Here is a 144,179-nt window from a genome sequence, read left to right on the forward strand (position 1 = left end):
AGATACCATCAGAAGAGATACCTCTGGAGATGGAAGAAAGGACAGTGCGAGATGTGGCAATCCAATTCACAGCAAATATAACCCCCAGTATTCAGAACCCATCGGGTAGAGGTTGATTTTAGCTGAAATAGAATATGGTGCAGCTTTTGCACATGAATGGGCAGTGTACTGTGTTGCCTCACAAGAATACCTAAGTACATATCCATAACATTCTGGAAATCAGCGATACTTACATGTCAAGTGGGGTATCTCCTGATTATGTGAGGTTAACGTTTTTTCCCTTTTCGCTGTTGGGGGAGGCAAAGAGGTGGTTGAAGTTAGAACCGCCCAATTCCATCACTACTTGGAATGACTTAGCTCATAAGTTTCTAATCAGTTTCTTTCCTTCAGGAAAGACAGCTAAGTTGAGAAGAAAAATCCTAAGTTGTAAACAAAAAGCTGGAGAGAATTTATATCAAGCTTGTGACTAGTTTAAATCTCTGCTCATTAGTTGCCCCCACCACCATCAGGTGAATGAGGTGTTGCCATACCTTTATTGAGGGGTTGGAACCCAACACTTCCTTGATTCGGCTGCAGGTGGACAAGTACTAGAGAAAACTTATGATGAGCTATATACACTGTTGAACTGCATATCTCAAGGAAATCCTGAGTGGAATAGAGGGAATTCCAGGCCCATATTGCAGAAAAAGCAAGAATGTTGGAAGTAAATTCCATGACATCCTTGACTGCACAGATTGCATCAGTGCAGAATATAATGTCCACATATTTTAGAAATTTGGTACTAGGATAGAAGCAGGCAACAATGAACATGGTTCAACAACAACTAATATGGTATGAGTTTTGTGAAAGTAGTGAACACTCAGAAAATTATTCTGGAGCTAATCCGAAGTCTATAAACTTTATGGGTAATGCACCAAGGGGAGGAGTTAACCAGAACTATGGAAATACTTACAACCCAAATTGGAGAAATCACCCAAACTTCTCCTAGGGTGGAAATCAGCATCAAGGGTAGACCCGATTCAGACCACAAAGAGGTGGGCAACAGTACAATAATCAAGGCCAGGATAACCAAATCTTAAGGAAATTAGGAAGCATGAGCGTAAAGGATATGTTGAAACAAATCATGACTAACCAGGCTAAGTTAGCTGCAAATGTGCATCAAAATCAGTTAGCTACTCAGAATCTCAAGAAATAGCTTGGGCAGTTGGGAAGTGAACAGAACTTTCACCAGCAAGGAAGTATGCCAGGTAACATTAATCCAAACCCCAAATAGGTAAACACGTAAGTACCCGTAGTGGTCGGCAACTAAATGAATTGACTCCTCAAAATTAATTGGATGAGTTGAAAGGTACAAGAAAAGTTGGGGAAAAAGTGAATTCACCAGGCAAAAGGTGGATGAAGAATCAAAAATGAAACCTCCATCTCCGTTCCCACAAAAGTTTAAGAAAAAGAAGGAGGAGGAATGTTTTGAGAAGTTCATCGACATGCTAAAATAGGTACAAATTAATTTATATTTGATTTATTTTTTACAGGGTATCCCTAAGTACGCCAAGTATGTTAAGGATATTATGGACAAAAAGAACAAGATGGATGAGTATGAAACAGTAGCACTCAGTAAAGAGTGTAGTTCAAGAATTCTAAATAAAGTTAAGCTCCTAAAAAAGCAGAAAGATCTAAGGAGTTTCACGGTACAAGTTACTATTGGCAATTGTGTGAATGCAAGAGGATTATGTGATATGTGGGAGAGCATCAATTTGGTTACTACCTCTATGTTTAATATATTGGGTTTTGGAAATTCAAAGCCTACCACTATTCTGTTGCAACTGGCAGACTGCTCAGTAGCCAAACCGGATAGGATCATTGAGGATGTATTAGTCCATGTGGGATCACTCATTTTCCCTGTGGACAACTTTTTCATCTTAGACTTTGAGCTAGATCTAGAGGTCCCTTTCACATTGGGATGGTCATTCCTTGTAACAGGAGGGGCATTTATAGATGTAGCAGCAGGGCAACTCACAATGAGAGCTCATGATAAGGTGGAAGTATTTGATGTGTATAACGGATTGAAATTACCTACAATATATGAAGATCTATCTGTAATAATAGTAATTGATGAATCAGTGGGAGAGAAATGTCTGGAATTTAAAGATCCTATGGAGAAAGTGTTAATAGGTCAAGACATAAAAGGTGATGTGCTGGCGCAAGAAATTATTAGTGTGTTGGATGCTCACAATATGAACATGTGGAAAAAATGGTTGAACCATTGAATAGAGTGTTGGGCCTGTTTCCCAAACCCTCAATTGAGGAAGCTCCAAAACTGGAATTGAAACCACTTCCATTTCATCTCAGGTATGCATTCCTTGGTCCAAATGACACTTTACCAGTAATTCTCCCATCTTCTTTGTCTGAAATATAGGTTACAATAGTTTTGGAGGTGCTTAGACGATGGAAGAAAGTCATGGGTTGGCAAATGGATGACTTGCATGGGATTAGTCCAGCATTATGCATGCACAGGATATTCATGGAGAAAGGGCACAAACCAATTGCACAACCTCAACATAGACTGAATCTGGTAATGAAAGATATGGTGAGGAAGGAGGTTATTAAGTGGTTGTATTTACGTATCATCTACCCTATCTTATATAGTAAATGGGTAAGTCCAGTCTAGCATGTACGTAAAAAAGGGAGGATGATAGTGATCACAAATTAGATGAATGACCTAATTTCCACTAGAACAGTCATTAGCTGGAGGATTTGTATGGACTACCGCAAATTGAATGAGGCTATAAGGAAGGATCATTACCTAGTTCCTTTCATTAATCAAATGCTAGATAGGTTAGCTGGATAGGAGTACTATTGCTTCTTGGATGGTTATTCAGGATATAATCAAATCTCGATTGCTCCTGAGGATCAAGAAAAGACAACATTCACTTGTCCCTATGGAACTTATGCTTTCAAGCGTATGCCATTCGGATTGTGTAATGCACCAGCAACTTTCTAAAGGTGTATGATGTCAATCTTCTAGGACATGGTAGAGGATTTTGTAGAGATCTTTATGGATGACTTCTCAATTTTTTGGGATCCTTTGATTCATGCTTGTGAAATCTGGATAGAGTGTTAGCAAGGTGCGAAAAGACAAATCTTGTACTAAACTAGGAAAAGTGCCATTTTCTAGTAAAAGAAGGGATTGTCTTGGGTCATAAAGTGTCAAAGCAAGGTTTGGAAGTAGATAAAGCTAAGATTGAGGTGATAGAGAAGCTACCTCCTCCAATTTCAGTCAAAGGAGTCCGCAGTTTCCTTGGTCATACTGGGTTCTATAGAAGGTTTATTCAGGATTTCTCAAAAATAGCTAGGCCCATATGCAACTTGTTGGAGAAGGAAGCAAAGTTCACATTCGATAAGAAGTGTGTACGGTCCTTTGAGCTGTTGAAGAAGAAGCTTATGAAAGCTCTAATTTTAATTTCTCCCAATTGGGAGCTACCGTTTGAGCTTATGTGTGATGCCAGCGATGTACCAGTAGGGGAAGTCTTATGGCAGCGAAAAGAGAAGATCTTTCACTCTATTTATTATGCAATCAAGACTCTTGATTCTGCTCAGGCCAACTACACTATCACATAAAAGGAGATGCTGGCACTGGTTTATGCATTCGACAAGTTCAAATCCTATTTAGTAGGTACTAAAGTGATTGTTTATACTAATCATGCATCTCTTAGGTACTTATTCAATAAGAAAGATGCAAAGCAAAGGCTTATCAGATGGATTCTGTTACTACAAGAGTTTGATATCGAGATCAAGGATCGCAAGGGCTATGAGAATCAAGTTGCCAATCACCTTTCTAGGTTAGAGAGTTCGACACATGTTGGAGAACAACTACAGATTAAAGAAGAATTTCTAGATGAGCAGCTATTGGCCCTATAGATGACTAAATTATCATAGTACACGGATGTTGTCAATTACCTAGTTAGTGGAGTGTTTCTTTATGATGCTACCTCGAAGTAGAAGAAAATTTTGATGCATGATGCCAGCTTCTACATATGGGATGAGCCTTATTTATTCAAGTAAGATGTTGACCAAATAGTTAGGAGGTGTGTGCCAGAAACTGAGGTGCACCAAGTGTTGGATAGTTGCCACTCATCACCATATGGTGGCCATCATGGAGGTGAGTGTACTGCCAATAAGGTACTTCGATCAAGTTTCTTTTGGCGTACTCTGTTTAAAGATGTTGTAGGATATGTAAAGAACTGTGATCGGTTTCAATGAGTTGGCACAATATCAAGAAGACATGAAATGCCTTTAAACAATATTCTGGAGGTTAAAATCTTTGATGTATGAGGCATGGACTTCATGGGTCCATTTCTATTATCCTATGGGAATCAATATATATTAGTGGCAATGGATTATGTGTACAAATGGGTTGAAGTTGTGGCCCTTCCCACGAATGACTCAAAAGTGGTAAGCAAGTTCCTAAAGAAGCACATCTTCACTCGATTTAGCACTCCAAGGGCAATTATCAATGATAGAGGATCATACTTTATAAATCAAATAGTGAAGAATATCTTAGATAAATATGGGGTGAGACATAAGGTAGCTAAAGCTTATCATCTACTGACTAGTGGACAGGTTGAGTTCTCCAATAGGGAGGTTAAGCAGATACTGCAAAAGATTGCCAATGCACAAAGGAAGAATTGGGCAGCAAAGCTAGATGAGACAGTATGGGCATATAGAACTACTTGTAAAACCCCCATCGGGACTTCCCCATATCAAATGGTATTTGGTAAAGCATGTCACCTACCAATGGAGTTAGAAAATCAAACCTACTGGGCAATCAAGAAGCTTAACCTCGACCTAGAGTTAGTAGGACAAAAGAGGTTGGATTAATTGCACGAGTTAGAAGAGTTTAGGCTACAAGCCTATGAAAATGCTAAGCTGTATAAAGAGAAAACAAAGTGGTGGCATGACAAGTATATTGTCACTATAAATTTTGAACCAGCGCAAAAGGCACTCCTCTTTAACTCTATACTCAAACTCTTTCTAGGAAAGTTGCGGTCCAAGTGGAGTGGACCTTTTGAAGTGGTGCTTATGATTTTGCATGGAGTTGTGGAATTTTGGAATTAAATGAAAACGTCCATATTTTTGGTAAATGGACAAAGAGTCAAACACTACTTTGGTGAGGATATTGACCGTGATGAGGAAGCCATAGAACTATAAGATGAGTGAAGAAGTAATTGGGTCGTGCCACGACGGTAACTATGGAACTACATGAGAGGCAACCCGTGCATTGTATTAGGATCTAAAGCTTGTAATTTTGCTTTGTCTTTTGTATTTTAGGCTAGCATTTGATTTTGGATTGTCTTTCTCAGTAATATTAGGAGTAGAATTAGTTCTAATGTCGTGCCAAGACCAAAACTAAAGAGCTAGGTGGGAGGCAACACACCGAGTTTGTTTTGCTAATGGTGTGTGGTTAATGCGCCGATTGACAGGAGCCAATTTGGAAACAAAAAGAAGCAAAAATCTGAAACCTGGCGGGCTGGTGCTCTACAGGCGCACTGCATCAGGGTGACCAATAGAGGGCTTAGACGGGTGCGATTTTGGTGTACCACGCCAAGACCTATCTCAAATATTCTACAAATAGGCATGACACTGGCGCGCCACGACAATAGCACACCGCCACATTGGCGCACCGCGCCACCAATACGCTAGTGTTGGGTTTGGGTTTAAATTCAAAAAAAGGATGTTTTAGAAACCCCCAAAACCCTCCCACTTCCCCATTATCTCAACCTAAGCTCTCCAACTACCCGAACCCCACTCTCCCGCAACCTTTTCTCTTTATCTTCCCACTTCAATTCCTCTTATAAAAATCCTTCTTCACCACCTTTAATGTCCCACACAACTACTAAAACCCTAAAATACCACTTTGTCTTCTTTTTCTAGCCACCCACCATTCTAAAAACACCACCATTGTCCAAATCTGATTCTCTCTCTACAAACTCTTCCTTCTTTTTCTCCAATGGAACCTAAAGGAAAGAAACTAGATGGAGGAGTGTGTAACAAAATATCCCAAAAAGAGGCTTATTCATCTATAGAACCAACAAGTTCAAGACTACCAGTGTACTAGTTTGGCAAAAAGGCGGTAGAGCAATATGGGTTAGATTGATTCAAGTCCCAAAAAGAGTCAAAGTACATGGGAGATGAGTATGTCAATGAGGGCTGGTTACAGGCAGAATTTTCTCAAATTCACGAGATGGTGTACAATTTGGGTCTTCAATACTTCTTTGAGGACCAAGGTGAGTACAATTTGACTCTCGTCCGTGAATTTTATGCTAATTAGAATAGTGAGCAGTCTAATAGCAATAAGGTGGAAGTTAGAGGTAAAACTATACATTTTACCACTCGAGAGTTGAATTAATTCTTAGAAACTCCCCATTGTGATTATTTTGAGTATTAAGACATGAAGGAACAACTCCCATATAGAGACATTCATCACACCTTGTGTGGTGTTAATTCTTCTATACAGTGGGATAGAGAATAAGACACCAAGAGACACTCTACATTGCAATATGTGCATCTCAATAGTGAGTCTAGGGTATAGATAAAAATTATTTACAATGTATTCTTTCCCAATAAGCATATGTCTGATGTGATGAGGGACAGAGTTGTTTTTATTTATCGCTTGATAAAAGGGTTGCAGGTGAATGTTGGGTCTGTGTTATGCCTCAACATGATGAAATTTTAGAATAACAAGAGATGGTGTTTTTGTTATGGAAGTATAATTACCCTGATATTGTGGTCTGAGGGGGTCGAGGAGGAAGTTCATGACTCATGTGCACCAAGATTTCCATACTTAGTGTGTAATCTGGTGGATGTGACAAAGACTAAGGCTCAAGACACTGCTCATGGGCCTGTATTATCAACTGTCGATCGATAAGCATGGGATGATAGCTAGATGGGAAGGATGTTTGGTATGGCAGAGTTGCAATTGCATATTGGTGGTTGTTCGGTGATGGATGAAGAGATGGCAAAGTTAGATAATCACTATTCGTTTATGGATAGTGCCATGTATATGTAACGGATGGGCCTAGTATTTTAGGAGCCCTTGGATGATAATGAGTCCATGGTTGATGAGATGGGCAGTGATGATGAGGATGAGGAGTTGTACGATGCTACCACTTCTCTTATAGTTGTGGTTGACACTGCCGCCACTGATGGAAACGATGATGATTAAGCTGTTCTGGGTATTCCTTCTTTCACTCTTAGGCTATGCATTAATTGTGCACTGAGGACAGTGCTTTGTTTAAGTGTGGGGTGAGAGTTGGAATTCTAATTGTATTGTGTATAGATTTTGTTAGTGCATATTTATTTTGGATTCTTTGATAGTTGTTTTCGGTTCTTTAGCCAAGGATAGTCCCTTTTGAACTATACAAAAAAAAGTATCATAGGTCTAAGTTAGTCTTAGTTGAGTGGTGCTTCTCCATGATGGATGGATGACGACCATCTTAAGAGTATTCATTATCGTGGTGTCTATTTGTAAATATGGTGTCTATCTAGGCTGCACATTTGGATGATGTGAAGCATGAAATGAAAATAAATGACTTGTTTTAAGACACATAAAGCTCTTGTATTCGACTCGAGTAATGTTGTCTTAATAATGAATTCATATGCTTGTATAGTTGGTAATTTTTAGCTGCAATTCTTCAATTGTACAAGTTCCATGTGTGCAAGGATTTTCTATATTATGTGCATATATATTGATAGCTAGAACTTTCTTGGAGTGTATGTGAACCGAAATGAAGATTGTGGAATTTTGAAAATGACGTAGGCGTTTATTTGATAGACTTGTTTTTGTTCCCCTTGTTGTATACCTAACATGAATGCTTATTCCCTAGTCAACCCCTTTGAGTCTTAAAAACTTATTTTGGCAGCCTCATTATGTAGCCTATCCCCATTTGTTTCATGAATCCCAGTAAGTTATTTTGATCCAAAATTCTAAGTGCTTTGAAAGAAGTAAATGTAGAACAAAGGGATAGAGAACACGAAACTTATGAAGTAGTGTGTTGGTGTTTGAAATAAACTTACATCTTGTGGTAAAAAAAAGGAGAAAAAGTTAATAAATAATGGAAGAAAGAGGGGAAGAGGGATGCTAGTATTAAAATGTTAAGCAAGAAGAAGAAGGGGTGAGATTAAATGGATATTCGAAGTGAGAAAATGAGAAGTATAAGGTATTAAAGCGCTTGGGAAAGTTAGTCACTAGTTATTTGGTGTTGTGAATCAAAGAATAGTTCTTACCCGTCCCTCGGCTTACATTACAACCTATGAAGACCTAGTGATCCTAAACTATCGCAGTCTTGTATTAGCGAAGCAAAACACTACAGTCAAGCTTATGGCAAATCTTTTGTGGCACATGAAATCATTTGAAAGCGTGAGTGACTTTGTTGTTATACGCCCACTGATGTTATAAATGACATTGGATTGCTTGTGGGTGATTCATTTGTGGTGAGAGGAATATTTCCAAGTAAAAGTCTTGTTAACTTATATGGTGGCTAACTAAATAATATATATGAGTTTGCTGTGTTACTGAGTCAATCCTTGAGGTTAGGAGGTATTGAACTAGTCATGTGGGTGTATGAAATGTGAACATGCTTAGTGTGATGCCCATTGTGTAGCCAAGTCGGATTGTCGTATATGCATGTTATGTCATTTTCTATGCATAAGTTAGGTATTTATTCGAGGACAAACAAATATCTAAGTATAGGGTGGTAATCTTGGGCATATTTATGTGCCCATGTGCCTTGTTTGCCCATGTTTAGTAGTTGTTTTGAGAATAGTTTAGAAACATAATTTCATGTTTTAGGTTGAATGAAGGACAAGGTTGCACTAAGGGGTGTGTGTAGTGATTGCAGGATTCTTAGAGGCAAGTCAGTGCTAGGAAGAACTCGATGGAAAGAAGACGCAAGTGAAAATGAAGTAGTAGCCCTAGCGCACTGCTGGCACGCCGCGCCAGGGCATAAACTATAAAGGCGCATCTGAGACACAATGCTAGCGCACCACACCAGGGCATAAACTACTAAAGTCACTTTATGGTGCCTTAGTGGCGCACCGCGCCAACATAGCCCCAAAGTTTTGATTTTTCTTAATTAAGTTCGGGTTAACTTAGGATTGGAGGGTTATTTTAAAAACCCTATAAATAGAACCTGGGGGCTTAGGAGAGGAGGTTCACACAGCTTTTGAAAGAAGACTGAGATGAGTGTACACGTACTTTATGTTTCTCTTTTCTTTTGAAGATAAAAGTGTATGAACTAATGCATTGTGTGTTTATATTGAACATGAGTGTCTAAGCGCTCTTATTCTGGTGTTGTATCTATGAAGTTAGGACATAATACGATCTACTCTTTTGTCGATGATGAGTTCTTAATTATAATTACTCCTGCATTTTTATTTTAACTATTATACTATTTATCCAGCATTAGAGTACATGTGTTGTCTACCTTAAATTCGGAAGAAGACGAGGAGATAGAACAAAGAATGTAGGGAACGTGTTCATGCTAGGGTAACTTACGGAGATTCATATGCAGGATGGTAGTGACACATACTTGTATACTAGGTTTGGTTAGTAAATAGGATAATAGCTTAATGTATTTTTATTGATTCATGCCTATCCCCCACTCAATGATGTAGTTATGCTGTTGATAAAGATAGACAATTAGAGGTCGGAAGACCATGATTGTATTAGTAACCCTATAAATCAGTAGTTAAACACCTCATCTGAGACTAAAAGTGGAAAATATTATGTTTGACTTCATTCTATGCTACAACCTCAGATTTTTCATAACCTAATTTTCTGCTTAACTCTTGTAGTAGTACTAATTCTTCTTACAACAAAGGATTTAGTAATAGTATTATCTCAGTTTCTCACAACACACATAATCAGTATTACTTGTTAGATCATGCACACTTGCGTGTGCACATGGATGCAACACTAGACAAATGTTTTTGCTATATTGACATCACTTGTGTTGTCACAAAAGATAGGAATACATCCCAGATTTATTCCAAAGTTACTCAAGTGTTGTTTGATCCATAGCAGTTGAGAACAACATGAGGGAGTCACTATATATTCATCTTCAGCAGTTAATAGGGCCACGGAATTTTGCATTTTTGTTGCCCAAGAGACAAGACAAGGACCCAGAAAGTGTGCTATCCCTGAGGTGCTTTTTCTATCTACTAGATATCCAGCATAGTCAGTATCAGCATATCCTACAAGCTCAAATGAATCTCCTGTATGGTACCATAGAATTAGCCCTTATGTCCCTTTCAGGTATCTTAGGATCCTCTTTACAGTTTTCAAGTGTGATTCTTTAGGAGATGATTGGAACCTTGCATAAAGTCCAACACTGAACACAATATCTGGTCTGCTGGTAGTGAGATATAATAATGATATCATTCCTCTATACCTGGTTTCAGCAACAGCTACGCCTACTTCATCTTTATCTAGTTTTGTTATTATGGCAATGAAGTGTCATTTGTTTTGGCTCCATCCATTTCAAATTTCTTCAAAAGCTATTTGATGTATTTTTGTTGATGAATTGATGTTCCTATTCTAATCTGGTGAATTTGTAGTCTTAGAAAGAAATTTAGTTCCTCCATCATACTTATCTCAAACTAATTGCTCATTAGAGCATCAAAATCTTGACTCATCTCATTATAAGTAGCACCAAATATAATGTCATCAACATATATATGCACAATGAGAAGTTTACTCCCTTCTCCTTTGATAAATAAGGTATTGATTATTTTACCTCCAACATAACCATGGTCCAGAAGAAATGATGATAACCTATCATATCATGACCTTGGTGCTTGCTTTAAGCCATATAGAGCGTTATTTAGTTTGTACACATCATTTGGCGGATTAAAACTTTCAAAACCAGGTGGTTGCTTTACATAGACTTCCTCCATTAAGTTCCCATTCAGAAAGGAATTTTTAACATCCACCTAAAATAACTTGAACTCCATATTAGATGCAAAGGAAATTAGCATCCTTATTACTTCCATTCTAGATACAGGTGCAAAGGTTTCATCATAGTCAATTCTTTTTTCTTGATTATAACTTGGACTTCAAGTTTGACCTTTTTTTTGATAACTATTCCTTGATCATCCAATTTGTTTCTGAATACCCATCTTGTTCCTATAATAGTTTTGTCAGTAGGTTTAGGAACAAGATGCCATATCTTGATTCTCTCAAACTAATTAAGTTCTTCCTGCTTAGCCATGATCCATTCTACATCTAGAAGGTCCTCATTGATGTTCTTTGGTTCTCTAATTGACAGGTAGGCTAAGTAGGCACACCAATTTCTTACTTTGTTTCTAGTTTTCATTCCTGAGTCAAGAGGAAAAATGATATTTTATAGAGGATGAGAGCTCATATGCTTCCAGTTTCTTCCTTCCATTATATGTGAAAGTGCAAGTGCACTTATTTGACAAGTTGATTCTACTTCTTGGCTTATTCCCCCTGAAATCTGCAGTCCTTCATCTGGATTGGTTGTTGTAACATTCCTCAAAATGCACAAGTGCCTTAAGAAATGCCTTGGGAATAGGCCACTCATGTAATGCATTATCCTTAATCTTTTTAAAAAATCTGAGTTCAAAATATCGATCAGGGGATCAAAACCTATGGGAAAAAGATCTCAATGGATTTTTAGGACCCATATATCGGAAGATAGATTTTTGAAGAAACTACATAAAAGAAAAAGGTCCACGACAAGTCCGCGTCGCAGACCTTGCAAGGATTTTTTGGCTGAGTTAGGTTTTTAATAAGGGCATTTTAGACTTTTCCCTAATTGTTAGCTATTGAACCTAGATATTTTTAGGACCTAATGCAACTCTATAAATTGACCTAAACCTCTAATTATGTTCATTCTCCTACAATTCATCTACTCAAATATTTCTCTCTCTATAAAAGACTCTCAGGGACTCCATTGAACACTTCAAATAAAGTCACTCAAGCTCTCTATCAAAACTCTCACGTTCTACCAAATTATTTGGCGTTTTCACTCAAGGTATGTGGGTATTGAATCATGGATTCTTTCATCCATGAAGCCCAATCAATTTCTCAAGGTTTTCTATGAAATTAAAATATGGTATTTTATAGGTTTTATGATCTCTATTCCTATTGCATGAATTATGATTCAAAATATGATCATGAGTCTATTTTAATATAAATTAATGGTTATTGCATTAAATTAAAGAGTTTTCCCATGAGTTTTCCTATTTTGATCTCTAGGGTTCATGATGTAAATTATGAGTATTTTGAATTATACTTCCAAAGGATAATATCTATATGAATTATGTATGGGCTGATATAAAGTTTATGATCATGCATGTTTTCAAGTGAATTACATGATTTTCAAAGTCAATTGATTATGCAATTGAGTTTTACTCTAAGCTCAAGGTATGAATTTCATGCAAGTTATGAAGTAAGGTGACTTAGGACCCTATGTGGTGACCTAAGGCCTAAAAGGTGACTTAGGGCCCTATGTGGTGACCTAAGGCCTAACGATATGAATTATGCTAATATGATTGTAATGATGAAAGGACAATTCTCACATTACAAGTATGTTATGAAAATGAGCCACTCTATGATTTCAAACCTATGATCATGACTATGATATATGTAATTATGATTTCTATGTTATGCATGTATTCCGTAGGATTTGACTTAGCACCGAGTGGATGTAAGGTGGAGGACCTACTAAAAGCCTTAGTAGCAGTCTCATGTTCCATAAACTACGTGCTACCGTAGGTTGCCTTCATGGCTTAGCTATTGGATCCATATATAGCGTATGTATGACCCGCCTAGCGGGGTAGAGTCTACCTTGTAAAGTAGATTCCACTTTTCTTCATTGTATGGGGAGACAACGAGATTTCATATTATAGCTTGCATGGTCTTATTGTTGGTTATGGTTCCTATCCCACATATGTATGATCTCTAAAGTATGTTATGATTTTGAATTTATGCTTTTAAATGCTTATGTCAATATGATTTTCTGATGACTTTACTTATTCCATCTTATCATATGTTTTACTTGACCTTTGCATTCCATGATTTACGTTGCATGTCACACCCTCATACTTAGTACATTCCAACGTACTAATGCATACTTTTTTCTACATTGTCTCATAATGTAAGGGTTGAGGTTGAAGATCATACTCATCTACATGGCTAGTTAAGCTTTCTTATTCAGCAGCGTTGTGGTGAGAACTTATTTATCAGGGACTAGTTGTTGAGTTAGAGCCCATTTTGATGGGCTTTTAGTTGGTCAAAACCAACTTAAAGCCCCTTTTTAGCTTTTGAACGTGTTTGTCTAATGCTAACTTTAAGCCATAAAGTTTTTAAAGTCAGTCAAAAATAAAAGTTAGGATTTTTAACTTTTTTTTCTAAGTGCTTAAAGTCATTTTCTTTGACCATGAAAATTACTTTTATATCCCTTATATTTTAACTAAATTCCAAAACTACCCTTTTTATTCTTTTAACCCTAAAATTCACATTATTTTCCTTATTTAAGCATTTTTATCTAAACACTCAACTGCTTATTTATAAAAATAAATTTCAGCACTTCAAAGTTCTAAAAGAACTTCATACATAAAAGTTACTTTTTTAAGCCCATCTAAACGAGCTCTTAGTTACTGTTTCCAAAGACTTTTGTTATGTTTCATATTGAGGGTGAGCTAGGGACATATTTTAGGCCCCACCCATATTCATGAGTAAAGGCATATAGTTGGACAAATAATTCGAGTCTATGTTTTCATGTGACATTCTTCATTTACTAGTCATGGTTTAGACTATCTTATGATGTTTCTGCTTTTTACTTTACCTTATGAATGCTTATGATAAGAGGTTTGGTTGGAGTTCTTCGAGGTTTCAATCGTCGTGTTATGACTAAGCTCTAGGTCGGGTCGTGACAGTTGTATTATCAAATCCCCCTATCTTATGTCCCCCTTCCATTCCTTTTGTGAAGATGTGATCTTGTGGAGCTTCCAGGCTTGGCTCATTTTCTGAGTCTTGGCACAGGCCAATTCTGGGATCATCATCAGTGGAAGGTGTTTCACAGTTCTCCTCATAAAAAATGGCATGGATGATTTCTTCTACACAGATGGTTCTTTTGTTGAATACTTTATAGGACTTACTCTAGGAGGAGTATCCTAAGAATATGCCTTTATCACTTCTAGCATCAAACTTTCCAAGTGCATCATTTCCATTGTTGTGAACATAACACCTGCATCCAAAAGATTTTAAATAGGTTAAATTTGGTTTTCTACCTTTCAAGAGTTCATAGAGAGTTTTGTCAAGAATTGGTCTGATCATGCATCTATTTAGCAAGTAGCATGTTGTATTTACTGCTTCTGTCCAGAAGCTTTTAAGGAGACCACTTGCAATTAGCATGGTTCTTGCCATGTCTTCCAATGATCTATTCTTTCTTTCTATTACACCATTTTGCTGGGGATTTTGGGGTGTACAGAAGTTGTGATCAATGTCATTTTCATTGCAGAAGTTAAGGAAGTTTGAGTTTTCAAACTCAGGGACATGATCCGATCTTATTTCAGCAACTCAATATTCAACTTCTTTTGTGTCATCTTGACAAATGCCTGAAAGATTTCAAGGGTTTCATCTTTGGAGCTTAAGAATAGTGTCCAAGTGTATTTTGAGTAATCATTTACAATCACAAACATATATCTCTTTCCTCCCTCTGCTAAACACTCTCATAGGCCCACACAAGTCCATATGCAGCAGTTGTATTTAGAGGTGTTGACCATCTGTTTGGGTTTGAAGGAAGATCTTACTTGTTTTCCTCTAGCACAAGCACCACACATAATGGTCTCGTCAAGTTTGTTCTTTGGGAGTCCTAGTACCAACTCTTTTTCTAGTAGTTTATTGATGGTAGAGAAACTGATGTCCCATTCTCTTATGCCATAGTAGTGAATTGTTTCGTAGAGTACTAAGGCATGTTAGTTCTGATTCAAATGGATCCATGATGTCAGCTTTGTAAAAAAAATTATTTCTTCTTCCCTTCAGCACTAGATTTCCACTTTTCTCATTTATTACAGTACAATCAGCTACAGTAAATAACACATTGTTTCCTTTGTCATACATTTGAGATATACTCAGCAGATTGTGATTTAAAGCATTTACGTAATACATATTTTCTATTGCATGAGATTCTGATCTCCAACCTTTCATATGCCAACAATTTCACCAAATTTTCCATTTCCAAAAGCTACATTCCCATCTTAATGAAAAGTCTATGAGAGAGAGGAAATTTTCTTTACTTCCAGGCACTGTCTAAGTACCAGGGCTTACTTTTTCCTCTCTTCCTTTCCTGCAAAATAGAAGATTAGAGGTTAGTCTTGGGTACCCAAATTAACTTGGGTTCCTTTTTGTGAAAGAAAGGATGAATCAGGTTTCTCTTAGCTCATGGTGGAAACTCCCTTTTTATTGCCAAGATTCTTTTTAGGTCGTTTGTTTTTTTCTATTAACAAAATTCATATTTCTTTGCATAACATTTGGGCACTTAGCACTTAGGTGTCCTTCTTTACCACAGATGGTGCATACCATGCTTATGGAATACTTTTCTTTGTAAGTTTTAGGTCTGAACCCCAGTCCATATTTAGAGGAGGACTGACTATTTTGAATGTGAGTGAGAAGACTAAAGGATTTAGTCCATTTTAGAGTAAGTATGTAATTTAGTTCTTAACTCAGATAATTTTGAGTTTAGGTTTTCAATGTCTTCTTCCAAGGCTTTTTGGAATACAAAAGCTTGACTCTTTCCTTTGTCTGAAAGATCTTCTAAAGATTTCTTTAAGGTAGCATTGCTTTCCCCAAGACTCTCAAACTCTATTCTAAAAGATGCATAGTCATTTAGTAATTTTTCTTTTTTTCAGAATATACTGAATAATAAATATTTATAAGATTTACAAACAGAGTTTCAAGTTTTTTTTAGAGTAGGTATGTAATTTAGTTCTTAAATCAGAGAAACATACCTTGGGTTCATCATGTTCTGAGTCTGAGCCTGCCATCAGGGCTAAGGAGATTTCTTTAGTTTCCTGAACATTAGTGTTGTTGGGTCCTTCTTTCTTATTGTCAGCAGGTGTTTCAGCTATTGATTTTTCTTCTTCTTCCCCTTAACTATCAGAGTCACCCATGAGTAGGAGAACTAGGGTCTCTCCTTCTTTTGCTTCTATTATAGCAAGTAGTGACTTATTTTGGGAATCTTCATCATTAGTTTGATAGCTTTTCTTTTGCATGGCAGCCAGAGCTCTTTGAACATCTATATCAGCTTCCTGGAAGTCATCTTCATATGGGATGGTAAGGTGAGTTTTTTTCGTTGATGTTCTGCCTTTTCTGTAGTAGCCTTCTTTTGTTTTATAGCCCATACAGGCAGAATTTTATGAAGTGATCAGGACTTCCACATTTATGAAAGACTTGAACTTACTTTTCTTGAGTTTTGGAGGCTTCTTTTGATAGTTTTGACCTCTTTTGAGCATTCTTTGAAATTGTCTAGTCACCAGGGCTAGATTTTCTTCTTCATTGTCAATAGTTTCAGTATCTTTAAATGATAGAGTTTTATCCTTCCTCTTGGTTCTAGTCACCAATATCCTTTTCTTGGCTCTTCTTTAGTTCATAAGTTGTCAGATTTCCAATAAGTTCATCCATTGCCAAAGTATCCAAGTCTCTTACTTCTATAATTGCTTCTACCTTGCTTTTCTATGATTCTGGTAGCACACTTAGGAGTTTTCTAACACTCCTGTCAGTGGGTATATCTTCAGCCAGTGAGTGGATTTTATTCAGTATAGTTTTGAACCTTGTGTGCATATCCTGAATGTTTTCTCCTTCCTTCATTCTAAAAAGTTCATATTGCCTGTTAAGATTGTCAATTTTTGCCTTCTTCACAAGAGTTGTTCCCTCATGAGCAGTTTGGAGAGTGTCCCAGATTTGTTTGGCACTTTGACATGAGGACATTCTATTGTATTTACCAGGTCCTATTCCACATATCAAAATCTTTCTTTCTTTGGAATTATTTTGTATAACAATTTTGTCAGCAGCATCCCATTCCTTTCTATCTTTGGTATTTGATCCTTCCTATCAGTAGATAGTTTCATAGGGATAGTGGATCCATCTAGGACAACATTCTAGAGATCAGCGCTATCACCAATGAGATGATTCATCATCCTATTTTTTCCACCAACCATAGTACTTTCCATTTCCATTGAATAAGGGTGGTCGAGTCTGAGAAGATCTTTCCTGTGTAGTTGGAGGTGCAGCCATTGATCCTTTTCAGGTTTTAGCCTTTGATGAAAAGTCCTGTTCTGATATCAATTAAAGAGAGTTGATACCTTCAATTATATTAGGAACTATGTTCTTAGTTTGATATTGTAAGACAAAACAAAGTTAAGAATACAATAATTTTCTAGTGAAAAACCTCTTTGGTAAAGGAGTAACAACCACACCTTCTTATTAAATTCAAAACTCAAAATTTATGATTACAACTAAGAATCAAATGAATTAACTCTAGTATCTAGCTACAAAACAATTCACTAAAATTGTTTCTACAACTCTCACTCTTACAAGAAGTCAAACTCGCTCCTTGCAACGAAGAACTCTTAAACACCAAAATAAAATGACCTAACTCCTAACTTGCTTCTCGAACAGCTTTATTGGATGTGTATGCCTTTAACGCAATTTGATCTACATGCATGCAAATGGTGATCAACTCGTCCAGGCTTTATTCCTTATACAGAAAAGGGCCTAAAATACTCCCAAACTATTGAAAATGGTACAAAAATGTCCTTTATCCTTCTATTGAGCCTAAAATGCCCTTTACATCCACATTTAGGTCCAAAAATGTTCTTTTTTTTAATGAAAAAGGACATTTTAAGCCAAATAGATGGATGAGGGGTAATTTTGTACCATTTTCAATAGTTCGAGGGCATTTTAGGCCCATATCCATAATTAAAATTCTGTTAAATAAATTTTGATTTATAATTAATTTTAAATAATTAAATTGTAACCAATAGATGGTCGCCACATGTTTAAAAAATTATTCAAATTATTTAATTAAAATTATGTTAAATAAATTTGATTTATAATTAATTTTTATTAATTAAATTACAACCAATAGATGACCGCCACGTATTTAAAAAATTATTTAATTAAATTTTATTAAATAAATTTTGATTTATAATTAATTTTAAATAATTAAATTATAACCAATAGATGGCCTCCACGTGTTTAAAAAAATTAATCAAATTATTTAATTAAAATTTTGTTAAATAAATATTTATTTATAATTAATTTTAAATAATTAAATTGTGACCAATAGTTGGCCTCCACGTGTTTAAAAAAATTATTTAATTAAAATTCTGTTAAAAGGGTCTAAAATACCCTCAAACTATTGGAAATGGTACAAAAATTCCCCCATCCATCTATTGGGCCCAAAATGCCCTTTTTCGTTAAAGAAAATATCAGTTTTAGACTCAAAAGTGGATGTCAAAGGCATTTTAGGCCCAATAGATGGATGAGAAATATTTTTGTATCATTTTCAATAGTTCGAGGGCATTTTAGGTCAGTTTCCATTCCTTATATTTATGCACAGATTTTGACTCCTAGTAGATAACCTTTTAACCTTTTTCTAGTTAGACACAAACTTGGATAGGAAGAAAATAAATCTTTCCTGGTTGAATATCAATATTGTTTCCTTGCCTAACCAGGCTTACAAATAATAAACTTTGTCTCATCAAAACCTGTAAATCACATGTGCATATATATTTCTACTCTTCATGATGTTTTGTCAAAATCATCAAATCCACAAATCTAAAGTCATGTCAAATTTTTATTTAAATTGTTTAAGTTAGTGTTTGACCATAATTTTTTATGTATTTTTTAGAAGTTATTTTTAGATGAAGTTTTATCATGTTTGCCCGTGGATTTTGGGAGAAATATTTAGCTTTTTAAAAAGATATGATTTATACTAATAAGTTATAAAAAATATTAAATTTATTCATAAATTTGTATTATCATTTTATAATGAACATATTTTATTAAAAAATAACCTTATAACATAATTGATATCAATCAACAACAACAAAAATAATAATATGGGCAAGAGCAATACAATAATCACAAACTCAAACTTGTTACCGATTCAAGATAAATTATAAATCATTAAAAACAAATTGTTCTTTTTAATGGAGTTGGTTGAAGTAGATATTAATTGAGATTAATAAATGATGCGTATTTTTATAAAATATAAAAGTTTGGGGTAAGTTTTAAATTTTTTAAAATTTCCAAATATTAGAATTTGGCCAAATTCTAATTTTTTTTCTAGAACTTGATAACTTGGAATGTTTGCTAAATATATTTGACAAGCAATAGCAAGTTATATGGTCAAATACTAGTTTCCAATTTTTTTTCCAAATCTTTTCTAAATATATTTGTTGCCAATTTTTTTTCCAAATCTTTTCTAAATATATTTGGTGGCAAATGAAACCTAAGATTTACAATCTATAATCAAGAAAATCTTTAATTTTGTGCATAATTTAATTATAACTCTAGAATAAAAACGGAGGAAATAATAAAAAATATTGATTGTATTGTATTATATTATATTGTATGAATTATTTTAATGAATAACGTATTTAAATATATTATATTATTTTTCATGTTACATAATATCACACGTACATGACAACATCAAATCTATCGTGGCATTAAACGAGACCACACCAACCATCCAAACAAGCTGTAGTTTTGGTGTTGCTTTATAAGTATTGGGTTCATAATGAATAAGTAACCCAAATCGGCAGGAAACAATTTTTTTTTTTAAAAAAAAGAGACTGGGACCACTCACACATAAGGAGAACATCAGAATGTACAAAGCGGTGTATGTTTGAAATAGGATTAAATTCATGCCCTTAACAATGACATGTGGACCAAAAATATCCTCATATCTTGAGAAACTAATAATGCTATTTTAAATAGTTTTTATAATGGTATTTTAAATAGTTTTTAGCGGAATCTTTTCCAATCAAATAGTATTCAATTATGATGATAGGGGAATCAAACTAGGAATTATTATTATGTCTTAATAAACCAACTAGGAGGACATCACATTTCTTCTTATGTTGAAATTGAAAGGATATGACGTCTACTAATTTATTAGACTCAAAAATCAGTGAAATAAAGAACTTAACTAGTGAAGAGTCCGAAATCTATTTGAGCCAAAAAAATAAAAGTGACATAAATAAGTTATATTTTAAAAATGTAATTAAAATAGTCTTAGTGTAGATTTTTATTCCATTTTATAAAAAATTAAAAGCAGTCGTTAACGGTGAACTTTTAAGTTTTAGTGTAAAACAGAACTTTTTCTTACACTTTATAAAGTGTAATTATTTCTTACACTTTATAAATGAGTTTTTGGCAAAAAAGATAAAAGTGACACAAATAAGTTATATTTTTAAAATGTAATTAAAATAGTCTTAGTGTAGATTTTTATTCCATTTTATAAAAAAACTAAAAGCAATCGTTAACTGTGAACTTTTAAGTTTTAGTGTAAAACCGAACTTTTTCTTACACTTTATAAAGGAGTTTTTGGCCAAAAACATCCTTAAACTATAGCCTCAAACTTAAATTACATCCTTAAAATACATTTTTTGACAGAAAACATCCTTCAAGTATTTGAAAGTTAACAATTTTCATCCTTCAGTGAGATATTGTCAAAAAATTAAGGGATCCTACCAAAACATGTGCAATTCATGTTAACAAAAAGTTTTTTTTTTTTTTGCATAATTCGTTACCTTCTATAAAAAGCTCCTGAAAAAAAAAGAATATTAAAAATCGTGGACACCATTGCTTGCTCAAACAAAAAATGTTAGGAAGGTGTGAGAATAAATGATCTGCTCTTCTTCTCTTTTACCAATGGAAAGAAGCTGGAGCTTAATTATCTTCACCTTTTTTAAAGTCAAATTGTAGTTAGATCAATAATTTTTCGGTGCAATCTGATATTAAAATAATCAAAATTATATTTATGTCTCGCGTATTTTTTCATTCACTTTTTCTTCACAAAAAAATACATACACAAAATATATTTGTATTTAATTTCTTAAAATTTACATTAATGACTGGCTAATAATACTCTACACAATACTATACATAATATTAGTTTCCACAACCCTTTCTTGAATCCGTACAATATCTTTATAAAGTGTAAAAAATAGTTACACTTTACATTTTATAAAGTATAAGAAAAAATTACACTTTATAAAGTATAAGAAAAATTTACACTTTATAAAGTATAAGAAAAAATTCCGTTTTACTCTAAAATTTAGACGTTCATAGTTAACGATTGTTGTTAAGTTTTTTTTCTAAAAAGAAATAAAAATTTACACTAAATCTATTTTAGTTACATTTTAAAAATATAATTTATTTGTATTAGTTTTTTGTTTTGGCTCAAATAGATTTTGAACTCGCTAGTGAACAAAATAGAAGTCACATCCACAATATAATAATATATTCTATCTACCTTATCGTATATATTTAGATATTCCGTTACTATATGTACTAATTAACTGTGGTAGTTGAGTTGTCAAAATATTTTTTTGAAGAGGTGTCTAATATATGTGACATTATTTAATCATAGAAATACTTGAAGTTTGGAGATGATTGATTGATCTGTTGGGGCCAATTCTATCCCTCAATGCATAAGTTCCGGATACGGTGAAAAGCCGTTTGCTTGGGGATGAGGCGAGACAAAGACCTTTATGTTCTATTTTTACAAGTATATTTAGCCGCATTTCGTGTGGTTATAAAAAAAAGAGATTAAATTTTTAAATATATAATGACATTATTTGATAAATATTTTAATAAATAATATAATAAAAGAAAAAAATACAAATTAAGTTATGATTCTATTATGATCTATTCAGAAAAATTGCTAAAAAATCTACATGCTGTATTTTCAATTTAAAATTGTTGATGAAAAAAATAAAAATATAAAGGTTAAAATGAAAGGTTTCAGTTAATTGACAATCTAATTATCATAATCTCACACTAAATTTAATGATTTTTATAGTAATATTATTGATTCAACAAACAATATTGAATCTACTAGATCATAAATTACTTTTTGCGTAAATAACTCAATAATAAACATAAATAAATAAAGATATATTTTTTTCGATACTCGTATCACACTCATTTAATGCATATTTCTGTTGGATATAGAAAATTGCGAGAAGAGATAATTAAGTTGAGGTAGTGAAATATTAACGTTGAGGTTATATTCTTATAATAGAAAATAAAATAAAAATTAAATGCATAACGTAAAATGAGATGTAAAAAATAAATCATGATATTATTTAATGACATGATGTGATATTTACCTAGTCCAATCGTATAGAGATTATCAAAAGTGACAAAGAAATGGAGAAAAAGTACCATTATTCATATATTCACATTTTTTATGCTAGAAAAAAAAGATATGACTCTTTGTCCTTATTCACACTCTATTTGTGTTAGAAAGAAAATGAATTTACCTTTCTTTTAACACTTTAAACATAATTTTTTTATTAAGAGAATTAAATAATAAATTTTGAAGTTTTTCTCAACAAATAAGGGAGCTAAAGAAATTATTTTTTATTCAAATTCTGTAGAGCACATTTTTTTTTTGCTGTAAGATCAAATAACCACATTTTTATTGCAGGATCAAATAATCATATTCTCATAATTTGTATTTTGTTATATTTTTTTGAAATACCCCTTATTTGATCCCTAACTTTTCTATACATATAAAGTTGATCATATTTTTATTAGAAAATTTTATAATGTCTCTATTTATAGGACAATATGGAATATTGAATGATATCATGAACATGACTATTAACATAACTTAGGAGTTAATGATTATTCAAAGTCATGAAAATAAGGAAAATAAAGACAATTAAGTTTTCATATTCAAGAATATGAATAAATGAAGTAGTAATAATTGATATATTCATTCTTATACAATAATAAAAATAAATAAACAGAAAAAATTATCAAAAAAAATGAGAAAAAAGATAAATATAATTTTTGGCCAAAAAAATGTGTCACATCACTTTTTAATTTATCTAAATAATTCTTATGTTGGTAAAAAAAATGTAGATTGAGAGAGAAACAAATAATCATTTTTAACTTAATCAGATACTTTTATATTTCGAGTTCAGACTCAATAAATTGTAGTAGTGATTACTAAAAATCTCAAAAAAGAACTTCTAACAATTATAAACATGACATTAATTATAGTCAGTAATTATGAAGGTAATGAAGGAGGTTATGAAGGTGTAAAGTTACAAGGTGTAAAATTACAAGAATGATGGTAATAAAGATGAAGGTCATAAAGATGAAGGTATCTTCATAATAGAAGAAAGTAATGGAGATATAATAAGAGTAAATTTTTAGAATAGTGAACATCCATACTATAATATTTTATAATAAAAGTATAATAAATTTATACAGTAATATATAAATGTGTTGAGGTGACAAAGCTCCCTCACGGTAAACGGAGATGGGAATTTGTTTGAAAGAGAAACAAAATGGAAAGCGCAGGTGTCGCTCTGTCTTTTTCTCTCTCCACCGAACTCGACGCAAGACCCTTTTCCCCTCCCCCCCCTGTTTTCTTCTTCCCAAATATTATATTCCCATTTCAATTCTCTTTATATATATATATATATATATATATATATATATATATATATATATATATATATATATATATATATATATATATATAATAAGTTAATCTTATAGGAATAATTAAAAAAAAATTAAAGTTAATTAATCAAATAAAAACTTTAAATAATGTCTAATTATGAGTTAAAAAAAATAAGGACCCTATTATCAACATAACATAATTCAATTGTCTAAAAACTACAAAGAAAAACAAAGAGCAAAAATAATCAAAATCATTAGAAACTACAAAGAGAAGTAAAAATAGGAAAAATATCTCTAGAAGCTACAAAAAGAAGCAAAGAGAAAAAATCAAATTATTTTCTTTTAAAAAAATCACGATTCTTACCATCAGGAATCCAAAAATAATAATACTAAATGTTTAATTGCAATAGAGAAAAAAGGATAATAATATTTAACATATCAAATTATTCTACCTCATAAAATTGAACTATGCAAGAATGTCTAACAATCTTCATTATAGATATCTCTTCTGCAAAATCAAATCAAAGAATATAACAAAAATGTCCAACCAAAAAGACAAAAGATGAAGCATAAGGAGAAATGAAAATAAAATAATCATCATATAATCTCAAAATATGTTTTTATAAGTGTGATTTTAAGGAGTCATCAGTTTGTATATTAAATTATTTAAGGGTTATGAATATGAAAGATTAGGAGTTATGGACATTACAAATATTAATTGAGAGTAGATTAAGGAGATGATTTTATAAAATAAAATAATTGAAAGAAATGAAAGTAAAAAACCAAAAAAGGGAAAAAAGATAAATATGCATGAATGGAGCTGGGAGGCCATAGAGAGGTGTCACATCACCTTGTTTATGTTCTTCCTTTATTATTATATATTTATTCATTCTCCTTAATGTGGAAAAATGTCATAAATGGTCTCTTAATTATTAGAGTAGATCTAAAATAATTTATGAATTATATATTTATCGAATTTAGTCTTATAATCATCCAAAATACTATCAAGTTTGATTTCTTAACTATATATTTATTATTTTTAGTCCCTTAATTATACACTTATCGGTTTTAGTTTTTTAAGTATTCAAAAACTTATCACGTTTGATCTCTATCTATTTTTTATACAAATAACTTAGGTTATATTAACAGAACTCACGTGTCCGTGAAATTAAATATTTAACCTATTTTTTCAGTTTTTTTTCTCCCCGCTTTTTCAGATTACTCTTATGAAAAGAACTCTAACCTTAACGATTCAAAATAAATCTAATGAGGAAAGAAGATATAAGTCCTGATTTTATTCAATGGAGGATATAATAAAGCATATTATTATTGCTAATAACTTAAATATTTTATTCTCTTCTTTAGTGGTTAACAATTCATAATCAACGTGAATTGTTTTAATATTGTATTTCATACAAAAGAAAATAAGCGATTTGATCTTATTACTCAAATTTCTTTACGTAAAATATATCGAACATAATAGTAAAATCAATCTAATTCAAAATTTTAAAAAAATTATCTTTAAAAAGTTGCAAATCTACAATTTTATAAATTTCACCTTCTAAAATATTAAATAAATTTCCTTCAATGAATTTGCCGTTGGAGTATAAATTTGGAATCAAAATATGTGAGTATAGAGCTTTTAATTTTTTTCTCATTGCAAAAAAAAATTTTCTAGTAAATATAAATAAATCCCTCTCCATACCTAATGGGTAATAGTTTTTTTTACAATAAATTTTAACATATTCAAGTCATTAGTAATAATAATATGCTCCATTATATTCTCTATTGAATAATATCAGGACTTATATTTTCTTTGCTCGTAAATTTTATTTTGGTTGAGATTAAGGTTTTTCATGAGACTAATTTGAACAAAAAGTAGTGGGGAGTGAAAAACAACTAAAAAAATGGATTAATATTTAATTTTATGGAGACATGAGTTCGGTTAATATAAACCTAAATTATTTGCATAAAAATTATACATAAACCAAATTTGATAAGTTTTTGAATACTTAAAAAATTATAACAGGGATAAGTTTATAATTAAGAGACTAAACATGGAAATTTTACAGTTAAGGGACCATACTTAATAACTTTTTGAATAGTTAAAGGACTAAATATGATAAATATATAATGAGTTTAAATTTGTGCACCGTCACTATATAACTTTTTTAAACCATCAGGTAACACTGGCCTTCTACAACAGGTAACCAACTTTTTTTCAATTATTTTCTTTTTCCAAAATTCAAACACTCATTCTTTTTATTTTTCTCATTAATCTCTCTCACTTGAAAACCTTCGTATTCATAGCTGCTCAATTATTTTTAAAAAACTTTTCCTACCCATATGTCCACGATCCCTTCTCTATCTATAGATTGTTCATTGCGTTGTATTTATCAGGAACTTCTTTTGAAAGAATGATTTGTATATTTTTTTCAATTATTGAAACTAATGCTTATTTACACAAGAATCTTCTCATAATAATTTTCAATCTCCATTACAATTCCAACACAATAAAGTAAAAACCTGTGAGATCTAAATAAGAAAACGAAATTATCTCACCAGGAAGATAGAATAAAATGAAATCTTTTAAAAAAAATTAATCCTGTAATCAAAATTAAATTAATCAGATATTATATTGCAATAACCAATAATGATGACGACATCACAAGAATTTATCTCACACTTTCAAGGATACACACCAAAGAAGAACTCCGGGTCAGAGTGTTAATTAGAAATCTTATGGCTATTAACAGTTCCATTCATATGGAACTACAACAATTCATAATGAACATGAAAAAAAATTCAAAAAAATTAGATTTTTGAGACAATAAAAAATTATTTTTTAAGATTCATAATATTTGAGGGTTGAAGAATTACTTTAGTGATTGATTTAGGGAAAAAAATACAAGAATATGCAATTTAAGATCCTTATTAACAATATATACATTTACTTTCTTTTATTTACAAAATTTAAAAAACTAAGTTTTTAATTACAAACTTATCAATAAATTAATTTTTGAAATTATTTTTGTATATTTTTATTAATTCCGTTTTTCTCATTTTTATTGATTTAGCTAATTTTTAGGGGTTTGATAATTAATGATTCTTTGGATTCCAATCAGAATAAAAATCTTTTCTCTCTCTTTATTTTTATATTTATTAATAGGAGTCTATTAATGTAGTCTCAATTATATTTTTTACATTGGTTATATCAAAGGTAAAAAGTTTATCTCTCCTCTTATTACCATTAATGTAGTTTTAAACCACCTCCAAATTATTTTTGTATATTTTTATTAATTCTATTTTTTCTCATTTTTTATTGATTTACATACTAATTTTTAGGGGTTTGGTAATTAATGATTCTTTAGATTTCTAATCAGAATAAAACTTTTTTCTCTGTCTTTGTTTTTTATATTCATTAAGCCTATTAATGTAGTCTCGATTATATCTTTTATATTGGTCATATCAAAGGTAAAAAGTTTTTTCTCCTCTTATTACCATCAATGCAGTTTTTACCCACTTACTATATTTTTCATATTTGTAAAAACATTCTCTCTCTTTACAAGTTCATTTTTAATTTTCAGATTTTTTTCTCTCTTTACAAGTTCATCGTTAATTTCTATAAAAAAAGTTGTTACCTCCATTATTAAGTTGTTCAAGTTTATCAGATTATCCAGAGCTCTGTCCATACATGTTACACATAATGGATACTTTGAAAAGAAATCTGAATTGCATTTTTTTATCTAAGTAAACTTATACACCCATATCATTATGAATTTTCATTGGTGGGGATTGATCACTCACAATATATTTGAGTTGGTACTCAAATATGTTCGTGTCCACACCTAATTGAGAAGCAATAGTGGTAATCAATCCTTCGCATTTGGTGTTTGCATCAAATATTACTCCTTCAATCTTATAATTTACATATCTACCTGCATCACATTACAAGTTGGTGTTACTAAGGCACATTAACCAATATATAATCAAAAATATATCAAATTGGTAATTACATTTCTGTTATATATAAAGTTTAACAACACGTACACCCAAAAAATTATTTATTTAACTATTATAAAAGTATATTCATCAAATCAACGATCATATATCATATGATCCTTATTATAAATAAAACAATTATCAACATGCTTAGTACATAGGTATTATCTATACAGTTATTGCATACACCTTCACGTACACCAAAAAAGAACCAATTATTTACCTTTTTTAAATACATATTCATCAAATTAAATCCACCAACATGTACACACACAAAAAAACCATAATTTTAACCATTATAAATGTGTATTCAACAATATATAACCAAAAAATAAAACATCAATCATATATCATATGGACCTTATTATAATCTAAATAATTATTAGCATCATTAGTATATAGGTATTATTTATATAATGTAAGACCCCGTAAGTCAGAAAGTTAGAAACCAAGAAGGAATCTTAAAATTTGTTGAGTGGACCCAGTTCATGACTATCCCTACGAGTCATAGAAGTTTCCACGACCCGTAAAAATGAGTCATAAAGGGAGTCGTGATGGTTTATCATGACCAACCTTAAGGGAAGGCCTTACGACCCATGTTTACTGTCTGCTTTCCCTTAGAAGACCCATAGAAATAACCCGTAGGAGGACTTTAGAGGCTTTGATCAGAGATCTCTCAAGGTATGTTCTTCAATTCTTAGTGAATTCAAGCAGGGTATGTAGGGATTGATTCATGGGCCCTTTTTACCCATGAAGGCCCAAAGATTTCTTAAGTTTTCATTTAATTTTTAATTGATTATGAACCCTAGTTTTGATGAATTGCATTGGGTTGATTCAATTCCATTTTTAGATGTTATCAATGATCATTATATGCATGTTCTCATATGAATTGCATGATTTTAAATTGAATTATGTATGGCCATGCATAAAGCTATTCTCAAATTATGATGATAAAGCATTTCGCAAGCATGAATCCCTATAAAAAGTCCGAGTTAAAAGATGATTTTATGAGTTGATCATGAGTTAAATGATTTTAGATGAAAGTTTTATGAGTTCAAGATGAAGATTATGACTTTGAAAGATGAAGTTATTATGATGATCAAAGTTAAGATCAAGGATTATATTAAAGATGGTGATAAACAATTCTCACCGAGTTTATAGATTCTTATGAATCCCTAAGTTAATGAACTATTCCTATATGTTTTAAGGATGGATTGATAGGCAATTACTATCTTTCCCTATTATATTAAGATCATGTTTTATGAGTCTCCATTGGGATATTGAATAAGCACCGAGAGGACTTCTAGGTGGGGTTCAATTTGGTAAAGTAGTTAGTTACCTAAGGAAATCCTAATAGCAACTTAAAGTCCCAAACTAAGTTGCCCGCGTACACATAGCACAATTGAGTTATTTATTGGAGTCTGCCTTGACAAGGTAGCCCTCCTCTGTCTCGATGCAGGAGTCATCGAATTCCATGTAATAGCTCGCATGGTCTTAGATTCCTGTTAAAGGTCTTATCCCACATAAGTTGAAGTCATGTTATGAGTTGAAAGTTGAAGTTGTACGATATGCATTGATCATGAGTTTAATATGTTTTAAAATGCTTTTAAGCTTTACACATGCTCATTATAATTGGTCATGCATTTTATCCCATATTAATTACGTTCTTTTATTTGTTCATGCATACACATACTTAGTACATTCAAATGTACTAACTCATATTTTGCCTACATTGTCTCATAATGTAGGGACGGATGACACCCACGACCATCCTATTCGTGGCTAGAGATTGCCCTAGATTCATAAGGAGTTGGTAAGTCCTCATTCTATCGAGGACATGAATTTTATTCATGTTGCTATTGTTTTGACTTTCTTCTATTGTTAGGGTAATATAGGAGCTTGTCCTATGCCCCCATCAAAGACTAGAATAGAGGCATAATTAGACAGTTTGTGATGTAGTCTGGTTTGGACGTCTATTGCGTTGACTTTTCCTTAGATCCATTTTCCACTTGATGATTACTTCTGTTTATCTTTTCATGTTCTTTACCTCTATGTATGATAAGATGACTTATGGTTGGGGTCCCTCGCATCCTGATCGCTGTGTCGCGGCTTTACCCTAGTTTGGGTCATCACATATAATTATTGAATACACCAACACGTATCCCAAAAAATAAACCAACACGTACACCAAAACTGAACCATGACTATAAATTATTATACACCAATTGTTCATCAGTATATAATCCAAAACAATACCCATCATAAACACATAAACCATAACATAATTAAAAATTTTATCAACCTCATCACTACATAGATATTATTTATAAAATTATTGAATCCACCAACACGAACACCAAAACAAATCATGCTTTTAACCATCATAAAGGTGTAGTCACCTATAATAGTTAAAATACAAAATTAAATTAGCCAACACGTACACCAAGAAGTACACTAACTAAAAATTATGCCAATACATACACCAAGAAGTACATTAACTAAAAATCATGAATTTAACTATTTTAATTAAGTATACATGAATTTGTGATCATAAATAAATCACAAAATCACCAAAAATTCATAATATCAACCAAATTATAATTTTAAAAAATGCCAATTGTTGTTCGTATTCCATTTGTATTTGTATGTTGTTAAAAATAAAATAAAACTTAAATCATCACCATCTTTAAACATCTAATGATCTAAACTCTAATCATTATCTCAACTTTAACTTCAAAATCATAATCTCAACTATAACTCATTGAAAATTATCTTTATATATTATTTAGTTCATGATTAACTCATAAAATCATCTTTAACTTTGATCATCATTATAACTTTCATCATAAGATCATAAAGTTCAACTTTAAACCATGAAACTTTACTTGAAGATCATTGAACTCATAATCTATTTATGAAAATAATCTTTAACTTCATAATATTAACTTGGAAAGAGCTTCATGCGTGGGCATTCATAACAAAACTTAAAATCATGCAATTCATATGAAAACTTGCATATAATGATCATTTGATAACATCTAAAAATAGAATTAAATCAGTCCAATGCAATTCACCAAAACTAAGGTTCATAATTAGTTAAAATTGAAAGAAACTTTGAGAAAACCTTGGGACTTCATGGGTGAAAATAACTCATGAATCAGTCCCTACATACCTTGCTTGAATTCACCAGGAATTGAAGAAGAATCTTGGAGAAATTTGGAAACCTTAGCTTGAATTTGGAGAGAAACCTTGAGGGACCTTGTGAGTTCTTGACTTGGAAATTTTGACAGAATGAATTGAATATAAGGGGTTTTCAAAAGAGAAGAGTATTTATAGACTTTGAACTTGACCATAAAATTGTCTAGGTTCATTGAACCAAACTTTGGAAAAGACACAATTGCCCTTCATTAAATCTAAAAAATTATCCTTATGGACACTCTTCTACGGGTCGTCGACGTAACGACGAGTTTTCCAAATGACCTGTCCTGCAGGCCTGAGAAAAAACCTAAAAACATAGTCTCTGGAGTTTATGAACGACCACTGTTTACAACTCGTCATCTCAAGAAAAGTCCATTCTCAAGGCTCGTCCTACAGGTTTGAAAACCTTTAAATACACTAGTCTCTGATGTTTTAGGATGGGTGATTCTTACGACCTTTCATTGCTTCTATGAGCCATCCTGTCAATTCTTCATCTTGACCTTAGGGGAACTTTGAATAAAGACTCTAAACTCTAGTTGACGAGGGGTTTCTATGACCCGTCTTCTTGTGGATGACTCATCCTAGAAGGTCGTAGAACCTCTCCTGAGGAAACTTCAACTTTTGTTTGAAGGGTCACTCTACGACCCAACCTTAAGAGTCGTGGAAAGCTCTACGAGTCGTAGAGGTACTCGTTCATATGGATGGGTTCGAAATTTTAAGACTTTTCTCCTTGGTTCCAACTTTCGGACTCACGGGGTCTTACACTCATGGTCCCCATACAAGCTAAGGTTACCAAACCAAAGAAATACTCATCGAAAGAGACTATACTAGCAAGACTCACCAAGACTTACCTAACGGTGTTAAACATAACTGGTGCTATAAAGCATTTACTATCAACCAAAGAGAGGATAATAACCTTAGACTAAGGAAAATGCTAGGAATTTCCAACCAAAACTAAGGCCCTCTCAATACTATACTAGCCTAAGGCTCATACGGGAATCAAGAAATAAGGATAAGTAAAGGAAATCCTAAATTTGCCACACACAATTCTAAATCACATGCAAAATAATATCTTAAGAAGCACAATCTAAAATAAGTAAAACATCGCCTACATCGAAGCCGAGCATCTGTGCTCTAAAGTCCATGAATCCAAAGCTTTTCTTCCCTAACCATCTCAAATTTGCCGCCACACTATCAAAATATTTATCACCTCATCAATAAGAATGTTTTGACACTATAATAACATTTTTGGAGATGGATCCAAAATTTAGTTTAAAATAGGATTGTGGGATCTATACTGGGAATCTAAAAATCAACTCTGTGAAAAGGTCCGAAATAGGTCCATGAGCTTGATCCCCAAAGATGGGTGCAAATCGAGCTTGAAATCAAGATAAAATAGGTCAAGAACCAAAACACTATTAAAGCCCTAAAATTAAAGCTTTGGTAGCCCCTAGCGAGCAGAAATTACCTCAAACTCGTATCTGTGATCAATACGAACACATAGCACTTGGAATTGCTCAATTTGGAGCTTCCTAGCTTTCAAAATCGCAAGAACAACAAAATGGGTTGGGCTGAAATGACTGCTTGTGTTAATTAAAAGACCTGCCTAAAAACCTCAGCAAACATGGGGACCAGGTCTGTAAATGAGGAGGGAAGACCACTTCTTCTCCGCAAATGTGGGGACTAGGTCTGCGAACGTGGAAGGAAATCCACCTCCTTTTCGCAAATACGGGGACTAGTGTGCGAAAGCCGAGGGAAAGCTCCCTCTTCACCACAAACACAGGTACCATGTCTACAAAACATGGAGGGAAATCTCCATCTTCTCTGAAATCGTGGGGACCAGGTCCGCGAAGTGGAGACCAACCCAAGGTGCACTAGCTGAGGTTTAGGAGTTTAAAATACTCTGACGGGGTGCTCGAGATTCGTTAGGAATCTCGTGTGCACAAAAGACTATGCTACCCACCAAATTTGTCACGACCCAACCCCGTAGGCCGCAATTGGGTTCCGACCTGGACGCTCTCATGCATATTTATCAACTACACTTAAGTTGAACCGTGTGTGATGTGATACTATATACAAAAACCCCAATAGTTTAAAACTTTTTCATGTACATGTAGCCTCTTTCATTTGTATCATATCATGAAAGGGCACGCGAGCCGACAAGGCTGCTATAACAAAAACATTCACAACATATCGAATAGGCAACATCGAAACTAACTCACAAACAACCCATATATACATATGTCTACAGACCTCTAAGAATAGTAACAACAACATATGGCGGGACAAGACCCCCGCCGTACCCCTGAATGTACAAATATATACATTAAGTGACCAGCATCAAAATTTAGGCTCTAGAACAGTGAAGCACTTCTGACACAGCTGAGAGGAACTCCTACACTGATGGATCTCCAAATTAAACATTTGTACCTGCAGGCATGAAACGCAGCCCCCCTGAGAAAAGAGGGGTCAGTACGATATATGTACTGAGTATGTAAAGAATAACACATCGTAACTGAGATCATAACTGAAATAGGGATGCAGGGGATAAGTATAACAATTAACAAATTACTGTACCTGCACCTTAGGACACGTGATCCTATACACCATCATATATTGTGCCCGACCCTCTAGTGAACTCAGTGTCATTATCATTACTTCATAATCACATATCATCGTGTCATAATGCATTTCATTTCATCATATCATCGTATACGGTATCATCTTATCATGTATATCATCATATTATACCCGGTTCACTACGGAGCTCAGGGTCACAATGTATTGCTTTAATCTCATATGCATGCCTACATAAAGTATCCGGCCCTTTAGTGAGGGACTCGGAGAATGGAGTGGTGTACGTCTATAGCGTACCATCATAATATACATATGTACCCGGCCCTCTAAGGAGGGACTCGGTGTTCCTTCCTTATTTCACCACATATACTATCATATTACAGCCGGCCCGGGACTCGGTGAATAATCGTATCGTCATAACATATAACATATATCACACCTCACGTACGGCATTGTCTCCTCGTGCGTGGAACTATACACATCCGGCCCGGGACGCGGTGAAAGAAGCAGTAACACTGTGCACGATAACATATCCCGGCCCATCATGGGACTCAAGGAAGGATGGGTTACAGTATGCACGAGTAGAGTAGTGAGAAACCATATGCAACTAAGTCATTATCTAAGACTCGATGAAACAGTCAAGTGAACCGTCACCTGAAGACTGGGGGAGTAATTATCCGAGGTATCCCTTTAGATGTCATTAGGGCTTATATCAGTTGGGGCTTCAGGGATCACAAACATGCATCAAAATAATTCCACATAATTCATGCAATCAGAAATATAGTCTATGCAATCAGAAACACAATTTATCTAGTCAAAGACTCAACTCATGCAATCAACGACATTTATCATTTCAGAGCCTCTAAAAAGAGGAGCTAGTACCTCTACTTTCTATTCATTATATAGCAGGCTCGAGAATAGTAGTTTGACTACTTTCAGACTCTTAATGTTCAGGAGTGACTACAAGTCACGAGTTACAATCAGAGCTCATAAATGGAATTACCTCTAAACCTATGTCATATACCATTTCACTTAAAGTTAAGCCATTCCAAAGGAAAGAAGAAATAGGCTTTACATGTACTAGTTTTCATCACATAGAAGACAAAAAGGCAATGACTCAGCTATTGCAGAAGTTCTAATACCAAGAAGTAAACAAGAGTCTCGACTCATACTCAGGGCTTTACGAATGGATTGAATCCCAAATATCATATACATATCATTCATAACTTATATCTAAGACACGCCAAAAGAAAAGAAGAATAGTTCTACATATCTATTCCAAAAACACGCCAAAGGAAAGCTTCACATACCTTGTATGGACTTCTCTTAATCACGTCCACATCATTGTCCTCGAAACCTATTTAACATGGAAGTAATGTAAGTATTAACAACCTTGGACTTTTCAGCAACTTAGACTACCCACGAGTATTCATAACATTCATCCCTTCGCTCGCCTTTTCGGCTAGTTCCTTAACTAGTTAGGATGTTAAAGAAAATCGGGCAGCACCTCCCCTATAATGTGCCCTATCCGAATTCCCAACCATGTACTTAGAACCTTCATCCAACAAACAATGCAACCACCAACCCATACATATACATATTACGACCAAAATTACACAATATAAACCCCCGACAATTAACTCGAAACTAAGATACCAAAACTAGAGTCTTTAATCTTTCTTTTGCGAATTCTTTAATTGCAAAGCGGAGGGTCATGTGGCTGCAACCAGCATCTCCCACACCTCATTTAGATAACGTTTAGACCCTACAACAGGCCACAACACAACGAGCAGCAGCCCCCACGCGCACAACACCTTATTTCGACAACAACTTAACTATAGCGATTCCAAATTCGTTTATTTCAAACGCCGAACTTTTCAAACCTTTTACCCAACTTCCAGAATCCCCTAAGGTGTGTAATACACCCTAATTTGACATCATAAACTTCAAATTAGAGGGTAAGAACTTACCTTTCCCGAAATTGGCTAGAACTCGCCAAAATCGCACCTCGGAACTTTTTTTCAGCGTGCTGTAACGTCGTGGCAGCTTGCTGTCCGTTTTTTTTTGCTGCACCAAACTCTAATTTTATACTACTAATAATTCCATATCATCGTAATATACGCTAATTAATTAATTTACGGAACGAAAACGGGACTTACCTATTTTTTTCTCCCAAGCCGTCGAAATTTTCTCCTTAGCTCTTAGGGTTTTTTTTCTCACGTTGCTGCTGGAAATTTGTTAATGAACTGAAGTAATTAGGATACATATCAACTTATATAGGTGGTACCAAGGGGTGACACGTGTCAGCCCCTAAGGATGACACGTGTCAAGCCATGATTGGCCACCATGTCATGCTGCCAATTAGGGGCTGCCACGTGGCAGCGGAGTCCACCTCCCCCAAGCAGCTGCATCACCTACTTGACCCTAAGTAGGTGCATCACCTGCTTGCTTGAGGTGCTGCCATGTGTCTCTCCTCCATTGGCTTCCACGCGTCGTCTTTTTCCCTTCCTCGCGGGTTCGTAATCTCGTCTTACTTTAAGAGCTCATGTAATCCGAACTACGTAAGCTTGGTATATCCTTAAGCAACTTAAGTGTATAAGACTCTTAACTTAGTGTCTTACGTAGGTAAATCGAGTCCTACGACTCATTTCTTAGCCTCCAATTCTTTCCGGATTCTTATGACTCTATCTCCAACCTCCCTTCTCGCGAGGTGTCACAATCTTCTTTCCTTAGAGTTGTTTGATAGTGTCGTAGCTTATCCGGCTCACATGATAGTGTCTAAGGAACTTAAGAAGATGTTCCGAGCTCAAGAGTGCGGGGTGTAACATCCTTCCCCCCTTTAGAACATTCGTCCCCGAATGTTGAATAAAACTTTCCTTAAGACTTTATACGGATCATAGGGAGATGCCTTTCTACTGGAATGGCATACATTTTTGTCCAAGTAATTAATATACGAGTTCCAAGACTAGGGCTATCCGTAGACATCGGGAATAGGTACGGACACTTATGTTTCATGTCCTTTTCAACCTCCCAGTTTATGTCTTCATGATTCTTATTCCGCCACAGTACCTTGACGGAAGCTATGTCCTTAGTTCGCAACCCGTTTAATCTGCTGATTCCGGATGGAGATAGGTTGCCCCTCGTTGGATAACTCCCTGTTACGTGGACCTCCTCCATGGGAAATATTCTGGGAGCGTCGTTCCCATTCTTACGGAGCATTGATCTGTGAAAACTGAATGTATTATTTCAAATCGGACGGTAGGTCTCAATCATAGGCAGCTTTATCTATTCTAAAAATGCCCTGCAAAGGATCAATGTATCCCCTTCTTGCTGACTTTAGGCTGCTAATTGATATCTTGTCCCGGAATAAGCTTTACTTCATCAATAATTTAGTGGATCACATCTGGGCCTATCCCTTAATCGAAGGGCAAAATGTCATACTAAGATTCATCTGGGTTCCTCAATCCCCTTCGAAATGATTTCCAGCAGTTAACTGTAAATTGAACTTTTCTATCTGAGATAATATATGTGGGGACTCCGTGAAATCTTATTGTTTCCCTACTATGTCATTTCGCAGAACCCTCAGCTGAATATGCCTTTCTAACTGGAGGGGAACAGGTTGATTCTGTCAGCCCATCTACTATAGCCCGTATGAACTCCCAGTTCCTTAGAATGCGAGGTCAGCTCGTACTATAATACATATTAATTGCTTTCCACCTCTGAGTCGGGGTTTCCATTCCCTGAGATAGGCTATCAGACTGCTGATGCTTCTTTTAACTTAAGCTATTGTACAACTCCTCTTAATCTAACTTGTAATACCTTAGGTATTCTATCTTTCTCTTTTACTCAGATCTTTTCTCCAGTTTTCGTACCATACATCATATTGTAATCCTTACATAAACGTGTGTACGGACATAGAGCAGTCCAGAAAATTCCTTAGCGTTGCTATACTAGTGGTTTACCTCCTTTAGTCGAGGTCAAGGCTCCACTATGGCTCTTGTCCTTAATACCGATTATATCTGAATAGTTCTGCCTCGAACCATCTTACACTTTTCCTGAATAGATTCTAAATATGGCAATCACATTGTTATTACTGACTTTCTTTTATCGAGTAATCATTTGACCTCGCTCTTAGTATGCCAATATTCATAAGCTGCACCACTATTCTTGTGCCATTTTCACGAGGTGCGTTGTATTTCAGTCATAATCTTTTCTTCTCTTGGCTTACTCTATTCTATATGTGTCATTGTACCAACACGCCTTTATAATCTCTTTTTGTCATACTTGTTTTGTTCTCTTTATCACTTCCCAGGGGGTCACCCATCCCAGTGCTACTCTTATTTGAGCACGCTCAACTTCGGAGTTTTGACGGAATCCGGTGCATCAGTTTGGGTATGATCACGTCCATCTCTTATGGGGTCTCATTTGACGTTTAAGAGTCCCCATTTACATGCGATAGCATCAGTTGATTTTCTTTTACGCTTGTACTTCTTTTGTCCACTTCCCCCCTTTTAGGGTGTACCTATCCCATTCTCCATATATCTTCAACTATTTACACACGAATGATTCTATTCCAACATATTTAACGGGTTGCACCATATCTACATCTTCTGTTAAATTATCCCCACGTTAGGTTGCCTTTCTAGGAAACCCTAGCACAATCGTAGGGTGCTGTAATATTTGGAATATCTCGAATCGAATCTCATCTAATGATTGATACTCGAGTAGTATCCGTAATGTAGTAGTGCACTCAAAGCCACATTCCATTCATCCCAATCAGTAATTAGCGAGGGCTCATAATTGGTGCATATTCCCCACTCGAGTGTACTTATATTTTAATGACTCATGTTTCGAGCTTCGTCATTATACTAACTTTATTCCAGTGGATACCACTAATCATTAGAGTGGAGTCACGTGTACACCATACTTCTTTACGCCTCCTGAGCTTGCATCTTTGTCGTGTGCTTTAAGGCTCATTTCTAATCCTGCTTAAAACCATATCAATTTCGTGGTAGTAGGGGCCTTATCTTATTACTTTTTCATCATACTATACTTTCAATTTGTAGCTGTCTTCTTAACACTTCATATCCATCACAATTCTTTATCCCTCGTACTCTTATCTTAGTCATACCGTTACTTCCTTCAACAATAACTTGTCATAGTTTATCCCTATGTATCAATTCAGGAGAAGCCTCTCCATATCGTTTTATTCCGATCTATCAGTCTTTTATAAGTCATCTTCCTTGGCTTATAGCTCCTTTCCAACTTCGTTCTACTATATCAATATCGATCTCCTAGTTTTTATTGCCATTAATTCAACAATTAACTCATTTCTCGAGGTCAGCCATACTTGTTTAGTCAAATCTCATCATTGTTGCGAGAACCACGTTTCAAGACATACTATAGCCCTGCAGCTCATTCTCTTTTTATTTCTACGAAAATTTGGGCAGAGTTTCCTCTGTATTTCTTACTATCTCAATACTTGCACGCAGAAAATGCCAACAATGCCTCACAGGGCCAATATCATATATATTCCTATCGTATTATATCGCAGCCACACAGGGCGCCCAATACTGATAGCCAATAGAGACATATATAATAAGGTGAAGCCTAGGTCTATTAATACATATACATCCTGAGAGGAGATTAATAATATACCTGGAACTACATTTGACGACACCTCCTGGTCCTGTCCACTAGCCAAAGCATTAATGCGGTTCGACGAGTTCCTAGAACTAGAAGATCTGTCGCGGTCTCTACCATGGCCTACTGAGGTATGAATATCCTGCCTTTTAGGGCACGTAGCCAACAAAGAAGGAACTCCAACAATTGATCCAATAGGTTGAGCTGCATCCCTTAAATATTTTCTGAATGGACACTCTCTCACCAAATGGCCTTGACGGCCGCAGGCGAAACAAGCACCTGTAGTAAAACGGCATTCCCCAAAGTGAGTCTTGCCACAATGAGGACACTGGGGCAAAGGTGTCTTTGACTGACGCGAACCTTTGCTTATTGGTGAACCCGAAACCCTAGAGCTTTGACCGACTCCTGAACATCCCGTGTTATTGAATCTTTCACCTGGGGACTGAAAAGGCACCCTCCAAGCTGGTTGGGTAGGGTATCGACTATACTGGTAAGGCTGTCTGCCTTGAGGCTCCCCCGAATCACCAGCCAACTTAGCCTTCTTATGCTGGCCTCTGCCGTAATCTTTATCGGTCTGGCGCTCACTGCATCACCTCTTTATCCCCAGCCCATGCCTTTGAACCTGCCCTGCCATTAATCTGGTCAATAATTGAACTGCATCCCTCATTGCCCTGTCTTCTGGCCCTAGCTGTGGGGCTAGAGGCCTAGGTACTAGGCCTCGGAGGCTGCAGCTACTGCTGCTCTAGGCTCCTCTGGGGTGGCGGCATAGTAGAGCTCGCCGACTGGAACATGATTCTCGACATAGACTGGGCATGAGCCTTAATAACCCCCGAAGTCTGACGTGTTTCATCCACTATTGACTTGCCCTTCTAAGCAACTGTCGCTTTCTTTGGAGGCATTACTGCAAACATAATGGTACATTAGTGAGGGATCATCCTAATAACATAGCTCTACCGCACGATCTTAGATCTGAAAGAAAGTAACTTCCTAACTGTCCTGTAGCCTCCTGTCTATAGATGTGGTGCACAACACACCGATAAACAAGACTCTACTAGACACGGTCTGTAGACACTCCAAGGATGAACTGCTCTGATACCACTTCTGTCACGACCCAACCCCGTAGGCCGTAACTGGGTTCCGACCTGGACCCTCTCATGCATATTTATCAACTACACTTAAGTTGAACCGTGTGTGATATGATACTATATACAAAAATCCCAATAGTTTAAAACTTTTTCATGTACATGTAGCCTCTTTCATTTGTATCATATCATGAAAGGGCACGCGAGCCGACAAGGCTGCTATAACAAAAACATTCACAACATATCGAATAGGCAACATCGAAACTAACTCACAAACAACCCACATATACATATGTCTACAGACCTCTAAGAATAGTAACAACAACATATGGCGGGACAAGACCCCCGCCGTACCCCTGAATGTAAAAATATATACATTAAGTGACCAGCATCAAAATTTAGGCTCCAGAACAGTGAAGCACTTCCGACACAGCTGAGAGGAACTCCTACGCTAATGGATCTCCAGAATAAATATCTGTACCTGCAGGCATGAAACGCAGCCCCCCGAGAAAAGAGGGGTCAGTACGATATATGTACTGAGTATGTAAAGCATAACACATCGTAACTGAGATCATAATTGAAATAGGGATGCAGGGGATAAGTATAACAATTAACAAATTACTGTACCTGCACCTTAGGACACATGATCCTATACACCATCATATACTGTGCCCGACCCTCTAGTGAACTCAGTGTCATTATCATTACTTCATAATCACATATCATCGTGTCATAATGCATTTCATTACATCATATCATCGTATACGGTATCATACCATCGTATACAGTATCATCTTATCATGTATATCATCGTATTATACCCGGTTCACTACGGGGCTCAGGGTCATAATGTATTGCTTTAATCTCATATGCATGCCTACATAAAGTATCCGGCCCTTTAGTGAGGGACTCGGTGAATGAAGTGGTGTACGTCTATAACGTACCATCATAATATACATATGTACCCGGCCCTCTAAGGAGGGACTCGGTGTTCCTTCCTTATTTCACCACATATACTATCATATTACAGCTGGCCCGGGACTCGATGAATAATCGTATCGTCATAACATATAACATATATCACACCTCACGTACGGCATTGTCTCCTCGTGTGTGGAACTATACACATCCGGCCCGGGACATGGTGAAAGAAGCAGTAACAATATGCACGATAACATATCCCGGCCCATCATGGGACTCGAGGAAGGATGGGTTACAGTATGCACGAGTAGAGTAGTGAGAAACCATATGCAACTAAGTCATTATCTAAGACTCGATGAAACAGTCAAGTGAACCGTCACCTGATGACTGGGGGAGTAATTATCCGAGGTATCCCTTTAGATGTCATTAGGGCTTATATCAGTTGGGGCTTCAGGGATCACAAACATGCATCAAAATAATTCCACATAATTCATGCAATCAGAAATATAGTCTATGCAATCAGAATCACAATTTATCTAGTCAAAGACTCAACTCATGCAATCAACGGCTTTTATCATTTCAGAGCCTCTAAAAAGAGGAGCTGGTACCTCTACTTTCTATTCATTATATAGCAGGCTCGAGAATAGTAGTTTGACTACTTTCAGACTCTTAATGTTCAGGAGTGACTACAAGTCACGAGTTACAATCAGAGCTCATAAATGGAATTACCTCTAAACCTATGTCATATACCATTTCACTTAAAGTTAAGCCATTCCAAAGGAAAGAAGAAATAGGCTTTACATGTACTAGTTTTCATCACATAGAAGACAAAAAGGCAATGACTCAACTATTGCAGAAGTTCTAATACCAAGAAGTAAACAAGAGTCTCGACTCATACTTAGGGCTTTACGAATGGATTGAATCCCAAATATCGTATACATATCATTCATAACTTATGTCTAAGACATGCCAAAAGAAAAGAAGAATAGTTCTACATATCTATTCCAAAAACACGCCAAAGGAAAGCTTCACATACCTTGTATGGACTTCTCTTAATCACGTCCACATCATTGTCCTCGAAACCTATTTAACATGGAAGTAATGTAAGTATTAACAACCTTGGACCTTTCAGCAACTTAGGCTACCCACGAGTATTCATAACATTCATCCCTTCGCTCGCCTTCTCGGCTAGTTCCTTAACTAGTTAGGATGTTAACGAAAATCGGGCAGCACCTCCCCTATAATGTGCCCTATCCGAATTCCCAACCATGTCCTTAGAACCTTCATCCAACAAACAATGCAACCACCAACCCATACATATACATATTACGACCAAAATTACACAATATAAACCCCCGACAATTAACTCAAAACTAAGATACCAAAACTAGAGTCTTTAATCTTTCTTTTGCGAATTCTTTAATTGCAAAGCAGAGGGTCATGTGTCTGCAACCAGCATCTCCCACACCTCATTTAGATAACTTTTAGACCCTGCAACACGCCACAACACAACCAGCAGCAGCCCCTACGCGTACAACACCTTATTTCGACAACAACTTAACTATAGCGATTCCAAATTCGTTTATTCCGAACGCTGAACTTTTCAAACCTTTTCCCCAACTTCCAGCATCCCCTAAGGTGTGTAATACACCCTAATTTGACATCATAAACTTCAAATTAGAGGGTAAGAACTTACCTTTCCCGAAATTGGCTAGAACTCGCCAAAATCGCGCCTCGGAACTTTTTTTCAGCGTGCTGTAACGTTGTGGCAGCTTGCTGTCCGTTTTTTTTTGCTGCACCAAACTCTAATTTTATACTACTAATACTTCCATATCATCGTAGTATACGCTAATTAATTAATTTACGGAACGAAAACGGGACTTACCTATTTTTTTCTCCCAAGCCGTCGAAATTTTCTCCTTAGCTCTTAGGGTTTGTTTTCTCACGTTGCTGCTGGAAATTTGTTAATGAACTGAAGTAATTAGGATACATATCAACTTATATAGGTGGTACCAAGGGGTGACATGTGTCAGGCCCTAAGGATGACACGTGTCAAGCCATGATTGGCCACCATGTCATGCTGCCAATTAGGGGCTGCCACGTGGCAGCGGGGTCCACCTCCCCCAAGCAGCTGCATCACCTACTTGACCCTAAGTAGGTGCATCACCTGCTTGCTTGAGGTGCTGCCACGTGTCTCTCCTCCATTGGCTTCCACGCGTCGTCTTTTTCCCTTCCTCGCGGGTTCGTAATCTCGTCTTACTTTAAGAGCTCATGTAATCCGAACTACGTAAGCTTGGTATATCCTTAAGCAACTTAAGTGTATAAGACTCTTAACTTAGTGTCTTACGTAGGTAAATCGAGTCCTACGACTCATTTCTTAGCCTCCAACTCTTTCCGGATTCTTATGATTCTATCTCCAACCTCCCTTCTCGCGAGGTATCACAATCTTCTTTCCTTAGAGTTGTTTGATAGTGTCGTAGCTTATCCGGCTTACATGATAGTGTCTAAGGAACTTAAAAAGACGTTCTGAGCTCAAGAGTGCGGGGTGTAACAAAATTCAACATTTTGAATTCAATGGCGTAGTATAAATTTCCATCTATGATCATCTCAACAAAGAGTAGGTCCCATACTAAGCACCCTTTTTGGCAATTTTACAAGGAGGTATGAAATGAGATTGAAAGCCTTGAAAACTGCATGATAGGTTATTTTAGACCAATCAAGATATTTCAGAGATAACCGTGCTGATGGAATTTAAATTCAAGAATGTTTTCCAAGAATGAAGCCCAAAGTCAAATATAGGCTAAAGCTCAAAGGCTAAAATGTCTAATGACTCAAACTCGCACTGAAAGGCTCGGGACTCGAGCTGAACATTCTACTAGCCTAAAATGACCATTATAGAGTTGATGGAACCATCAAAATTATATTCTGAGGTTGTCTTCCTAGAGTTTTGATCAAAGTCAACCATTCAAACTCCAAGAGCTCCAAAATAAAAAAATAGGCAAGAAAACCCAAACAGACAACCAGGCGACTGAACTGTTAGTGCCAGCAAATCATAAATAATTTGGGGTCGCTAGAAAAAAGCTCTAAACATTGTAAAGATTAGAAATATATGAAAATAACTTGTAGGGTTATTACAATATCTACTACTAAAAGAACTTTTGTCCTAAGAAGTCAAGGATCAGAAAAGAACACAAAGACACGAAAACATGAGGGAAACCAGGTCCGTATGCTCCACCAGACCAAAATGTACCATCTTGGGTCAGGAAATTCCAACCTATAGCTTAAGCTAAAGAGAAACTATCAAATTCAATTATTCTCTCCATAACTCTAACCAACTTTCAATTCCTTCCTTTCGATGCTGAATTCCATCAACAAGAACAAACTCAGTTGAACACAATAGACTAACCTGAGATGAAACAAAACAACATAGATACCTCTTAACTGAGCAACCAATAGATAAAAGACGATGTTAAATAACTCCCAAGTCGATTTCGTTGAATTATAATCCAAAATCGACACTATTTAGTCATTATGGGTATCCTACACATCCTAAATAACAGTAAAAATTCCCAGAACCAGTTTAACACTATCTAAATAACCACACGAACAAAACCATGAAGGAAAGGAAAGCAGCACTTGAACATCAAAGAGAGGCAAGACCAAAATAAGTAAACCAACCCGGGCACAATCCCAAATTTCTAATGTAATGACTCCCAAAACCTATAACTTGGGTCTGAAATGTATCTTTCAAAACTTAAAAGGCTACTCCAAGGTACAACCAAATCCATGGGTGGAAAAACCACACTGAGACTAACTCCAATATCACTATGCTACCAACGAAACTTCTAGAAAACTGAACCAATATGCGAATCCAACCTAAAAGCAATAAAAATTATAGTCATGAGTCCATGTACCACTGTGCAAATCTTAGTAAATCACCCTAATCCAACAAAAAATGAGCCAATAGGTATTGAAAAAGAATATTAACCCTTTCAAGAGTGACCAATATAAAACTGAATCATCGCAATGAACACCATAAATTAACCATACTGACACATAAACCTCGCATCTTGAAGTAGGCAAGAGTTGTTGATTCCATAATTTAGCTTGACTACATCGTGAACGTGAGTCCTTTGAGAAGATTCCCTATCTCTAATGAAGATTGTCGTTTAGAAGCCGCTAATGAATGCAACCACACATAACCCAAACAAAGAGTTTGACCCTCATGACCTGCTTACACAACCAATGTAGAACATGCTCATAACTATATTCCTAAGTAATGATAAATAAACACTCAAAGGTACATAAATAATTAAAATACCCAGAGCAGACCTGATGTACCTATATTTAACAAGATAGGCACCCTCACTCCACAATTATCGCCTTTCAGCTAATCGTTGGTCGATCATAACTATATTACTCTATCTGATGTATCGAGTATTTACGATATTTTCAAAGCTAAAAATAATAATTAGTGTGTGTTGCAAGCATGTGTTTGTAGATATGATGTACATTTTGTTTCCTTTATAGGAAAACTAAGTCATGCACGAGTTTTGGTGATTTGTGGGTCTGAGTACTATTGGCTGAGGAACTAAGGGATACTATCCCCATCACAGACCGTATTGCTTTGCATGGGCCGTGGTGGCTAGCATAGTGATGATAAGAAGACAAAACTGTTGAGAATGCTGAAAATGTTGTTAAGTGTAACTTCATGGAACCCATTATGGTCTGTGAAGCCCTCTACGGACCATAGTGATAGCTCATAGAGGCTGATAAAAAAAAGTGGAAAATTATCAAAGGCTATCACCACAGAATCCAATACGGATCATAGTCAGCACCACGAGGTGTGATGGCTGCCCGTGAAGAGATGAAAGTTACACAGAAGGAGCTAAGTTAAACACCACGGAAGAGTACCAAGGTCCGTGAAGTTCAGTACGGTCCATGGTGAGTAAGCATGAAAAGTGCCGACTTCAGTTTTCATAGTTGGTTTAGGATTTGGTTTTGTATTTTTATAAATACCCAAATTTATTTTATTTTTAAGGTTATGTTTTTTTTATTATTTTGAGTACTTCATAAACAAACTGAAGAAACACTTCTACTTTTGGTAGTTAATTGTTGAAATGTCGTTCTGGTTTTCATTCTTGATTTGTGATTTGTGTGATTGATTGAAGATTGACTTCTTCATTTGCGTAAGTATTAATTCATGAATTCTACACATATTCTTGTTCTTTTACTTACAAGTATGAGTAGCTAAGCCGACAACTAGGGTTGTGGGAACCATGAAGACTTAATTAAATAGGCAAAACGTAGGATTGATATTCGTGATTTGTTTTTGCATGCATTGTGATTTCTTTATTCAAAAGTCTTTCTTAGTGAGTGCATACATTGAGAACTTGTCCATATTCATTGCTTTCTCGAGAGGGCGGTAGTGATTAGGAAAAGAATACCCCAAAAGTAATTTGAAGAGTCTCACTTCAAAAGAAGGGATAACCTTCCTCTAAGTTACTTGAGACCGGAAGGAGAAGTACTCTAAGATCTAGAGCGAGTTTTAGTAAAGCATACATTCTGAGACTGAGAGGAGATGAATGAGATACATCTAAGAAAGACCAGGAGGTGAATTAGATGTTACCTAGCTCGCTAGATTTTGCATGAAATGTATTGAACAATATCATGAATACGTATTGTCTATTAAGTTACATGTCATGGGGAACACAATCCTAGCTAAATTCTTATATTGTTCACAACGTAATTGTTAGTTACTTTGCTATAACATCTTTAAGTAATTACTTAGTTAAATAACAAAAAGCCAAATTTTACTTTATGCATCTTTATTTTTGGGAAGTAGTAATTGCGACTGAATAGTGATAGCTAGTAGAACTTGTTTCAACCTATTCTTTGTGGGTTCGACCCCAACTCTTAGTTGGGTAAAATATACTACTAATGATCGTCTATAATTCTTTCAAGAGGTGTAATTGAGAGTTATCACTATCCCTTCCATGAATCCCATATAAACCTTCCACAGAACACTTCCGACCAAGTCATCACTATACTTAGAACTTTCTGAGGCAAGTCCATTTCAATACTTCCTAACTAAAGTACAACTATTCAGTGTTATACCATGTGAGGAGAAGAAATCACAACTTAACCACCAAACCCACACGCCACGACTACCATATAGGAACTAACTAGGTAGGTGAAAAGTGCAAAGGCTCAACATCATAGCCTTAGGAATTGAAGATAAGTTAAGGCATAAGGAATAATCGATGAGTGAGATCAGTGGAAACCCAAAAAAACTACACATTTTTTTACGTACTATTTGCACAACCTGCTTCTTACCTACTAGCTGTCCAATTCAAGTAAACCAGGACAGTAGAAAAGAGATGCTAATATAATCAAAGCCATATATGCACAAAGTTAAAAATATTTACTCTACAACTATTCCCAACAAGGAACAATGCAAAAAAACCCATCCACTACTAAAGGAAATCAACTATGGGGAATAAACACAAACACATATTGCCAAATAAGGATTTCATAAAAAATAGCAAATAGTTAGTAAGGCACATAAGCAAGTTCGAATATGAAAACCCAAATCCACACATTATAAACAGTCAAGGGTAAAAGCAATAAAAGATTAAATTCATTCTAGCGATACCTGGGGCATTAGGCCTTGGTCAGCCTATGGAAGTGACGAGTGGACCGTGTCTGACCTCGAACTTAACATTTGCACTACCACCCGTAACACTCCAGGGATCACCCCTAGCTGACTGTATCGGTGCCCTAGGGGCCTGGCCATGCTGAACCTATTATCGGTGATGTGTGACTGTAGGGCACTCTCCAGCTGGATGCCCAACTCACCTCATGTATAACACTTCCTACAAAAGGCAATCTATTAAGACGAACTAGCTGAAGTATTATGAGCCCCAAAACCTAAATGCCTGTATAGAAAACCCTAAGATGTCTATTGTTAAATCTGTACATGGTGGGTACCATAACATGTTGCAGAATAGCTAGGAACCTGAAGTTCCTGCACCATGGGCCCATAAGATGGAGAGTGAGGCTGGCCCTCTCTAACATGATGGCTACCTTGCGGTAATATGCTATCACAATTGTACTTATGGCAAGGCCTCTTAACGCTACCTCTATAAGTATAAATACATACATGCTCCACAACCCTCCCATAACTAACCACCAGGGGAAAAGTAGATCTAGCCACTATTAAGTACTCCGATGCTAGACGGAGTGGAAAAATCAATTCTTCAATAAATCGCTGAATCATGTCCTGCTCTATAGGAAATAATATAGGAGTTTGCTCGGCCCACTCAAGAAACCTAACCACATCATCGAAAACTAATGAAGAACCCTATGGAAGACCTACAGATCTAACTCTAGGCTGACAACTACTCAATGCACCCAAAACCATACCTATCTGTGATATATCCTCGAATAAACTTAAAAGCTCCAACATAGAATCTTGAGGTGTCACAGTTACCATTAACCCTGTCGGAGCTTAGGCTTCCCCCAGATCCCCATGCTACAACTAGACATTAGCACTATCCTAACTTGGCATCGAAGCCCTAGTGATCTGAGTAGGTGTCCCATCTGTGTCCATCAAAAACTTCATGCTATCCATCTAAGAGAGAGTAGGTCCAAAGAAGCAATTAAGAGGTCATATGAAACAAAGTCACATAATGAATTTCCTCAGAATGCCCTATAGCCTCCCCAAGATAGGATACGGGTCTCTCCACACTAATCTGCAAAAAACTCTACTAGGCATTAACGCTCATACCAATGATACTGGCAAGCCTAGAGCTTTGATACCAACCTGTCACAATTCGATATCTCAAGTCATGATGAAACCTACTATATCCCGCCAGTAGGCAAGCCTAACCCATACTCGGAGCCAAAGATAATGTGTTGTCACTCGAAATCAAAGAATGTAGATGATAACAATAATATTAACAAATATTGGAAAGAGAAAAAGAATCAAATCAATACAGAAATAAACCTCTAATACCTGGTATCAATAGGTAGTTGAACTTTTAATTTAAAAAGTGTTCAAGATTATACAAAATAAGATATAAGTATATACTATCTTTGGAAATAAAATAAAGACTGATCCTATCCAGTAACGGTGAAGATAGGAAACTCTAAAATCCAGGAGCTCACCTAGTCTTCGAATCCCAAGAGCTACTCCGCATGAGATGCAAATCAACAATGAGAACCTTTACTATGATTTGTAGAATGTAGATGTGTAGTATGAGTACCAAAAAGTGGTTTTTAGTAGTCATGGACCGACTGAGCTCTAAATATAACATAAGAACATTAGGCATGTAAGACAAGAACATATATCACAAGTAATAAGAAAACAACAGGAAACTCATAATAAGGAATAAACTGGAAGAACCAAAATAGAGTAAAGGAAGCAGGTAAAAGAAGTAAGATAAGAACCTGAATGTATTAGCCTATAAACCTATATATGACCAAACTCTGCTAAAGGAGGCAACTATCCAATAGCATACTAATAAAAGTAACCACAAACACCATGTAACAGCTAAGAAGACTATCCTAAAACAAACCTTGCATAAAAGGAGTCAAACAAGAGAAAACACGGGTAGTACCTACCTTCAAACAGAGAATCACCCTTCGCACTGCCACGATTATACAAATAGCCAACCAAACTTTACATACCTATATACCTTCTTTGGAGCTGGAGACCATCAGTAGTTCCATAATACCAAGATATATATACCTACCACTGAGTCCCAGCCAGTGAGGTAGGACCCATGTTGTATCTCGCTCTTCTTGTTAAGTGGGACACACAAACAAAGGAATCCATGAGGGACTCAAGAGTGTCCATATATACCTTTCTTGTCTCGTAGTGTGATTGGAGACCATTAATATCAACCAATAGTATGGAAAAGGTCGGCTTTCTCTTCGATGAGTCAAGTAAAAAAGAGAGCGCATGTCAAATGCCTCTAATACTTCCAAGAAGAAAAAGAGCACATCCATGGAGACTTATAAATATCCATAATATGTTTATCAAAAAGATCTAGGTGATATGACTCCCGTTAAAAGATAAGTTTAGTTGTAAAAAGGGCAACAACCTTGCTTCCTCAAAAAAATAATAAACCAATACATGCTCGGAATTGTTCAACAAAACATGAGTAAATGTGCAACCAATGCAATGCATATCATCACAAGCATCTAAACAACTCAAACAAAAAGTAACACAATATGTACAATAAGTACCTCACTCTTAGAGTACAAAAACTAACCTAGAATCCATCTAATACTTGATCAAGACCTCAGGACCAAAATACTCCAACAATCTCAACAAAAAAAGCATAATAAGGCACATCTCTACTCAGAAAATTAAAGGAATTGTAAAGAGTCAATAAAAGAAGGAGTAACTTGCGAACCTCAGCATCTAACCTAAAGGTAGCATTCAAAGGATCAAAACACCGCCAACTCCATCCTATGGAAATAATGTACATTGAAGTGTCCAAGGTCATCATAAGATAAGGATTTCATCACAATCATAGGCCTAAGAAGGTCTAAACCTTACAAATTCCAACACAACCTCATAGTCCCTGCACTAGATAAGGGCACCAAACTAAAGAAATACTCATTGGAAGAAACTATATTAGCAAGAATCACCAAGTCTCACCCGAATATACTAAACATAATGGGTGCTAAAAGCATCAACTATCAAAAAAAGAGAGGCTAACAACCCTAGACTAAGGCAAAATCTAGGAATTTCAAACAAAAACTAAGGTCCTCATAATACAAAACCAGCCTACGACTCCTATGGGAATCAAAAAATAAGGATAAGGAAAGGAAATCCTAAAAATACCACATACAATGCTAATTCACATGAAAAATATGCTTAACAATATCTTAAGCAGCACAATAGCCTATATCAAAGCCAAGCATAAATGCTTCAAAGTCTACAAATCCGAAGATTTTCTTCCCGCAACACCTCCAATTTTATACCACGCTATCAAAATATTGATCACCTCATCAATACGAATATTTTTGACACTAAAATCATATTTTTTAGAGACGGACCAAAAATTAGCTCTAAAATGGGATTATGGGTCTCAGTATCTAAAATGACTCTATGAAAAGATGCTAGATAGGTCTATGAGCTTTTGCCCCAAAAATGGGACAAACGGAGCTTGAAATCGAGCTAAAATAGTCTAAGAACAAAAAATAGTTAAAGCCCTAAAATTAAAGATTGGACAACCCCTAGTGAGCAAAAGTTACTTCTGCACGATGCTCCTTGTATATCTCCAAACACACTAACACATAGCCACGATCTATACAAACACATATCATTTGGAATCACATAATTTAAAGCTTTTTATCTCCCAAAATTGCAAGAACAATAAAAGGGGTCGGGCTAAAATGGTTGTTGGTCTTGATTAATAGACCAGCCAGCAAACCTTCACAAACATGGGGACCAGGTCAGCGAATGAGAAGGGAAGGACACCTCTTCTCGATGAATGCAGGGACCAGGTCCACAAACGTAGAGGGAAAGCCACCTCTTTTCTGTGAACGTAGGGACCAGGTCATCGAACGTGGAGGGAATGCTTCCTCTTCTCTACGAATGAGGGGACTAGGTTTGATATAATGGAGGGAAAACACACTCTTCTTTGTGAAAGTATGGACCATTTCCTCAAACATGGAGACCAACCCAAGGCTCGCTAGCAAGGGCTGCACTAGCTGACCTTTAGAAGTTGAAAATACTCCGATGGAGTGTTTGGGAGTTATTCAAAATCCTATGTGCACAAATGCACTATGCTACCCCATCAAATTTGACATTTTGGACTCCGACACATTCAAAATTTCCATCTAAGGTCATATCAATAAAAATTAGGTCCCAAACCCTAGCACCATTTTATCCAAAACTACAAAGAGGCTCGAAATGAGACCAGAGGCCCCAGGAACTACACAAATCATATTTCTAGACCAAACTCGATATTTTGGAGCTAACCGCACTAATAAAATTTCAATTTGAGCACATTTTCCAAGAATATTGACCAACATCAAACTTAGTCTAAAGCTCAAAAGACAAAATGCCTAATTGCTTGAACTCATACTACAAGGCTCGGGATTCGAGACGAATATGCTACTAGCCTAACATGACTATTCTGGAGCTGATGGAACTATTAGAATTCCTTTCTAAAGTCATGTTCCTAAAGATTTGACCGAAGTAAGCCTTATAAACTCCAAGCGCTCCAAAATAGTGAAATGGGCATAAAACCCAAATAGATGACCAGCCGACTGAACTATCAGTGCCAACAAATCATAAATGACTTGGGGTCATTATAAAAAATCTCTAAGAAATGAAAACATTGGAAAAAGATGAAAATGACCTATAGGGTCATTATAGTATGAGTCAAGGGGGAAAGACTCTTATGATAAGTATCGCTAAAGGTTCTAGTAGGATCAGTATAGCTAGCCTATTCAAGCGGCATTGCATACTGAGGGTAGCCAGCACAATTAGGGAGTATCAACCAATTATCTAGCCTTTTCATATGGTTTGAGATCAAGAGGGACGGAATCAAGTTATGTTTGTTTCTACATAACTTCATAGTTTATGAAGATAAGTCATTCTATTGATTGGTTTCTTTATAGTTACCAATGATAACATCAAGATTATGCTTATTGGTGGCGGTGTTGTTATTGATAATGGAAAATGAAGACATTCCGGCCATTTTTTAAAATAGCCCCCCCTCCCGCCTCATTTTTTTAAAAGAAACGTTTTCTAATTAAAAAATTCAAAATAATTCATAAACTTTTTAACTAGCCCCCAGGTTATTTTTGTGTAAATCCATTCTTTTTTATGTTTAAAGCATTCTTATAGTGATCCCAAGTAATTTATGACTTGCTGGCACTGATTGTTTGGTTGCATGGTCATTCATTTGGAATTTATGCCTGTTTCCTTATTTTTGAGCTTTTGAAACTTTAATAGTTGAGTTCAGTAAACATGTTAGGTAAAAGACCTCAGAATAGAATTCTAATGGTTTCATCAGCTTCAGAACAGTCATTTTAGGTTAGTGGCATGGTCAGCATGAGCCTTGAGGCTTTCGGTGCGAGTTCGGACCATTAGGCGTTTTAGCCTTTAATTTTTTTTCTAAGTTTGACAATGGTCAACATTTTTGGAAAATGCACTTGAATGAGAATTTAGCGCATTTAATTTGAAATGTTATGTTTAGTATGGAATAACCTTGCTTCTCGAGGCTTTTTGTTTAATTCTGAGGCCTCTTGTAGAATTGGCTAAAAAATACACTTTGGTGTAGGACCTACTTTTTGTCAAGATGACCTCAAATTAGAATTTTTATTGCACAATTGCATATGGAATGTTGAAGTTGGTGGGGTAGCATAGTTTGTTTGCATGCACGGGGCTTCGAACTAATCATGAGCACCCCATCGGAGACTTGGGCATGCTGAAAACTCAACTGATGTAATATGTTGCTGGTGTACCTCTTTTGACTCTTTGGATTCACTTTAGTTGTTCTTATTTCCTTTGTGTGTTAGTAAACATGTGTGCATTCTAATTAGATTTCCGCCTTTGCCTCCAGTTGTGCTTTGATTCTATCATTTCACATTACTTTACTTTGCCTACTCAGTTGGCCTATGATGCCTACTGGGTATCCGTTGTTTTTGTACTAATACTACACTCTATATCAATTATCATGATGCAGATCTGAGCACCATTTACCTATATTGAGATCGATCCTGCATTACTCTGACCCTGGAGATAAGGGTGAGCACATGGCATCCTAGATTTACCATTCTCCTTTTTTATATATTATGACTAGTCTTTTACTTTTTCATATGTCTTTTTTTCGTGGTCCACTTTTGGGACTTGTATTAAATTTGTAGTATCTCTGAACATGTGAATTCTTTGTTCTGGGAGGGATCATTTATTGTATTTATTTTTGGTTTGCTTCAACTTTTCTTATTATTTCTATTTTTGTTTAAATCTTGTTTTATTTATACCCTTAATCCCATTACTTATAGTTTTGGGATATGGGTTGTCTTATTTACTGGTGGGTTATAGTATGAGCCATCAATGACTCAAAGAATCAGATAATGACAAGTTGGAATAGGAGCCCTAGGTTCACTAATCTCACTTTTACAAAGCTAACATCTATTAGTGTCCTGCGAATCAGTATAGAGATGTCCGTACCTTATCTTCCAGAGGCTACAAGATGTAATTAGGAACTCCTCTCTTTTGTATATCTTTTGTGCAGAGTGTATCTTATCAGTTTTGAGGAATCTCACTTCCTTCACTCTTTTATAGGATGGCTCGCGCGGTGGAAGAGTGGATGGACGTGGGTTAGAAGAGTCCTAGCTAGGGGTAGAGGTTGACCCAAAGGTCATTGTAAGGCTACAACACCACCCTGATAAAGAGAGAGGACTTTGGAGCAGGAGCAGGAGCCCAAGGTAGCTCTAGTTCATCACCAAATGGTAGGGGTAGGGCCAGCCCAACCACTACCCACACCAACTATGGCACATGATCTATAAGCCGCATTACTTAGCTCCTAGAAATACTTGGGGGAACATAGCAGGAACCTTCTCCAGCGGGAGGATTTGGATGGTGTTATGCCACTACGGGAGCAAAAGATGCTCGGGGTGTTTCTGAGATTGTTACTACAGAGGTTTTCTGGGCTATTAGGGAGGATGCCTACATGTTCCTCTATACCTTGCGAGGGAGACTTCATACTTTGAGATTGGTACAGTCGAGAGAAGAAAACTTTATCTGATAGTAGTGCTTCTCAAAGTTAGAGACCATGCTAGGTGGGTTTTTACCTGTGTCTTGGATAGAGTTTTCTGAGGCCTTCTTTTTCCATATTAACCCCACAGAGAATTAGGGATCAACTTTATGATCATTTTTCAAGGTCGGAGTAGGGCTCCTTGACCATATCAGAGAACGAGGCCAAAGAGAACGAGTTCGCCCATCATACCACTATGATTATACCTACAAAGAAGGAGAGAATTTGGTGCTTTGTTAGAGGATTAAGACTCCAATTGCGGATTAAGATTCAGTATATTGTTTTAGTGGGCCATTCATTCCTAGATATTATGGAACATTCCTATACACTCGAGAAGCTCTATAGTGAGGCCCATGGGGCAGCAATATGAGGTCTAGGCAGGAGGACAACCATAATGGGTCCTATTTTAGGCACATGGAATTATATAATAAGCCCTGCCAAATGTTCCATCACGGCCAGTCTAACCGCCCATTTCAGGCCTCTTTACATACTTCAGGGGATTACTAGCACCATCGAGGTGTTTCTAGTGCCAGTATTAGTCAGGACTAGATGGTTCACAGCCGGGTCCTTCAAGTTGTAATGGTCGGTGTCTAGGTTAAAGTGGCTCATTGCAAGGTTGTTTTGATTGTGACAAGGTTGACTATTTATCTAGGAAGTGCCCATTTAATAAGACAACCATACCAGCTCCACAAGCAGCTCGACCAGCCCCAGCAAAAGTACCTCCGGTTAGAGGCGGAGGTCAGGATCAGGACCTTCGAGGTGGTCATCAGAGGGAAGAAAAGGTAATTCAGGTGGCAGGGTTGATGCTCAAGGTATAGGCATCTAGGGCCAAATTTATGCAACTCTAGTGAGAGTGGAGGCTGAGGAATTGAATGATGTGATTACTAGTATGATTCTTTTATGCCATCAACCCCCCTCAACTTTATTTGATCCAGAATCCACTTTTTCATATGTATATGTGTATTGCACTCCTTGGTTGAGTATATGTCCAGAGCCCTTAGCAATACCGTTGTGTGTTTTGATCCCTGTAGGCGAGTCTTTAGTAATGGATCAGGTATTCAGATATTGTGTAGAGTGGACCAGTTATCTAGTTTATTGATAAAGTAATACAAGAGTAATAGTTGAGAAACAATGTGGTTTAATAAATAAATATCAAGGATTATATAGACATTGCAACTAACAGAGAATGTGTTTTTGAAGAAAGATGATAATGCAACTAATATGATCAAATATGTTGTTTTAGCTATTTTAGGAAAAAACAATATCATGCACCATGTATCTATATATAAAATTAAAAATATATAGCTAATATGAAATTCTCATAGTTCATTTTAAATGTGAACATACTTAATTGGGGCCATAAGACTACACATATTGAAGGTGGATAACATAACATACCTACATGGTAAGTTGACCAATTAAATGTGTTTACACAACTAAAGATCTATGAAAATCTACTATATTAGAAAAATTCTAAAACACTTATTTAATATTGACTAAATATTCAAATATGGACAAAAACTATTTTCCTTCTAAAAGAAGTAAAGATACAGATTTGATCCTATTAATTTCACATAAATCTATCTTGAAAAATAATTTATCTCTTCTTCATTTAGTCATCTATATAAATTTTTTGATATTTCATTTCTCAAATCACATTGTTTGTCAACTATCATTCTTGAGGTTTTCTTTGAAAATTTTAAATTTCTTTTGTATCGTTGTTAAAAAGATATTTTAATCTTCATTATATTATATGCATGACTTGTTTATAGACAATGACCACTTGTCGAGACATAGTTCTTCATATGTCATAAATTCCAACAATTAATAGTGCTCAAATAATGGTATGTTGCCTATTAGCTGATATTACCTATTAATAATATTTTTTTCTTAACTTTTCTTTCAAAGTGGGGAGGGAGACATTTAAGATCTAAAGCTATAACAAGCACGTTTTCCTTCATATTTTTCACACCCCTGCCTTTTTCTGTTCCTCTCTACTCTCTTCTCCAATTAATTCAAAAAAAATTGCTACACGATTAGGCCAAAATGTCTCTGTTTTCCATCTTCAGAAACAACACCTCCACCAATAAGTGTAAGCTTGATGTTGTCACCAGTTAGCATCAAACAATCGATCAATTGAATAACTTATCTTCCAAAATTTTGAGATATGCAGAAACAAATATAACTTGATTCTTCCCCTTTTGATCTCAGATCATATATAAAATGTGTTGCAGGTTTTTAGTATAACTCCAAATCACTTTGATCGAGCCTCAGAACATCTCGAGTTATTCATTTCCTCCTTTGTTTTAAAAGCATTGATGACACTTTATATGACTCAAGATTATACAATGATTGCTTTTATATGCAATCATGAATTTATTGATTCACTTAAGAGCGAGTCCCTTGCATGAAGTTATGTAATGTGAATTAATAAATTCACCAATGCATAAAAAAATAATCATTGAATAATCCTGAGTCATATAAAGTGTTACCAAATCTTTTGGAACAATTGAGGAAATAAATAACTCGAGATGTTTCGAGGCTCGATCAAATCATATGGAGTAATACTCAAAAAATTGTAAGCACGCTTTTTATATGATCCAAGATCAAGAGGGATGGAATCAAGTTAGATTTTTTTTCATAACTCCAAAAATTGTGAAGATAATTCATTAAATTGATCGATTGTTTGAGGGTTACCGATGACAACATCAAGCTTATGCTTATTGGTGGCGGTGATATTGCTGATAATGGAAAATGGAGAAATTTTGGCCAAATTGGGTAGAAAATTTTATAGATTGAATTGGAGAAGAGAGTAGAGAGGAACAGACAAAGGCAGGAAAGTGTGAAAAATATGAGGGAAAAACTTCTTCCTATAGTCGGAGCTCTTAAATACTGCCCCCACCCCCATTTTTTGAAAGAAAAGTCCAATAAATAAGAAAATAAGAATGAAACTCAAAAATATTCATAAAATTTGTAATGACCCTCCAATCATTTTTATGGAAATGCATTCTTTTTCTCATGTAGAGCATTCCTATAGAGACTATAAGTCATTTACGACTTGTTGGTAGTGACTATTCGGTTGCCTAATTTTTAGTTTGGGATTTTTGCCTATGGGAGTTTTTCCTATTTCCTTGTATTAGAGCTGTAGAAACTTAAATTGTTGATTTTGATCAAAATAATTGGTAGATGAACTTACAATAAAATTATTATGGTTCCAATAGCTCCTAAATTGTCATTTTAGGCTTTTGGCATGGTCGGTACGAGCCCCGAGCCTTTCAGTGCGTGCTTGAACCCTTACACATTTTAGCCTTTAAGTTTGACCATGAACAACATTCTTAGAAAACATGATCAGATAAAAATTCCATCAGCGTGGTTAACTCCAAAATATGGAGTTTGGTCTAGAACATCCTTTCGTGCACTTCGCAAGACTTTTGATTTAATCCTGAGACCATTTATAGAATTGGCGAAAAGTAGAACTTGGGTGTGGGACCCACTATTTATCAAGATTACTCCAACTGGGAATTTTGATAGCATCGTTTAGTTTGGAATATCAAATTTGGTTGGGTAGCATAGTTTACTTTTGATCTTGGGTATATTTATGTGCCCAATAACAAATAAAACTCATAATTCATTAGTAAAGTTGAGAGCAAATTCCTAGAGTTTAGATCATAATTTCGCATATTTGTGCATTGTTGTAACCAACCAACATGATTAGACACTTTCAGGGCTAATTGAGAACGAATGGACATTCAAAACTTAATTAGATTGAAAGTGAAACTCAAATGAAAAGTTGGGAACACAATGTGAAGAAAATGCATCATAAAGAAGTGTGTCCGTATTGCGCACTTAGCTTTAGTGATTTAATTCCAAAACTTGGAATTTATTTTACTCAACAGTTTGGTGCGCGCGAGGTCCGACAAAATTTCACCAACATAGAAAATGAAAAATTACACTAAACTGAAGTGCACTTACTTTAACTCTGCATTTTTGATGCCATAAATAACACCTTTATATATTTTATTAAAAACTAGATCAGATTGTCGTATTTTGGATTGAGGAAGATGAAGGAAGAACTACATTTGGTGATATTTTCTTTCTTTATTTCAATTGAAGTCAAGTGTTTATGTTACTGATGATTTATGTAATTATGTTACAAACTATGAGTGGCTAAATCCCTTTATTTTTGGGTTGTATCCATAAGATGAAGGTTTAAATCTCATTTGTTTTGGTTGAAGATGGGGTTTTGAATGTAATTGCTCTTATATTATTTTTTTGATTGTTTAATGCTTGATCACCATTAGAATAATTTTTTTGTGTACCCGAAACTCGGAAGACTGAAAAGGGATAGAACACTAGAATATAGGGAGCATGTTTGTCCTAGAATTATCTAGAATAATTTGTGTATAGAATGACTGTGACACATATCTATACACCGTGTTTGGTTACTAAATAGGATGATATGATTAATGCATTTTTGTTGGTTCATGCTTATCCCCACTCTATGATGTATTTAAGTTGTCAACAAAAGTAGGCAATTAGCGATCGGAAGATCATATGTGTAAAGTCAACCCTGTAAATCAGTAATTGAAAGACCCATTGGATACCAAAGTAAAGCATTTTAGATTGGAAATCTATAAGTGCTACAACCCTGGGACTCTTCTTTAAATTGATAAAATTTCTTTAATATCTTTGAATTATTTTCTTATATCATTTTTGGTATAATCATTTTAGATATAAATAAACTCAACCGTTTGAAAACACTCATGAATAATTTGATTAATTGAAAAGCTAACTAACGCCTAATTAAATTTTCCTATGAGTTCGATATCCGGCTCTTAAAAAGGGTCACTATATTATTTTTGAGACCGCGTACATTTGTGTGTGTATTTGGACACAATAAGTTTTTGGCGTCGTTGCCGGGATTTTTTTTAATTTGGCAATAGTTTTCCTTTCAAAGTTTCTTTAATATTTGTGTTTGTATTAACAACTTGATCTTAGCTGTTATTTCTGGCAGGAGAATTCACAAAGGCACACTGGACAGAAGTGGGAACATTGTAGAGCCACTAGCTGAGCCTGAAAGATTTCTATATCAACAAAGAAGGAGAGCAACTGCTTTATATACTATACCATAGGTAAATATGGGTGATAAAAATGAAGTGCCTGTAGAGGTCCTGTAGAGATGGAAGCCAGGACAGTACATGATATAGCAATCCCACTCACAATGAATGTCACCTCCAGCATTCAAAAACCGCCAGCTAGAGGAAGATTTTAACTGAAACAGAATATGGTGCAGCTGTTGCACTCTAATGGGAAGTTTACCGGTTTGCCATATGAAGATCCCCAACTCTACATCTAGAACTTCTTGAAGATTAGCGACACTTATACGCCTAATGGGGTATCTCATGATTATGTGAGGTTAACATTGTTTCCCTTTTCTTTGTTGGTGGAAGGTAAGAGGTGGTTGAAGTCGGAACCACCAAATTCAATCACTTCATGGAATGATTTGGATCGCAGGTTTCTTATCAGATTCTTTCCTTTGGAGAAGACAGCTAAGTTGAGGGCTGGAATTTTAAGCTTTAAACAAAAATCTAGAGAAAATTTGTACCAATCTTAGGACAAGTTTAAATATTTAATCATTAGTTGTCCTTACCATCATCATGCTAATGAGGTGTTGGTCCACACCTTCATTGAAGGGTTGGAACTCGATACCAAAATTCCTCTTGACTCATCAACAGATGGACAGGCACTAGAGAAAACATATGATGAGCTCTATACATTGCTTAATCGTGTATCTCAAGGAGATCCTGAGTGGAACGGAGGAAACTCTAGATCTGTGGTTCAAAAACAAAGAGGCATGTTGGAAGTTGATATGGTAAGAACATTGATGGCACATATTGCTACAATGCAAAATATAATGACAATGCATTTCAACAAATTAGCAAAAGGACAGCAGCAAGCTCCGGTGAATATGGTTTAGCAACAACACATGTGGTGCGAGGTGTGTGGCAGTAGTAAACATGTGGCAAAATACTGTGGAGCTAATATTGAGTCAATGAATTTCGTGGGTAATTCACCTAAGGGTGGAAGTAATCAGAACTATGAAAATACTTACAATCCAAATTAGAGAAACCATCCGAACTTCTCATGGGGTGGAAATCAGCAAAACCAACATGAATAGAAAACACAATTCATACCACAAGGAAGTGGGCAGCATTACAACAATAAAGGCCACAGTCCATATAGATCATAATGAGGAGGCCATCATTATAATCAGCAAGACTAGAGTAACCAACAATGAAGCAGTGCCGGAAACATGAGTGTGGAAGACTCTTAAGAAACTCATGAATGCCTAAGCTAAGCTAGATGTAGACATTCGTCAGTATCAAATCGCTACTCAAAATTTAGAGAAGCAGGTGGGACAGCTAGGAAGTGCTCATAATTCTCGCCCGTAAGGTGGCTTACCAGGTAACACTGATCTAAACACTAAGCAGGTAAATGCTGTGAGCACACGAAGTGGACGAGCATTAGTTGAGCAAGCTCCACAAAGCAAAGGTAGTAAAGACAAAGGTAAAGCTGCAGAGATTGAAGCTAGTGATTCTAGCCGACCACAGATGGAGCAAGAGAAAAAAAGTAAAACCACCTCCCCTATTCCCACAAAAATTTAAAAAGAAGAAAAATGAGGAATGTTTTAAAAAATTCATAGACATGCTTAAACAGGTACAAATTAACTTACCTTTGATTGATGTAGTTCAAGAATCTTGAACAAAGTTAAGCTTTCAGTTAAAAAAAAGATCCAGGTAGTTTCATGGTATAGGTAACTATTGGTATGTACAGTAATGCAAGAGGTCTTTGTGATTTAAGTGATGGTAAAAACTTGATGCCTAGATCTATGCTTAAGAAATTAGGCCTGGGAGAGCTTAAATCATGGCACTCACTCAAAACTAAGTTAGCTGAATTTGAAACCGTGGCACTCACTGAAGAGTGTAGTTCAAGAATATTGAACAAAGTTAGGCTTCCAGCAAAACAAAAATATCCAAGTAGTTTCATGGTACAGGTAACTATTGGTATGTACAATAATGCAAGAGGTCTCTGTGATTTAGGTGCTAGTAGAAACTTGATACCTAGATCTATGCTTAATAAATTAGGCCTGGGAGAGCTTAAATCATGGCACTCACTAAAGAGTAGCACTCACTAAAGAGTGCACTCACTAAAAAGTAAGTTAGATGAATTTGAAACTGTGGCACTCACTGAAGAGTGTAGTTCAAGAATCTTGAACAAAGTTAAGCTTCCAACAAAACAAAAATATCCAGGTAGTTTCATGGTACAGGTAACTATTGGTATGTACAGTAATGCAAGAGGTCTCTGTGATTTAGGTTCTAGTAAAAACTTGATGCCTAGATCTATGCTTAAGAAATTAGGCCTGGGAGAACTTAAATCAACCACCATTTTGTTACAATTAGCTAATCGTTCTGTAGCTAGACCTGATTGTATAATTGAGGATATGTTAGTTCAAGTGGGATGCCTCATCTTTTCTGTTGATTTTGTTTTATTAGATTTTGAGCCTGACCCAAATGTTCCTTATATCTTGGGGTATCCGTTCTTAGCAATAGGCGGTGCACTTATTGACATGGCTGCAGGTAGATTAACTATAAGAGCACATGACAAAGTGGAGGTGTTCAATGTCTATCAGGCACTGAAGTTGCCTGCAGTCTATGGAAAGTTGTCTTCTATAACTTTCATCGATAAGGAAGTCTTATCTCAATGCATTTTAGCAAAAGATCATTTGGAAAAAGTTGTGATGGGTCACAATATTGAAGAGGACATGGAAGCTAAAGAGTTAGCTAGTGTGCTTGACATGCCAAATGTCACTATGTGGAGAAAGAATGTGGAACCTTTGAATACAGAATTGGGTCCTTCACCCAAGCCATCTATGGAAGAAGCTCCTAACTTGGAGTTGAAGCAAATGCTATCACATCTCAAGTATGCTTTTCTTGGAGTGAATAATGCCTTACCTGTAATTCTTTCATCGGCTTTGTCTGAGATGCACGTCACAACAGCACTTGAGGTATTGAAAAGGCATAAGAAGGCAGTTGGATGGCAAATGGCTGATATTCATGGTATCAACCCTGCTTTGTGAATGTATTGGATTTTCATGGAAGAAAGACATAATGCTAATGCACAACCACAATGCCGGTTAAACCCTATCATGAAAGAGATGGTGACGAAAGAGATAATTAAGTGGCTAGATGCAGGCATAATATACCTAATCTCTAATAGTAAGTGAGTAAGCCCAGTTTAGTTTATACCAAAGAAAAAGGGAATGACTGTAGTGACTAATGATAAGAATGAGTTAATCTCTAAAACAACAGTAACTGGCTGGCATATATGCATGGAATGCAGAAAGTTAAATGATGACACAAGGAAAGATCACTACCATGTACCATTTATTGACCAAATGCTTGATAGGTTAGCAGGACAAGAGTACTATTGTTTCTTGTATGACAATTCGGGTTACAACTAGATTACCATTGCACCAAAGGACCAAGAAAATAAAACATTCACATACCCGTGTGGGACATATACATTTAAGCGTATGCCATTTGGTCTTTACAATGCTCCTACCACTTTTCAGAGGTGCGTAATTGCTATATTTCATGATATGGGGGAAGAGTTTGTAGAGATTTTTATGAATGACTTTTCAGTATTTGGAGAGTCTTTTGATCTTTGTTTGCATAATCTAGAGAAAGTACTAGTAACGTGTGATGAAACAAATTTCATCTTAAACTGGCAAAAATGTCATTTCTTAGTAAAGGAGGGTATTGTGTTGGGGAACAAAGTTTCAAAAGATGGTTTAGAGGTAGAAAAAGTTGAAATTGAAGTAATTGAGAAGCTTCCACTACCAGTTTTAGTGAAAAGTGTCTACAGTTTTCTAGGTCATGCCAGATTCTATCGGTGATTCATTAAAGATTTTTCAAAGATCACCAGACCCATGTGCAACTTGTTAGAAAAGGAGGTGAGTTTTATTTTTGATGATAAATGTTTGCAGGCCTTTACAATCTTGAAGAAGAAGCTGATTGAAGTACCCATCCTAATAACTCCTGACTCCTAACTAGGAGCTACCTTTTGTGCTGATGTGCGATGCAAGTGACAAAAACAGTGGGAGCAGTTCTGGGACAAAGGAAGGAGAAATGTTTTCACTCCATCTATTATGCCGCAAGACTCTTGACTCGGCTCAGGATAACTACACTATCACAAAAAGGAGATCTAGCATTGGTTTATGCGTTTGATAAATTCCACTCTTACCTGGTAGGTACAAAAGTGATTATTTATACTGACCATGCAACCCTCAGGTACTTTTTCAACAAGAAAGACGCTAAACCTAGATTAATCAGGTGGATCTTACTACTCCAATAATTCGATATTGAAATTAAAGATAGGAGAGGATGCGAAAATCAAATAGCAGACCACCTATCAAGATTAGAGGATTCATCCCATATAGGTGAGAAAAAGTCAATAAATGGTTGTGCTATTATCAAATCAACTATCCGGAAGTGCAGAGTCCATCGAGGTATAGGGTATGCATTTGGAGGCCTCATCATAGAGATATGCCAAAGGGTCGGGGTCCCCGAGGACCAACATGATTATATGGCCCCCTTACCTTATATTCTTATGATGTCACAAACATTAAGAAGTCAAACTAAACTTAAGGCCTAGTCCTTACTAGTGAGGAGTGCATAATGTGTGATGATATGATAATAACCCGCATGTTTGGCCTAGAGATGCTTCGACACCGCACTGAAGGGTGAGCTTCAATTGAAGAAGAACTCCATGAGGTAGAGAGACAATATCCACTGAACGAGCATGTTATGGCTTTCCTAGGACTTGGGACTAATTTTTATGATCCAACTGAATATGACATACCTACGGATGAGGATAGGATGAGGACCGGCTCAAATATGGAGTTAGATTTTGAGGCCACAGAGTTTAACCCTTTAGCGGTTGAAGATCCGGCTGCTGGAGGAGTGATGGATGAGTAGATAGGGAAGTCTACTACTTTGTGCTCCTAAGGACAGTGCCCAACTCTATGTGTGGGGTGGAATGTTTATTTAATTAAAATATATATGTTTATTTCTTTTAGTTTGATTTTTTGGTTTATCTGGATTGCTATATCCGGTTACTTTTGTTAGATTTATGTTGTGGTATATCTAGATTTGTATCTTTTTATTTTTGTCAGTATTTATATTTTAGTTTATCTTAAATGTTTGATGTCGTTTGAGAAAAATAATTTTTTACTTATCAACTGACTTTGGGTTTCATGGCATTTGTTTTCGGTTCTTTGGCCATGGATAGTCCCTTTGAACTGTATAATTGTTTTTATTTGTAATGTATATAAAGTGTTTTGCCAAACTATCAGATTGCATAGGTAGAAAATGAAATGGTTGAAAAATAAGAAAAACTGAGTAAATAAAGACACCTAAGACTCTGTTGTTACATTTTGAATAATGTTGAATTCATGTGATTGTGGTTGAAATTTTTGAAGAATTATCGTTCTGAAATTAAACATGTGTCAGTTTGAGTAAGGTTAATTGTATAATCCTTGTTGCTCTTGATTTCTAGAACTTGCCCAGTGTGTATGAGTAGTGAAAACAAAGGAAGTTTAGAATTTAGGGAAAGGATCAAGGTAATTTTTTGGTAACCTCATTTTAAAACCACTTGTCGTATCTATCTTAATGTAAATTCATAGTTAGCCCTTTTTTAGCCTTTGAATTGATTCTTTGGTAGCCTAGTTTGAAGACTATTCCCATTTTTTTTTCTGAGACCATAATTTTGATCCAAGAAGCCAAGCACTTTGGAAGAGAATAAGCAGAGAAATGGGGGGGGGGTTACAACCTTGTGTTACTAAGAGTAAAACCATTAGTGCAATTCATTGAAATAAAATCTTATGTTAGGGAAGACAATCTTGTGGAAAGTTAAAAGAACGCCAACCACATTATGGTTAAAGAGAGTAAAGAAAAGAAGAATTGCCCTACACAGACAAATGAATTGAAAGGGTAAGCTAAAGAAATAACAAAGTGGTGAGAATAAGGTTATGAAGAACTTGCATGGAATTGTTGAATATAGTGTATTTAAAGCACTTGGGAACCGAGTCACTATACATATCTATATTTCTACCTACCCGTCCCCCAGCCCACATTACAACCTGAAAAAGTTCTAAGTGATCCTTAAGTATTAGCTTCCTTAATAGAACTGCATAATACACTAAGGGAAAGCTTATGGTTCATCTAGAGGAACTTGTGATTTCATTTGAGAGAGTGAGTGAATTTTTTCTAAATACCCATTATTGTTGACAAGGAATGTAACTGCGAGAGTATGGGTAATTCTTTTTTAGTGAGAGCACATGCTTAATGAAGAAATGGTAGTTCTACATGAATTTCAATTTAACAAGCCATATGAGTTTGTTTCATTACAGAGTCAACTCTCGAGTGTATGTGGTGTTGATTTAGTCAGTCGCTTGAACAAAATTAGACATGTGTATGTAATGTAAGCTACGTGTGCAATCACTGTGGTTTGGTAGAATTATTTTATATATCATGTGTTTGGTATTTTAGGAACAAGATTGAGAGTTTGTTCGAGGACTAACAAAGTTATTACTGTAGGTGATGATCTTGGGTACATTTATGTGCCCAATAAAAAACAAAACCCATAATTCATTAGTCAAGATGAGAGTAAATTCCTAGAGTTTAGGTCATATTTTTTCATATTTGTGTATTGTTGTAACCAACCAACATGATTAGACACTTTTAGGGCTATTTAAGAAAGAATGGACATTCAAAACATGATCGTATTGAAAGTGGAGCTCAAAGGAGAAGTTGAGAACAAAATATGAAGAAAATGCATCATAAAGAAGTGTGTCCATGTCGCACACTTAGCTTCAGTGATTTAATTCCAAAACTTGGAATTTATTTCACTCAATAGATTGGTGCGTGCCAGGTCTGCGTCGCAGACCTAGTTCTGGATAGAACAAATTTCCACCGACATAGAAAATAAAAAATTGCACTAAGCTAAACCAAGAACGCATCGCGGACTTTAGTGCACCTACTTTGACTCCATATTTTTGGTGCTATAAATAGAACCTTTACATACTTTATTAAAAAATAGATTAGATTATCGAATTTTAGATTGAGGAAGACGAAGGAAGAACAACTTGTGGTGATATTTTCTTCTTTTCTTTCAACTGAATTCAATTTTTATGTTATTGATGATTTATGTAATTATGTTACAAACTATGAGTGGCTAAATCCCTTTGTTCTTGGATTGTAGCCACAAAATGAAGGTTTAAATCTCATTTATTTTGGTTGAAAATGGGTTTTTGAATGTGATTACTCTTATATTCTTGTTTTCATTATTTTAATGCTTGATTACCATTAGAACAAATTTATTGTCCACCTAGAACTCGAAAGACAAAAAGGGGATAGAACACTAGAATATAGGGAGCATGTTTGTCTTAAATTGTCTAGAATAATTCATGTATAGAATGACTATGACACATATCTATACACCATGTTTGATTACTAAACAGGATGATATGATTAATGCATTTTTGTTGGTTCATGCTTATCCTAGGTCAACGATGTAGTTAAGCTGTCAACAAAAATAGGCAATTAGAGGTTGGAAGATCATAATTATTAAATCAACCCTGTAAATCAGTGATCGAAAGACCCAGTGGATACCAAAGTAAATAATTTTAGACTGTAAATCTATAAGTACTACAACCCTGGGACTCTTCTTTAAATTGATAAAATTTCTCTAATATGTTTGAATCATTTTCTTATATCATTTTTGGTATAATTATTTTACATATAAATAAACTCAACCCTTTGAAAACACGCATTAATAATTTGATTCATTGAAAAGCTAACTAATGCCTTATTAAATTTTCCTGTGGGTTCGATATCCCTCTTTTAAAAAGAGTAACTAGATTACTTTTGAGACCGCATACACTTGCGTGTGCGTTTGGATGCAATAGTTTGCATGCACAGTGTTCTAAACGAACCCTGAGTACCCCATCAGACAGTTGGAATGCTAAAAACATAGAAGATGTAATTTGTTGCTGGCACACCACTTTTGCAGCCCTAGCTTTGCTTTAACGGCCAGGGCATCGCTTAAGAGAGACCCACCTCTTAGGCTTTGGTTGCTAAGGGGTATTTTTGTTCATTCTCTATGCTTTAAAATCCATTATATCATTCATTTTAGATCCTAATTGAGTGTTTTGAAAGCCAGATTGTCAGGTATTGTGGGAACGTGTCAGATTGTTCAAGATCAGTTGGGACACCTTCATTTGAGGACATGTACACATTTTTGCAACTGGCATAATCCCTGATTTAGATTCAATGGTGATCTTCTTGCATGATTGAGTTATGGGTTGTTCCAAGCCCTGAAATGTGTTCTATTTTGGGATATATGTTTGGGGATCTAAGTCGGACCCTTTTACGGAGTCGATTCCTAAAATTCTATCATGGGCCCCACATTCCTATTTTAGACTCTGAAATTGGTCCATTTCTATTTGTTGTAGTTTTAATTTCTAAATGACTAAATTGACATTGTGAAACTACTTTTGATAGTGTGGTAGTTTTCAGAGGCCATTCATAAGGGAGAAGCTTCATCAACTTGATTTCGAGTGAGCACAATCGGTCTAAATGTAGTCTAAAGCTTTTCTTTCCTTAGAATAAACATGAATTTGTAAATATATGTTTAATTGTGTGAATTCAGGAGTGAATTGGTAGTTGATCATTCTTAGTTGGTAAATTCCATGTGTTAGGTTTTTTCAGGTATTTCGATCAATAAAAGCATGTTGGTTGCGTTAGTTGATCATATGCCTTGTAGTGTGCCTTATTTTTGGCTTGTGTTTATTATTGGAAGCATGTTTTGCCTTAGTCTTGGCATAGACTAGTAATTTTCATAGAATTGCATGTGTTTTGAAGCTGTTAGGCCTTTGAATATCTCCAATGTCATTTCAGACTGCTTAGCTCCATGTAGACTGATATAACAAACTTTATTCAGATAGTCTAGGCCTTAGCTAGGTAGTAACCCAACTTTTGGAACCTTATATCCACAATTCCCTCATTTCGTTGGTTTTATTGTACTTGGTTCTTGGCTCTAGAGCCGTTTGTTGATTCATAATAGATTTTGATTGGGCTTTGAGTGATTTAGTAATGGTACTTTGTTTGGGGTTCTCCCCTTGATACTCGGTTGGCCGTTGATCCTAATTCTTCCCCACTTACCTCTATTAGTGGTTCAACTCCCTGATTCACTCCACCAAGAAAGATTCAAGTCTATGCCTCTATATCTTTATCCTTGGTTATAGCCCTTGGCCATCTTCAGCATTGGTTAGAGTACTTGGTCATCTTTAGTTGTGGTTAGAGTCCATCACTATTGTTGTTGTGGTTACAGTCCATCACTTTCTTCAATCCTAGTTCAAGTCTATCACTATGTTCAGTGTTAGTTTGAGTCCTTGGCTATTTACAAACTTGGTTCGAGTCTATGACTATATTCAGTCGTGGTTCTAGCTCAACTATTCAAATATTGGTTAAAGTCTTTGACTCCTTCTTCACTTTTGTTCAAGTCTTTACCTCCTATTCCTGAAGTTTTAGCCACTCAGTTGATTCGGTTCAAGTCCGTGCAAGGTTTTAGTATCCTTGAAAACTTTATTATGTTCTTTTTATGGATTTTAACACTTCTGCACACCTGTTGGGCTTCTAGGGGTTCGTTCTAGTTGTACTTAAACTTGTGCAAGAGTGTACCTTCCAGGCTTATGGGGCCCTGGATAGACTTAGTTAGTTGTTCTCCTTTCCTTTGTATGTTAGTAAACCCATGTGCATTCCAGTTAGATTTCGTAGTTGTCTCTTATTGTGCTTAGATTCTAGAATTTCATATTACACTTTGCATCTGTTTTTCTTCTGGGTACCTATGATTCCTTCTGGGTACCTATTGTTTTGATACTCATACTACACTCTGCATCTGTTTTTCTGATGTATGTTTGAGCACAAGCTACCAACATTGAGATCGATCCTGCCATAGCCTAACCTAAAGAAGGGGGTGAGCATATGGCGTAGTTGATTTAATTGTCTCCTTCTGCATAAATTATGACTATACTTTTACTTTTTGAGATAAGTCTTGTTTCTGTCGTCCACCTTTGGGAATTGTATTCTTTTTTTAGTAGCTCTATACATGTAACTTCTAGGTGCTAGGAGGGATCATTTACTGTATATATTTCTTGTATGTTTATGCTTGTTCTTGTTATTTATGTTGTTTTTTAAATCTTGTTTAGTTTCTACCCTTAATCACATTACTTATAATAATAGGATATGGGTCGACTTACCTACTTGTGGGTAATAGTAGTGCCATCATGACTCGAGGAATCGGGTCATGACAAAAATAATTCCAACAATCTATTCATCTTAAGAAAAAACATTATTAATAGGTAATATTAGTTAGAAGGCAACATACAACTATTTGACCACTATTAATTGTTGTAATTGATGAAATATCAAGAACTATGTATCGACAAGTGATCATTTCCTATAAACAAGTGATGGATATAAGAAGATGGAGATTAGAATAGCTTTATAAAAAAGATACAAATGAAATAAAATTTGTTCAAAGAAAACCTGAAGAATGATTGTTGAGAAGTAATGTGATTTGAGAGATGGAATATCAAGAAGTTTGTATAAAAACCTAAATTGAGAAGCAAGATATTATTTTTCAAGATAGATGAATATGCAACTAATACGATTAGATATGTAGCTTTAGTTCTTTTAGAAGGAAATTTTTTTCCATATTTGAACATTCAGTAAACATTAAGTAATTCTTTGTAGAATTTTTCTAATATATTAAATTTTAAAATGTTTTACCAATTGAGTGTATTAACACATGAAAAGAATTATCAGAGTGAAATGACCCTTTAGTTGTTTTCCATGTAACTGCCTTCTTTTTGCCATGTTGAGCTGAAATGACCCTTTTGTTGATTTCCATGTAACTGCCTTCTTTTCGCCATGTAGAGCATTCATATAGTGATCCCAAGTCATTTATTACTTGTTGACACTGACTGTTCCATAGCTTTATTTCTCCATCGACTAGTGGAATGGTCGTCCTGAGTCTCATGGCTTATAGTGTGAGTTTGAACCATAGTCATTTTAGCCTTTAAGATTTGGCTTAAGTTTGACCTAGGTCAACATTCTTGGAAAAAAAACTCATATGAACATTTTTGTAGAGCGGTTAGCTCTGGAATATCACATTTGGTCTAAAATGACCTTTCGTGCGTTCCCAAGGCTTACAGTCTAATCCCAAGGCCTCTTATAGAGTTGGCTAAAAATTACACTTGGTGTGGGATCCATTATTTTAACAGATGACCTTGAATGAAAATTTCCTCTATCTTGTTGAGTCTGAAATGTTAAATTTGTAAGGTAGGCAATCTAGTTTTCACGCATGGGATTCCAAACGAATCCTGAGCACCCCATCATAGAATTGGGAAAAGTCAAAGCTCAGCTATTGTAGTTGGTTCAGCACCACTACTTTTAAGGCCCTATTTTTACTTTAGCAACCCTTTCTTAAGAGGCCAAGGCATCACTTTAGCGAGGTAGTTCATCTAGGCACTTATCGCTAAAGCATCCTAGACTTTGCTAAAGGGACCCTCACTTAAGAAACTTGGGGTTTGCTTTAGCGAGGCATGCCTCTGGGACCTTAGTCGCTTAAATGACTTAAGTAGCCTCTTTCGTGCGCTTTTTGAAACGTTTGGTCTAATCCCAAAGCAAATTGCAGAATTGCCTAAAAATGACACTTGGTTGTGGGATCCACATTTTGTTGGTATGACCTCAAATGGGAATTTTTACCATTCCATTGCGTCTGAAATATTTAATTTGGGGGGGGGGTAGCATAGTTTGTTTGCATGCACATTATTCTGAATGAATCTCAAACACCCTAAAAGAAACTTGGGCATGTTAAAAACTCAGCTGACGCAATCTGTTGCTAGTGTGCTACTTTCTACCCTGGTCGCCAGGGAATCTCTTAAGAGAGGCTACCTCTATGAAGTTTGTCACTAAAGAGGCCTAGCCATCTCTTTAGCAACCATCACTTTTGCATCCATTAGCTTATTTTAGACAGGCCGTCTCCTTCGGTGCTTATTGCTCTAGCGACATTTTTGGTCTTTTTTGCAACGCCTAGGGGTTCTTTTTAGAACCGTATTTCAGTTAATTCTCCCAATTTCAAAATCCATTATGTCCTTCCTTTTAGCTCCAAAAAGATTGTTTCAAAGGCTGGATTATTGGGCATTATTTTGGGTACTTATTGGAGTTTGTAGGAGCTGTTGGGAAATATTCGTTTGAAGTAATTTACGTGTTTTAGCTGCTACCATAGTCCCTCTTTTAGCTTCAATGCTGATCTTCTTGCATGATTGGGTTATGGTTTGTTCTAAGCCATGAACTGTGTTCTATTTGGGACACAAGTTTGGGGAGCTAATTAGGACCTTTTTATGGAGTAAATTCTAGAAATTCTAGCATGGGTCCCACATTCCTCTTTTAGAATCAGAATTGGTCAATTTCCATTTATTGTAATTCTAGTGTATAAATGACCATATTGACAATATGAAACTACTTTAGATAGTGTAAAGTTTTCAAAGGTTGTTTGGAATAGAAAAACTCTAGCAACTTGATTTGGACTAAGTGTGATTTGCCTAAAGGTAGGCTATGGCTTCCCTCTCCTTAGACTGAACATGAATATGTAAATACATGTGAATTGTGTTATGTTAGGGGTGAATTGGTAGTTGATTATGGTTAGTTAGTAGAATCCATGTGGTTGGTCTATTTCGGGTATTTCAAGCCATGAAAGTATATTAATTTTAGTTGATCATCCATTCCTTATGGTGTGCTTTAATTGTGGCTTGTGATTATTATTAGAAGCATGTTTGGCCTTAGTATAGGGTAATCTAATGGTAACCATAAACTTGCATATGTTTTGGAGGTTTTAGGCCTTTGAATCTCTCAAACGTTGTTCTAGACGGCTTAGCTCCCTATAGACTACTGTAGGAGATTGGGTCTTATAGTTCGGGCCTTATCAAGGCAGTAAAGTATTTCTTGGAACCTTATATACTTAATACTTCATTCCATCCATTTTAGTGTACTTGGTTCTTGGTTTAAAAGTTGGTTGTCTATTCAGGTTGGATTTGGTAAGGAGTCAGAGTCATTATTGATGGAACTCAATTTGGGCTTCTCTTCCTAATGTGCGGTTGGCTCCTGATCCTAATTCTAATAGAATCACCTCTATTATTTGTTCAACAGCTTGATTCACTTCATCGGGTATAGTTCAATTCCATACATCGGTATCTTTAGCCTTGTTTAAAGTCTTTGACCATTTTTAGCCGTGGTTAGAGTCTATTATGATTGCCACTCTGGTTAGAGTCCATCACTATCTGCAACTTTAGTTCAATTCCATTGTTATTTCAGCCTTGGCTTAAGTCCTTAGCCATTTTCAAACTTGTTTCTAGTTTATTACTATCCTAACCCTTGGTTCGAGTCCTGGCTATTCAAATCTTTATTATAGTCTTTTACTCTTTTTTGTTAGGTTCAAGTGGTTAGCTCTTATTTCATATGATTAAAGTTTTAGGCACTATGTTGATTCAGTTCAAGTTCGTAAAACATTGTAGTAACTTTGAAAAATCGTCAGGTTCTTTTTATGGATCTTAACTCTTTTGTGCACTTATCTTGCTTTTGGGGGTATGTTCGAATTTTACTTAAACTTGTGTACGAGTGTACCCTCTAGGATTATAGGGGCTAGGTGGGACTTAGGTAGGTGTTCTCCTTTCATTTTTAGGGGCTAGAAAGGATTATAAGATATATAGTTGACCTTATTCTCCTAGATATGGTTAATTTTTATGTGATTATGGGCATTGACTCATTATGGCCCCTACTGAGCTCAACGAGCTCAATTTTCAGCTTGAGGACCTCTTAGATAATGGAATTAGTCATCCTAATATTTCTCCTTGGGATGCCTTAGTATGGTTTGTGAAGAAAAATGATGGTACTATGCATAATGTGTTGACTACAAGCAGCTGAACATGGTGTTAGTGAAGAACTATTATCCCATGCCTTATATTGATGACCTATTTGATTAGCTTCAGGGTGCCATCGTGTTTTCTAAGATTGACTTGAGATCCGGTAACCATCAATTGAGGATTAGGGTATGGAACATCCCAAAGACTTCTTTTAGGACTCGATACGGTTACCTATGATTTCCTAGTGATGTCTTTTGGGTTGACTAATCCCCTACCACCTTTATGGACTTGATGACTTGTGTATTTAGGCCATACCCTGATTTCTTTATCATAGTCTTCATAAATGACATTGTTGTATATTCACCAAACTGGAATGAGCATGAATATTATTTGAGATTGGTGCTCTAGATTTTGAGATATCAGCGACTCTATACCAAGTTCTCTTAGTGCATGTTTTGACTTGATTTTGTACCATTCTTGGGGCATATAGTGTCTAGGGATGACATCACGGTATATCAAAAAAACATTGAGGTTATTTGAGATTGGGCCAGGCCTACCTTACTGAGATTCATAGCTTCGTTGGACTAGCAGGTTGCTATCATTAATTTGTTTATGACTTCTCTACTATTGTATCTCCATTGACTCAGTTGACTCACCAGGATGTTCCATTTGAGTGGTTTGAGAGTGTGAGCTGAGCTTTATGAATCTCAAGGAGCTACTTACCATGACTCCTATTTTAACTATTCCTATTAAGGGAGAAGGATTCATTGTATATTATGAAGTATCATGCATCAAGTTCGGTTGTATGTTGATGTTGTGTGGCCAGGATATAGCATATGCATTGAGGCAGCTTAAAATACATTAGCACAACTACCCTACAAATGACTTGGAGTTGGCGCTATTAGTTTTTGTGCTTAAGATTTATAGGCATTACTTTTATGGAGTTCATTGTGAGATCTACACTAATCACATAAGCCTTTAGTATATTATGAGCTATAGGGACCCTAATTTGAGGCAACACTGTTGGATTGAACTATTGAAGTACTACAAACCCTCTATTCTATATTATCTAGGTAAGACAAATATAGTAGTTGATGCCTTGAGTCAGGTGAGAGTGAGTATCAGTAGTATGAACTTTATCTTTGTACATTTAGTCCTTAGCCAATAGGATGATTCGACTTGATATTTCAGCTACCATGTGTGGGTTATCTTATGTGGGAGTTCATTCATCTATACTTGATCGGATTTATGGTCGACATTTTAATGATGAGGAGTTGGTAGCACTTCGAGATTGAGTTTGGGAATCCGGTAAGACTACCTTAGATTGAGATGGTGTTTTGATATTTGATGGCTGCTTATGTATTTTGATAATTGGGTGTTTGATTCTGTTGATCCTTAGCGAGGCCCATGATTCTAGATATTCTATTCATTTAGGCACTTCTAAGATATTACAAAGTATGTGTCGCATTGCTTGAGATATCAGTAGTTGAAAGCCATGCATTTGAGGCCTGGTGTTGATTTCCTGAGATAACCCATTCTTGAGTGGAAATGGGATCGTATCACCATGGATTTTATTATGGGTTTCCCTCGCACTTTTAGAGGCATTGATAGTATTTAGGTCATTGCTGATCGATTGTCCAAGGCAGCACACTTCCTCCCTATTCATATTTCATATATTACTAAGAGGTTGGCCCGTATTTACATTTGGGAGTTGGTTCATCTCCATGGTGTTCCTAACAATTCCTATCCACCTTTTGGAGGAATTTTTAGGAGTTGGGCATCTATGTCTATCTTAGCATAATTCTTCACCTGCAGACAAATGGTCAGTTAGAGCACACTATTCAGGTCCTTGCGTCTATATTGTGGGCCTGTGTTTAAATTTTGTGACATCAACAAGACTAGTTCTTGACTTTGGTAGAGTTTTCATACAACAACAACTATAACTCTAGTATTAAGATGACCCCGTTTGAGGACTTATATGGTAGGTATTGTCATTCTCCTGCTGGTTGGGTTGAGTCTATGGAGCCTAGGCCATGTGGTATAGACTTGATTAGGAGGCCTTAGATCATGTGAGGGTGATTCAGGATAGGCTCATAATAGCTCAGAGTAGGCGTAAGAGTTATGTGGATCATATGCATCAATCGTTGAAAATTATTACTGGTGACAAAGTGTTCCTTCGAGTATCGTCCTGGAAGGACGTGATGAGATATGGGAGGAAGGACAAAATTATCCCCTAATATATTAGGCCTTTTAAGATTTTGAGGATAGTTGGCGATGTTGCCTATGAGTTAGCCTTACCTCCAGCAATCTAAGTTGTTCATCTAGTCTTCTATGTTCTAAATGCTGCGCCGATATGTTTCAGATGAATCACATGTGCTCCAGTTTGATTCAGTTGAGTTATATAAACATCTGAACTTTATTGAGGAGCTAGATTCCATATTATATAGAGATGTGAGGCAGTTGAGATCCAGATCCATTCATGTGTTTAATGTCTATTGGAGGCATTGTTCAGTCTTGGAGGCTACCTGGGAGAATGAGTAGCGGATGCGGGAGCAATTCCCTAGCTTATTTGAGCCTTTAGGTACTCGTTGAATTTTACTTTTTTGAACAAAAGTTCTTTGTATAATAGATATTGTAATGACCCTCCAGGACACTTTTGAGTTAATGCATTCATTTTGTCGTTTAGAGAATTTCTATAGCGACCCCAAGTCATTTATGACTTGCTGGGACTTATTGTTTGGTTTCCTGGTCAGCCGTTTGGGTTTTTGACCTGTTTCCTTGTCTTAGAGCTTTTGAAACTTGAAAAGTATATTTCAGTCAAAACATTAGGTAAATGACCTAAGAATGAAATTCTGACAGTTTCATCAGCTTCTAAATGGCCAAATTAGGCTAGTAGCATGGTCGACACGAGTATCCAGGCTTTCAGTGTGAATTTTGACCATTAATCTTTTATACTTTGAAATATGGCCTAAATTTTAATTTGGTCAACAATATTGGAAAATGCACTTGGATGAAATTTTCGTCAACGCGGTTAGTTCTAAAATATTAAATTTGGTCTAGTATGACCCTACATGTGTTTCCCTAAACTTCCGATCTTATCTCGAGGCCCATTATGAAATTTGTAAAAAATTGGCAGTTGGGTGTGGGACCTACTTTTTTCAAACTGACCTAGTATAGGAATTTTGACTAAGACATTGAATCTAGAATGCCTAATTTGGTGGGATAACATAACTCATTTGTGCGCACGAGTTTTTGAACTAATCTTGAGCACCCCGTCAAAGCTTAGGCACTTTCAAAATTCTTTTTTCACTTGTTGTGTTTGGTGCCATCATTAAAACCACCAAGGGTCACCGAAGTGACCAAGGCCCCTGGGCGGGTGTCGCTTAAGCGACTAGTAGTTCATTAAAGTGACACCTCGCTTAAGCAAGACCCTTGTCGTTTAAGCTAGACTCGCCTCTTTGAGGTGGTTACTTAAGCAACCTTCAAAGTCTCCTTTGCAATGCGTTGACATTTAATTTAAGTCCCAAAATTAAGCCATTTTCTCCAACTTCAAACTCTCATATCTCACTCATTTATTTTCCAAATTGGGTGATTCAATGGCTAAGTTGTGGGTAATTGCTAGGAAAAGGTGATGGGGAGTTTGAAATATGGTTGGGAATTTGATTGAGGTAAATTTAAGCTAGAACCTATTGTTTTTTTGGTTAGTTGAGTTAAATTCAAAAAATTCTTGCATAAACTTGTATGGTACTGATCTGATCCCCAAATTGTGTTCCATTTCGGACGAAAAATTTTGAGAGGTAGTTTGAACTATTTCATGGAGTCAATTTTGGAATTACCAAAGTGGGTCACACATTTCCATTTTTTGACTCAATAATTATTCCTTCTCAATGTTTAGTAATTTTAATGTCAAAATGATTGTATTGACATTGTGTATCTATTTTTGATAGCGTGGCAGAGTTTGGAGGCTGTTCAGAAAGGGAAAGCTCCAATTCTTTATTTTCTAGGAACGTGACTGGCCTCTAGGTAGTCTACGACTTCCCTTTCCTTAAGATTGAGCTTAATTATGTGAATGCATGTTGATTAAGTTAGAATTTTGGGTGGTTAGCTATTGAACCATGCATACGTGTTTAGAAATCATGTCTTAAGTTTATTTTGGGGAAATTTCATAAACTTGTGAGCATGTTGCTTTGCATTATTGATCATCCTTACCATATGGTGTGTTTGAAGGCTAGTTAGGTCAACTATTTGAAGCATGTTTTGCCTTAGTATAGGTTTGACTAATGCTTCTCTTGTAGACTAGTGTAGCAGACATGAGTCGGATAGTTTGTTCCTTAGCTAGGCAGAAACATTGCTCCATTGATACTCTATCCTTAATCCCCCAATTCTTTGGCATTGTGAATACATTGGCGACACTGAGTTTTATTCGACTTAGGTGGTCGAAATGACTAACTAAGGGTGGATGGTGTTCAATGGTTATTTATGAAAGTAGCTTTATGTGGACATTCTTAGAAACTACATTGATACTTTTGGCGGGTTTCTTGATTCAAGGTCTGGCCTTGACCACATTTATACGATTGGAGGGCATCCAGATTCTAGTTTCATCCTCGATCATACTGATACCCTTGAAGAGTATCTGGGTTAAGGTCCGGCCTCTGTACTATCGAATTTTGGTTGTTTGAATTAAGGTTCTGGTACTACATTCTCTAGCTTTGGATTTAAGGGTTCAAATCTCAGTAAATTTAGCCCTTTTATATACCCATCGGGCTTATGGGGGTCTGCTTGGGTTTTAATTTAAGTTTGCACATGAGTGTACCTTCTACGTTTATGGGAATAATTAGGTGTAATTAGGTTGTAGATTACCTTAGTTTGTTGTTTCTACAATAGTGTGTATTACTTTAATTTAGACTTCCGTTCTTTACCTTCGTTCTGTTCTATTCCTTTTTTTCATATTGCGCTTACATTTCAAGACCAGACAGTTATGATGCCTACTCGGTACCTGTTGTTTTGGTACTTATACTGCACTCTGCATCTGTATTCGTGATGCAGGTCTGAACACCAATTACCAGTGCTGATTTGGGCCAACTGTAGTCTACTTCGAAGGCATTGGTGAGCATTTGGCGTTATTGGATCTTTTTGTTTCCATCTTTCCATATATGACTTATCTTTTACTTTTAGAGACAATCTTTATTTTTGTGTCCACTTTTTGGACTTGTATTAGTATTCTGTAGTAGCTCTGTACTTGTGACTTCAAGGTTCTAGGAAGGATCTTATATTTTGCTATATTTATATTATTCGATGTGATTCTTCTCAGTCCTATTGTTCCTGATATTCTTTTAGAATAACTCAGTTTCTAATCTTAAACCCATTACTTATAGTTCTAGAATATGGCTTGGCTTACCTATTGGTGGGTTATAGTAGGTACCATCTTGACTCAAGAGGTCGGGTTGAAAATGGTAAGTCATAAGTTTAATGAGGTCATTCATGACCTCGTAAAGAGAGGGAAAGTTACTTAGTTTAAAGAAAAATTAATACAAATATTGTTTAATAGATAACTAACAAGGATTATATATATAATGCAACTAACAAATAAAGTTTTCTTGAAGATAGATGAAAATACAACAAATAGGATCAAATATGTTGTTTTAGCTATTTTAGGAAGAAACATTATCTTGCGCCATATATAGCTAAAACAACATATTTGATCCCATTAGTTGCATTTTCATCTATCTTCAAAAACACTTTATCTATAAGTTGCATTATCGATATAATCCTTGATATTTCTCTATGTCACGACCTAAAATCGGGATGTGATGGCACTTTTCCTTTACCACCGGACAAGTCAGCCTAAACTCAATAAATGCGGAAGATAAAAATGGAAGACTATTTAGATAGATAAGTATAGATAAAGCGGAAACATAGTAACCTACAAAATCCCCCACAGACTGATTATCACATGTACATGCCTACTAATTACAAGATACAAAATAAATATAAGTCTCAATCTTTATCTCTCGAATCGAACAAAGTAATAAGTAAAGAGGAATAGGAAAGATGGTCAGCATCAAAAGTTACCTCTCGAATCACCTCAAAAAGCCTTGGATGAAAAATAAGAAAAGTTGGGTCACAGTTCGGGCTTAGAACCTACATAAGTATAGTTATCAAGGAGTGAGTACCAACAACGTGGTACCCAATAGATAAACAACCAACACTAAACAAAGATAGTAAAATACATGTAATCATATTAGACCATCCAACCCCCAAACTACAACCTGCACAAAAAGCAGCCCTATCTAACAATTATAACATCAAAGTATTCACATACCTCAACATCAATACAATTCAATTCTCAAGCAAACCAGCATAATCAGTAATACATATCAGGGAATATCAAGTGTAAAAAAGTCCACAATGCCAAAAGATGTATGATACAATGAGATGTAATCCCATGTCACATATAGTGATGCATGTCATCCCTAATGGATACACATCCGCTGATCACCAATGATCAGAACCCATGGGGCCTCACACAGATCATGTATCTACCGGAAGAGACCTCGATTATAATATCCGCCAGAAAATAGCTCGGCAAATCACCTCAATCGGTAGAAACCTCATCCCCAATATCCAGTATCTCACTTATATCACTTTTATCAGCCTCTACAGATAAGCATATGCATAAGTAATGAGTGAATACAAAATGAACATTCACATATAATGCCATAAAGTCCACAATCACACCATTAGTCAATATCTAGTGATTCACACATTTAGACAATTGCCGTTATCCGAATTCCACAATCATTTTTCATAACATAACAATAACATATAAATATATTCAAATATCCCCAATAAGCCCACAGTTCTAACATATCAAAACAACTTGTTAACTCATTTCAATATTCCATTTATTACACCATTCTTTATCATTAAGTTCAATTGAATATCAAACGGTTCTTAAAACCATTTTCTATCCATCATCAACACATAAGACACGAATACATGATCCTACAAGCTTAATAATAGGTTTAGAAATTCACTTGCCTTGAATTCAACCCCGAATTATTCTGAAATCTAAGCTTTACCCTTACACTGATGTTTCCAATCAAGAAAATCTATTCAAATACGAAATCACCATAAGATCACCAGTCTAACAATACCTAATTCGACATTTTTGAAAACTGGGCCGAAACTGACCCGAAATACCCGAAACAACGAATTTCGAAAATGAGTAGGAAATTCAATTTTTTTTTAAATGAAAACGATCTTAAAGTATTTGAAATCTATTAGTTAAAACAAAATTACATTTGGATTTGAAATGAGCTCACAATCATCAATATACAAAAAAATACTATGTTTTTGAAAAACCCTCAATTTCCCAACTTAAAATCCCCCAATTCGAATTAAAAACAACAATTTAATGATTGAAAACGATGATTTAGAGTTAAAGGGACTTGAAATGGGTTCACAAACCTAATTTTTCTTTCAAAAGTTCATGTTCAAGAAAACTCCAAAATCCCCAATTGAAATCCAAATTTTGAAGTTAAAATCACAAATTAACCAATGGAAATCAAATATATGAGTTGAAAATGACTTACCAAATCTTTTCCATAAACAATCTATTTGAAAATCACCTAACTGGAGTCCCAAAGTCAGAAAATGAGTAAAAATGGTGAAGCCCCGACATTACAACTCTCATATGTCGCTTAAGGGATCGAATGTTCGCTTTTGTAATCAGAGCTCACTTAAGAGAACCCTACTTAAGATATTCCCTTCGCTAAAGAGAGGGTCACCTCGCTTAAGCGGACGTCGCTTAAAGTGATGGTACTTTTCTTAAGCGGACATCGCTAAGATGGCACAAAGTATCCAAAAAAAACCTCGAGATTCATTTGGAATACCGTATACACAAATCATATATGCTACCATACTAATTTTGACATTCCTAACTCAATGGAAGCATCAACATCCAATCCGAGCATCGGAATTCCAAATGTTATCCAAATTCAAACTTTGACAAAATTTTAATTCAGATCTAAAATCCATATTTCAACTCCAAATATGATTCCGATAACTCTCCCATACCAATTTTCACATTTTTAAACTAAAGAAATAGACAGAATTACATTTTTCGACACCCGAAACTCCGAATGACTTCAGAACTCAAAATTTGACAACTTAGCCTTTAAACTCATTTATCTAGCAAAACCTCAACTTTTCAAAAGATTACAAATTCAAACCAATCTAAAATGACTCGGGGAAACTAATAGGAGGGGTAAAATGGTAATATTTTCAAAAATGTAAAAACTGACCTTTTGGGTCATTACATCATCCACCACTAAAAACTATGTTCGTCCTCGAACATAAAGTAGAAGAAAGAAGGATACTCGACACTACCAAGAGACTTAGGCATAACCTCTAAGTTCGGTATATGTCTTTCCTAATCAAACTCATCCTTAGACCCTATCATTAGAAACTACTACCAAACTGAACTTTCAAATCAAACTTGGCGGATCTACTAGTCAGGTGTATTTCCAAGTCATGGAGTAACTCATGGACCAAATCTGAATTGAATTCCTAAAAATCACTGAATACCCATCAGGACAAATTCTCCAATACTTAACCACGAGAGAATTGTTGAACAAATAACAAACACATGAACCGTTACTGATTCTAACAAAACTCTATTCTCGCAACTAACCCATTCCACAAGCTTAGGCTATACCAATCTAATCCATAGACATCGGCTACTCATCACGGGGAAATCAGATTCATCTGACCTAAATAATGAAATGGCCAAGTGCCCATCTAGCAAGAAGTACCCCCAAGCATACAAAACGTTAAACAACACCATGAAACCTGCCAAACAAGTAGTTGTGGTTGTAATCAACCCCTCAGATTCAATATAGACATAGACAGAATATGAACTCAATGATGAGGTGTACAATAAGACTACCAGATATTGTAAATTTACATAGAAACTCTTCTATAAGTCCTCACAAGCAAGCTAGTACTTGTGAAATTTCCAAAATATTGCAACCACCTCAAGGGAATGCCAAACCCTCCATATATGAACTGACCAAACCTGTGCTAGCATCTTACCCTACTAAGAGGGTATGGGTCGGTACATCTGATCCACCACTAGGAATCCATCCAGAGAAGTGAAAACATGCATGGGCATAGACATGGAATCATACTCAAAATCATGTCTGAAACAAAGTAGGTATTCACATCAGAGTGTATCGTACCGAAGTCGGATAACGCAAGATATTTCTTTCATAGTGTCCAAAGCATGTATTCCCATTTATCTGAATTCACTATCTCCTAGCCCGGTCTCATAACAATCATAGAAATACTCGATTTATAAATTTTCACATACCCCTTAAAATACTCCATTGAGACAACACTCCTAATACTATCAGAACATCATGATCACACTGGCCAATTACTTTACTCTTAAACCATCATTAGTATCCAGGTCCTCATAGCAATATATTGTTGTCTCCAAATTTCAAACTATGGACCTCTCTCTTCCCATTTAAGCATCCCATGACAGGTATGGGTCCCACCCAATATTGATAATCCAAATTCCAAATCTCAGAGTACATTCCCATCGAGATAAAACTATTGGGTCATGACCAATATCAATTTCATACAATATTACACTTACCCAACTTCGACTACTATTCCAATCATCATATACTCCATGACAAAACATAGAGAAGGTCTTGGTCACCCAAAAGCTTTGCAAACGTGCATCCAACCTCTATGTACCATCAAGTGAATATGTATTGCATCGGAATAATCTATGTAGTCACATCAACCAAGTAGTATTAATCCAACTCAAAATATTTAATAACCACAAAGAACTATAAGCCCTTCCTGTAGTGCGCCCATAAGTCACATACCATAACTTGACTTAACTAATTTTCATACGTACTTTCTCATTAGTACACTTACTTGTCTTCGTATAGGTATACTCATCAGAACTTCCTTTACCCATATGCTTTTCAATACAATATTAGTCTACTCCTTTTGGCTTATAAGGAAGTCATCAGTTCCCAATACACTCATGTCATCTCATATGTCATACTTTCCCAAATAGACAAGACAAGATCGATTCACTCGATCCACTACTAAAACTTTTCTTATAAATTATGCTTAATCCAAGCGTTCATAGTAACAAATACTTGATTTCTCAACCGATAATGCCACATCAAAATCTTATTACCCAAGTAGGTGAAACAACTGATAACTCCTTAGATGTCTCCATCTCCATGAATCACTACTACTATGCTGCGAATATCTACTAGAACCTCCACGATATCACATCATTTCCATTGAGAAGATTACACTCAAAAAGCCCACACATTTATACCCATTAATTAGCTGCAAAACATTACCAAAGCATTTTAGTCTTCGGCCGAAAAAGATATGCACCATTACGTAAGCTAGGGAGATAAAAGAAGCAACACAACCCATAACCTCACCCAAGTAAACATAGGTACCATGGCAGTAGACTTATATAACCCTTACTAATATTCACCCTCTCCAAAAAATCATTGTAGAAATTCTGATCTCAGCTGACATAACATCATCATAATTATACACTATGCAACCCATTCTTTTATGATGAATTACATAGGCTGTAGTCTTCAAAGTCACAGTGCTCACAACATAGTCATTCCCCTGATTTTACCCTTATCCTTTGTTGAACCCCTTCAAATATCGACTAAGCCACACAAGTATTATTTTTCATTACCGAATAACTAACCAGATGATGAGGTATTCATGAAGTATCTCAACCATTGTTATTTTTTCAATACCATATCCTTAAATATTTCATTCAACCACAACCTTACTAATCTATTTTGAATCACAGAACATTCCAAGTATGACAACACATCTTTCCCATAATTATATGACTTCCGCCTCAATACCAGATCTAACAATAAAACAAAGTGATGACATATCAATTTCACCCATGCATGACCAAGCACAAGTCATCATTATACAAGAGAGGATGGAGTGAAGCGATTGGAATTAGATTTGATCAAGGACGCACAATAAAAAAGTCAAGAAGTGAAGATTTTCCCTAACAGTATTCATAGCCTTCCAAGGATAAATATAGACTTCTCCGTACCTATCCTCAAGACTTTACTTATACTTGGCTTGTACACGTGAGACCTATGAACTTAAGGTTCTCATACCAATTTTCATGAACCAAATCCTGACGTGATGGAACTTATCTTTTCCCACCTAACAAGTTAGCGTAAACCCAATAAATGTAGAAGATCAAAGTAGAGGACAATTTAGATAGATAAATATAGATGAATCAGAAACTTAGTCAACTACAAAATCCCACATGGACTTATTATCATATGTACAAGCCTTCTTACTATAAAATTCAAAATAAATATAAGTCTCAATCTTCATCTCACGAAAAGAACAAAGAAATAAGTAAAGAAGAATAGGGATGATGGCCGACATCAACAACTACTTCTAGAATCACCTCAGAAAGCCTTAGACAAAAAATAAGAAAAGCTGGGTTACTGTCCGGGCTCAGAACCTACACAAGTGTAGTGAGCAAGGAGTGAGTATCAGCAATGCAGTACCCAATAAGTAAACAACTAAGACTAATCAAAGCTAGTAAAATACACATACTCCAGTCACACCATCCAACCCCAGACTACAAACTACACACAAATCTGCCCAGTCTAACAGTTCTAATAACACAGTATTCATATACTTAAATAATAGTATAATTCAATTTTCAAGTGAACTAGCACAATCAATAATACAGATCTGAGGAATATCAGGGGTAAAATAGTCAATAATGACAAAAAAGTATGACATAATGAGATGCAATAAAATATCACATATAGTGATGCGTGTATGTCCTAAATGATGTACATCCATTGATCACCTCAGACCGGAACCCATGGGGCCCTCACACAGACTATGTTTCTATAGGAAGAGACCTCAGTTATAATATCCGTCAAAAAAGGCCTCGGCCGCTAGAGAAGACCTCGGTAAATCACCTCGACTGGTAGAAACCTTGGCCCCAATATCAGTATCTCACTCATATCACTTTTGTCAGCCATTATAGATAGGTATATGCATAAGTAATGAGTGAATACAGAATAGACATTGACATATAATGCCATATTGTCCACAATCACACCATTAGTCAATATCTAGTGATTCACACATTTAGACAATTACAGTTATTCGAATTCCACAATCATTTTTCATAACATAACAATAACATATAAATATATTCAAATATCCCCAACAAGCCCAAAGTTCTAACATATCAAAACAACTTGTTAACTCATCTCAATATTCTATTTATTACCCCATTCTTTATCATTAAGTTCAATTGAATATCAAAGGGTTCTTAAAACCACTTTCTATCCATCATCAACACATAAGACAGAATTTATGATCGTACAAGCATAAGAATAGATTTAGGAATTCACTTGCCTCGAATTCAATCCCGAATTACTCCAAAATCTGAGCTTTACCCTTACGCCAACATTTTGAATCAAGATAATCTATTCCAATAAGCTAATTCGATACCTAATTCCATATTTTTAAAAACTGGGCAGAAATTGATTTGAAATACCTGAAAAACCTGATTTCAAAAATGAGTAGAAAATCTAGTAATTTTATATGAAAATAATCCTTAAAGTATTTGGAATCTATTAGTGAAAACAGAATTGTGTTTGGACTTGAAATGAGCTCACAATCATCAATTTACCAAAAATCCCATGTTCTTGAAAAACCCTTAATTTCCCAACTTAAAATCCCCAAATTCAAATTGAAAAAAACATTTTAATGATGGGAAACAATGATTTTGAGTTAAGGAACATAAAATGGGTTCACAAATCCAATTTTTTATTTCAAAAGTTCATGTTCAAGAAAACTCCAAATCCTTAATTGAAATCCAAATTTTGAAGTTCAAATCACAGATTAATCAATGGAAATCAATGATATGAGTTGAAAATGACTTACCCAATGGTTTTCCACGAAACATATCTTTGAAAATGAGCTAAACTGAGTCCCAAAGTAAGAAAATGAATAAAATGGTGAAGCCCGAACATTACACCTCTTAGATGTTACTTAAGAGATCGAGGGTTTGCTTTCGCGATCGGAGGTCGCTTAAGAGAACCTCGCTTAAGTGTCTCCCTTTGCTAAAGCGACAGTCACCTCGCTTAAGCAAACCTCGCTAAAGAAATGGTACTTCTCTTAAGCACACGTCGCTAAGGCAACGTCCCCTCCGCTTAAGCGAAAGCACCAAATATCAGCAATCCAAAGAAATTCACTAAGCCACAAAGTCTCCAAAACAAACCTCAAAATTCATTCGGAATACCGTATATACTAACGATAGATGAACCAAAATAATTATGGCATTTCGTACTAAACCATCAGAAATTCATTCCGACCACCCAAACTCCAAATGTTGACCAAAGTCAAACCTGAATCAAACTTTAACTCAATTTCCAATTTCGAGTCTAAAATCCACGTTTCAACTCCAAATCTGATTCTGAAAACTCTCCTAAACTAATTTTCACGTTGAAGAGCTGGTCAAATTGACAAAATTCCATTCCGAGACTCGAAACTCTAAATGACTCTAACACTCAAAATTTGACCACTTATCCTTTAAAACTCATTTCTCTAGTAAAACCTCAACTTTTCACAAGATTTCCAAAAAATAACTTTCAAGCCCAATCTAAAATGACTCGGGACAACTAAAAGGTGGGATAAAATGGTAATTTTGTCAAAATGTCAAAAATGACCTTTAGGGTCATTACAATCTATTAAACCACCTTTGTATTACTTTATCACTCAACTAGGTAACTTGCCCGTTCCTCACTAGGTCATGATGGAACCCATTATAACCCCCCAAAAGGTAAGTCAAACCATATTCCAAAGCTATAAATAATGCTTTAAGGGTGGAGACTGAGCTAATATAAAATTCTCATAATTCATTTTACGTGCGAACACACCCAATTGGTCAATAAGACCACACATTTAGGGTGCATAACATGACATACCATTATGGTACATTGACCAATTAACTATGTTTACACAATAAAAGTTTCACGATATGATTTCTCAAGGCATGATGGAGCCTACTATGTCCCATTAGTCGGCATGCTGACCTATATCCCAGAACTGCGAGTAATGACACATCAGGGTAGAACACTAACCATTAAATCCAAAAATAGTAACAAAATAATAGGAACATAAATGAACGGGAAGCTAAACAAAATATATAAAAACCAAAAGATCCCTCCTAAAATCTGGAAGTCACATGTACAGAGCTACAACAAAAAGAGTACAAGTCTCAAAAGTGGACCATATAAATAAAGCTGTCTCAAAAGGCAAAAGACAGGCAAAGTATATATATAGAGGGAGACGGGTAAATCCAGAATGCTATGTGCTCACCCTCACCTCCGATCACAATCGTTGCTAGCTCAAATCAACGCCGATAATTAGTACTCGAAATTGCATCATGGGAATAGATGCAGTGTGTAGTGTGAGTACCAAAACAATAGGCAATATAAGCAGACTGAGAAAGATAAGCAAAAGTAAATTAACATGTAAGAAAATAGCGACAACCAGAGGCAAAGTCAGAAGTAAATGTAGGGATGCACATGAGCGTACTAAACATATAAAGAGAGAGAAGCTAGCTAAATTTGTCAAGCTCCCACAAAATTGATGGGTACGCTAGTGCACAAGTCTAAAGTAACAACCTGAATGAACTCTCATAAGCTCGATAGGAGAAAGAATAGTTGAGCTAAGATGAACGGATCCGACAAAGTTCCAATAATGCCACTAATTTCCCAGACTTGAACCAAACCATCCTGAAAGCCTGAAACTTTAACCCAAAGCTGAGAGTAGATATAGACTTAAACTAAAGATTCATCATAGAATCAAGAACCCAAATTGAGATTTAAAAGCAACAAAGGACTTGAACCCCAATGATAGATAATCGGGGATTTGAACTATGTGTAAGATAGACCATAGACTTAAACTGGGTAATAGTAGCTAAAGAGTCAATCCAAAGCAAATAAGGAGAGACAAACTTGAACCGAGTCTATGTAAGGGAGTTGGGCTCAAACCATGAGTAAGTGAGGAGCAATGGACTTGAATTGAGGCTATATAAAGGCAGTGGGCTAGAACTACTGCTAAGTGAGGAGCGACGGGTTTAAAATGAGGCAATAATACCAATGCAGGGGCGTGAACCCCCGCTCAGTAGAGTGAATTGGGGAATTAAACTACGAACGGAAGTGAGTAAGTCAGAATAAGGATCAGCGCCAACTGAGTGTCACAAGGAGTACCCCCATACCAAACGCCATTAATGAATCACTCCAACCCCAACCATATCCCACCAAAATCATTAAAAAGATCTCCAGAATGAAGAACCAAGCTATATTGGATTCATAAAAGAATAAGACATTATGGAGGTAAGGTTCTTAAGCTGTGTTACTGCCTAGCTAAACCTCAGACTATCAAACTCAAGTGTACTATATGAGTCTACCGGGAGCTAAGTTGTCCCAACGACACAAAAATAGAGCAAGTCCCAGGCAACACTAGTCTAAGCCTATACTAAGGCCAAACATGCTTCAAAATATATAAACCAAAAGAAAAAAACACACCACAAAGTAGGGATAACCACAACAACAGGAGTCATGCTTTAACAATGTGACAATTTCCCAAAAATAATAGCTAGGCTGTGAGTTGTAGGAATTTAGTATGCTCGATGCCCAAACCCTTCCAAGCTCATACAATTTAGTATACAAGTGTCTAAACATGTTCAGTATATAGGGAGGGAAACCATAGACTACCTGTAGGCTGCCCACATAGTGCTCCAACTCATGGAATCAAGCTTTCCCTTTCCGAACGGCCTCAAAACACTGTCACTCTATCAAAAATAGAATCACAACATCATTACAGTCGTTTAGATACTAATTTTACAATTTTTGGAGACAGACCAATTTCGGAGTCTAAAATGAGAAATGTGGAACTCGTGCCTGAAAAACACCCTTAGCTTAAAAATCAAAGTAAAACACAATTCGTGGCTGGAAAACATCATGGAATGAGCATGCAACAAAATTCCTCATATTTCAAGCCAAAAAAAATACTAGGGCAGCATCTACAACCCGTAATTTATTAAAAATGAAGCTCCCACTACCCAAACAAAGCATCCTACGATGTTCCTTGCCAAAAATACCCACAATCTAAACTCATGAATAACTAAAAATGGAGCTAAAACGACCAAGAAACAATCCTCCAAAATTCATTAAAATTAAAACTCAAATATAATAATGTTAGCAGCTAAATTAGCAAATTTACCTCACACAAAGCTTCTTATCAAGTTTCCAAGCTCACCAATGGATTTCCCATGCAATTAACTCGATTTTAGACCCTTGGATCACCAAATTTGGTAAAGAATTGGAGGAGAAATTGATGTATAAATAAATGGAGAAGAAGATTGAGTTTGTCCTTGGTCTTTTATTAAAAGATAGTGTTTTGACCTTCGCGAACGCGGCCTAAGTGGCCTTTGAATGTGGATGACAGTAAGGTTGGCCTTCGCAAAAACAGCCAGAGACCTGCGAACACGGAGGGAACATTCCTAGGACTCCGCGAATATGGCCAAGAGCCTATGATCATGGAGAAAAATTTTGCCCACACCAAATATCAGTAGAAATGCTGATTTTCAACAAGTTCAAATTCTCCGCAGGGTTCTCAGAGTTTATTAAGAATGTCATGTGCGCAAACGATATATGCTACCCCACTAAATTTAATGTTCTAGACTTAATGGAACAGTCAAAATTTCCATATGAGGTTGTTATGACTGAAAGTAGGTCCCATACCCAAGTGTCATTTTGAGCCAAATTCCATAATGGGCCTCGAGATTAAACCGAAAGTGTCGGGAAGCGAACGAAGGGTAGTTCTCGACCAAAATCATCATTCCAAAGCTAATTGCACTATCAAAATTTTCATTCGAGCATATTTTCCAAGAATGTTGACCAAAGTTAACCATGGGCCAAATTTTAAAGGCAAAAATGCCAAATTGTTCCAAACTTATATTGATTTCCATGATACTCACATCGACCATGCTACTAGCTTAATTTGGCCATTCCGTAGATGATAGAACAATTATAATTCCATTCTGAGGTGGTTTTCCCAAAGTTATGACCAAAGTCAATAGAGATGACTAAGCTCCCATATAATTTAGCACATATTGGGATTCAGAGATATCAAGTCAAAACATCCAGTTAGCTAAGGACTAGATTTCCAAAGCTAATGGTCGCTCCACAGTAGAAAGGAAGGCTAGACTATCCATATTCACCACCTTCTAACTTAAGGCGTCTTCTACTACATTTGCCTTGTCTGGATGATAGAGAATAGAGAGGTCGTAGTCCTTCTGGAGATCAATCCAGTGGCATTTTCTTGTATTAAGATCCCCTGGCTAATAATATTCTAAAGGATCTAGTTATTAATGTAAATCTCTCATCGAACTCCATACAGGTAGTGCCTCCAAATCTTAAGCGCAAAATCTACCGCCACTAACTAAAATTCATGAGTTGGGTAGTTGAGCTCATGCAACTTATGCTACCTCAATGTATAAGCAATAACCTAATCCTTCTACATCAATACACAACCCAAAACAATGCAGTATGTGTCATAATAAACAATGAATTCATCTCCCTTAATTGGAAGGGTCAATATAGGAGCGGTGGTTAGCAACTCTTTGAGTCTCATAAAGCTCCTCTCACACTCTTCCAACCATACAAATGGAACATCCTATAGAGTAAACTAAGTCATAGGTGCCGCTATAGTAAAGAACCCTTCAACAAAGCGCTTGTAGTACCCTGCCAATTCGATAAGCTACGAATGTTAGCCATAGAGGTGTGCTTGGCCCAATCACGAATAACCTCGATCTTTGCTAGATCTACCATAATTCCATCCTTGAACACCACGTGTCCCAAGAATTCTATAGACTCAGGCCAAAACTCACACTTCGAAAACTTAACATAATGCTGCTAATCTCTCAAAGTCTGGAGCACTAGTCTCAAATGTTGGATGAGAAATCCATCGCGTGGTTAGCTCTGAAATGTCATGTTTAGTCACGAATGACCTTTCATGCGCTTCTTGAGATTTTTGTTCTAATGTTGAGGCCTCTTATAAAATTGCCTAAAAATAACACTTTGGTGTGAGATTCACTTTTTGACGAGATTACCTCCAATGATAATTTCAATTGCACCATTAAGTTTGGAATGCTGAATTTGTTGTGGTAGAATAGTTTGTTTTGCAAGGGCCTCTGAACGAATCTTTATCACTCCATCTAAGACATGGGCATGTGAAAAACTTTGTTGATGCAATATGTTGCAAGTGCACCGCTTTTGCGGCCTTGGCTATGCTTTAACTGATCTATTTTTCTTTGTATGTTAGTACATCTATTTTTTTCCAGTTAGATTTCCTCCTTTGTCTCTTGTTGTGCTCTTCTAGCTTTTCATATTACGTTTCTTTTCCTGCTCAATAATCCTATTATGCCTACTAGGTACCTGTTGTTTTTGTACTCATACTACACTCTGCATCTTTTTCATGATGCAGATTGTAGCACCAACTATCTGTACTTAGATCGAGCCTATAACAATCTGACCCGAAGACGAAGGTGCACACTTGGTGTGCACACTTGTCAACTTTGGGCACTTGTATTCATTTTATAGTAGCTTTGTACATATGACTTCAAGGTTCTATGAGGCATCTTTTATTGTGTATATTTTTTGTTTTTTCCACTTGTTCTTATTATTTCTGTTGTTCTTTAAATATTGTTTTGTGTCTACCCTTAATACCATTAGTTATAGTTAACCAACTTGTGGGTTTTAGTAGGCGTCACAATGACTTGAGGAATTGGATTGTGACAAGTTAGTATTGGAGCTCCAGGTTCACCGATCTCACTTTTATAGAGCTAACGTTTATTAGTGTTTTGCAGATTGATGCGGAGACTTCCATAACTTATCTTTTGGAGGATAGAAGATGTCATTAGAAACACTTTTCTTTTTTATTTCTTTTATGTGGTGTGTGTCTTATCATTTTAAAAAAATCTCAACCGGTACACTCTTTTACAGGATGGCTCACATGGAGGTTAAATATATGGGGGTGGTGACCTAGGCCCGTAAGTAGAGACCTCGTTAAGAGCATAGGTTGACCCATAGGTCTTTGTAGTGCTTCAAAACCAGCCTAAGATAGGGAGAGGAATCCTAAGCCAGAGGCGGAGCCCCAAGTAGTTCCAATTCATTACTAATTGGTGGGGTGGGTCCAACTCAGCCACCACCCACACTATCTATGGCACCCTAACTATAGGCCTTCATTACTAAACTCCTGCCAGTACATAGGGGCATGAAGTTGGTACCCACTCCAACATGAGGATTAGGATGGTCTTATGCCACTAGGGGAGTAGAAAATGTCGGGGTATTTCATAGATTGTCATTGAAGATGTTTTCTAGTGTTATTGGGGAGGACGCCCACCATTTATTTTGTACCTAGTGAGAATGGTTACATACTTTAGGTTTGTGAGAGTCGAGAGGAGAAGACTTTATCTAACTATGATGGCCTTCAAACATATAGACCAGGTCAACTGGGTCTTTATATATGTCTTGGATAGAGTTCTCCGAGGCCTTCTTCTCCAGATTCATCCCATGGAGCAGCAAGGATCATCTTCCTGATTAGTTTTTATGGTTGGAGCAGGACTCCATGACCATGCCATAGAATGAGGCCGGATTTGACAAGCTCTCTTGTTATACCACTATGATCCTACGTAATGAGGAGAGGAGAGTTCAGTTATTTTATAGAGGATTAAGACTCCTGTTGCAGATTAAAATTCAATCCATGGTTTCAATGGGTCATTCATTCCTAGACATTGTGGACTATACTCGTACACTCGAGTAGCTCTCTCGCAAGGCCCATAGGGGAAGTACCAAGAGGGATAGACAGGAGGACAACCACAACAAGTCCTATTTTAGTCCAAAGGACTTATAAAATAAACCCCACTAGAGGATCCATAAGGGTCAGTACAGTCGTCCATTTCAAGCCTCGTTACAAGCATTAGAGGATGACAAGCACCATCAGGGTAGTTCTAGTGCCGGTCCGAGTTAGTGCTGAGATGGTTCAAAATTGGGTCCTTAAGGTCATGGTGGCCGGCCTCAAGTTAGGAGTGACCTGCCATAGGGTTGTTATGATTGTGGGAAGCTTGACTACTAGTCTAGGGTATGCCCCTTTTCGACGACAACCATACTAGCTCCACAGGCACCTCGATAGCCCCAGCAAAACTACCTCCAGCTAGAGATGGAAGCCAGGGTCAGGATGATTAGGGTGGTCATAAGGGAAGGGACAGTCCTTGGGAGGCAGGTCAGCTGGCGGTGTTGATGCTTAAGGTAGAGGTGCCGAGGGCCACCTTTTATGGAACTCCAGCTAGAGCGGAGGCTAAGGAATCGAAAGATGTGTTTACTTGTATGATTCTTTTATGCTAGCAGCCCACCTCAGCTTTATTTGATCTAGAATCTACTTATTCATATGTATTTGTGTATTGCGCTCTTCAATTGAGTATATGTCCAGATCCCTTAGCACTGCCGTTGCGTATTTCAAACCCAGTAGGTGAGTCTTTAGTAGTGGATCACCTATTCAGACCTCGTGAAGAGTGGGCAAGTTAACTAGTTTATTGATAAATTAATACAAGACAGATAGTTAAGAAAAAGTGTGGTTTAATAGATAAATATCAAGGATTATATAGATAATGCAAATAACAGAGAATTTGTTTTCTAAGAAAGATGAGAATGAAGCTAATAAGATCGAATATGTTTTTTTAGATATTGTAAGAAAAAACAATATCTTGCGCCATAATTAGAAAACTGATCAATATATATTATTTAAGATGTATAGCTAATATGAAATTCTCATAATTCATTTTAAGTGTGAACACACTCAATTGGTCAATAAGACTACACACATTTAGGGTGCATATTATAACATACCATCATGGTAACTTGACCAATTAACTGTGTTTACAGAAAAAAGGATCTATGAAAATCTAATATATTAGAAAAATTCTAAGTATATTTTTTTAATCTTGACTAGAAGTTCAAATCTGGAGGGAAAACTATTTTCCTTCTAAAAGAAGTAAAGCTACAGATCTCATCCTATTAATTGCATATAAATGTATCTACAAAAAATTATTCCTCTCTTCTCAATTTAGTTATCTATATAAACTTCTTAATATTCATCTCTCAAATCACATTATTTTTCAACTATCATTCTTCAGGTTTTCTTTGAACAATTTTTATTTCTTTTGTATCTTTTTTATAAAGATATTCTAATCTCTATCATCTTATATCCATGCCTTTTTTTTTATAGAAAATGACCACTTGCTCAGACATAGTTCTTCATATGTCATCAATTCCAATAATTAGTAGTGTTCAAACAGTGGAATGTTGCCTACTAACTAATATTAACTATTAATAATTTTTTTTCTTAGGATGCATGGATTGTTTGAAAAAAATTTAAAAATATTTCTTTTTGTTTTTTAAATTAGAGAATTTTTCTTTCAAAAAGGGGAGGTGGATATTTGATAGCTACAATTATAATAAGCAGGTTTTCCTCACATTTTTCACACCCCTTGCCTTCCGTGTTCCTATCTACTCTCTTCTCCAATTCAATCAACAAAATTTGTTAAACAATTTGGCCAAAATTTCTCTGTTTTCCATTTTCAAAAAAACACCGCCACCAATAAGCGTAAGTTTTATTTTTTCACCGGTGAACATCAAACAATCACTCAATTGAATGACTTATTTTCAGAAATTTTTGAGATACTTAGAAACAAACACAACTTGATTCTGCCCCTCTTTATGTCAGATCATATAAAAGGCATGCTACGGATTTTTCAGTATTACATTAAGTCACTTTCATAGAGCCTCAAAACATCTCGAGTTATTTATATTTTTCAGTATTACTTTAAGTCACTTTCATAGAGCCTCAAAATATCTCGAGTTATTTATTTCCTCCTTTGTTCAAAAAGTATTGATAACACTTTATATGACTCGGGATTATACAATGATTAGGTTTCTGTGCAATCGTGAATTTATTGATTCACTTAAGAGTGAGTCCCTTACATCAACATAGGTTAAGTGAATTAATAAATTCACGAATGTATAAAAAAGCAATAACGGTATAATCCAGAGTCATATAAAGTGTTACCAAATCTATTTTAACAATAAAGGAAATAAATAACTCGAGATGTTCGAACGCTCGATCAAGTCATTTGGAGTAATACTCCAAAACTTGTAAGCACACTTTTTAAAATCATCCTAACATCAAGAGGGACGGAATCAATTTACGTTTTTTTTTGTATAAGTCCAAAATTTTTGAAGATAAGACATTCATTTGATTAATTATTTGATGGTCATTTATGCTTATTGGTGGAGGTGCTGTTGAAAATTTTGTAGATTAAACTAGAGAAGAGAGTAGAGAGGAATAGAGAAAGATAGGGAAATGTGAAAATTGTGAAGGAAAAACTTCTTTTATAGTCATAGCTCTTAAATACTACCCCCACCCCTATTTTTTAAAAAATTTTGTTTCTCTAAATAAAAAATAAGAATAAAACTAAAAAAAAATATTCTGAAAATTTATAACGACCCTCCAGGTCATTTTTGTGTAAATCCATCCCTTTTCTCATTTAGAGCATTCTTATAGCGTTCCCTAGTAATTTATTACTTATTGGCACTGACTATTTGGCTGCATGATCGTTCATTTGGTATTTATGCCCTTTTCCATTTTTTTGGACCTTTTGAAACTTGAATAGTTGAGTTCAGTCAAGAATTCAGGTAAATGACCTCTAAATAGTATTCTAATGGTTCCTTCAGCTTCAGAATAATCATTTTAGACAAGTGGCATTGTCGACATGAGGCCCAAGACTTGCGGTGCGAGTTAGGACCATTAGGTGTTTTATCCTTTAAGTTTTGTCCTAAGATTAACCATGGTCAACATTAACTGAAAACGTGCTTGAATGAGAAATCTATCGGTGTAGTTAACTCTAAAATGTCATGTTTAGTCTAGAATGACTTTTCATGCGCTTCTTGAGGTTTGTGGTCTAATTTTGAGGCCTCTTATAGAATTAACTAAAGATGACACTTTGGTGTGGGACCCACTTTTTGTAGGGATGACCACCAATGAGAAATTCAATTGTGCCATTAAGTTTGGAATACTGAATTTGTTGGGGTAGCATAGTTTGTTTGCATGCATGGGCCTCCGAATGAATCTTTACTTGCCCATCAGAGATATGGGCATGCTAAAAACTCGTCTGATGTAATATGTTGCAGGTGCACCGCTTTTGCGTACCTTGCTTTTCTTTAACTATTCTCCTTTCCTTTGTATGTTACTACATATGTTTTCTCTCCCATTATATTTTTTCCTTTGTTTCTTGTTATGCTTATATTCTAGCATTTCATATTACATTTCTTTTCTTTCTCAGTTAGCCTATTGTGCCTGTTAGGTACTTGTTGTTTTTCTACTCATACTAAACTTTGCATCTATTTTCGTGATGCAGATCTGAATACCAATAATCTGCATTTAGATTGAGCTTGCAACAGTCGGACCCTGAGACAATGGTTCACACATGGCGTCTTTTATTTACTCGTGTCCTTCTATATATATTATGACTAGTATTTTTCTTTTTGAGATAAACTATTTTTTCTGTGGTCTACTTTGGGCACTTATATTCATTTTGTAATAGGTCTATACATATGATTCTAGGTTCTAGGAGGGACTTTTATTGTATATATATAATTTTTGCTTCCACTTGTTCTTCTTATTTCTTTTGTTCCATAAATCTTGATTTGTGTCTGCCCTTAATCCCATTACTTATAATTCAAGGATATGGATCGTCTTACCTACTTATGGGTTTTAGTAGGTTCCATCATGACTAGAAGAATTGGATCGTGATAAGTTAGTATCGGAGCTCTAGGTTCACCGGCCTAACTTTTATAGAGCTAACATCTATTAGTGTTCTCCGGATTGGTGTGGAGATGTCCGTAACTTATCTTCAGGAGGATACAAGATGTTGTTAGGAACTCTTCTCTTTTATATTGTTTTCGTGTAGTGTGTGTCTTATCAGTTTCAAGGAATGTCACTCGCTTCTCTCTTTTACATGATGGCTCGCACGACAACAGAGTAGATGGGGGTGGTGTCGTAGGGCCCGTAAAAAGAACCCTACCTAAGGGTAGAGGTTGACCCATAGGTCATTGTCGGGCTGAAGAACCATCCTGAGATAAGGTTCTTTTGGTCGTGGTAGCCGTCCTCCATTTTGGAGCAGCCCACCGTATGGTTTTTATGATTATAGGAAGATTCACCACCAGTCTAGGGAGTGCCCTTTTTGTAGGACAGTCACACAAGATCCACAATCACCTCAACCAACCTCGGTAGAACCACATGTGGTTAGAGATGGAGGCCAGGGCTAGGACCATCGGGGTGGTCATCAGGGGTAAGGGAAGGTCCCGAAGAGGAAAGTCAGGAGGCAGGGTTGATGCACAACGTAGAGGTGCCCAGGGCTACTTTAAAGTTGACCATTGCTTCCAGGGTTCAAAATGATGGAATGGAATACAATCTCGAATTTGGGAAATTTTGAATCTGCCTAGGCCATGATCATCGCGATTGCGACATCTCCTATGCGATCGCGAAGAGGAAACTGGTCAAATCATTAAAGTTGACCATCGCGATGGCGGAAAAGGCCGCTCAATTGCGATGCCTAACCAAATCACTCTTTGTGAATAGGCCTATGGGACCATGAAGAAAAAAACACCTGCACCACATAGAAGATAATAGAACAGTTTCACCAAGTCTCAACTCTCTGAATAGACTCTCGAATTAATTCGGAACATGAGCACACAAACCTTATATTCTACCATTCTAATTTTGATGATCCAGACTCAACGAAACCATTTGAATCTAAATTCAAAGTCTTCTTGATCCAAAACTTGAAAGTTGCAACTAAACAAACATAGGACTCCAAAATACCAAAATGGGCTGGGGATCTCTAAAAGTGCAATCAACACTTCTTCTAGACTAAAAATCATACCTGAATCCAACAGATTTGTTGAAATTTCATTCTGAGCATCGGAACTTCAAAAGTTGACCAAAGTCAAACATTGGCCTAAAATTTATCAAATTCTCAACTCAAGACCTCAAATCTTCACTACAATGCCAATTCTAATTTTGTAAACTCTCCCACACTAATTTCCCCATTCTGGATCTACTAGAATGGACAGAATTCCGTTCTAAGACTCGTAGCTCCGGTTGACCTACAATACTACTTTTGAGCACTTAAAGCTTATGAAATGTCAATTTTTTTCAAAACTCCACTTTTTCATAGAATTTTCTAAAAATAAACACTTGATACTAAAGCTTATGAAATGTCAAAATTTTCCAAAACTCCACTTTTTCATAGAATTTTCTAAAAATCAACACTTGATACTAATTAGAAATGACTCGGGCAAACTAGAGAGAAAAAATGGTCATTTTGTTAAAAATTCTAAAAATAACATTCAAGGTCATTATATTATCCACCACAAAAAACAATGTTCATCCTCGAACATAAAGTAAAGGAAGTACCTGAAGTCTCAAAAAGCTGTGTATATCGAGCACGCATATTGGACTCCATATCCAAAGTAGCCTCTCTAACTGTACGATGCTTCAACATGACCTTCACTAAAGCTATATCCTTAGTCCTAAGCTTGTAGACCTGTCTGTCAAGAATGGGTATGGGCTCATCCCTTAACGTCAAATCTGGACCCAACTCTACCGAATCGAGAGAAATCACACGAGACTCATCCAGAACATACCTTAGAGCATGGAAACATCAAATATAAGATGCACAGTTGACAAGTTAGGTGGCAAGGCCAATCTGTAAGCCATCTCTACTACTTACCCCAAAATCTTATATGGGCCAATGAGATCAAGCCCTTCATGGGAGACACTTGGAACCAAACATGGTCACCCTTCATCAACTCCAAAGGTCTAACTCTCCTATATGCATAGCTCTTCTGCGTACTCTGGGCAGTCGAGAGTCTACCTTGAATCTTACAAACCTGCTCCGTAGTATCTCTATTCAAATTCGTGTCTAGAGAATCTATCTTATTAGAAACAAACCACCCAATAGGAGATCGACACTGCCGATAATACAATGCCTCGAATGAGGCCATCTGAATACTGGGGTGATAATTGTTATTGTAGGAAAACTTTGCTAAGGGAAAATATTGATCCCATCTAGCACCAAAATCAATAAAACAGGCTCGAAGTACATCCTCAAATACTTGAATCATCTGCTAGGACTATCCATTAGTCTGCGGGTGAAACGTTGTACTCATATCAATCATAGTACCCAAACTATGATGTAATGCCCGCCAAAAGTGCAAAGCAAACACCGAACCATGATCTGAAAAAATGGATACTAGAACACTAGGAAGTTGAATAATCTGACTAATATACAACCGGGCTAGCTTATCCGCTGTGTACCTCACCTTAAATGGGCTGAAATGGGCGGACATGGTAAGTCTGTTAACAATTACCTATATAGAATCATAACCACCCACGGTGGGAGGTAAATCCACAACGAAGTCCATGGTGATCATTTCCCACTTCCAAGTAGGAATAGAAATCCTCTAACTTAGACCCCCAAGCTGCTGATGGTTACACTTTACCTTCTAGCAAGTCAAATGATTATATACAAATTTTACAATATTCCTAAACATCCCACACCACTAATAGTGCTCGCTAAGATGATGATACATCTTCGCAACGCCTAGATGAATAGAATATCTGGAACAATGAGCCTACTCAAGAATTAACTTGATCAAATTACCCACCTTAGGCTTGTAAATCCTACCGCCAATCCTTAAAACCCCGTATAAATTAAGTTTTTCTTGTTTGGCCTCTCATCTAATCACCTTGTCTCGAATGAGATACAACTTCTCATAATCCCACTAGTGCCGCCGAATCTACTTAACTAGTGAAGATCGAGCCTCAATGAAAGCAATAAAGCCTCTGCTCTTCTCAGATACCCATAATCACATAGAACTGTTGGCTAACCTTTACGCATCCCTAGCCAAGGGTCTCTTATCGACACTTATCGCTACAAGACTCCCCATAATAGGAGCCTTCCTACTCAAAGCATCATCCACCATATTGTCCTTCCCAGATGGTATAAGATAGTCATGTCATAGTCCTTCAGTAGCTCAATCCATCTGCGCAGTCTCAAGTTCAGATCCCTCTGGTTGAAGATGTATTGAAGACTCCATTAATTGGTAAATACCTTATAATACACTCTATATAGATAATGAAACCACAGCTTCAACTCGACCACCAACACCACCAACTCTATGTCCTGCGTAGGGTAGTTCCTCTCATAAACCTTTAATTATCTAGACGCATAGGCAAATACCTTTTCCTTCTATGTCAGGACCCCACCTAAGTCAACACTGGAAGCATCACAATACATGGTGAAGTCCACACCCTCTTTGAGTAGGGTCAATATTATAGAAGAAGTCAACAAGGTCTTGAGCTTTTAAAATCTCGCCTCACACTCATCGGACTAATGTAAGTCTATAACCTTCTGAGGTAATCTAGTCAAAAGAGCTGTGATGGTAGAGAAACCCTGCACAAAACACTGGTAATAACAATCTAATCCCATAAATTTTGAATATTAGCAAGAGAAGTAGGTCTAGTCCAACCTCTAACTGCGTCAATCTTGGCTGGATCCACCCTAATACCCTCTTTGGACACTACGAGCCTAAAAAATGCCACAAAATCAAGATAAATTTTGCATTTAGAGAACTTTGCATATAACATTTGTTCTCTCAACTTCTGAAGCACCAATCTCAAATGACAAGCATGATCCTCCTCTAACTTGAAATATACCAAGATATCATCAATGAAAATGATCACAAAACACATAACCAGATACTCATAATGCCCATAACGGGTCCGAAAAGCTGTGTTAGGAATATCTGATGGCCTAATCCTCAGATAATGGTACCTTGATCATAAGAACATGACCGCTCCCTGAAGTCGGTCAAAAAAATTATCTATGCATGGAAGAGTATACTTGTTCTTGACAGTCACCTTGTTCAACAACCAGTAATCGATGCACACCCTTAAAGACCTATCCCTCTTCTTTACAAATAGAACTGGTGCACCCCAAGGCTACATACTCAGTCAAATAAACCCCTTACTCAACAAATCTTATAACTAGTCATTCAAATCCTTCAACTCCACTAGAGCTAAGCCATATAGTGGAATAGAAATAGGCTTACCCATCTCCAATCAGTAGACAAATCAATAACCCTATTCAGAGGAACTCTGAGAAGATCAGTCGGGAAAATATCGATAAATAACTTTACTATAGGAATGGACTCCATGGTAAGTGACTCAACACTAGTATCTTGAATGAAATCTAAATATGACATACATCCCCGATCAATCAATGTTTGTGCAAAAACATAGGATATAATCCTACTAGGATAGGAATTACTAGTATCCTTCCACTCAACTCTCGGGGCACCAGCTATCACTAAGGTCACAATCTTTGCATAGAAATACAGAATAGCACCTTATGGAAAAAGCCAATGCATACCCAATATTGCATCAAAGTCTGCCATATCTAACGTGATCATGTCTACCCAAGTATTATGCCTAGCTAAAGAAAAAAGACAGAATTGATAAACTTGATCCCCAACTAAGGGCCTACCCACGGGTGTAGAAAGATGAATAGGCACAGGCATGCGATCACAAGTCAAATCAAAATCATATGCAAAAATAGGAAAATACATAGAAGAATGTAGATCTAGGATCAAATAACACAAATGCAGGTTAATGATGGGATGATACCTGTAATAGCTACATCGAAAGCCTTAGCCTCGAGTTTCCTCAAAAAAGCATAGCATAGAGCTCCCCTACCACTGCTAGTCTGCACGGTACCTCTACCTATACACTGTGGTACTATAGACCTACCAATACCCCTACCAGGAGTGCGACCACCTCTATTTACCTTAGCACTACCTGGACCTCAGACGGAGGAGCTAGTGCTCTTGCTATGTTATAATAAGTGTGTTGTGTACTGGTGTGAACCTATAGTGGGCAATAATGAATGAGATGGTTAGGACCCCATAACCATAGCAAGATCTAGGTACCAATACTACTTTGCTAATCCAGATAAATTCATCTAACTACCCTAGCCCACCAGCCTCTACTGTGATCTCTAATGACCCTGACCCGTACTATATGATCCATGTAGTGTCTGATCATCCTCAGAAACTTCATAGAATCATGAACAACCATTCTATGCTAAAATAAACCACCTCTTCTGTAAGAACCTCTACCTTGAGATGAGGTACCAAAAAATTGACTAAAAGGATGGGCCCTCTTGGGGTCCCCAAAATCCTCTCTATCTATCAAGTCCACCTCCTTAGATAGAAAGGAAGTCCCCTCTCGGGTAGCTCAAAACACCAATGTAGGTATAGAATAAGCCATTCCTCGCACAAATCTGTGAACCCACTCTACTTCATCTAGAAGGACGACCATAGTATGTCTCGATAATTGGTAAAAATGGGTATTATACTCAAAAACTATGAGGCTATCCTATCTCAAATTCTCGAACCATAATTGAATTTCCTCCCTTAAACTCCAAGGGACAAAAAGGGTATAGAAGTCGGTAGTAAACTAATCCTAAGTAACATGTTGTGACCCTACTGGCCTGGAACTGAAATACACATTCCATCACTCTCGATCTAGCCCATGCAGTTGAAGTGTAGCATAGAGAACCCCATGTGTCTCATCCAAGCCCATTGTCTCTAATAACTCCCTATACATAGTCAAAACCTTTCATAGAAACACTGCTCGTCATCTGTCATCATAACCACGGGTGCATCCTAAGCTCTTTCTTGCTGCAGTCCACCCTCATCAACCGTAGAACCTACGGGTGGCTGACCTACCAAATTAAGAACTACGAGAGTCTAGTGCTTCTCTTGAGTCTTTGATCCAATACTGGTCTGTGAATCTTGTGGAGTGCCTACAGCAACCTGAGTAAGGCCCTCAAGTACTCCCAACATCCTCAATAAGGTATCCTAAAATAATGGTGCTGCGACCTTGGGAAGGATCTGGTCCATACCAATCTCAACACGTGGCTCTAGAGAAGCCTCTCTAACCTAACTTGGGGATGGTGCATCACCCTAGACACGACCTCTACCTATGACCTATCCATACCCATCCCTAGCTCGGCCTCTACCTCTAACCCTAGCTGGGGTCTTTTTTTTTTTTTTTTTTTTTTTTTTCCGGGAACAGACCCTACACGAGGCTCCCACCTCTCGTGCACAGTCAGGGGTTAAGCAACACCCCCAAGCCTTAACATAAATAATCAAATTAAAAATACAAGGAGGGGGACATAAACCTTACCTCCGATCCTATGGTGGTTCATAAGTCGGCTAACCTATTAAGGTCGGCTAACTCATCCCCGATACAAAAAAGATACTAACTATAACTAGAAAGCAGTAAACCTGTGAGAGGACTCCTCCCGGTACAATTCAACTATGAAAGCATAAATGAGGGAGACTCTCCCCTTCCATGAGAAAAAAGAAAAGTAACCTACACTAGTCCTATTCCAACTATGCTACGTACCAGACATAGCTACATTGAAGAAGAACAAGTATACGAAACTTCTATCTCGCATGGGATGGGAAAATTCTTTTCATCTTTGCTCTTTTTAGTCTTGTCGTACCAAGTCGGTCCAAGGAAGTTTGCAGCAACAACAATCACAGCTAGGGGGGATGAAATGATAGGAAGTAAATATAGCCATAGCAGTCATCTTGCTTGGAATTGTAGTTAAGGAAGCTGAGGGACAGAATATTTGTAAAATGCATTTTGTATGTGGTGCAACCCTGACTTGAGTTGATGGTTGGAAGTCTATCAGTGTGTGCCTTACACTTTGCATGATTCCAGTTCTGTCGAGGCTGATCAGGGATGTACCTGCACATCCACAAATAAACCAAAAAGGAGTTCCAAGAGTCTTGGATGTAAGGTAGCTGTTGCAGCTGTTGATGGAATGCATCTGGTATGCATGAAGGGGGATGTGTTGCTGTTTTCTCCCTTTTTCTGAGACATTGTGTACCTGCCCAAACAACTAACCAAAGAGCCAAACAAGTATAAGATCTGTGAGGGCTGTTACAATCCTGTAGGCAGCTTCTTGTTGCCTCCAAAGGTGATTTGATTAGCTCCTTTGAAGGTACCTTATATGCCAACCAGGATGGGCTTTGAGTACAAGGTTGTCTCCCTCTGTTTGACTCTTTGTGGAACTGTACACAGCTTCTTGTTGCCTCCAAAGATAGAGTGATCAGCTCCTTTGAAGTGTTCAGCTCATTAAAATACCTGCACATGTCCACAAAAACAAGACAACATGCTAACAAGAATTGTAGATGGTCCTTCTGAGCTGCAGTGCTTGTTGCTGCATGTTTCTGTTCCTGCACATAACAAGTGAACATAGCCAGGAGCTCCAGGAAGCTTGAGTTGTAGGGGAGCTGTTGCAGGTGCTGCATCAAGAAATTTGGCATGAGAGTAGTGTTGGTGTGTTGTTGAGTTCCTAAGCTGCCATGTTGTTGTCTCCTCAGATCAGAATGTGAAATGGGAAATAATTCTCTAAAGCAATCCCAAATATCACTCTTTGCTGCAAGGATGCTGTGGCTGGTTGCAACTCCTCTTGTTGATGGTCTTTGTAGCTGCTGCATTCCACATCTGTGAAGTTGTTGTTGCTTCCACTCAAATTCAGCTTTAGCACTCTGTGGCATGATATCTACAACTGCAGCTTCATGGATTTTGCAGCTTCTAATGTTCCAGCAGCCTGCATTCACAAATAAACAACCATACAAACAAGAACAATGGTCTCCCAGATTAGACTCCCATAATGAGTGTTGATGGGTGCTGCTGCTGCCAGAAGGTTTAATAGATGGTGGCTTAGATATTGGAGAGTTCTTGTGTGCCTGCATACTATCCAATCTCAGTTGTTGACACTCCAGCACCAACCCCTTGATGTGAGTTCTGGTTGCATGGAGGAATTCCACAAGCTGCAAGCTCCAAATAGTGAATTGCTCCATCATGCCACTGCTGTAATATGCATCACACATAGCTGGCCCTCCAACTGTGGATTGATATGTTGCATGTGTACAAGTTCCTGCACAGTCAAAAGGTAGAAGGAAAGGAAAGAAAAAGAAAAAGGCTACTCTAATCCTAGGTAGGAAATAGCCAAACAAACAGCAGGATGGTCCTTGTGCAGGGGGTTTGGAGATTGTATTTGATTTGATGGTTGTGTTTGTGATATCTTCTATGTAGTTGTTGTTATTACATGTTGATGAATCAATCCAGCAACCAGCTGGGGTCTTGATGTCAACCTTAGGGACTTCCTCCCCTCTATATACACTTGTAGATCTAGTCCTCGACATCTACCAAAACAATACTCGACACTCAGTACTATGATAACAACCTTGCACGATAAGAAGAATGCCTCTGAACGATAAGTAAAGACGTCTTTATACCGATCCTCGAGACCTAAAATTCGATTGTGACATCACTTATCTCTTCCTACCTAACAAGTCAAAAGTAGAAATCTTAATCATTAGAAAATTCCCCACGGATTAGTTATCACATGTACGAGCCTTCTAAAACAACATACAAAAATAAATACAAGTCTCAATCTTTGTATCTCAAATAGAACAAAGTAAAAGATAAAGAGGAATAGGAAAGATGGTTGGCATATTACCACCCAATTTCTCAAGTCATGATAGCACCTACTATAACCCAGTAGGTAAGACAACCCATAACCCAGAATGCCAAGTAATGGGTTTGAGGGAAAAAACTAATTATGAATAGGAAATTCTAACATAGACAATGTAAATAAGCAGAAAAAAACCAAAGCCTGATATGTACAACTAAGGATCCCTCCTAGAACCCAGAGGTCACAAGTACAAAGAAACTACCATACAAAATATGAGTACAAGTACCCAAAGAAGACCAAAAATATATATATACATCAACTGGCTAGTCTAAGAAATGCAAAAGATGGGCCATCCAAGCTGAAGGAGACAAAAATGATCTCAAAACAGCAGGTGCTCACCCTGGTCTCCAGATGTGACTACAAAAGAATCTATCTATTCGCAATGGTGGCTGATGCTCAGTTCTGCATCACAAAAATAAATACAGAGTGTAGTATGAGTATCAAGACAATAAGTACCCTATAGGCATCATAGGCAGACTGTGCAGAAAAGGTAAAAACAATATGAAAAAGAGGAATAAGAGAAAACAAGAATCATAATATACATCTAACATGGAAAAACTACTAGCTAAGAGAACTACAACTATCTACTCCCAACTGGGCCCCTATAAGACTAGTCGGGACACTCATGCACATGTTAAAATAAAAACTCGAACGATCCCCAATAAGCGTCACAAAATAGTTACAACTACCAAGGCTAGGAACTAAGAATCTGTAATGACAAGAATCGGAGACCCCTTTCATTTCCAAACCAAGTATCTCTAAGAATTGATAAACCAAGAATTTTTAAGGGGTGGAGGTCGGAACAGGGACCCAGATGCTTGCCAGAGTATGCAAGGTGGTTGAGTCTTAGGCTAGGAACTCGTATGCTCACCATAATGCATCATTACGATCAAGACCGGGGCTAGGTACCCGTAAGCTTGTTAGAACATATCAGTACAGTAGAGGCCGGGGTTGGGTACCTTGGTGCTCCCTAATGGAAACTCGAAACTGAGGACGAGGCTAGGTATCATTCTCGTAGATGATTCATCCCATACTGCCGAATATTTTCCCATCCAACTGGACGATAGTAGTTTCAAGAATCTCCTTCCCAATGAGTCAACTGATACGCTGCCAAGGCTTAAACAAGAGCCGAAACCGAATACTCACCAAGTCTTCTATCGCCAATGCATCTCAAAAGTCACAGTAATATCGAGTTATAGATTAGGGTGTTTTTTAGAGTAAGATTACTACCTAGCTAAGGCTAAACTATCAGGCACTAGCCCGCTATGCCATTCTGCAGGGATCTAAGCCTACCGGAGCGACGCCGGGGCAACTAAGGCAAGTTTTTGACCTATACTAAGGCCAAAATACTCCATAATATCGACAATATAATCATTCAACTCGTCTTATGATCTAAAACATAATGGAAATGGGCACATGCTTTAAAATACTTGAAAAACCCTCTTAAAGCCTAAAACATGATTTCCAACATCCAAGATATAAAAATAAGCTACCCAACCCAAATTAGAAAGGAAATTCGTAGCCTACTTATAGGCTGAACACGCGTTCCAAATCACTGTGCTAGAGCTTTTCCCTTCTGAATAGGCTAGAAACGGTGCCACACTGTCAAAAATATAATCACAATGTCGTTACGGTCGTTTACACACTAAATACATAATTTATGGAGATAGGCCAATTTAGGGGTCTAAAATAGAAATTATGGGTCCCATATTTGAAATTTTAGAATTGACCCTAAAAATATGTTTTACACAGCACTCTAAGCTCAAAGATCAAATTATAAAACAATTCGGGGTGGAGAAATAATGCAAGAAAATCATGCAACAAATTCCTAAATTTTAAGCTAATGAGATAAATATGGCAGCAACTCTGATCAACGATTCCTCAAAAATGAAACTCTCCCAATCCAAATAAATTACACCATGATATTCCTTGCAAAAAACTCCACAACTTAGCCTAAAAATTACTAAAATTATAGATCATATGATCAAGATACAATCACCCAAAGTTCAATAAAATTCCATTTTGAAAATGACTAAATGGGTAGCTTGTTTCGTAAATTTACCTCACAGGAATCCTCCCTTTAGGGTTCTGGGCTAACAATCCGATTCCCCACGAAATTCTATTGAATCAAGAACTTTGAATCTCATAATTTGAGCTTATATGGAAGGAGATATCGAGGTTTGAAATTTGGAAGAAGTTCTGAAAATTCGTACTTGGTCTTTTATTAAAAGACCAAGATTTGGCATTCGTGAACGCGACCATAGTGGCCCACGAAAACTGAGGTCAAGAAGATTGTTTTTGACAATGCGGCCAAAGGAACACGAATATGAAGGCAAAACTCTCACACCTCCGTGAATGTGGTTAGGGCGCTGCGATCGCGGAGAACAATTTCCTAGGTCTCCGCAAATACGGCCAAGTGCTCGCGATCGCAAAGATAAAAATTTCCTGCACCAGATATCATCTAAAATGCTGATGTTTCTTAAGTTCAAACAATACAACGAGTTTCTTGGAATTCGTTAGAAATCCAGTGCGTTCAAATGAGATAAGCTACCCACCAAATTTGACATTCCAGACTCAATGGGGCAGTCGAAATACCCACAAAATTTGACATTCCAGACTCAATGACGCAGTTAAAATTTACATACGAGGTCATTATGAATGAAAGTGGGTCCTACACCCAAGGGTCATTTAGAGTAAAATTCCACAATGGGCCTCGTAATTAGACCGAAAGCCTTGAAAAGAAAATGAAGGATCATTTCTCAAGTCATGATAGCACCTACTATAACCCAGTAGGTAAGACAACCCATAACCCAGAATGGCAAGTAATGGGTTTGAGGGAAAAAACTAATTATGAATAGGAATTTCTAACATAGACAATGTAAATAAGTAGAAAAAAACCAAAGCCTGATATGTACAACTAAGGATCCCTTCTAGAACCCAGAGGTCACAAGTACAAAGAAACTACCATACAAAATATGAGTACAAGTACCCAAAGAAGACCAAAAATATATATATACATCAACTGGCTAGTCTAAGAAATGCAAAAGATGGGCCATCCAAGCTGAAGGAGACAAAAATGATCTCAAAACAGCAGGTGCTCACCCTGGTCTCCAGATGTGACTACAAAAGAATCTATCTATCCGCAATGGTGGCTGATGCTCAGTTCTGCATCACGAAAATAAATACAGAGTGTAGTATGAGTATCAAGACAATAAGTACCCTATAGGCATCATAGGCAGACTGTGCAGAAAAGGTAAAAACAATATGAAAAAGAGGAATAAGAGAAAACAAGAATCATAATATACATCTAACATGGAAAAACTACTAGCTAAGAGAACTACAACTATCTACTCCCAACTGGGCCCCTATAAGACTAGTCGGGACACTCATGCACATGTTAAAATAAAAACTCGAACGATCCCCAATAAGCGTCACAAAATAGTTACAACTACCAAGGCTAGGAACTAAGAATCTGTAATGACAAGAATCGGAGACCCCTTTCATTTCCAAACCAAGTATCTCTAAGAATTGATAAACCAAGAATTTTTAAGGGGTGGAGGTCGGAACGGGGACCCAGATGCTTGCCAGAGTATGCAAGGTGGTTGAGTCTTAGGCTAGGAACTCGTATGCTCACCATAATGCATCATTACGATCAAGACCGGGGCTAGGTACCCGTAAGCTTGTTAGAACATATCAGTACAGTAGAGGCCGGGGTTGGGTACCTTGGTGCTCCCTAATGGAAACTCGAAACTGAGGACAAGGCTAGGTATCATTCTCGTAGATGATTCATCCCATACTGCCGAATATTCTCCCATCCAACTGGACGATAGTAGTTTCAAGAATCTCCTTCCCAATGAGTCAACTGATACGCTGCCAAGGCTTAAACAAGAGCCGAAACTGAATACTCACCAAGTCTTCTATCGCCAATGCATCTCAAAAGTCACAGTAATACCGAGTTATAGATTAGGGTGTTTTTTAGAGTAATATTACTACCTAGCTAAGGCTAAACTATCAGGCACTAGCCCGCTATGCCATTCTGCAGGGATCTAAGCCTACCGGAGCGACGCCGGGGCAACTAAGGCAAGTTTTCGACCTATACTAAGGCCAAAATACTCCATAATATCGACAATATAATCATTCAACTCGTCTTATGATCTAAAACATAATGGAAATGGGCACATGCTTTAAAATACTTGAAAAACCCTCTTAAAGCCTAAAACATGATTTCCAACATCCAAGATATAAAAATAAGCTACCCACCCAAATTAGAAAGGAAATTCGTAGCCTACTTGTAGGCTAAACACGCGTTCCAAATCACTGTGCTAGAGCTTTTCCCTTCTGAATAGGCTAGAAACGGTGCCACACTGTCAAAAATATAATCACAATGTCGTTACGGTCGTTTACACACTAAATACATAATTTATGGAGACAGGCCAATTTAGGGGTCTAAAATAGAAATTATGGGTCCCATATTTGAAATTTTAGAATTGACCCTAAAAATATGTTTTACACAGCACTCTAAGCTCAAAGATCAAATTATAAAACAATTCGGGGTGGAGAAATAATGCAAGAAAATCATGCAACAAATTCCTAAATTTTAAGCTAATGAGATAAATATGGCAGCAACTCTGATCAATGATTCCTCAAAAATGAAACTCTCCTAATCCAAATAAATTACACCATGATATTCCTTGCAAAAAACTCCACAACTTAGCCTAAAAATTACTAAAATTATAGATCATATGATCAAGATACAATCACCCAAAGTTCAATAAAATTCCATTTTGAAAATGACTAAATGGGTAGCTTGTTTCGTAAATTTACCTCACAGGAATCCTCCCCTTAGGGTTCTGGGCTAACAATCCGATTCCCCACGAAATTCTATTGAATCAAGAACTTTGAATCTCATAATTTGAGCTTATATGGAAGGAGATATCGAGGTTTGAAATTTGGAAGAAGTTCTGAAAATTCGTACTTGGTCTTTTATTAAAAGACCAAGATTTGGCATTCGTGAACGCGACCATAGTGTCCCACGAAAACTGAGGTCAAGAAGATTGTTTTTGACAATGCGGCCAAAGGAACACGAATATGAAGGCAAAACTCTCACACCTCCGTGAATGTGGTTAGGGCGCTGCGATCGCGGAGAACAATTTCCTAGGTCTCCGCAAATACGGCCAAGTGCTCGCGATCGCAAAGATAAAAATCTCCTACACCAGATATCATCTAAAATGCTGATGTTTCTTAAGTTCAAACATTACAACGAGTTTCTTGGAATTCGTTAGAAATCCAGTGCGTTCAAATGAGATAAGCTACCCACCAAATTTGACATTCCAGACTCAATGGGGCAGTCGAAATACCCACAAAATTTGACATTCCAGACTCAATGACGCAGTTAAAATTTACATACGAGGTCATTATGAATGAAAGTGGGTCCTACACCCAAGGGTCATTTAGAGTAAAATTCCACAATGGGCCTCGTAATTAGACCGAAAGCCTTGAAAAGAAAATGAAGGATCATTTCTCAAGTCATGATAGCACCTACTATAACCCAGTAGGTAAGACAACCCATAACCCAGAATGGCAAGTAATGGGTTTGAGGGAAAAAACTAATTATGAATAGGAATTTCTAACATAGACAATGTAAATAAGTAGAAAAAAACCAAAGCCTGATATGTACAACTAAGGATCCCTTCTAGAACCCAGAGGTCACAAGTACAAAGAAACTACCATACAAAATATGAGTACAAGTACCCAAAGAAGACCAAAAATATATATATACATCAACTGGCTAGTCTAAGAAATGCAAAAGATGGGCCATCCAAGCTGAAGGAGACAAAAATGATCTCAAAACAGCAGGTGCTCACCCTGGTCTCCAGATGTGACTACAAAAGAATCTATCTATCCGCAATGGTGGCTGATGCTCAGTTCTGCATCACGAAAATAAATACAGAGTGTAGTATGAGTATCAAGACAATAAGTACCCTATAGGCATCATAGGCAGACTGTGCAGAAAAGGTAAAAACAATATGAAAAAGAGGAATAAGAGAAAACAAGAATCATAATATACATCTAACATGGAAAAACTACTAGCTAAGAGAACTACAACTATCTACTCCCAACTGGGCCCCTATAAGACTAGTCGGGACACTCATGCACATGTTAAAATAAAAACTCGAACGATCCCCAATAAGCGTCACAAAATAGTTACAACTACCAAGGCTAGGAACTAAGAATCTGTAATGACAAGAATCGGAGACCCCTTTCATTTCCAAACCAAGTATCTCTAAGAATTGATAAACCAAGAATTTTTAAGGGGTGGAGGTCGGAACAGGGACCCAGATGCTTGCCAGAGTATGCAAGGTGGTTGAGTCTTAGGCTAGGAACTCGTATGCTCACCATAATGCATCATTACGATCAAGACCGGGGCTAGGTACCCGTAAGCTTGTTAGAACATATCAGTACAGTAGAGGCCGGGGTTGGGTACCTTGGTGCTCCCTAATGGAAACTCGAAACTGAGGACGAGGCTAGGTATCATTCTCGTAGATGATTCATCCCATACTGCCGAATATTTTCCCATCCAACTGGACGATAGTAGTTTCAAGAATCTCCTTCCCAATGAGTCAACTGATACGCTGCCAAGGCTTAAACAAGAGCCAAAACTGAATACTCACCAAGTCTTCTATCGCCAATGCATCTCAAAAGTCACAGTAATACCGAGTTATAGATTAGGGTGTTTTTTAGAGTAATATTACTACCTAGCTAAGGCTAAACTATCAGGCACTAGCCCGCTATGCCATTCTGCAGGGATCTAAGCCTACCGGAGCGACGCCGGGGCAACTAAGGCAAGTTTTCGACCTATACTAAGGCCAAAATACTCCATAATATCGACAATATAATCATTCAACTCGTCTTATGATCTAAAACATAATGGAAATGGGCACATGCTTTAAAATACTTGAAAAACCCTCTTAAAGCCTAAAACATGATTTCCAACATCCAAGATATAAAAATAAGCTACCCACCCAAATTAGAAAGCTAATTCGTAGCCTACTTGTAGGCTAAACACGCGTTCCAAATCACTGTGCTAGAGCTTTTCCCTTCTGAATAGGCTAGAAACGGTGCCACACTGTCAAAAATATAATCACAATGTCGTTACGGTCGTTTACACACTAAATACATAATTTATGGAGACAGGCCAATTTAGGGGTCTAAAATAGAAATTATGGGTCCCATATTTGAAATTTTAGAATTGACCCTAAAAATATGTTTTACACAGCACTCTAAGCTCAAAGATCAAATTATATAACAATTCGGGGTGGAGAAATAATGCAAGAAAATGATGCAACAAATTCCTAAATTTTAAGCTAATGAGATAAATATGGCAGCAACTCTGATCAACGATTCCTCAAAAATGAAACTCTCCCAATCCAAATAAATTACACCATGATATTCCTTGCAAAAAACTCCACAACTTAGCCTAAAAATTACTAAAATTATAGCTCATATGATCAAGATACAATCACCCAAAGTTCAATAAAATTCCATTTTGAAAATGACTAAATGGGTAGCTTGTTTCGTAAATTTACCTCACAGGAATCCTCCCCTTAGGGTTCTGGGCTAACAATCCGATTCCCCACGAAATTCTATTGAATCAAGAACTTTGAATCTCATAATTTGAGCTTATATGGAAGGAGATATCGAGGTTTGAAATTTGGAAGAAGTTCTGAAAATTCGTACTTGGTCTTTTATTAAAAGACCAAGATTTGGCATTCGTGAACGCGACCATAGTGTCCCATGAAAACTGAGGTCAAGAAGATTGTTTTTGACAATGCGGCCAAAGGAACAAGAATATGAAGGCAAAACTCTCACACCTCCGTGAATGTGGTTAGGGCGCTGCGATCGCGGAGAACAATTTCCTAGGTCTCCGCAAATGCGGCCAAGTGCTCGCGATCGCAAAGATAAAAATCTCCTGCACCTGATATCATCTAAAATGTTGATGTTTCTTAAGTTCAAACATTACAACGAGTTTCTTGGAATTCGTTAGAAATCCAGTGCGTTCAAATGAGATAAGCTACCCACCAAATTTGACATTCCAGACTCAATGGGGCAGTCGAAATACCCACAAAATTTGACATTCCAGACTCAATGACGCAGTTAAAATTTACATACGAGGTCATTATGAATGAAAGTGGGTCCTACACCCAAGGTTCATTTAGAGAAAAATTCCACAATGGGCCTCGTAATTAGACCGAAAGCCTTGAAAAGAAAATGAAGTATCATTTTAGATCAAACTTGATATTCCGAAGCTAACTGCACTATCAAAATTTTCATCCAAGTATGTTCCAAATTTCAAAGGCAAAGAGCCAAATGGTCTCAAACTCAAATTGGTTGCCTCAGTAATCATGCCGACCATGATTCTAGCCTAATTTGTCCATTCCAAAGCTAATGGAACCTTCAGAATTCCATTCTGAGTTGTTTTCCTAAAGTTATGAACAAAATCAAATGAAATACCAAGCAACCATTCTACCGGCGTCAGCAAGTCAAAAATTACCTGGGGTCGCTATAGGAATGCTATAAATAAGGAAACGGAAGCAGAATTTGTAAAATGACATGGAGGGTCATTACAACATCCACCACAAAAAGAACTTCTTCCGCGAAGGTAAAGACAAGGATATACCTAGAGGATCAAATAAGCTGGGGAACTTCTTCCTTGATCAGATGATGGCGCCAATAGACATTAACCACAGGGATGGACCTAGAACGAAGTTGGGGAGCATCTTGAGCCAGAATAGAAATCGGGTCCTCAAATAGCCAGGGCCACCGTCTACGATCAACATAACTCTGATGCCTACTCTTAGCTGTCCTCAACCTATCCAAGATAACCCAAACCCTATCTATGGCATCACGAAGTAAATCGATACTAGCCCAGGCTTTAAAGACTTAAACTAACCAACCAAAGTGTGACAACGCCTACCATATAAGGCCTCGAACAAGGCCATCTAAATACTAGAGTAGTAGCTGTTGTTGTATGCAAACTCTACCAACGGCAAGTACTGCACCCAATAACCCTCAAACTCTAATACAAAAGCTCACAGCATATCCCACAGAACTTGAGTAGTATGCTTAGATTGACCATTATTTTGTGGATGAAATATCGTGCTAAGATCAACCGGGGTGCCCAACTCTCTCTGGAAGTCCCTCCAAAAATTAGAAGTAAACTGAGATCCCCTATCATATATAATGGACCACCCGTTGAATATATATTCGAGCAAGAAGATCTATAGTAAAAGTGGACCTCACAGGTAGGAAATATGCCGACTTATTCAATGAATCAACGATGACCTAAACACGATTATTACCTCTAGGTTGTCGGGGTAATCCCATCACAAATTCCATGGTAATTCACTCCCATTTCCACTCGAGAATGGGTAATCTCAGAACCACTCCACAAGGCTGCTGATACTCGGCCTTAACCTATTGGCACCTCAAATAATAGCACAAATACTCTGTTATATCTCTCCTCATGCTACACCACCATTAATGTTATTTGAAATCCTAATACACCTCTGTGGTGCCCAGATGATTAGACTACCTAGAATTGTGGGCCTCGTAAAGGATCAACTGAATAAACTCTCTAACCCTGGGAGCACAAAGCAACCATTGGACCGTGGCATTCCATCTAAATATATAGAAGCCTGGCCACCCTAGCCTTGCAATACCAACTCTTGAAGCTCTACTAATGCTCCATCCTCAAACTAAGGCCACGAATCTGATCCAATAGAGATGATCAAGCTCCCATAAAAGCCAATTTTTTTTTGGAATATGAAATGTCCAACCTGACAATCTTATTAGCCAAAGACTAATTGTCTAAGCCTATGGGTCTCTCCATAGCATTCAAGTAAGCTAAACTACCCATACTTTCCAACTTTCGGCTGAAGACGTCTGCTACCATATTTGGTTTGTTTGGGTGGGAAAGGATAGATATGTCATAATATACTAATAGCTCAATCTAGCGCCACTGACTAGAATTAAGATCCCTATGACTCATAATGTAATATAAGCTGTAGTGATCTATATATATCTCAAAATGGACTCCGTATAAGTAGTGCCTCACCATCTTTAGCATGAAAACTAGTGCCACAACCTCTAAGTCATGAGTGGGGTAGTTGCGCTCGTGCGCTTTGAACTATATGAAGGCATAAAAAATAATTCTGCCCCGCTGTATCAGAACACACCCAAGACCTATACTAGAAGAATTATAATATACAGAAAAGCTCTAGCCTTTAACTAGAAGAGTTAGAATAGAAGCGGTGGTAAGTAATTCCTTGAGTTTCTAAAAGCTCGACTCATACTCCTCGAACCATACGAAGTGAACATCCAAGAGGGTCAAACGGGTCAATGGGGATACAATGATAGAGAAGCCCCCAATGAAACATCTATAATACCCAAAACAATTCGATGAAGCTATGAATCGCTGTAACAGATCTGGGCCTAGCCCAAGCACGAATAGCCTCAATCTTCATCGGATCCACCATGATACCCTCGCTGGACACCATGTCTCCCAAAAATGCTAGAGACTCAAACCAAAACTCTCACTTTGAGATTTTAGCATAAAGTTATTGATCTCTCAAAATCTGGAGCATAACCCTCAAATGTTGTGCATGCTTCTCTTTACTCCGCGAGTATACTTGTATATCATCGATGAATATGATCATGAACGAGTCAAAATAAGGTTTGAATACTCGATTCATAAGGTCCATAAATGCTGCGGGGGCATTAGTAAGCCCAAAAGATATTACAAGGAACTCGTAGTGGCCATAACGAGTCCAAAAACGAGTTTAGAAATATCGGTAGCTCAAATCCATAACTAGTGGTAGCTGGACCTCAAGTCAATCTTAGAAAGCATAGCTACACCCTGAAGCTGGTCGAAAAGATCATTGATGTGAGGCATGGGGTAATGGTTATTCACTATTACCTTTTTCAGCTGCCTATAATGAACACACATCCGCATAGTCTAATCCTTCTTCTTAACAAACTGGATGGGTTCACCCCATGAAAAAACACTCAGGCGAATAAAGCCCTTACCTAGAACATCCTCAAGCTGCATACTAAGATCCTTGAGCTCTACGGGGGCCATACAGTAAGGTGGTGTAGAAATGAGCTTAGTTCCCATCTCTAAATCTATGGCAAAGTCAATATATCTATCTATGATAGGCAAGGTAGGTCGGTAGGGAAGACATCAATAAACATCCTAACCACATGAAATTAATCAACAGTAGGGGCCTCACTAGACACATCACGAACATATGCTAAGTACGCCAAACACCCGGATAAAACTAGCTATCGAGCCCGTATAAAGGATATGATCCCAGTCGGTGAGCGACTATAAGCACCCTGCCATAAGAATGAGGAAATGCTAGGCATGGATAATGTAATGGTCTTGGCATAACAGTCCAAAATTGCATGATGAGAGGATAGCTAATCCATGCCCTAAATAACATCGAAGTTCAGCATATCATGTAGAATTAGATATGCCCGAGTCTCAAGCCCTTGAATAGTCACCATAAAAGATCTATAAACCTGATCTATATGGTAAGGTGATTTACAAATAGGCTTATGACCGGCACCAAATCTATCACAAAGTCAATACCTCTCTCTAAGGTAGGCCAGGTAGGTCAGTAGGGAAGATATCAGTAAACTCTCTAACCAAAGAAACTTAATCAATAGTAGGGGCCTCGCTAGACACATCATAAACATATGCTAAGTACGCTAAACACCCTGACGCAATTAGCTTCCGAGCCCGCATAAAAGATACGATCCTAGTTGGTGAGTGACTATAAGCACCATGCCACAGGAAAGACATGGCTAATGTAACATTCTTGGCATAACAGTCTAAAATAGCATGATGAGGGGATAGACAATCCATGCCAGAATAACATCAAAATTAAGCATAACAAGTAAAATTATATCTTCCGTAGTCTTATTCCCCTAAATAGTCACAATACAGGATCTACAACACTGATCCACTACAAAAACAATTCTCTACTAGGGTCGAAATATGTAATGGAAGCTCAAGTGACTCATAGATAATACTAGACGGGGAGCAAAATATATAGATACATAGGAATACATAGAACCTGGATCAAACAAAGTTTAAGCTGTTTGCTGACAAATGAGGATAGTACCTGTGATAACACCATCTAATGCATTAGCCTCTGCCCTCACCCGAGTAATATAGAAATGGCTCTGTCGGCTTCCCCCACGACTATTTTCCCTATCACCTGACCTGCCTCTTTGGGGGCCTTCCTAAATACCCTGCTGACCCTCACCATAACCCTGACCCTGATCTCTACCTCTAGGTGAGGGTGGTAATTCTACTAAAGGTCTAGCCCGGCTAGGACACTGTTAAGATTAATGCTCCAATGAGACAAAATCAAAAAATCCTGAAGCTGAGCACCCCATGATAACTCATTCGCTGTAGGAAGGAAGCAAAATCAATCCCCTCGAGCTCTGTATTACGGTGGAATACCATGATCTGGGTTGACTACCTCACTTGCTAGAAGGGTGGCCTGAACCGGCCGGCTAGACTAACCATGTCAGTACCTATCCTGCTGGAGCCACTAGTGGGGTCTGTGATAACTATCTTGGCCCCTACATTAGACCCACTGTAGCTTCCCTATTTCTTGGGTCTCTTATCGCTTCCCCCTTAGGACTGACAATGAATAATCTCAAAAGTGCGGGCATGATCCGCCATATCCAGAAATGAGTGGCCCGTAAAAACCAAGTGCTTGGTCCCCAACCTTAGTTAAGGCCTTAATACATATAGAAAACATCATACTCGCTCTTCCTCAGTGGGTAGAATCATGTGAATTGATCCTGGTGTCAGTCTCTGACACCCCTGGGAATGTATCTACCTAGAAAGGCCTCTAAGAACTAGGCCCATGTTAACAGTGGTGACCCAGCTGACCTAGAATGCAAATAAGAATGCCACCACTACTTGGCTGGCCCTCTGTATTGGTAGGCGGTGAAGTTGGAGCCCTTAGACTCCACAAGACCCAAGGAGTGGAGCTGTTTCTTTTAGGTAGTCAAAAACTCCATGGCATCCTCATAATAGATCCAAAAAATATCGAGGTTGACAACCTCTAAAAGACCCCCAACATCATCTTCTATTATAGTGATATGACACTATTCGGAACTGCGTGAGCGAGTGCAATAACTAGTGGAGGTAGCTGAACCTCAGCTGCTGTCTGAGCGGGTGGATCCTGTAGTGCTGGTATATCTACCACTAGAGTTGAGGAGTGTGGTATAACCTAAATGGCTATGAAGAGTTGCACAGTCGCTACCTGAAGTACTAGGGTCATAACTGGTGTAGTTGGAGGTTGTGCTGTCGGTGGTGCCCCTCTAGATTTGGAGGAATAAGAGCATATTGATGCTTCTCTACATGCTTCAGAACTATCTCTGGGTTGGGAGTTGGTACTGCTCCCTTACCTACTTTATGGGCTCAACCTCTATGCCTACTCGACTCTGGTAGGTTAACATCACTGGTGGTTCCGCGCTTACGAACCATCCCTATGAAAGAGTGAAACAAATGAGATTTTAGGAAACCAATAAGAAACACAACTGCAGGAAATGATACAACATAGAGAACGTTCCTAATGACATCCTGTAGCCTCCCAAAGATAAGTCACGAACATATCTGCATATATCTGCATAACTCTACTAGACCTCATCTCTATATAAGTGAGACCAACAAATCTGGGGTGCTGATACCAACTTATCACGACCTAATTTATCAAGTCATGATGACACCTATTATAACCCACCAGTAAGTAAGCCAACCCATAATCCAGAATGATAAGTAATGGGTTTGAGGGAAGAAACTAATCATGAATAGGAAATTCTAACATAAACATTGTAAATAAGCGGAAACGGAACCAAAAACTGATATATATACAACAAAGGGTCCTTCCCAAAACTTGAAGGTCACCAGTCCAGAGCTTCTACAAAACCAAATATGAGTATAAGTCTAAAAGTTGACTAAAGATATATATACATCAACTTGCTAGTCTTAGAAATGCAAAAGATGGGCCATCTAAGATGAAAAAGACAAAAATTATCTCAAAATAGCAAGTGCTCACAGTAGTCTCTAGAGAAGACTATAATAGGCTCAATCTATCCACGAGAGTAGCTGATGCTCTGTCCTGTATCACGAAACTAGATGCAGAGTGTAGTATAAGTACCAAGATAATAGGTACCCAGAAGGCATCATAGGCCAACTGAGCAGAAAAGGTAAGAACAATATGAATAAAGAGGAATAAGCCTAAACAAGAATCATAATAAGCATCTAAGGTGGAAAAAGTACTAGCTAAGAGAACTACAATTATCTACACCCAACTGAGCCCCCATAAGACCATTCGAGACACTCGTGCGCAAGATAAAATAAAAACCCAAATGAACCCCCATAAGCACCTTGAGTATACATAATAGTTAAAACAACCTAGAATCAAAGACCCTATTTATTTCCAAACCAAGAATCTTTAAGAATATCCAAGAATCAAATGCTTGAGGGATTGAGTTTGAGACTGGGACCCAAATGCTCACACGAGTATTCAAGGTGGTCAAGGTCGGGGCTGGGTACCCGAATGCTCGCCATAATGCATCAGTATGGTCAAGGATGGGGATGGATACCCGGCTGCTTGCCATAATATATCATTACGGTTGAGGTTGGGGCTGGGTACCTGGATGTTCGCCATACTAGCAAGTCCGCAGAGGCTAGGGCTAGGTACCCACATACTTCTCGATGGAAACTCAGAAACGAGGCTAGTGCTAGGTACCAGATGCTCCAGATGATTCAACCTATGGTACAAAATATTCTCCCTTCAGACTAGATGATAGCAATTCTAAGAATATCCTTTCTAAAAAGTCAATTGATATGCCACCAAGGCTCGAACCGGAGCCAAAACCAAAAACTCATCAAGTCTTGTATCGCCAACTTGTCTCAAAAGTCATGGTAATGTTGTTTTATATATGAAGGTGTTCTTAAGAGCAAGGTTACTGCCTAGCTAAGGCCAAACTATCTGTCACTACCCCGCTATGCCATTATACAAGGATCTAAGCCAATCGGAGCGATGATGGGGCATCTAAAGCAAGTTTACAGCCTACACTAAGGCCAACATATTCCACAATATCAACAACGTACTCCGTTAACTCCTCTTACAATACATACGTTTAACAGAATGGGTCACACATTTCCAATTACCTAAACACCCAATAATATCTTAAAACATGATTTCTAACACCGAAGAAAGAAAAACTAGCTACCCAACCCAAATCCCAACAATCTCAACATGCTTTCACATATTCCAGCTCAATCTAAAGAAGGAAAATTCATAGCCTACCTGTAGGCTAAACACGTGCGCTCCAAATAGAATCACAATATCATTACAGTTATTTATACACTAAATTAATAATTTTTGGAGATGGACCAACTTTAGGGTGTAAAGCAGGAAATGTTGGTTCTGCATCTAAAATTTTGAAATTGACCCCAAAATAAGTTTTACACAACACTCCAAGATAAAAGGTTAAATTACAATACAGTTCGGGGTGGAAAAACAATGCAAGAAAATCATGCGAGAAATTCCCAAATTTTAACTTAAAGAGATGCACATGGCAGCCACTTTGATCAAAGATTCCTCCAAAACTAAGCTCTCCTAATGCAAAAATATTACAACATGGTATTCCTTTTGAAAACCCCCACAACGTGGCTTAAAAATGACTAAAAACAAAGCTCATATTATCTAGATACAATCACCCAAAGTTCAAAAAAAATCCATTCCAAAGATGACTAAATCTGTAGCTTGTTTCAAATATTTACCTCGCACGAAGCCTCTTCTCAAGGTTTTCAGTTTACCATCGGATTCCTCACGAAATTCTCTAAAATTAGAACCTTTGAATCGCCTAATTTGAGCATATATGGAGAGAGATATTGAGGTTTGAATTTTGGATGAATTCATTACGACTGGAAGTGGGTCCCATACCCAGGGCCATTTTGAGCCAAATTTAACAACCGTTCTTGGGATTAGACCAAAAACTTTGAAAAGCAAACAAAGGGTCTTTTTAGACCAAACTTGACATTCTAGAGTTAAATGCGCTATTAGAATTTTTGTCTAACTATGTTTTCCAAGAATGTTGACCAAAGTCAATCATGGGCCAAATTTCGAAGGCAAAAGGGCCAAATGGTCTCAAACTCATACCGGTTACCCCGATCTCATATTTGGCCATTGTTTCTCCAAACATTATTTGGCCATTTCAAAGATGATAGAACTGTCAGAATTCTATTTTGAGGTCGGTTTCCTGAAGTTATGACCAAACTCAACCTTTTAAGTTATAAAAGCTCTAAAATAGGAAAATGGGTATAAAACCCAAATAAACGACTGCGCAACTGTTCCACTGGTGCCACCAGGTCATAAATGACTTGGGTTTGCTATAGGAATTCTCTAAATGATGAAACACAAGCAAAATTTGAAAAATGACCTGGGGTATCATTACACGACACCAACATCTACCTCCTATTCATCTCATAAAGCCTCAGATGAAAGATGAGAGAATTGGGTCATTGTCCGAGCTTAGAACCTTCTAGGTGTAGATAGTAAGGGTGAGTATGACCAAAATGGTACCCAACAAGAGAATGAATATGCTAAGCTAATAAGACATACATACTCATGTCAAACGATCCAACCACCAAACTAGAACCTGCACAAAAATCAGCTCAATCTATCGCCGGAACCATTTCCCTTCGGCATAATCCCCGAATAAAATATCATGTAAATAGGAAATATCCATGTAAAATACAATGATGGAATAAACAAGTCATAACTCATATCACAAAAACATATTCAAGTATTCACAATAAGTCAAGTATCAATTTATATCAATCATAACATGCTAAATCATCTCATTTTCCATCTATTAACCCCTTATTCATTATGAAGTCTATTTGAACATCAAATAATCTCAACGAATCCTCATAATCACTTTCCATTCACTTGTCTCTATTTCAATCTTGAGCTACTTCGAAATCTAAGCATTATCATTACCCCTATATTCTGAATCAAGATAATCTATTCAAATAATAAATTCCAATAATAATACGAGTCTAGCGATATCCAAATTGATATTTTGAACACCGTGTCCAAATCTCATCCGAACAACCTGAAATTCCAGATTTTAAAAAATGAACAGAAATCCAATTTTTTTACGTGAAAATGATCCTTGAAATATTTAGATTCTAGTAGTGAAAAAGGAATTGAATTTGGACTTAAACCCAAATTATAATCATCAAAACATTAACAATTTTGGTCTCTTGACAACCCCCAAGATTTAAGTTCAATAATCCATGATTTAGGCTAAAACACTAGATATAATTGACTGATAATAATAAAATTGAATAAAAATTTGTACCCAATTGATTTGCCTCATAAACCCCCCAAGGAATCACCTCCACCGAGCTCCTAGGGTTCAAAAATGGTGGAATAGAATAAAATACGAATTTGAGAAATTTTAAGTCTACCCAGGCCTTGATCATAGCGATCGCAGTGCCCCTCTTCGCTATCGCAAAGAGAAAACTACGTAACTCATTAAAGTTTACCCTCATGATTGCAAAACATGCCTTGCAATCATGATTCCTAACCAAATAACTCTTTGCGATGGAGACTAGGCCTATGCGATCGCGAAGAGAGAAAAACCATTTCCACCAGATAGAAGATAACACAAAAGTTTCACCGAGTCTCAAATGTAGAAATTGACCCTCATAATTCGTTCAGAATCCTAAGCACACAAACCTTATATGCTACCATACTAATTTCAACATTCCGTACTCAATGGAAGCATCAGAATTTCAATTTGAGGACATCTTGACCCAAAACTCAAAAAATTGCAACCAAACTAACTCTGGCCTCCGAAATTTCAAAACGATCTCGGGATCTCTAAAAATTCAACCAATACTTTTTCTAGACCAAAAAAAATCCCCCGAATCCAAAAGATTCATCCGAGTTTCATTCCGAGCAATGGAACTCTAAAAGTTGACCAATGTCACACTTTGGCCTTAAATTCATCAAATTCTTAGCTCAAGACCTAAAATAATCATTACAACTCCAATTAAACTCTCCTAGACTAATTTCCCCATTCTGCAGCTGTTCGGATCGGTGGAATTCTGTTTTGAGACTCATAGCTCTAGTTGACCTAAAATACAACTTTCAAACACTTAAAGCTTATGAAAACTCAAAATTTTGCAAAACCCTACTTTTCATAGAATTGTCTGAAAACCTACACTCAATACTAATCATAAATGATTCAAGGCAAGTAGAGGGAGGAGAAAAAAATTTCATTTCATAAAAAATACCAAAAATGACCTTCAAGGTAATTAAATGGCGTCCTCGATTTACCTGTCTCCTTCTATATACATTATGACTAGTATTTTACTTTTTGAGATAAAGTCTTTTTTCCATGGTCCACTGTTTGCACTTATATTCATTTTGTAGTAGCTCTATACATGTGACTTCAAGGTTCTAGGAGGGATCTTTGATTGTATATATATTTTTTTGCTTTCTATTTTTCTTGTTATTTTTTTATTGTTTAAATATTTTTTTGTGTCTACCCTTAATCCCATTACTTATAGTTCAATGATATGGGTCGTCTTACCTACTTGTGGGTTTTAGCAGTTGCCATCATGATTCAAGGAATTGGATCGTGAAAAGTTGGTATTGGAGCTCTAGATTTACTAGTCTCAAATTTATAGAGCTAACATATATTAGTGTATTGCAGATCGGTGCATAGTGTATGCCTTTCATGTAGTGTGTGTCTTATCAATTTCAAGGAATCTCACTTGCTTCACTCTTTTACTTGATGGATCACATAGCGAACAAGTAGCTGGTGGTATTGCCCTCGAGCCCGCTGGTAGAGCCCTGGCTAAGGGTAGAGGTTGACCCATCAGTCATTTTAGGGATGCAGTACCACCCTAAGATAAGGAGAGGACTCTGGAGCAAAAGGTGGAGCCCTAGGTAGCTCTAGTTCATCACCAATCTGTAGGGGCAGGGCTAGCCCAACCACTACCTGTATCATCTATTAAAACCAATCTATAGGTTTCCATTACACAACTCCTAGAAGTACTTGGTACACGAAGAAGCCACTCACTCTAGTGGGATGATTTGGATGGTGTTATGCTCCTAGGGGAGCAGACAATGCTCGGGGAGTTTCTGAACTATCACTGCAAATATTTTTTTATGTTTATTGGGGAGGACGCCTACTTGTTCCTCTCTACCTGGCGAGTGAGGCTACATACTTTGGGATTTGTACAGTCTAGAGGAGCAGACTTTATCTAATAATGGTGCCCTTCAAACATAGAGACCAGGCCAGTTGGGTATTTACCTGTGTCTTGGACATAGTTCTTCGATGCCTTCTTTTCCAGATTTATCCCACGGAGCATCAAGGATCAGCTTCCTTATTAGTTTTTGAGGTTCGAGAAGGGCTTCATGATCGTTTCAAAGAATGAGGCTAGATTCCACAGGCTCTTTCTTCATACAACTATGATCCTACCTACAAAGGAGGAGGAAGTATAATTATTTCTTAAAGGATTCAGACTCTAGTTGTAGATTAAGATTTAATACATGGTTTCAGCAGGCCTTTCATTCCTAGACGTTGTGGTGAATACCTATACACTAGAGTAGCTATATCATGAGGAGCATAGGGGTAGTAGTAAGAGGGCTAGCAGGAAGATATCCACAACGAGTCCTATTTTTAGCCAGACACTAATAAAATAATCCCCGCCAGAGATTTCCTCAAGGTTAATCCTATCGTCCATTTTAGGTCTCTTTACATGCTTCGAAGGACGATCAGTACCGTCAGGGTGGTTCTAGTATCGATCCAGTTAGGCCCTAGGTGGTTAACAACTAGGTCCTTCAGGTCGTGGTGGTCGGCCTCCAGTTGGGAGCAGCCCACTGCAGGTTTGTTATTATTGTGGGGAGCTTCACTACTGGTATTGGGAATACCTCATTTGTAGGACAACTATACCATCTCCACATGCACCTCGACCAGCCTCAGTATAACCACCTCTAGTTAGAGATGGAGACTAGGGTCAAGTCCGTTGTGGCGGTCATCAAGGGGAAGGAAAGCTCACACAGAGGCATGTCAGGTGGCATTGTTAATGCTTAGTGTAGAGGCATCCAGGGCCACTTTTATGCAACTTTAGCGAGAGCGGAGGATAAGGAACCAAAAGATCTGATTATTCGTATGATTTTTTTATGCCATCAGCCTGCCTCAACTTTATTTGATCCAAAATCTACTTTTTCATATGTATCTGTGTATTGCACTCCTAGGCTGAGTATATGTTCAGATCCCTTAGTAGTGTTGTTGCTTGTTTTAACCCCGTTGGGTGAGTATTTAGTATTGGATCATTTATTCAGACCTCATGAAGAGTGGGCAAGTTATCTAGATTGTTGATAAATTAATACAAGAGTGATTGTTATAAAATAATATGGTTTAATAGATAAATATCAAGGATTATATAGATAATGCATCTAATAGAAAATGTGTTTTTGAAGAAAGATGAGAATGCAACAAATAAGACCAAGTATGTTGTTTTAGCTATTTTTGGAAAAGAAACAATATCATGCGCCATAATATATATATATATCCCCTCTTATAAAAATCTTTCTTATTTCGATTTTATCCTTGGTGGTCGTGCGGATTACCATCCACCTCTAAGCCTAAGGATAATATTTCAAACTTGATCTAGATGGAAGTGCGGACTACCGCCTGCCTTGTGGATCCTGGTCCTGAAAGGTATCAGAGCCTAGGAATTTTCATGGTAAACATGTAATAGATTTGAAGTTTCTAGCATACATGTGGCTTCTTTTGTTATGGATTTCGGAGAAGTTTGTACTAAAAGTACTAGACTAGAAAGAGGTTGATATACCTCTAAATATTGACTTGTGAAACAAGTGGACTATTCCTAAATTTGAACAAAAACCATTTATTATTATGGTTGAATTGATAAACTATCTTCTAAACAAATGATAAAAACAATAGAATAGTCGTTACCTTTAAATTCTGATGAAAAAACTATTCGTTTATTACATAAACAACAACAACAACCCAGTGCAATCGTTTATTACATATCACGTTTATTACATAAACATGATATTGATTTTTATAAAAATATTTCTTACAGCTTTACGAGATGCTAGAAATTTAAGTTTCAGACAGTCGTTGATGGGTTCAATTGAATCTATTGTGCCTAAGGTCCAGTTTATTTCAATACTCAACCTAATCTTCAATTGTCTTTATTTGATGTTAATATTCTTTATGCTTTAACATTAAATGTTAAGACACATAGTTATAACTATGCTTATGGATCTGAACTCATATGTTTATCTTATAGAATTTATTTCAAATTATTTTCTACTCTGAATCCTAGATGTAAATTATATGTTACATAAGATCAGACTATTTTGGTGGAAAATAATTTTATAAAGTCTAAGGTCACCATGAGGAGACCTATTAAGTAGGAAGAAATTAATTTCCCTACTACTTTGACTTTGAATTCAGTTATATCCCCAAGTCAGATCACAAATAATTTGACTAATAGTGAATATTCTCATAGTACTCAAAATTCTGATGGTACAATTTATATTCAATTTGATGATAAATCAACTATTTATAACAAATATTTATTTTCTCATTTTAATAGATTATTACCTGATATTAAATATATTTCTCTTGTTGAACCTAATTAGGGACCAGCTCGTAATAGGACAACATCGTTACATACTCTCAGTGATCGATTTGTTACAAGGGTAAAGATTAACCCTACAGAAAATATTGTTCAAGACACTGATAATATTTCTGATAAAGATTTTCCTACTCTTAATTTTGATCCTGGCCCAAATAAGAATTAAATGATGTCACATCAAACTAATTTTAGTCCAGAATCTCTGGCACGAAAATATATTCAGAATGATTTTTGTTCTGATAAATGGAATAAGTTTAAAACTTAATTTTTTGTGGCTTATAGCTGAGATGATTTGAATAATATTCCCAAGAGTTAAACTTGTGTTTTACATAATCAAATTATATGCATTGTTCCATGGTTTATGACCACTTATTTACCTTTATACATAAAGATTTTAGAAAGAACTTTTAAACATGGGAATGGTAAGTTAATAATTGCGGTATACCCTCATCAAGTACCTTTTGTTTTACCTAATAGTGCAGGTCTTACATTTTCTGCTTTTCAAAAAATTATTGAAAATGATGCTAAAATTAGCATTAATGAGATTAATAATCTTATTGCTCAAAATAATTATTTGAGTTTATATGTCAAAGTTTAGGGAGAACATATTAGTTCTGTTGATAAAAAACTCAATGAGATAACTATTTTGATAAATAATATAAGTACAAAACCTACAGACATTGCCTACACTTCAGGAAGTAAATCAGATGTTCAAACTAATGTTGCTCATACTCAAAGACCTATTGAGATTCATGATTTCAGTTTTAAATCTTTAAATGATTTAGAAGAACTTCTTGATAAAAAAACTTTATAGCCTAAGTGCCAAACCTAATGATTTATCAAATGGTTTCGCTAATAAGTTTGGAAATAGTTTTGATTTTAAAGGTCAAACTTGATCAAAGTTTAATAAACTCAGAGGTATGGTTAAACCTAATAAATTTGCTACTAAACCCATTATGAGGAATTTTTATTATCCTCATCCGACTCCTCAAGATGTTTTGATTGAAGAACGGTATTGGAATAAGATAAATACGTCTTACATTTGTTCCAAAATTTATGAATGTAATATTGATTGTTTAACTGATAGACAAGTATCTATTCAGGTGCATCGTATGTTGATGTATGCTAGGATTTATAAATGTACAAAAACATTCTAATCATGTTACATGCAAAATGATCATTGTAGGATTTATCGGCCAACTTCATGGTTGGTGGAAAAATTATTTAACATCAAAGCATAACGAAAAAATTGTTAATGCTACTGATAAAGAGGCAAGAACTGATAATCTTAGATTTCCTTTTGAAGTAGGCAGACAAGATGCAGTTTATACACTAATTTTAAATATTCTTGAGCATTTTAATGATAGATTTACCAATCAACATGAAAATCTTCATACACTACTAAATGTTCTTCGATGCAGGACTTTAGGAGAATTTAGGTGGTATAACAACACCTTTTTAAGTCGGGTTATGGACTTATCAGACAATAAATTGGCCTATTGTAAGTCTAAATTCATAGATGGCCTTTCTCTATTATTTGCAATAAGAGTATGGAAAACTCTAAGGGAAAACTTATCTAAAATTCATTATGATAACTATACCTATGGTAAGTTGATTGGTGTTTGCAAACAAGAAGGATTAAACTTGCGCAAAGAATTAAAGCTATCTAGACAACTTAAGATCGATAAACTTAAAGAAAGATCGCAACTAGGTGATTTTTGTACTCAATTTGGTATACTAGGAATTCCTTCTAATAGCAAGGATAAAAGTTGTAAGAAACACTGACGTCATAGATATTCTAAGATTGTTTTCCCAAAGTTATGACTGAAGTCAACCTTTCATGTTATAAAAGCTCCAAAATAGGGAAACAGACCAAAATACCCAAATGAATGACCAAGGAGCAAACAGTTAGTGCTAGCAAGTCATAAATGACTTAGGCTCACCACAGGAACACCTTAAACAATGGAATGAAATCTTAAATTTAAAAAAGTCTTGGATGGACATTACAAAATCCACTACTAAAAGAACTTTTGTCCACAAAAGGGAGAGTAAAGAGGTATCTAACGGATGAAATAGGCTGAGGAACTATGCCCGCATCTCATGCTTGGTCTCCCATATAGATGTCATGACCCAACTCCGTAGTCCATAACTGGGGTCTGACCTAGACCCCCGTATACATAAATCTCAACTATAAGAACTATACACAAGAATCTAGAGGGTGATAGAAAATTCGTCTGCATATAGCGTCTTTCATTTGCACTATGTCATGCAAGGGCTGACAAGGCTGCCTTAACATAATAACAATTATAATATGCCATATAGGAACAAATGAATCAAACTCGTAAACAACCTACCTACATATGTCTACAGACCTGTAAAAATATTAACCGTGACATATGGCAGGACAGGGCCCCCGTTGTACCCCTGAATAAACAGCTATATATATTATACGATTAGTACCAAAAGCTAGGCTACAGAATAGCTGAGTGGGACTCCTAAGTTGACGGATCTCCAAAGTAAGTATCTGTACCTACGAGCATGAAATGAGGACCCCCCAAAGAAAGGGAGGTCAGTACGATATATGTACTGAGTATGTAAAACATAACACATCATAGCTGAGACCATAACTGAAACAAGGATGTAGGGGACAAATGTAACAATTAACATATTAATATACCTGCACCTTAGGACACATAGTCATATACATCATCATACGCTGTGCTCGGCTTGCTAAGGAACCCGGTATCATAACTATTTCATCATATTACCATATCACCATATCATCATCCCCTCTCATCATGTATATTATTTCATCAGGTCATCGTATACAATATTATATCATCGTATACGACATAATCTTATCGTATATACCATCATAGTACATCCAGTCCATAATGGGGCTCGGGGTCATAAGGGTATCACTATATTTTCATATACATTCCTACATAAATGTTCGGCCCTTTAGTGAGAGACTCGATGAAAGAGAAGTGTAGATAACATACCATACCCGGCCCTATTATGGGACTTAGTGCCATTATCACATAGTAAAATATACCGAGGAACGTTCGGCATGATCTATAATTTAAAATAATACAGAGAAACATACAGCTCGATCCATATTTTCATCATATCATTATATATATATATATATATCCGGCTTGAGACACGGTGAATAACTTCATCACATACGGCATCATCGTATGCTTCAAATTCATCGTATACGGTATTTCATTATCGTATATTTCATACATACATATACATAACGGGCCCTGGACTCGGTGAAGGAGTAATAAAGATGTGCACGATAACGTTCCCAGTTCATCGTAGGACTTGGTGAAAAAAGGATTACCATATGCACGAGTAGAGTAGTGAGAAACCATATGCAACTAGGTCATCTCCTGAGACTCAATGAACCAGTCAAGTGAACCGTCACTTAAAGAACAGGAAAGTAATTCTCCGAGGTACCCTTTAGATATTATTAGGGATTTCATATTTTAAGGCCTTAGGAACCATAGACGTGTACCAAGATAATGCCACAAAGTTTATGCAATCAAAGACCCAATTTTTGCAATCAGACACATAACTTATGCAATAATAGATACAACTTATGCAATCAAAGACATTTATCCTCTCAGAGCCTTTCAGAATAGTAGCTTATATTTCCACTTACTATTCAACATAAAGGTGTCTAGGGAGTAGTAATCTAACTACTTTAGGACCCTTAGTATTCAGAGGTGACTACGAGTCACGAATTATGTCCGAAACCTCTAAATGGAATTATATCTAACCTCATATAAGACATCATTTCCCTTATCTTAATCCTCTTTCAAAGAGAGAAATAGGCAAGCCTTATATGTACTACTTATCATCCTACAGAAGACTTGAAAGGCAGGGACTCCACTTACTGGAGGAGTTCTAACATCCGAAAGTGAACAAGGGTCTTGACTCCTACTGAATGCTTTATGAATGGAATGACTCCCAAATTTCATATAAATATAACTTAAGGCTAAGACATGACAAAAGAAAAGAAAGGGTAAGCTTCACATACCTTTTGTGGATTAACTATGATCCAGCTCGCCTTGTTACCTCCTTGACCTAATAACATGAGAGTATTACTGAGGTTAATGAACTTTCGCATTCAAACTTCCAACTCTACAACCAATTACCCATAGGAATCATTTCCTTATCCAATACCCTCGACTAGTTTGTTACAAGTTCCAAAGTTACTGAACATCTGGCAGCATCTCCCCTATAACTTCAACATCCTCGAGATTTCACTTGGTCAAAATGTCAACAACCATACCAACAAAAAAAACAAGTAGCATATATATAAATAAATCATTTCAACATTACCCAATACAACTCCAAACAACTAGCTCAAAACTACGATACCAAAATAGAGTTTTTAACCTTTATTTCATAAAATCTTTAACCATACTAAATGGAGGTCGTGTGTCTTCAACAAGAAAAACCCACACCATTTTTAGAACCCTTTAAAGACCTGCAACACACAACCACACCAGCTACAACTGTGGCCCACAATCACAACACCCTACGCGACTTCGATTTAGCTATGACGACTTCAATTTAGTTTATTTGTAACGTCAAGCATCCTTATGCAATTTTCCACTTAAAACCTTATTTAAGACATGTAATATACCATATAACATAACCATAAACTTCAATTTGAAGGGGAAAACTTTACCTTGCCCAAAACTAGCCAAACTCGCCAAAACTTGCCTTAGAAGTTCCTTTAGCGCGACTAAAACTTTATGGCTGCTTGCTAACCTTTTGGTGCTTCTCCAAACAATAAATTCGCATTACTAACATCTTCATAACATGGTGTTATACCCTAGATAATTAATGCACGGAACAAAATTGGAGGCTTACCTTTCTTTCTCCTTGGCCAAACCTACTCTCTCTCTAGTTCTAGATTTTTCTTCTCTTCTTTCTTTCTCTAGAAGTCTCTTAAACTAGGAAGATAAATGACTTTATTGTAGGTAAGAATGATTCATAACACATATATATATATATATAGGCTACATTAGGGGGGTGACATATGTCAACCCCTAAGTGGTCACACATGTCAACCCCTAAGTGGTGACACCTGTCAAGCCCTCATTGGGACAACACATCCCTTCCTCCTACCATAGGCTGCCACATGGAAGCTGTGGCCACCCCTTGCTCTAGCTTCTTCCATGTGGCACTCTCCCTTGTTTCCACATGGCACTCTCTCATGCTTCCACGTGTCACTTTCTTTTCCTCCTCATGGGTTCGTAATCTCATCTTACTTTACGAACTTGTGTAATCCTTGCTACGTAAGCTTTGTATGTATTCAAGTAGATTAAGTATGTAAGATTTCCAAGTTGGTAGCTTACATAAGTAAGTTGAGTCCTAAGACTCATTATTTCGTCTCCAATTTCTTTTAGATTCTTACAACGCTATTTCCAATCTTCCCTATCATGAGGTGTCACATTCTCCCTTCCTTAGAGTTGTTTGATAGAATTATCGACTATCCAGCTCCCATGGTAACTTCTAAGAAGCTTCAAAAGCTTGAAGAATCTTTAAGAAACTTAAGAATCCTTCCAAAAACTTAAGCACCTTTCAAGATACTTAAGAAGCTTAAGAATCTTAAGAACCTTCCAAGGTACAAAAGTACGGGGTGTAACATCCTCCCCCCTTTAGAGCATTCGTCCTCGAATATGAACAAAAACCCTCCCCAAGATCTTATACCGACTATATAGAGATTTTTCTATTCTATCACAATAACACATACTTTCACCGAGAAACCCTTTCAGCTCCCATGTCATTTCTTCGCGACTCACATTTTGACATAACACCTTGACGGAAGCTACGTCCTTAATTTACCACCCCCTACTCTACCGATCCAGGATGGAGGCCGGTTGCTTCTCGTAGGATAAATCCTCTATGACTTGGTTATCCTCTACGAAATATACTCGAGATGGATTACCAACACACTTGCAAAGCATTGATACTTGGAAGACTGGATATACTATTTTTGGATTCGCTGGTAAGTCCAACTCGTAGGCAACCTTGCCTATTCGACGGAGGGTCTGATAAGAGCCAATGCATCTCGAACTAAGGTCCTCTTTCTTGCTGGATATCCTTATTTTATCTATGGATGAAACTTTTGAGAGTGCTTAATTATAACTTAAAACTCTAGAGATCGACGTCGACTATCCGCGTATGACTTCTGTCGACTCGGAGTTGCTAATAATCTCTCCCGAATGATCTTCACCTTCTATACTGCTTATTGAACCACATCTAGGTATATTAGTTGTGCTTTACTACCATCAAACTAAACAATTGGTGACCTAAACTGTCTGTCATACCAAGTCTCGTACGGAGCCATCTAGATACTAGAATGATAGTTAATATCGTAAGTACTTTTGATAGGTGGTAGGCAATTGTCCGAGCTACCTTTAGAATCAATTGTATAGGATCGCAATATATCTTCTAATGTTTAGCTAGTAAGCTTAGTCTGTCCATCAGTCTGAGGGTAAAATAGTGTACGAAGACCTATCTGTCTTCCCAATCTCTTCATAAACTGATCTTTAGTAGTTAACTGTAACTTGGGCTTTTCATCTAGGAAAATAGCTATGGGAACTCCGTAAAGTACTACCACCCTCTTGAACTATAATTTCACGCTATCTCGGCTGAGCAGGTAGTCTTTGATTAGAGGAACATGGGTTGATCTTATTAATCTGCGGATAACATTCCATATAGAATTATCTGTCCAGGGAGTGCAAAGTGAGTCTTGTAGTCAAGGTCATGTTGTGGAATCTTTGACCTCATATATTACTTCTTTCCATCTTTAGATGACATCAACTGGTACCCTCACCTTTTTGGGTTTTGCTTTTTGCCCATCAGAGTCGGCTACTAAGTTGTGTTGAAGCCCCCTCACACAATAACATGTATAGCCGTTGCGTGGTTTGCCTATACTAGTATTATGTTGAAGAACTGTGGCATACAAGTGCGTCATCTGTTAGTAATCAGCTAATCCTGCTTGCTTTGCTTATGCCCTTTTATAATTCCCTTAATGTAACTTATAACATTCTAGGTAGATAATCTCGTGTCGTTGCTTCGCCGCTAGTTCAGATTTTTCAATCTTGTGCGATCATAGCAGCACTAATGCACCAGATCCCACTAGAATTTTGAAGTTAAACGTTCTTAGGCGAGAGTAGTACTAGGATGGGTGACCCCCCTGGGAAGTCCTCGTGTCACGTTCCATCGCAATACTTGCAATAATGTGCGAAGACGCTTAACCTAGCCTAAGATTTACCTTAGCGTCTTCTTGCTAGTCTTTATGCTTTGCCTTGCCATCTCCTCCCTTGTCTTACACTTGACATCGGGATAGATCATTGGTTCAACCATGGCTAGGTCCTATTTTTCCCTTAGTACCCACCCCATCTAGGTAGTTCGGTATAACCCATATTGATATCTTTTTGTAACGTATCTAAAACATCCTAGCTCCTTTTCTTGTGTACTTCTCACTTGAACCTATACTCAACATAGACCTATCCATAGGTTGCATAACCATTCTGATACAACCTGTATAAGATAGACATAATTTTTTCATTTCTCGGCCTATCTTTCTTTACATATCGACTTCACACTATAACTTTCTCGCGCCAACTCTATTTTGTCCTACTCCTTTCTTTTGTTCCTTTGCGTACTCCTTGGTCTCCTCATTTCCTACCGTAAGAGATTTTCTATTCTTTCTCCTTGCTATTTGTATGTCACCATATCAGCTGGTAATGACGTTGTTGCCATATCTTAATCTTTACCCAAACACAACCCTATTACCCTTTACATGGTCCTCAGTTTCCTCAGTTCTACTCTCTTATTGTATTCACCCCTTGTGGTAGGCACCCATCCCTTAGGGTTCTACCAATGATTCTTTGCACGTTCTCAGATACTGCGGCTCCTATCTATTTATTGCTGTCCTCGAGCTCCTGCTAACTTGTGCCAGTATGGGATCTTCCTTAAAATTTAAGCATTCCTTTCAACATGTGATAGTGTCAGTTGATTTCATATCACGCGTGTATTTTTGTCATCCACTTCCCCCCTTTAGGGTGTACCCATGTCATCCTCTGTTTATTTTCAACTTTTCATACGCATATGATTCTGTTCCAACATATTTGACATACTTCACCATGTCTACACCTTCTGTTAACTCATCTATACTTTAGGTTACCCCTGTAAGAAACCTTAATACAACCATGGGGTTCTTAGAATTCTTGATAAATAGTACACAATCTAGTCCAAGAAGTGCTACTCGAGTCATATAACTAATGTAGTAGCTTAGTTGAATCCGCATTTCCTTCCTCCTAATTAGGACATCACTAGTGCTTATAATCATGTTCGATTCTCCATTCGGGGGTACTTATACTCTGATGATATATTTTTCTAGCTTTGCTATAACACTATCTTCATCCTAGTGAATACTACTTGTTCCTCTTAATGGACTCACAACGCATCAATGTCTTGTAGAGATACCTCCCTCATCCTTGAGGGTCTTACTATTTTCCATGGTGGAGATACATATACACAATATCCCTTTCTACTTCATGCGCTTTCATCCTTATCGTGGACTCGATGCTGACTCCTAGTCTTACTCACAATCACATTCTTTAGTTACTTTATTATTAGGCCCTACGTACTTCCATGATAATCCTCATTATATTCACACTATATTCTGCTCATGGTCAATTCCAGAGGGTAATATTTCTTAAACTTTATTCACAATCCTTACTCAGGACTAATTCCACCTGGTGGAGCAAGCGTACTTAACCCCCTTATCCTTCCTCGTCATTCTCATCCTTAATACCTCGCAAGCAGTCTTAAGACGTTCATATACATCACCATTCTTCTCACCATATCAATATCGACCTTTTAATTACCACCCATAACGAAATTTACTTATTTCCCAAAATCAGTTGTACTCCTAGTTTAGTCGGATCTTATCGTTACTGTGGATACAATCTCTCAAGATATACTACAATCTTATATCGCATTCTCTTTTTATTTCAAAATATTTTGGCAGAGTTTCCTCTATATTCCTTACTATCCCAATCCTGCACTCAGAAAATACCAACAATGCCTCACAGGGCCAACATATATATATATATTCATATCACCTCCACACAGGGAGCCCAATATCAACAACAGTATAAAATAATGGACTTACCTCGTATGTCCAACTCGAACTGCACCCGTTACACTTTCCTGTCTACTCTTCCCTTGAATCTTCGACTTTACATTTCAATCATATTTCAATCTTCTTAGCTTATCCAGCATGTCTTCTTCACACCATTACTTACCTGTATACTGGGTAGCTTCCAATATCATCCGTCATTTTCTTCTGTCGATGTCATTCTTCAACTGAAACCAAAGGTTAGAAAAAGGAATTTCATGTCCTATGGCTAGGCTCTATCACACGATCTTAGATATAAATGAAAGGTGACATCCTAAATGCCTATAGCATCCTTTCTATAGATGTGGCGCGCAACACACCGATAAATAAGACTCTACTAGACACAGTCTATAGACATTTGGAGGAAGGACCGCTCTGATACCATTTTTGTCATGACCCAACTCCATAGGCTGTGACTGGGGTCCGACCTAGACTTCCATATACATAAATCTCAACTATAAGAACTATACACAAGAATCCAGAGGGTGATAGCAAATTTTTCCACATATAGCCTTTTTTCATTTATACCATGTCATGCAAGGCCCGACAAGACTACCTTAACATAATAACATTTATAATATGCCATATAGGCACAATTGAATCAAACTCGTAAACAACCCACCTACATATGTCTATAAACCTCTAAGAATATTAACCATGACATATGGCGGGAAAGGGAGCCTATTGTACCCCTGAATAAACAACTATATACATTATACGATCAGCACCAAAAGCTAGGCTCCGGAATAGTGGAGCACTTCCGACATAGCTGAGTGGGAGTCCTAAGCTGGCGGATCTCCAAAGTAAGTCTCTCTACCTGCGGGCATGAAACACAACCCCTCCCCCCCCTCCGAAGAAAGGGAGGTAAGTACGATATATGTACTGAGTATGTAAAACATAACACATCATAGTTGAGACCCTAACTGAAATAAGGATGCAGGGGACAAGTGTAACAATTAACAAATTAATGTACCTGTACCTTAGGACACATAGTCATATACATCATCATGCGCTGTGCCCGGCTCACTAAGAAACCCGGTATCATAACTATTTTATCATATTACATATCATCATATCATCATCCCCTCTCATCATGTATATTATTTCATCAGGTCATCGTATACGGCATCATATCATCGTATACGACATAATGTTATCCTATATGTCATCATAGTACATCTAGTCCACTATGGGGCTTGGGGTCACAGGTATATCCCTATATTTTCATATGCATGCCTACGTAAGTATCCGACCCTTAGTGAGGGACTCAGTGAAAGAGTAGTGTACATAACGTACCGCACCCGGCCCCTTTATGGGACTCAGTGACATTATTACATAGTAAAATATACAGAGGAACATTCAGCCTGATCCATAATTTATAACAATGCCGAGGAACGTACGACTCGATCCATATTTTCATCCTATCATATATATATATATCAGGCCTGAGACTCGGTGAATAACTTCATCACATACGACGTCATCATATGCTTCAACTTTATCGTATAGGCATTTCATCATTGTATACTTCATACATACATATACATAGCTGGCCCTGGACTCAATGAAAGAGTAATAAAGATGTGCACAATAATATTCCCGGCCCATCATGGGACTCAATAAAAGAAAGGTTACTATATGCACGAGTAGAGTAGTGAGAAACCATATGTAATTAGGTCATCTCCTGAGACTCAATGAAACAGTCAAGTGAACCGTCACTTAAAGACCAGGAAAGTAATTCTCTAAGGTACCCTTTAGATATTATTAGGACTTTCATCAATTAGGGCCGCAGGAACCACAGGCATGTGCCAAGATAATGCCACACAGTTTATGTAATCAAAGACAAAATTTATGCAATCAGACACACAGCTTATGCAATCAGAGATACAGCTTATGCAATCAAAGACATTTATCCTCTCAAAGCCTTTCAGAATAGGAGCTTATATTTCCACTTACTATTCAATATATAGGTGGCTCGAGAGTTGTAATCTAACTACTTTAGGACCCTTAGTATTCAGAGGTGACTACGAGTCACGACTTACATCCGGAACCTCTAAATGGAATTATCTCTAAACTCATATAAGACATCATTTCCCTTACCTTAAGCCCCTTTCAAAGAGAGAAATAGGCAAGCATTATATGTACTACTTATCATCCTACAGAAGACTTGAAAGGTGGGGACTCCACTTATTGGAGGAGTTCTAACCTCTAGAAGTGAACAAGGGTCTTGACTCCTACTCAACGCTTTATGAATGGAATGACTCCTAAATGTCGTATATATATAACTTAAGGCTAAGACATGCCAAAACAAAAAAAAGGGTAAGCTTCACATACCTTTTGTAGATTAACTGTAATCTAGATCGCCTTGTTACCTCCTTGACCTAATAACTTGAGAGTAATAATGAGGTTAATGACCTTTCACTTTCCAATTTCCAAATCTACAACCAAGTACCCATAGGAATCATTTCCTTATCCAATACCCTCGACTAGTTTCTTACTAGTTCCAAAGTTACAGTAAATCGGGCAGCATCTCCCCTATAAATTCAACATCCTTGATATTTCACTCGGCCAAAATGTCAACAACCATACCAACAACAACAACCAGCAGCATATATATAAATAAATCACTTCAACATTACCCAATACAACTACAAACGACTAGCTCAAAACTATGATAGCAAAATAGAGTTTTTAACCTTTATTTCGTAAAACCTTTAACCATACTAAATGGGGGTCATATGGATACAAACAGAAGGACCCATACCATTTTTAGAACCCTTTACATCCCTGCAACATATAACCACACTAGCTACAACTATGGCCCACAATCACAATACCCTACGCGACTTCGATTTATGCAATTTTTCCACTTCCAACCTTATTTAAGACATGTAATATACCTTATAACATCATTATAAACTCAAATTTGAAAGGTAAAACAATACCTTTCCCAAAACTCGCCAAACTCGCCAAAACTTGCCTCGGAAGTTCCTTTTGCACGACTAAAACATTGTGGCTGCTTGCTAGCATTTTGTTGCTGCTCCAAACCATAAATTAACATTATTAACATTTTCATAACATCGTGGTATAGCCTAGATAATTAATTTATGGAATAAAATCAGAGGCTTACCTTTCTTTCTCCTTGGCCGAACCTACTCTCTCTGTAGTTCTAGATTTTTCTTCTCTTTTTTCTTTGCAGAAGCGGGGGCCACCAGAGCTATCTACGTCGAGTAATAGACTTTGAAACCTCGCCTTCCCTTTTGATGTCCGATCTTGGATACCTAGAAGTCTCTAGAACTAGGAAGATAAATGACTTTCTTATAGATAAGAATGAGTCATAACATATATAAATATAGGCTACTTTAGGGGGGTGACACATGTCAAGCCCTAAGTGGTGACACATGTCAAGCCCTAAGTGGTGACACGTGTCAATCCCTCATTGGGCCAACACATCCCTTACTCCTACCATAGACTGCCAAATGGCAGCTAGGTTCCACTCCTTGCTTCAGCTGCTGCCACGTGGCACTCTCCCTTGCTTCCATGTGGCACTCTCTCATACTTCCACGTGTCACTCTCTTTTCCTTCTCGTGGGTTCATAATCTCATCTTAGTTTACAAACATATATAATCCTTGCTATGTAAGCTTGGTATGTACTCAAGTAGCTTAAATATATAAGATTTCCAAGTTGGTAGCTTACGTAAGTAAGTCGAGTCCTACGACTCATTATTTAGTCTCCAACTTCTTCCGAATTCTTACAATGCTATTTCCAATCTTCCCTATCATGAGGTGTCACATTCTCCCTTCCTTAGAGTTGTTTGATAGCTTTATGGACTATCCAGCTCCCATGGTAACTTCTAATAATCTTGAGAAGCTTTAAGAAGCTTTAAGAAACTTAAGAATCCTTCCAAAAACTTAAGAACCTTTCAAGATACTTAAGAACCTTCCAAGGTACATGTACGGGGTGTAACAGTAGCCTCTTCAACTGGACGATGCCTCTACGGACCTTAACCATAGGAATAGCTCTGATATGATCCATATTATCCGCCTATGATCAAATCTACGGACCTTCAACTGGACGATGCCTCACCCTCACATGATATAAGGCCTCTTGCATCAAATCTGTACCACACATCCTGTGCTCTATAGACTCAAACCAACCAACTAGAGAGCGATAACGCCTACGATATAAATCCTCGAACGACGCCATCTGAATGCTAGAGTGGTAGTTGTTGTTGTAGGCAAACTACACCAAGGAGCAAAAACTGATCCTACTGACCCCTAAATCCATAACACAAGCCCGCAATAAGTCCTCAAGAACCTGAATCATGCGCTCTGAGTGACCATCAGTGTACAGGTGAAAAGCTGTTCTAAGGTCGACATAGGTACCCAACTCCTCCTAAAAGGTCCCCCGAAAGCTAGATGTGAGTTGTAAGCCCTAGTATGAGATGATAGAAACAGGCAAACCATCAAGGCAAACCACCTCCCGAATATAGATATGGGCTAGACTCTCAACATTCTAGGAAATATGAATGGGAAGAAAGTGTGCTGACCTGGTCAATCGATCCACGATAACCCAAATATTTTTAAGACCACAGGAAGTGTGAGGCAACCCCATAATAAAATCTATGGTGATCTTCTCTTATTTCCTCGAGGAGGGGTAATCTCTGAAGCTCGCCACAAGGCCTCAAATTCTCATCCTTAACCTGCTGATAACTCAAACAACGTGACATATAATCTACAATATCTCTCCTCATGCCGCTCCATCACTAGTGCTACCTCAAGTCACAATACATCTTAGTTGTGCCTGGATGGATAGAATATCTAGAGTTATTTTCCTTTCTAAGGTTCATATAAATTAAACCCCTAACTCTCGAAACACAAAGTCAACCACTAAACCTCACAACCCCATCTGAATCTAAGGTTGTGAGGCCGGCATCACCTCCCAAAACTTGATTTTGAAGTGAACTAAATAATCATCCTCAAATTGCTAGCCGCGAATCCTATCGAATAGAGATGACCAAGCTCCTACATAAGCTAACACACACCAGGAATTAGAAATATCAAGTCGAATCATTTGGTTAGCTAAGGATTAGATGTCCAAATCTAATGGTGCTCTACAGTAGAACTCCACATTAGACTGCCCATACTCACTTCTTTATGACTCAATGCATCCGCTACTATATTTGCCTTGCCTAGATTGTAGGGAATAGAGATGTCACATTCCTTCAAGCTCATAATGTACTGAATGCTCCTTTGATCAGTGTAAGTCTTGCATCAAACTCCATACAGGTAGTGCCTCTAAATATTTAGCGTAAAAACTACTGTCGCCAACTCTAAGTCATGAGTGGGGTAGTTGCGCTCATGAATCTTAAGCTGCCTAGACACATAAGAAATAACTCAGTCATACTACATCAGCACCTAACCCAAACCAATGCCAGATGCATCACAATAAATAGTGAATCCCTCGCCCTCAATAGGAAGAATCAATATAAGAGCGGTGTTAAGAAAATTCTTGAGCCTTGGAAATTTCCCCTCACACTCCTACGACCACACAAATAGGAGATCTTGGTGAGTCAACCGAGTAAGAGGTGCTGCTATAGTAGAAAAGCCCTCAACAAAATAACTATAGTACCCTACCAATCCGATGAAGTTACGAATGTTAGTCACAGAGGTGGGTCTAGCCCTATCACGAATAGCCTCAACTTGTTATAGCCAGATCTTAAATCGATCTTAGAAAATAACATGACATATTGAAGATGGTCGAAAATATTATAAATCTTAGGCATGAGGTAACAATTCTTAATCGTCACCCTTTTTAACTAGCTGTAGTCGATGCACATTCAGATAGTACCCTCATTCTTTTTAATGAAGAGGACTAGGGCACCCCAAGGTGATACACTAGGCCGAATAAATCCTTTATCTAAGAGATCCTAAAGGTTAACAGTGAGCTATTTGAGCTCTACGGGGGATGTATGGTACAGTATGATGTAAATAGGACTAGTAACCAGCCCTATATAAATAGTAATGATGATATTGCGATCAGAAGGGAGGACATCCAAATCGTCAAGAAACAAATCTACAAACTCTTGGACGATAGGTACAAAATCAACTATAGGGCCCTCCCTACTTACATCTCTAACACAAGAAAAATATGTCAAACACCTGCTAGCCACTAATCTATGGGCCCAAACCAAAGAGATCACCCTAACTGGCGTGGGACTATAAGAGCCCTGCCACACCACTAGGGGAATACCAGACATGGCTAAGGTAACTATAATAGAATAGCAATCCAAGATCGCATAGTGAGG

General features: G+C 36.8%; 1 pseudogene; it reads left to right on the forward strand.

Annotated features, from left to right (window-relative positions):
- Nucleotides 1–135,784: 135,784 nt before the first annotated feature.
- Nucleotides 135,785–135,904, forward strand: LOC129883759 (5S ribosomal RNA; annotated as a pseudogene).
- The last annotated feature ends 8,275 nt before the right edge of the window (nt 135,905–144,179 follow it).

The sequence above is a fragment of the Solanum dulcamara genome, chromosome 3 (assembly GCF_947179165.1).
Source record: "Solanum dulcamara chromosome 3, daSolDulc1.2, whole genome shotgun sequence".
In the NCBI taxonomy this organism is placed as follows: domain Eukaryota; kingdom Viridiplantae; phylum Streptophyta; class Magnoliopsida; order Solanales; family Solanaceae; genus Solanum; species Solanum dulcamara.